The sequence below is a fragment of the Desmodus rotundus genome, chromosome X (genome assembly GCF_022682495.2).
Source record: "Desmodus rotundus isolate HL8 chromosome X, HLdesRot8A.1, whole genome shotgun sequence".
NCBI lineage: Eukaryota > Metazoa > Chordata > Mammalia > Chiroptera > Phyllostomidae > Desmodus > Desmodus rotundus.
In genome coordinates, this window is record NC_071400.1 from 11,541,449 (window position 1) to 11,685,627 (window position 144,179).

General features: G+C 37.5%; 1 protein-coding gene and 1 long non-coding RNA gene across 5 annotated transcripts; one reads left to right on the top strand and one right to left on the bottom strand.

The window, feature by feature from the left end:
* Positions 1–19,298: 19,298 nt before the first annotated feature.
* Positions 19,299–93,004, bottom strand: LOC128780013 (uncharacterized). The gene is made up of 3 exons (XR_008426013.1): positions 92,920–93,004; positions 33,161–33,247; positions 19,299–19,452 (listed from the first exon to the last, which is right to left on the bottom strand). It is a non-coding gene; the product is annotated as an uncharacterized lncRNA (long non-coding RNA).
* SLITRK4 (SLIT and NTRK like family member 4) lies at positions 92,528–105,552 on the top strand. 4 transcript variants are annotated; one of them, XM_045191286.2, is made up of 3 exons: positions 93,470–93,669; positions 96,371–96,475; positions 97,362–105,552. In XM_045191286.2, exon 3 carries the CDS (start codon positions 97,412–97,414, stop codon positions 99,926–99,928), a length of 2,517 nt encoding a protein of 838 aa, XP_045047221.1. In that variant the 5' UTR covers positions 93,470–93,669; positions 96,371–96,475; positions 97,362–97,411; the 3' UTR covers positions 99,929–105,552. The 4 variants fall into 4 exon arrangements, with proteins under 4 accessions (XP_045047222.1, XP_045047221.1, XP_045047220.1 ...); XM_045191287.2 differs by lacking the exons at positions 93,470–93,669; positions 96,371–96,475 and adding an exon at positions 92,528–92,852; XM_045191285.2 differs by lacking the exon at positions 96,371–96,475.
* Positions 105,553–144,179: the final 38,627 nt, after the last annotated feature.

Below are 144,179 nucleotides of genomic sequence, written 5' to 3' on the forward strand. Positions count from 1 at the left end.
CCATTTCCATGGCATGTAAATAGACTCAGAAAAGGATTCAGATAAATTACATTATTTCCAACTATGAAATATATAACAAATCTAGGGAATTTTAACAGCTGAATATTTGTGATGATGTAGTTCGGTAGTTCCCAAACGTCACTTGTGCTGGCCTGCCTAGATGCATTAGAATTACCTGGGGGAACTAGTTAATACATTCCTGTAACCCATAAAAAGAGGGTCTATGGTAAGCTCTCAGAATCTCTAACTTTAACAAGTTCCCCAGATAATTCTAGTCTTGATTAAAGGCAGTAATATTTTTTTTCTCTAAGTCCACTCTTGCAAGCATTTGTTTGAGTTTAGTTTGCAAGTTTGTCTTTTATTTTAAAACATATGCTTTCACGTCTGAATAATGACCATGAAGAGAAGCCAGAATTCATCAGTTACATCAACAAATGGCCAAGAAAGGTTTTCAATATAGAATGCAAATTATTGTGCTTACATGTGAAAAATGAGTGAGTAAATGGAAGCAATTATCTCAATAGTTTAGCTTCACTTCCCCTTGAAATATTCTCTCTAATGACCTGTCCATATAACTGAATGGCATGTGCTTTGATCATTGACTTTTCCAGATAATTTTGTCAATTCTTCTTTTTGAATAATCTTAAATTGAAAACAAAATCAGAGCAATGGGCTTTCTGTGACTTTTCCTCTATGGAAATGTTTGTTTATTATCTTATGATAGAACCACTCTATGATTTAAAAGCCAGTTGCAAACTGGAATTTATTGGTACAGTGGCAACTTAGTGTCTCAAAAATATGTCTGTGGCTACTTAAACAGAAATGAATTTGCTTTGTTAATACATATATATACATATATAGATGTGTATATAATTGTATGTATATATACAGTTGCATATGTACCTTAGTTTTTTCTGAGGAAAGATTTTACTTATCTTAATTGAGTTTGCCTTTTCATTCACCTCAAGGAGTACTGTAGACTTTAAAAGCAGCAGATGGACTGCACAAGAGCTATGAGTCAATCGTGTGCTTTTCTTTAGAAGTTATTCTCTTGGAACATACCCACTTATAACAGAAACATAGGGTGGTTTATTTAGCACTTATGAGTACATAACCATTCTCTTTTGTATTTAGTTATACATTTTCTTTGACAGGAAACCCAGAGGTTTCTATGTCCCATAATCATAGATTTTTTTATGCTACCTTGTTGTTGAATGCCTCCAAATGTCATTATAATCACCTGTAATTTTCATCATAATTCATAACACATTTTAGAAATTTATAGCATTTAGAATCATTAGTAGTACCCTTTCTTCTGAAACTAAAAATATTAATACTTAAAATCTTGGGTAATGATATTTAAATATAGGAATTACTTTGACTGTAGGATTTTATTTTTTTTGGATTTGTGTCTGTATCATTGACTTTATCACCTTGGTTCTAATGTCTTGTCCAGAGTCACTCATTTAATTACTTTTTTAAAACATTCATAACACAACATGGTTATAACTGTGTAGCTGCTGGCCTTACTAGAATTATAATGAAGATCAGTTATAGTATTTGATCCAGCCTTCCTTTCTAAGTGTTACCATTAATTCAAATTAAAATGCTATGTTAATGAGCTTTCTCCTATACAGGGAAATGAAGACATCTTTTATTGATAGTGGAGGTGATTGGGTGTGATAAGAGTGGGTACATTACCTTTATTTTCACAAAAACTCAAGTCAAAGATTAAAATAAACAAAATATTACAAATACTTTGGAACTGAAAATAAGACATATGAATTAGACACTAGCCATATTAATAAATATACTATGGTAGAGGGGAAAGAGCCTTGTTGGAAAAGTGAAGAGCCTTGAGTTCTGATTTAGGTTCAGCTACTATCAAGCTGTGTGACCTTGGAAAATAATTTCTTTGGGCACAAGTTTTCTTGGTCATGATATAAGGATATTGAATTGGATGGTCCCTATAGTATTATGGAACTCTAATAATTTGGATGGGAGAAGTAAAATCACTTAAAATTAGTAAGCTATAATGGTTGTAAGTCATTTCAACATGCTAGTTTCAGGCCACAGAGGGTGGGAAATATGAGAGCAAATATTTTCAAAGATTTTATTCAAGAATAAGTTGGAAATAGTTGTTATGTGTGGCACTATTGAGTTATCAATATTCTAGAATTACAGTTAACAAGACCATTAGAATAAGAGCAACCATATCTACAAAGAAGATCCATAAAAGCAGAAATAATGGAAAAATACATTCAAGTAGATTATAGACAAAAATAGCATTGTGACCCAATTTGGATTCAGTTTACAAAAATAATTATATAATAATCTATAGGTTTATCATCCATGCTGTAGCAAAAGGGAAGATTTACTTTTATGGTCACGTAGTATTCCACTGTATAAATGTACCACAGCATTTTTTAAAAAAATTTTCACTCAAGAACATTTCTTTATTGCTTTTAGAGAGACAAACAGTCATTGATCAGTTGCCTTCTCATACATGGGAGACTGAGGATTGAACCCATAACCCAGGCATGTGCCTTCACTGGAATTGAACCTGTGACCTTTTGGTCTTTGGGATGATGTTCCAACCCACTGAGCCACATCAGTCAGAGCAACCACAGCATTTTTATCCACTCATCTGCTGATGGGTGCTTGGGCTGTTTCCAAATGTTGGCTATTATAAATAATGCTGCAATGAACATAGGGGTGCATATATTATTTTCAAATTAGTGTTTTGGGTTTCTTTGGACATATTCCCAGAAGTGAGATTGCTGGGACAAAAAGAAGTTACATTTTTAATTTTTTGAGGAAACTTCATACTCTTTTCCACAGTGGCTGCACCAATCTGAATTTCTGCAAACAGTGCAAGATGGTTTCCCTTTCTCCACATCCTCCCCAGTATTTGTTGTTTGTTGATTTATTGATGATGGATATTCTGATACTTGTGAGGTGATATCCCATTGTTGTTTTAATTTGTATTTCTCTGATGATTAGTGACATTGAACATTTTTTCATATGTCTGTTTGTCATCTGTAAGTGAAATAAGCCAATGAGAGAAAGACAAATACTATATGATCTCACTTATATGTGCAATCTAATGAACAAAATAAACTCATGAACATAATAGAAACAGAGACATGGGCACATGAAACAGATTGACAGCTGTCAGAGGGAAGGAGCAGAGGAGGATTGGATGAAAAATGGTGAAGGGATTAACCAAAGAACATGTGAAGTCTGTCCAGAAAAGGTCCAGTCACTGTTAATATAATAAGAACGGTTTGTACACCATCCATGTAACCTGGCAGCCAAGGAGAGTGGACTGGAATGCATATGTCTGAACAATGATGACTTCACTGTACTAGTCAGTGGGGGTGGTAGATGCCATTGAGTGAGCATGTGTACTGTGTGGCTATCACTTTCAAAATGAGCAAGTAGGGCGATGAATGTGCTTCAAATTTTGTGTTATGCTTGAACATTCCTCCGTAGAAACTATTTGGATGATTCAGAAGGCTTTTGGGGACAATACAATGAGTGCATTGTATGGCACAAATGCTTCAAAGATGGCTGAGAATCTGTTGAAAGTGATCCACATTCTGGAAGGCCTGCAACAAGTAGGACACCTGAGAATGTTGAACATGTATGGGCTGCAGTGAACAAAGATCGGGAACTGATCGTGTGAGAACTAAAAACTGATGTGGGGATTCTAAACACTACTGTCTGAGATTTTGACACAGGATTTTGGCATGAAATGTGTCATGGCAAAATTCATTCCACAGCTTCTGCTACCAGAGTAGGAGGGACATCCTTCTGCAGTTGCTAATGATGCTGGGAGAACTGTGTGAGGTCCCAGGGTTCCTACTTTGAAGAGGACTGAGGAACCATTGTCCTATGTGTAATATTTATTGTATCTTCTTCAATAAACATTTCTTTTTCATAGTGCCTGGCTGGATACTTTCTGGACAGGCCCATTTTTTTAATATACATACACTAATGTGAATATTCAGGAGACACATAATTGGGGTCAGTAAATGATGTTTCTTTGAAAGCATCAACCATAAGCAAACCAGAATTCGGTGACAAAGAAGAGAGAAAGGAGAGTATGGCTGCACTACTGCAGAACGACACTGAATATGTCATTTGAAAGGAACACTAAGGATAGTCATTAAAACCACAAAGAGAACCATACATTATGTTTGTTGGATTTGAGTATCTTGCTTCACCTACAGTTGGAGTGGACAGTTTCATGTGATCTCATATTCAACTCACGCTGGCAGCGTCCCACCATTTGTTCATTTATTCATAAACATTTACTAAGAGTTTACTCTGTGACAGGTTCTGTGCAAGGTGCTAACAATATCGTGGGGTTCAGGGAAGAAGAAAAACAAATAAAACGTCCCTTTCTCTGGAGTGCAGTAAGTATGAGAGCAGGGATCAGAAGGGGGCTGAGAGGCTCTCAGAGTTGAACTTGCTCTCCTTGTTCTTAGAAAAATATCTGGACTAAAACTTCAATGGAAAATAGAAGTCCCCGTTTATAACTTCCCATCCACTCTCCTGATTATAAAGTCTTGTCTATGAGGCCTTCTATCCACAATATTTTTGTTTGCCTTTCTGCAAAACAGAACAAAAAACATTCCTAGGCTCTTTTTTATACCTCTCTAGTTATGGCCCATTCTTCCTATTCTATTTCATAGCCAGACTTCTTTAATGAGTTGACTATATTCATTGTTTATGCCTCATGATTCCCTACTTACTGTTCAACTCACTTCATTCTTGCTTCTGTCTACACCACTGTATTGAAAGAAATCAGTGTTACTAAAGTCTTCCATGATGCTAAAGCCAGTGGATATTGTCCAGCCCCTATTTTTCTGGACTTCTCAGTAGCAATCTTCACAGTCAGTTGTTTCCTTCTCCTCAAAACAGTGCCTTACCTTGATTCCTGTGACAACATACCTAGATTTCCTCCTGGTTCTCTGGTTACTTCTCCTCAGTCTAATTTGTGGGCTCTTATTCTCCTATATGTTCCTTCATACAAGCCTTTAGGTTCTGTTGTCACTTGGCTCACAGGCTTCATACACTAATAATGGGCTCAACTACCATTTGGATGATGATTATTCCCAAATCTATTACTATTTCAAATTTCTCTTCCCATTTCCAGACCTCTATTGTCTTTCTATCTACTGGACATAAAGCTTTGAATATTATACAAGTACTTCAAAGTGAACATGTCAAAATCTGAATTTATTGTGTGTGCATTCACACCTTAATCTATCATTCCACCTGTGTTTTCCATCTCAGCAAATGGCAGAGGAATAGGTACTTATGAAAAGTAGAAAACTGATATATGGTAAGTTCTTGAACTCTATACCTTCCTTTTCCTTTTTCAAAGTGGTCACTACATTCCATGAATTCAGATTTCTGGGTATCTTTTGAAATCTGTCCTATCTTTGCCATCCCAATGGACAATCCATTATATAAGTCCATCATCATCTATCACAAAAATTCTAAATTAATATACCTAAATGCCATGCCTGCATCTCATCAGATTTCATTTATCTATAAATTCATCTTCCTAACTAGACTGAGTGCTCTTATATGGCACAAATGATCTTCTCTATATTTAAACTTTAGAACCTGGCATAGTAGGTACTCAGACCATGTTAGTTAAGTTGAATGTATGTATAGATGAATGAATTAATGGATGAAGCTCACTTTGTATTTTTCTCAAATTATTATATATAGTTATATACAGTTTCACCATGTTGTTAGCAACCTGCAAGCAGGGGAAATATTTCAGAATTTTTATATTTAACAAACAGAATGAACTCAATAATTTATTGAGCACTGATGAATAATCTGAGCATTCAAATCATTTTTTAAAAGATTGTATTTATTTAATTTTAGAGAGAGGGGAAGGGAAGGAGAAAGAAAGAAAGATCAATGTGTGGTTGCCTCTTATGTGCCCCCTGCTGGGGACCAGGTCCACAACCCAGGCATATGCCATGACTGGAAATTGAACCAGCGACCCTTTGGTTCGCAGACTGGCACTCAATCCACCAAGTCACACCAGCCAGGGCTCAAAACATCTTTTTAAAGTGAAATACATTACCCCTTTAAAAAAAACTGTGTGTTGGTTCAAATAAATATATATTTTAAGAAACCAAATACATTTGGCTCTTTTGATGGTATGGTATCAGCCATTTGAATAAAAAGTGACTATTCAGTTCTATCAAACAAAGTTTTTTGTTGGTTTTATTTTGTTTTAACAAATATCTTAATTTGATCAAATCTTGACCAGCTATGTTGGCACTGTCTGGAGAGAGCAAAATAAAATTTTGCTAGATTTCTACTTCCTTAAAAATTTTTTGTAATACTTCTAAGGTTTTTGCCTTGGATGTAATCAGTGCATTATAAAGAATTTTTCAATAAAATCACTCAAATCTTAGTTATTGAATCTTATGATGATTTAAAAAATTGTGAGTTAACTGCCCATTTGTGATTTCTATACAGAAAAGATTTGGCAAACCTATTCATCATCTTAATGAAAAATTTTGAAGGATAGTAAACTGCTTAAAGAAATAAATGTTTCCAAAGACATTAGCAAAATTAAGTTGAATACAAGCAATGAATTGGTTACAAATTTACTTATCTGTTAATTAAAATAAAACTTGTCAAACATTCTATTGGACTATGCTTTAATGATTATCATTTAAATTAGTTTAGACCAATAAAATTTATATAAATAAAATGAATTCTAACTACATTTCACCAATGCAGACTGGCCATCTCTCTAATGACCCTCACTTGACAACGCTTTACTGTGTCTGAAGAAGCAATGATGTGTTCTTTTTTGGTTTTGTGCACTACAAGTTTTTATCTTCAAAACACTTGGGCAACAGTGGGTTTACAATTGTGAGAATATTTATTCATTAATATATTACTTTCCATATGAACAACTGTAAATCTACTTTTGCCCCACTCTGTATATAGATGTGTGTACATTTGCTTTGAAATTTTCAGACATTTCTACTTATCTGTTTCCTGTTTACTATACTTTGTTTTTGCCAGAGGGACATATCTTTGATAATTAGTCTGTTTATTTATGGGACCATTTTTATTAGTGAGTAGTAATTGATTTACATGAAAGTTTTCATTTCTTTAGATAGATCACTTGCAAATCTCTCTCTCTCTCTCTGTCTCTCTCTGTGTCTCTGTGTCTCTTTCTCTCTCTTTCCCTCCCTCCCTCCCCGAGTTAGAGAAATTAGACCAAACATGTGTCCTGGACATTTAGAGTTTTGGTTATTCTAAAGTGTCGTGACACTCTGTCCCTTTAGAGGACTGTATAATTATACTTCTACTAGGTCCAGTCCTGTCTGTATTTACACATGGATTCACATGAAAATCATTAGTGGAGGTCAACAATATGGGGTTGTTTTGAACATTGCCTCCAAGTCACATCAGCATAGTCTGTGTATGGTAGAGGAGTTTCTGCTAGTATTTGCTATTCGATTTGACCTTGGGAGATTGCTTGCACATTGACATGGTATTTATTTAAGTGTTAGAGTTATGTTTTTCTGACCAAAAGTTCAAGGAACCAAGTGCAATGGCATGATGTGTCACTATGCAGCTGGTGTCAGTATAATCACAATGACACATTCCACAAAGCTATCAAGTTGGAATTCCTGACTCTGTGGCTAAGGGTGCTAACAATGAAGAGTCTATGGATTTTAAGGGAGTTCAGTTCCATAAATTAATCAACACAATACAACTTGACAGAAGATAAGCATGGAAAGGCTAGAACTCTGTTTCGTTACTGCTTGGCTTAGCTTCTTTGTAGTTTGTGCTCAGATAAGCATATCAAGAAAAGGTTTACTCTCCAAAGAAAAACAATCTTGTGTGGACTCTGGCAAAAAACAAGCGAGAAGTAAAATGAATTACATTCTAGGTCACATAAACATACAGTAAGTCACATAAATTAGAAATTGATATACTTGAGAGGCAATGAGGAAGCTATAATAAAATCACTTTGGAGATGTCAAGACAGTGAGGATAAGAAAGGGGATGAATTACATAATGAAATTTCTGATTACACTTTAATCAGTGTGCTGCAGAATTTTTAGCTACTGTACAGTTAGTTATGAAGTCATAGGCTATGTGGTCTAAATTGTCATCATTTAGGTACAAAAGTGGTCTACCAAGTAATAAACTGAAATCCACCAATATAACTGCAGTTTAAAATTCACTTTGGTTAGAGAGGCTAAAAAGCAGTTATCAAAATGCATGCTGGGTTAGGAAGGACAAAATTATGAAGTAAAATTCAGTAACAAGTGTGCATTTGTAGAAAGTTTGTAGAACATCAACTGATTCAGTAATTGTATCTCTCTTTAAAGTATAAACTTCGAAGATACAAGGATATAAATACATCCCCAAGACCATTCTGAAATGATAACTCGGTAAAGGGGGGAAAGATGTGGCATGATAATCACTGGACCTTACTTGCCTCGTGCAACATTTTCTCCATGGTTCATCTTTGCTGTTTGCTGAAAAACTGATATGCTGAAAATCTTCCAAAAGCATTTGCAGATGCTTTTGTGTTGCAAGTATTTCTTTTACCCAGATATCAAAGTTTCTAAAATGATAGCATAAACACTGTATTATTTTAATTCATCTTTTAATAAATATCTGTAGTACAAGTAACAAGAAACTAATTTAATATGAAATCATACCAAGGTGTATTCGAATCTTGGCGTTTGACATTGGGCAAGTTTAATCTCCCTGAAATTTGTTTGCTCAGCGATAGAATGGAGGTAATAACACCTACATCGACAGGTTAGTGTAGGAATTACGTGAGACAATCCATGTAAAGGGTAAAGCAGTTTCTGGCATTCCTCACCTTCCTTATACTGTTTTTTTCTTTAATTTTGTTAAAGAAAATTTTAAAAGATTTTGTTTATGTATTTTTAGACAGAGAGGAAACGTGGGAGAAAGGGAAACATCAATGTGTGGTTGCCTCTCATGCGCCCCCTACTGGGGACTTGGCCTGCAACCCAGGCACGTGCCCTGACTGGGAATCGAACCAGTGACCCTTTGATTTTCAGGTCGGCACTCAATCCACTAAGCCACACGAGCCAGAGCGCTTATACTATTTCATTTTAATAGAGGAAGTACCTGAAAGGAATTCTATGCTTACATGTGCCTCTATCTACTTAGACATATTTCATTCATACAGTGACTGTCTGTGAGATGAAGTTCATTGCCTCTAACATAGCACATGTGGCCTTCAACAGCAGTTTGTCAATTTCATTAACAGGGTTTCAAGCCTATGACTTACTGGCTGTGTTACAGGTAGAAGGTAATTACTCTTGCTTAGCTTCAGTCTCCTCATTTGCAGTGTCAGGATAATAACAGCCCCTCCATTATTGGACTGTTAGGAGGATTAAATGAAATTCTGTGGGTAAAGCACTTAATTCACTTTCTTGCACATAGTTAGCACTCATTCTGTAGCACGTATTTAGTGGTTACTATCAGTACTAATTTTATTACAGGATATTTATCATGTGTAGTACTCTGATAGGTGGGTGTATAAAAGCATTTAGAGAATCCATTCAATGTTTTTGTTGGTCACGTACATCTGCACTGGACACTGTTCTGGGCACTGGGAATTTGTCGGAAGGCTAAAAAGACAAAATTACTGCCTTGGGAAAGCTTGAATTGAGCAACTGAAGAACATCTTCACTGTGCATCACTTCAGTAGGGGAGCCCTAAAAACAGTTAACAATTAAAATGCAGTGCAGTGAGTACAATGAGAAGCCAGAGCACGGGGAGGAGGGAAACAAGGGGAAGGGGGGCTTAACCCATTTTTGTAAGAAGAAAATGAGGGAGTTTCCTGGTGGTAGTAATATCTATGCTGATCCTTGTAGGACTTATTTACTGATTTAACAAGTTTGTACATAATGCCTGCTATGTGCCAGGAGAATTGTTCTAAGTGCTTTACAAATGAATTATTTGTCTTAATTTAATTCATTTACTTCTTCTAATAACTCTATGAGATGGGGAAAGTGAAGCCCATATGGATTAAATAACTTGTCCAAACTCATAAAACTAGAAAGCAGTTCGGTAGTTCATGCTCTTAACTACAGTGTGCTAGGCTGCTCCTTTCTCTGGCTTTGTCTTATCAGGTGTGTTGGGGTGAACTGGGGTGCAAAGGGATAAAGTAGGTGAGGAACAGTCAGTAGTCCATGAAAGGCTTTGAGAAATTTGACTTCATTGGAGCAATGGAAAGGAACCAGAAGGAATATCAGGAAAGAAAATGGAGAGCCAGCAGGGGGAATTTGAAATTTCTGATAGTCTCTATCCAGTTGGCACTCAGTTAGTGCTGTATGACTATACAATATGATGCATTGTTATGATGGAAGTGTATTTTACAGGTTCTAACATATAGATCAAAGCATAATTATGTTCTATTAAGGATATGCATTTCATGTCTAGTCCTGGAATAGAAATACTTTGATGCCATCTTATGAGTGTCATAGTTAATTTATTTCCATTTTTAATCATGACTATCTGTACTGAAGTTATCTGTTTTGTAAGTAACCATGCATGATGTTTTTCTTAGGAGTGCCTCACGTTCTAAGATAAAGTGGGATTCCAAATGGGTAATCCAAGTGATTAAAATAGAGCTACATGTCCAGGAAAACCCCTCAATTCTAGTTTTCCACTTTCCCACAAGCCATTTTATGTTTCCCCAGTGCATACAAACAGCCTAGAGTAGGTTCTCACTGAATATTCATTTGATGACTGGAATTTCTTCTTTGTGAAGGCACTGGAGAAGCACATTTAGAGCAATCAATAATGTCTAAAAATAAAACTTATAACTAATGGTCTATCAATAGATTCTTTTTTTAAAAAAAATTTTATTGTTATTCAATTACAGTTCAAGCAAGCTACTTTTGTTATAAATGGAAAAAATGATCATGGAAAAATAATCAAATTTGCCTTAAGATGTATAAAATAAAATAAGTCCATTTATATGTGAAATCATATTTGTCTTTCCCTTTCTGACTTATTTCACTTAGTATAATAGCATCTAGACTCATCTATATTTTTGCAAACAGTAAGATTTCATCTTTTGGTGTGGCCAAGTGATATTCCATTGTGTATACATACCACATCTTTATCCAATCATCTATGGATGGGAAATTTTTAATAGGGAAAATGATATATTAAAAATGAAAATAAAAAATAAAATCTATTTTCTCCCCTCCTCAAAGTGCTAATTCTAATACCAGAATAACTGCTAAAGTTTTTCTATATCTGTCCAGAAATAATGTATAGAGATAGAAGGGTGAGCTTTTATGTATTTATATATGGGAAACAGTACCATATAATACATAGTGTTCTGTAACTTTTCTTTTTCACTTTACAATATATATTAGGCATCTTTCTTATATATTTTACTGGACATTAGAAATAGCTACATAGTAATGTATTGCATATATACCATGATGTACATAACCAACATGATGTTTAAATTTTTGTCAATTCCCCTTCCCACATGGATGCTTCATACATAGTTCTATAATATAGTTGACCACATATGCAAATTTATCTGTATAATAAATCCCTAAAGTACAAATAGCTATTAAAAGTTATCTATAATACACTTATAACTTTAATAATGCCAATTCGTCCTTCAACATACTTTCCCCTAATTTGCAATTCTATCAACAGTGTATGAGTGCTTGTTTCCCCTCAATCTTTGCAACTCTGTCCTCTCAAACCAGTATTATCTTGTCCAATCTGATACTTTTAAAGTAGTACTTTATCACTTTATTTTGTATTGATTAAATGATTTGTGAATACAAGCATTTTTAAATAAATTAACCTCTTTTTATATAACCTGTTTCACCCACCATCCTTTTTTTATTATTTTTATCAGCTTGAGTTCCTCTTTATAATTTATTCATTTATATGAACTATTTCAATGTTAAGAAAATTGGAGTCTTATCTGTCCTGGATATTATAAAGTTTTTTTCAAGTGTGTCATTTTTCTTTAGACTGTAATAACATCTTTGTCATAGAGAAATTTTTAAGACTTATATAATCAAATTACTACTGTTTTCTCTTTTAGTTATGGATTTCTTTCATGTTAGAAAGGTTTTCAGTTCAAGCGTGGACAGAAATTTTCCCATGTTTTCATCTAGTTTGTTTATGCATTTTTTCCATTTAAATATTTGATCTATCTGCTATACATTTCCAGGTAAGGAGGGAAATAAGAAACAAGATTTACAATTACATACAAAAGCAGGTAGCCAGTGGCTATAATATCATTTCTTTCCAGCTTTATTGAGATATAATTGACATATAACATTGCATAAGTTTAAGGTGAACAAAGATTTGATGCACATATATATTGTGAAATGATTGCCAAAATCAGGTTAATTACATTCTGCATCTCACATAATTACCCCCCCCCCCTTTTTTTTTTTGGTTGTTGTGGTAAGAACACTTGAGATCTCTTTAACAACTTTCAAGTATACAATACAGTACAGTTAACTATAGTCACCATATTATACATAATATTCCCAGAATTTGGTCCTCTCATAACCAGAAGCGTGTGCCTTTTGACCAACATCTCCCTACTTCCTTCACCCCTAGCCCCTGAAAACTGCCAATCTACTCTCTGTTCCTATGCATTCAGCTTATTAAAATATTCCACATATAAGTGAGACCATGCAGTATTTGTTTTTCTGTGTCTGGCTTATTTCGCTTACCATATTGTCCTCCTGGTTCATCCATGTTGAAGTAAATGGCAGGATGTCCCTCTTCTTAAGGCAGAATCATATTCCAATCTATACACAGGGTCCGGCAGAAGTAAGGCCTGCTTGGGTGTGTTGGTAGGGTAATAACGTGTAAAATAACGTGTACTGTTGCTTTTTACAATGTCATAGTATATTGTATCCAAGTTCTCCTTCTTTGCTCTTCTTTTTCAGAGGATTCCTTGCTGTTCTTATATTTATTTATCCAGATGAACTTCAGAATAATTTTGTCAAATTCTATCTAAAATCATATTAATATTTTGATTAGAATTGCCCATAATGCATTGATTAATATAAGTAGAAGTAATATATTTTGAATATTGAATCACTACTCAACAACCTGATTTTTCTCTCCAATTCTTTAAAGGTACTTTTAAGTACCTCAGTAAATGTTTAAAGTTTGAGTTCATATAACTGCTATGCATTATTTATGATATTGATGCCTAGATATTTTAAATTTTTTAATAAAAATATATAAGATGTACAACATCATATTTGATATACATAGTGAAATGATTACTACAGTCAAGTTAATAACATATCGCCTCCTCACCCAATTACCATTTTTGTGTGTGGTAATAACACCCAAAATCTACTCTCTGAAAATATTTAGTATTCAAGAGTATTATTAAAGAAGAAACAGAAAATCTTAACAGGCTGATTACACCTAATGAAATCAAAGCAGTAATTTTAAAACTCCCAGCAAACAAGTCCTGGACTGGATGGCTTCGCAGATAAATTTTATCAAACATTCAAAGAAGGTGTTTATCATAACACCTTTCCTTCTCAAACTATTCCAAAAAATTCAAGGAGTGAAGAGTTCCCGAGCTCATTTTATAAAGCTAATTATCCTAACTCCAAAACCAGATAAAGACACTACAAACAAAGAAAATTATAGGCCAATAATCATGATGAGCACAGATGCAAAAATTCTCAACAGAATATCAGCATACTGAATTTAGCAATACATCAAAAAGATCATACACGATGATTAAGTGGGACTTAGTCCTGGGATGCAAGTTTGGTACAACATCCACAAATTAATTAATGTGATACACAGCATAAATAAAATAAAGAATAAAAAGCACATGATCATATCAGTAGATGCAGAGTAAGCATTTGACAAAATCCAGCACTGATTTATGGTGCAAGGTCTCAGCAAAGTGGGAATAAAAATTACATATCTCAATGTAATAAAGGTCATATATGACAAACGGACAGCCAACATCACACTCAAAGGGCAAAAACTAAAAGTGTTTCCTTTAAAATGAAAACAAGACAGGGATATCTGCTTTCACCACTCTTATTCAACATAGAACTGGAAGTACTAGCCACAGTAATCAAACAATGAGAAAAATATATAAAAGGCATCTAAACTGGAAAGGAAGGAGTAAAATTGTCATGATTTACAAATGACATAATACTGTAGATAAAGAACCCTAAAGTTTCAACAAAAAAACTACTAGAACTGATGAATGAATTCAGTAAAGTAACAGGGTATAAAATTAATATTCAGAAATTGATTGCATTTTTATACACCAATAATGAACAATCAGAAAGATAAACAAAGAAAATAACCCCATTTATGCTCTGGCTGGTGTGGTTCAGTGGATTGACTGCTGGCCTACAAAGCAATGGGTTTCTGGTTCAATTCCCAGTCGGAGCACATGCCTGTTTTGTGGGCCAGGTCCCCAGTAGGGGGAATGCAAGAGGCAACCACACATTGATGTTTCTCTCCCTCTCTTTCTCCCTCCCTTCCCCTCTGAAAATAAATAAAAAAATATTTTTTAAAAAGAAAATAATCCCTTTTACAATTGCATTTAAAAATACCTATAACCAAAGAAGTAAAAGAACTGTGGTCCTAAAATTACAAGATCCTGAAGAAAGTAATTGAAGAAGATACAAATAAGTGAAAGCATATACCATGTTCATGGATAGGAACAATTAACATAATTAAAATGCCCATACTACCCAAAACAATCTATAGATGCAGTGCAATTCTCATCAAAATACCAAAAGGCATACTTCATAAAAGAAGAACGAATAATCCAAAAATTTATATGGAAGCACAAAAGATGCCTGAATAACCTCAGCAATCTTGAGAAAGAATAACAAATTTGGGGGTATCACATTACCTGATATCAAACTATATTTCAAAGTCATAGGAATCAAAACAGCATGGTATTGGTATAAAAAAACATATAGATCAATACAATAGAATAGAGATCCCAGAAATAAATCCACATCTATATGTTCAGTTAATATTTGACAAAGAAGGCAAGAACATACAATGGGGTAAAGATAGTCTCTTCAATATGTGGTGGTCTGAAATGTGGACAAATACATGCAAAGAAAATGAAACTAGATCACCTTCTTACACCATAAACAAGAATAAACTCAAAATGAATTAAAGACTTAAATGTAAGCCTTAAAACCATGAAACTCCTAGAAGAAAACATAGGCAGTAAAATATCTGACATTTTTCTTAGCAATTTTTTGGATACATTTCCTCAGGCAAAAGAAGCAGAAGAAAAATAAACAACTGGGACTACTTCAAACTAAAAACTTGTGTATAGCAAATGAAACTATCAACAAAATAAAAAGAGAACCTACTGAATGGGAGAAGATGTTTGCCAATATAAAGAGTTAATATACAAAACTTACAAAGAATTTACACAACTCAATACACCCCCCCCAACACACACAAACAATTCAATTAAATATGGGCAGAGGGCCCTGGCTGGTGTGGCTCATTGGATTGAGCACTAGCCTATGAACCAAAGGGTTGCTGTTTTGATTCCCAGTCAGGGCACCTGCCTGGGTTGTGGACCAGGTCCCTGGTAGGGGGCACATGAGAGGCAAATACACATGGATGTTTCTCTCCCTCTTTTTCTCCCTCTCTTCCCCTCTCTAAAAATAAGTAAATAAAGTATTTTTTGAAAAAAAAAGGACAGAGGTTTTGAATAGATACTTCTCCAAAGAGGATATACAGATGGCCAATAGACATGAAAAGATGATCAACATCACTAATCACCAGAGAAATGCAAATTAAAACCACAATGAGATATCACTTTACACATGTCAGAATGGCATTCATCAATAAATCCACAAATGACAAATGTTGATGATAATGTGGAGAAAAGGGAAAACTTTTACACTGTTGATGAGAAAGCAGATTTGTGCAGCCACTATGGAATACATTATGGAGTTTCCTCAAAAAATTAAAAATGGAATTATCCTATGATCCAGCAATTTCACTTCTGAGGATTTATTCTAAGAAACCCAAAACACTAACTAAAAAGAATATATGCACCCTATGTTCACTGCAGCGTTATTTGCAATAGCTAAGATATGGAAGCAACCCACATGCCCATCATTAGATGAGTGGATAAAAAAAGCAGTGGTACATTTATACGATGGAATATTACCATTTGCAACAGAATGGATGGCCCTGGAGGGTATTATGATCTTAAAAAGTAATCCATCAGAGAAAGACAAATAACACATGATTTCACTTTTATATAGAATCTAAAGAACAAAACAAATAAACAAAATTGAAACAGACTCAGACAGAGAGAGACTGGTTGCCAAAGGCAAGGGGCTTTGGGCGACTGGGATAAAGATGTGAAGAAATTAAATACAAATTGGTGGGTACAAAATAGTCACGGGGAGGTAAAGTACAGCATAAACAATATAATCAATACTATTCTAATAACTATGTATGGTGCCAAGTGGGTAATAGAAATATTGAGTAGAGCATTTTATAAAGTATATGATTGTCTAACTATGCTGTACAACTTAAATTAATACAAAATAATATTGGAAGTAAACTTGAATTGAAAAAATAGAGTATTATTTACTATAATCATCATGCAGAGATCTCCAGACTTATTCAACCTACATAAGTCTAACTTTGTATCTTTTAACTAATATTTTTCTGATTTCCCCCACATCCCCACCCCTGGTAACCACCGTTCCACTCTCTGCTTGTATGGGTTTGACGTTTTAAGATTCCACATATAAGTGAGATCATGCCTCGTTTTTTCCTTTCTATGTTTGGCTTATTTTACTTCACATGATATCCTGCAGATTAATTCATATTGCTGGCAATGGCAGGAGTTTTCTTTTTTAAGGCTAAATAAGATGCCTAGATGTTTTAATTCATATAGCTATTGATGGTTGAGATTTTTCTTTGTTTTTTATACAGGAAAGATACTGATTTTGTAATCAGATACCTCACTGAATTCTTCTATTGTTTCTAATATGATTTCAATTTATCCTCTTGGCTCTTCCAGATGGATAATCATATTATTTGAAAATTTTCATTTCTCTCATTTGTCTAGTTGTATCACCTGTTACATTCAGGCATGTGTGTTAACATGGCAGTCTAGCTTTGCCTTATTCACCATCAGGCAGTTGTTTTCTCATTTTATTCACTTTAGTATTGATTTGTTCCTTTGGAGGGATTGTTTTTACTATTTGGAAGGTTATAAAATTCTAGGTTTAATTATTTTCTAGTTTTTTATGCATCTGCTTAACATTCTAAATTTAACTAGTATGCTTAAACTACTAATTGACTTAAAAATAGTTTCTCTTGGTTTCTCTCGTTGGATAAGGAAGACATTCATGTATTTAAACTTCCTCCCACTCTCCTCATCCCTCAAACCTTCACAGTTTTGTCACCTCTATTATAATGTTTACATTGTCTGCATTTATAACATTTATTTTCTCTGCTATAATTATAATTCCTACCATTTTTTGTTTTAAATTTCAAGTAATGGAATCAATACTTGATCTCAGCCCTTTCATGTTGTGGCATCTCCATTTTTCAGTTCTTTGTTTTACTTTATTGTTTGAGTTGATTGGATATTTGTGTTAAGTACATTTTTGGAAAAGAGGCTCAAGAGTGCTATTGTCCTGACAGAAATTCCATATATATTGTGGGTTGAGATTGTGACCATTTCTTAGTTTCATTAAAGAAGGAGTTTTCTCCTCTGCCTCTTATTCCTTTTTACTATTTTGTGGAGGATTTTATTGAAGGAAGTCGAGAACAAATGTTATTAATCTGTCATCCTCTATCAAGAGTCTCCTGAAATACTGCTTTTTATTGAACTACTTATTCCGTAAAGTGGTAAATTCAAGAATTTTGAAGTCCTAGATGTGTCACTTTTCCTAGCCCTGGCATTTGGGGATATTACTTAATCTCTCTGAACCTCAATTTCCTTATTTGTAATATGAGGATTATAAAAGAGTGACTATATTTGCAGTTTTTCTAGAAAGGTCCTCTACTATGCCTTTCATGTGAGCTTATTTATTAATAGCTGCCCTTTTACTTCCCTAAGTGTTCTTGTATGGAAAATAAATGGAATAAACATTCTAATTATCATACTACCTCATAGGCACTATGTTGCTGTGAGAATTAAATGAAACACCATTTCCTGTTTAGCATAGCACTTGTCACATCATTTATTCACTAAATGTTATTCTTTCTATATTGTAAGAATTGTATCCCCTAGCCAGACTCTATGTGAAAATAAATGTACAATGTCCCTCCAGGACGAGCACTCTCAAGTCTGGCTGCTGAGCTGTGGAAATGTCATAACTCTTGTCACCTTGGAGAGTCCTCATCATGGTGTGCTCTGAGAACCCACCTCTGTGGCTGCTTCAGGTTCTTTTCTTTTTTAGAAAATTTTATTGTTGTTCAAGTACAGTTGTCTGCTTCCCCCCCCCACTATTCCCCCTACACCCCAGCCATCCCCATTTCCTTCCCTTGATTCAGGTTCTTAAGGTCACACTAGCTGTGGTATCTATGCAGAAGGAATCCATAGAAATTCTCTTTAATAACCATCAGGGTCTCTTTATATATCTGAATGCTTGGTGGAAAACACTGATTATGCAAATTCTGCTTTTGTACAGAAGTGGAAAGTGTAGTTTGATTTCAGAATCTGAGTACAAAAGATTTCAAGAAGGTTCAATGAGGGCTTGAAGTAGAAATGTATGGACATTTGCCTTTCTCTAGGTAAACAGTGAAGTGTAAGTCATCCAAACAATAAGAAACTATTTGAAACTATCACTTTATTTGTGAACATATGACTGAGAAGGGGTTAGAAGTGGTAGAAGATGGTCAAGCATCAAGGGTCTCACTTCTATTTATTATGCTCATTTATCTATATAAACCTCCTGATGGAAATGCAAATTATTTACCCTGAGAACTGTCCTGACTTTACAATTGTTAAATTATTTGCATATTCTTTTGTATATGTTAGAATAAGGGAAGGATTGAGTTATATGCTACACTTGCCTCTAGGCAGAATATTTCTCATTAACTAGTAGATACAAAGAAAACTGAATGGGCAAGCCAGAAATAGACAAAAGACTTCTCTGTTGATTCTCATGTCTAGATTTTCAAGATGTATAACCTTATTTATTTTAAAGATATCCAAATAGCCCTTGCTGGTGTTGCTCAGATGGTTGGAGCATTGTCCTGTAACTGAAAGATGGCAGGTTCAATCACTAATCATAGCACGTACCTAGGTTGCGGGTTTGATCCTCGATTTGGGCATGTAGAGGTAATAACTGATCCATACTTCTCTCTCACATCAATGTCTCTCTCTCCCTTCATCTCTCTCTATAAAAGCAATGGAAAAATGTCCTTGGGTAAGAATTTGAAAAAAAAATATCTAAATAACATCATCAGAATTCCATGTAGGTGTATATATTTATGTATATGTAATGAAAATGAATATGAAATAATTTGCATACTAGTGCTTATTGCATAACTGCTTTCTGGCTTGCTCATACTTACCATTCTGCATATGTTTATCTCTGCTTCACTTATTTCATGAATACCTAAATAAAATTACAATGCTTACAAAATGGAGGAAATAGTGAAAAAACTTTTTCCTTCAACTATCTCTTTTTCCCCAGTTAAAATAGACTGTCTCTAAAGAGCTCATGTTTGGTTCCATTTAATAAAATGCCAATGTTGTTCATAAATATTAAAATTTTCAAAATACCCTTTTAGATGATGATTCCATTATAAAAAGAATCTATGTAGAGTTATTTTAGTGAGTTTTCTTGGATTATTTTAAATAGAGCTATGTATTGAGATCAATGTTATATGATATTCTGTAGATATATTGACTATGGAAAGAAAGCAAAATATATAACTATGTCATCCATTGCTTAAGTAACAGGCTAATTTTAACATATTTTAAAGCATAGTAATTAAAATTAGTGTGACATTGAATTGAGAATGAACAACAAAATAAAAAAAAAGGATTCCTAAAATAAACCAGTGTGTGTGGGTGTGTATATATATGTGTGTATATATGTATATATGAATTTAGTATTTAATGAAAGAATCCTTAAAAGCCAATTTGGCACAATACAGCATTTATTAAATTATGATGGGAATATTGGCCATTTTCAGGAGAAAATACTTTTAAACCTCATAGCATAGCATGAACAAAAATAAATCTCCATAAAACTGCCAGTAGTTTTCAAAAAAAAAATTCTCAGTACATTGTATTAACAAAATTGAAAAACTAATATCATAAAATGTGGTAGAAAATAGAGGTTAAAATGACACTGGTCCCAAGAGGGGAAATAAGTTTTTAATTATCTAAGCAATCAAAGAAATTGCAAATGAAAAGTTTAATGTATTACATAAAAATTTTATAACCTATTTTATTTTTAAAAAAGGTAAAAGAAAAACTGAAAATAAATCATTAAGATAAAATTAAAGGCAGGTAAGTAATTCTAATATATAAAGAGTACTTAAAAGTCAATAATAAAAATATTCATATAGCAACAGAAAAATAGAAAAGAGACATTAATGCATGAAATATAGTCAATAACCCCGTAAAAATTCATATTTAAATACATATATATATATATATATCAAGGGAATATAAGACAATGTATCATGGATATACATAGAAATTACAAATTGATATACATTTTTCTGCAAAGAATTGTGACAATATTTATCAAGGACATTAGAAGCAGTCATAGCCTTTAGTTCAGCAAATTGTCATTTAGGAATGGAAAGAAAATAAATATGGCAATAATTTATGTACAAGATAAATAATTATCATTGATAGAATGATAATTCTAACAGAAAAAAGTAATAAACCACCAATTTTCTTGAACAACAGAATGACAAATTAAGTTATTGTCCATTCACATGAGGTATTGAACAAACATTAAAAATTATATTTTTCAAGAATGTTTAGGAACACAAGAAGTTCTGTGGCGGACAATCTCTAAGGTACCCTCCCCATGATCTCTTCCTTCTGGTGTTAACACCTTTGTATTATTCCTTCCACTTGAGTGTAGGTAGAACCTATGGTTTTCATCTAACCGATAAAACACAGGTGATAGAATATCACTTCTGTGATATTGTTACATAGTTTATAGCTTCAATTTTGCTAGGAGACACTCTGTCCCTTTCTGGATTTGAAGAAGCAAGCTGGCATATTTTGAGATTTCCCTCTGGAGAGAACCATGTGGGAAGGAAGTGAAGGGAGTCTACAGCAGATGACCAATGAGAAATTTTGGCCCTAAGTCTAGGAGCCTGCAAGAAAGTGAATGCTACCAACCACCACTTGAGCTTGAAGGTAGATTCTTTCCACTGGCCAACATCTTGACTACAACTTTGTGAGACCCTGAAACAGAAGATCCAGTTAATCTATGACCAACTCCTGACCCATGGAAACTGTGATAATAAGTATGTGTTATTATTTGTGGTGATATTGTTATTTGGCAATAGATAAATAATACACTATCAAAATGTTCAATATGAAAAAGCATGATAAAGAGTTGTATACATTATATACGTGTAATTCAGCCTTGCTGTATGGCAGCCCCAAAACTTAATGGCTTACCCAAAAACCCCACATATTTTTAAGTTGCATTGCACATTGGTGATTGCAGGGCAGCTATGGCTACTGTGACTCTGCTCAGTTTTCTGCTTGACCCACTTTCATGCATTATCTGATCCTGGGACCATGACTGAAAGCAGTACCTGTGTTAGGCATTATTAATCTTGTGCCAAAGAGGAAGAGCATGGGCCATGAGCTGAATCTGAACCATACAATCTTTTTTTTTTCAAAATTTAATCCTTATTGTATTTTTTTCCATTACTATTTAGTCCCCTTATACCCTTCTCCCCCCAGCAACCATCACACTGTTGTCCATGTCCCTGAGTCCATTTTCCTTTTTGCTCAGTCCCTCCATCTCCTAACCTCCCCGCTCCCATGAGCTGTCATCTGCTCTCCATCTATGAGTCTGTCCCCATTTTCCTTGTTAGTTTAGTTTGTTCATTAGATTCCATACATGAGTGAAGTCAAATGGTATCTGTATGGTTCTGGCTGGGCAAACAGATACCATTTGACTTAGCATCATGTTCTCCAGGTCCATCCATACTGTTGCAAAGGGGAAATTTTTCTTCTTTTCTATGGCTGAGTAGTATTCCATTGCGGAAATGTCCCATAGTTGTTTTATCCACTCATCTACTGATGGACACTTGGGCTGTTTCCATATCTTGGCAATTGTAAATAATGCTGCAGAGAACACAGGGGTGTGTATGTTCTTTCAAATTAGTGTTTCAAATTAGTGCTTTACATATATTCCCAGAAATGGGATCACTGGGTCGAAAGGCAGTTCCATTTTTAATTTTCTGATGTATTTCCATACTGCTTTCCACAGTGACTGTACCATTCTGCATTCCCACCAACAGTACAGTAGGGTTCCCATTTCTCCGCATCCTTACTAGCATTTGTTTGTTGATTAATTGATGATAGCCATTCTGACAAGTGTGAGATGATATCGCAGTGTGGTTTTAGCCATACGATCTTATTCAAAGCTTCTGTTTAGATGTGGCTTATATTGTTATATCAGTTTGTTATGGTTGTAGTAGCCAAGGCCCCATTTCCTGCCTGTCAGCTGAGTGAAGTCCACCCAGATCATCTCCATATTTTAAAGTCAATTTTTTTAAAGTATATTTTATTGATTAGGCCATTTCAGTTGTCCCATTTTTTTCTCCCCTTTATCCACTTCCTCCTTGCACTGCCCTCTCACCCTCCAGCATCGCGCCCCCCCTCCCCCACAGTTCATGTCTATGGGTCGTACATATAAGTTCTTTGGCTTCTCCATTTCCTATACTGTTCTTGACCGCCCCCTGTCTATTTTGTGCCTACCATTTATGCTTTTTTTCCCCTGTAACTTCTCCTCCCACTCTCTCCCTGCCCCTCCCCAATGATAACCCTCCATGTGATCTCCATTTCTGTGATTCTGTTTCTGTTCTAGTTGTTTGCTTAGTTTTTGTTTTTGTTTTTTTAGGGTGAGTTGTTCATAGTTGTGACTTTGTTGTCTTTTTACTGTTAATAGTTTTTGATTTTCTATTTCTTAGGTAAGTCCCTTTAACATTTCATATAATAAGGGCTTGGTGATGATGAACTTCTTTAAATTGACCTCATCTGGGAAGCACTTTATCTTCCCTTCCATTCTAAATGGTAACTTTGCTAGATAGTGTCATCTTGGATGTAGGTCCTTGCCTTTCATGACTTCGAATACTTCTTTCCAGCCCCTTCTTGGTTGTAAGGTTTCTTTTGAGAAATCAACTGATAGCCTTATGGGAACACCTAAGGTTTGTAGATAACTCTGTCCTTCTTGCTGCTTTTAAGATTCTCTCCTACTCTTTAATCTTGGGTAATTTAATTATGTTGTGCCTTGGTGTGTTCCTCCTTGGGTCCAACTTCTTTGGGACTGTCTGAGATCCCTTGACTTCCTGGAAGTCTATTTCCTTTGCCAGATTGGGTAAGTTTTCCTTCATCATTTGTTCAAATAAGTTCAGTATCTTGGTGGTGTTCTTCTCCTTCTGGCACACCCATTATTTGGACATTGGAGTGCTTAAAATTGTCCCAGAGGTTCCTAAGTCTCTCCTCATTTTTTTGCATTCTTGTTTCTTCATTCTGTTCTGGTTGAATGCTTATTTCTTCCTTTTGTTCCAAATCATTGATTTGAGTCTCAGTTTCCTTCCCTTCACTGTTAGTTCCTTGTAAATTTTGCTTCATTTCACTTTGTGTAGCCTTCATTTCTTCCTTCATTTTTGACTGAGCTCAGTCAAGTCTTTGAGCATCCTGATTACTAGTGTCTTGAATTCTGCATATGATAGGTTGTCCTTTTCCTTGTTGCTTAGCTGTTTTTCTGGAGTTTTATTCTGTTTTTTTTTTTTTTTTTTTTATTTGGGCCATATTTTGTAGTCTCAGAATGCCTGTTACATTTTGAGGGGCAGAGCCTTAGGTATTTACCTAGGCAGGGTAACCCTCTTTGCTTCATTGTGGCGCTATCTGTGGAGGAGGGGTCAGAGAGGGCATAATACTGCTTGCTCCGCTTTCGTCCCACTTTCCATTACTTCCCACAAGCAATTTGTGCCCTTTCAGGTGCTGATTCGCAAGTGGGTGGGTTTGTGTACACTCTACGGCCCCGTGGGTCTCTCCAAGTAACTCTTCGGTGAGGCTGGGAGTTTCTCTCACTGCCACAACCCCCACAGATTCTTTTATAGCCTGTGGTTTTCATTCTTTAGTTTCCCACTCTGAACCCTGGGTTTTGGGGTCTTTCACACTCCCACGTTTTTCCCCTGGTTTGTCTGCATGCAAATGTGGTATTGCCCACGTGGTCCACCAGCTGCCACCTTGCTTTGAGTCCTGTCCACCTGGCTGCCTGGCTGCCCATCTCCACCCCTCCTACTGTCTGGATGAACGTTTCACTCCTTGGTTGTTGTACTTCCATGCAAATGCTTTTCTGGCAGTTCTGGTTGTCCTTTGTTTTTAAATTGGTTGTTATTCTTCTTTTGGTTGTGCGAGGAAATGAAGTGTTTCTGCCTACACCTCCATCTTGGCCGGAACTCCTCCATATTTTAAGGATAATTTACTAGGGACTTTAATTAGATGTACAAAATCCTTTCACAGCAGTATCTAGATTAGCGCCTTGAAATCAGATCAAGCCAAGCCATTTTCAAATCATGATTCATTCACTTACCTTTGTGGGCTTTGGACAGCTTACTTAGCATGTGGGTATAATAGTAGCTAATTCATTTTGCTGTTTTGAAGACTAAATGGGATTAAGCTTGTAATGTCCCTAGCAAAGCTTCTGACATGGCTCTCCAAAATTGGAAGCTTGGGTATTGACTTCATTGTAAATTTTGCATCAGATAAATCCATGATATTGGTCATGCAAGTAAGGGAACTCAACAGGATCGATCTCTTTCTCTGGAAATATACACTTTGTATGATTTTGGCACCTAGATTGTCACCTGTTTATCAAGATATCATAATTTAAAATTATTATTAAAAGTGCAGGTTTTCATCTGTATTGCATCAGTGTGTTTTTTACTCTTGGCAAGGAGGTTGGATACAAAAGTATATGAGATGTTTCCTTACCCAAGCTATGAGTTTTTCGTCACAGAGCCTTGCACTAGGTGCCAAGACAAGCATGACACACGAGGTCCAAAATCAACCACATCTTTTTCATAAAGGATTACTAATCACTGTCATTTTATTTCCAAGGCCAGTCCTTCAGTTGTTTTCTAAATGAATTTTTCTTGGAATGTGATCAACAATCAGTGAAGGAAGGACATTGAAATGCCAAATAAATGCCTCTGATACATGGTTTTGTGACCATCTAACAGAAAGCTTAGAATACAGTCTAAAATGTCTGCTTCACTTATTATTCATAATAACTTTTATTTCACCAAAATGAAATATTATCACCACAAGGTAAAAACATTAAAATATATGTGGAAGGGTCCTTAGAGACATTCAAATTCAATTCTATCATTTCTTAAATGGGAAAATTGAATTGTGGAGAGCAGAAGGGATGTGTTCAGTGTCCCACATCTAATTATTTTCTTGTTATTTTTTAAAGATTGTATTTATTAATTTTTAGAGAGAAGGAAAGGAGGAAGAAAGAGAGAGAGAAAAACATCAGTATGTGAGAGAAACTTCAACTGGTTACCATTCCCACCCGTCCCAACCAGGGACTGAACCCACAACCCAGGCATGTGTCCTGACAGAGAATCAAATCAGCGACCTTTTGCTTTGTGGGATGATGCTCAACCAGCTGAGCGTCTCTGGTCGTCAGGGCATGAGTTATGTTTAGAGCGGCGAGATAAATAGAAACTTTCTGACATTCAAAAAGGTAACTACCGGATCATTATTTCCCTTAATGAGACATTTACCTACTTAAGGACACTTCTTCCTCAAAGTAGTTTATCGCCAGCTAGTTTGGGCACATGATCAAACTCAGGAAGTTCAATTGCAATGACTTTATTTTCTACTCTGATCTCTTTTTTTATTCTGTGTCCATAAAACCTGCCCATACCCTACAAAATTAGAATACCAGTAAGCACACATTCTCTTCTGTGTCCCTCTTCTCTCAGCTGAATTTCTGGAAGGGTGAAAGTGTACTAATTCATACTTAGAGATTATCATTTGATAGGACCTTGGATTTAGTTCTTCTAGACATGCTTATGTAGTAATAAGAGGCAAAGAAATGGATTTGATAACTATGAAATGATCAGTTATCCATTAGCTCAATTGGGAGAGGACAAGGAATTATTTAAAGTGGAGTCGGTTCTTGGACTTGTAAGAATCATAGACTGGAAACTTAGAGAAACATCATATTCTTAATCTCCATGCTAAAGTATGTTGACATTTGGTGGGTTACAAACCCATGATTTGTATAATAAGCCAAGGCTTTGCCAAAAGACATTTCTCTGGCAACATTTATTAGTGAACCCATGCAAGTTGCCTCATGGGAATTGTTACACAGCCAGTTCTTTTACATGAAGACCAAGCCATGGACAGAGAGGGATAAGTATCTTTGATGAGAGAATTGGCTCAAATCAGATGGAAATACACTGAAGTGACTGTGTTATGCTTGGATCTGTGTTAACAGACTCACCTCTAGTATAAAGAGGGAAGGAAGTCAGAAACAAAGCATAGATTTTTGCTCACATAGTAGTCTGAACTTTTGAGGTCCAGAATAAGCCCTACCTACTCCAGGCTTCTCATCTCCTTTCTTTTAAAAATATTTTAAAAAGATTTTCTTTACTTATTTTTAGAGAGAGGAGAAGTGAGGGAGAAAGAAAAGGAGAGAAACACTGATGTCCAACTGGGGGCCTGGCACAGAACCCAGGCATGTGTCCTGACTGGAATTGAACCGGCGACCTTTCAGTTCACAGGCTGGCACTCAGTCCACTGAGTCACACCAGCCAGGGCTCATCTCCTTACAACATTTGGCGCATTGGGTTAAGGGAGGGAGCTGGCAGTATTTTAAGAACTTGACCTTGGCGTGCAGTGCCTTTTGCCCAGCGCTGCAGTTGTCATAGCAGTGACCTACAAGGTGGTATAATCTCTTCCGAGGTAAATGGTGTAGACTGAGTGACAAAAAAAGCATGAGTTAAAAGTTCTGCTTCTACTTAGCATGTAGAAAGCTCCAAGGGAACGTTGCTTCCATCCTGACATAAGAAAAAGGCAGATCGTCTAGAAGACAATATAGGCATTCCTGAGTCTCTCAAATTGCTGAGGTCACAAAGCAAGTTGCTGAACTAAATTTCAAAGAGTGACAAGCCCTTTTGAAAAGAGACTGAATAAAAGTAAAAATAATAATAATAATAAAAAAATAAAAATAAATAAAAATAGAAAAAATGAAGGAAAGGTAATATTAGAAGAGATAATGCCTTGAGCATTTTCTCAAATATTTCAAGATGTAAATGTTCAGATTCAGTAAATAAAATAAATTCCAAACAAAAAAAAAAAAGAAAGAAAAGAGACAGGACACATAAACTTTTTTAACCTTTGGGAATGCATGACAGGAAGAGGTGGCCACTGAAAAGCAGGTAAGAAGAAAACAACTGAAATTTTAATGAATTTTTAAAGGTGTACTTTGGGCTAATTATTAATTTATAATGGTTGAAATACCCAGACAAAAGGGAGTCTGCACTCACTTTCAGGCTCTTTTCCCGGGCCTCTGCCAGTTGCACAGGAGAAAGACTGGAAGCACCAAGACCCAAGAGACTTCCCTTTGTTGGCATTGCAGGCATGTGGGTGGTGAAGAGCTTCCACTGGGAGAAAGGCAAGAAATCCTGCCTAGTTTCCGGGACTCTTCTCTTATCTCAAACAGAAGCTATCTACCCCAGCAGGAAGGAGAGGAAACTGTCCTGCTCCAAGGACCCAGGCAAAGTTGCATGGCTGATGGAGGACTGGTAAACATGAATCCCATCTACATTTGGAGGAGGAAGAATAGGAAACTTTCAGGCCCAGGAGATCAACTATCACTAGAGGAGGGGCTGAAAGCTCTCTTTCATTCAAAATACCCAGCAGATACATGAAAGATACTGACTGCCACTGGCAGGGAGGAGTAGGAACAGTGCAAGATCCCTACCCCTGAGGCTCACATGCACAGTGTCTGCCTGAGACCGAGGAGGGAGTGGAGAACTGAGAATCCCCTACTTCCCCTATCCCCCAGCACAAGCCTCTCACATAGTAACAAGAAACAGCAGTCTACCACTGAGAGACTGCAGCAGTGTGGAGAGAGACCCTCCTAGTGTACAGGCATGCAGGTCCTACCAAAAGCTGGATGGGGGAGAGGATGGTGAGGGACAGGAACACTGAGAAAAGATTTCCAGTACTCCAGGCCCCACATAAGCACAAGGAAGCAAACCGTAACTGAAGTAATGTGTCAGTTCCTTTAGGCATATGTGTATACAGAAGGTAACTATAGCAACAACAAAATCTAAATCTAGCTCAACTCCTGACTAAACTGACTCACTCATACGCTAATAGCTTGATAGAAGAAGTGGCCTGCACATTTCTGGGCATAAATACTGTTGCCAAACTAAAGAAATACAGCTTAAAACCACAAATAGGAAGTCCTACATACCTACTAGAGAGGCTACAAGTAAAACTGACAATGCCAAAAGCTGATGAGGAGGCATACAGAAGACAGCTCATAGAATGTTGGTGGGCATATAAAATGGTACAGGCACTGTGGAGAACAGTTTAGTATTTTTCTTACAAATTTAAATATGTTATTATCATATGACACAGCAATTTCACTCCCAGGTAGGGAAAATGAGAACTTATGTTCATACAAAAACCTCTATATGATTGGTTATAGTACATTTATTCATAATCACAGAAAAAGTGGAAGCATTCAAGGTGCCCATCAGTTGGTAAGGATAAGAAAACTATGGTATATTCACAATATGAAAAAATACTCAACAATGAAAGTAATAAACTACTAATGTACTTGACTGTGTGGATGAATCTTAAATGCATTATGCTAAGTGAAAGAAACCAAACACAAAAGACTACATGCTATATTATTCCATGTGTATAAAAATCTAGAAAAGACAAAACAACTGTGATAGAAAGTAAATCAACAAAAGAAAAAAGCAAACAAAATATAACCAGAGACATCGAAGGTAAGAACAATCTAACAATATCCAGAAGGGAGTGGGGAGAGGGGATTACAGGAACTACTATAAAGGACACATGGACAAAATCAAGGGGGAGGGTGGAGGCAGGGGACGGAGGTGGGTTCGGCTGGGGTGGGGTGGAGGGATGGGGAGAAAATGCAGACAACTGTAACTGAATAACAATAAAAATTAAAAAATAATAATATAATTGTAACTGAATAAAAATTAAAAAATTAATTAATTAAAAAATAAAAAATAATAATAAAAGAAAAAAAAAGAAAGTAAATCAGTGTTTTCCAGGGTTCAGCAGGGGAAAGGGTGGAAATTGACTGCAAAGAGACATGAGAGAATTTGGGGGAGGGTGATGGGAGTAATCTCTATCATGATTGTGGAAGTTTCATGATATTTGACAAGACTCATCAAACTATACACTCTAAAAAGAGGTGAATTTTTTTGTAAGTAAACTATACCTCAATAAACCTGAGGGTTTTTTTTTTTAAAGGAAATAGTCATGAAGACAGTCGGGATAACAAAATTAAAGAGTTGAGATGTAAAGGGATAAAGTTTTATATTTAGAGCAGACCCAAGGCAGTCTGGAAGAATACCCTGTACTGTAGTTCAGAGATTCATAGTAGCTTTTTATGTGGTGCCACTGACTCCTGGTAGAACACTTCTAGGAGCAGTTATCAGGGCTGACAGAGTGGTCATTTAGAGCCGCAGTAACGATGAAGTACAGGGCAAATGTTTGTGATCTTATCCATCCTGGAATCCCTGTCATGTACATACATTTGTATATGTCATGCATGGCGTTTAACTTACATGTTATAGCCACCAGAAATTTCCCAGTATACTTTCAATATTATACTCTTTAAATTATTTTACCTAAGAGATTTCTGTAAATGTACAACAGAATTTATTGTTTATGCATTTATATGAATTTCCCTATAAATGAATTTGCAAATCTGAAAAAATTTCATATTCTGTTTTCTGATTTTTAAGTTGGAAAAGATAACCACAAGTGCCCTCACTCTAGTAATTGTATTTTGAGATCCCTCTCAATCTCCTCAGTGAAATGGTAAGCTACTTGAATATTAGTATAGTTACCATACAGTGTACTAAGAAATGGACATGATTTATCTTATGACAATACTTTGAAGTATATCTTACCTTTAAAAATAAACACATTGAGGTTAATCAATAATAAATCACTTTTGAATGTTCATGGAGGGAGGGAGTAGTAAAGCCATGCTAGGCGTCTATCTGTATTTGTCACCTCAGCCTGTGCTCTTTCTCCTTTGCCTTTCAGCCCTCATGTGAAGCAGAGAGAAGGCTGACCACTTTGATAAACTGCTGTGATTCCCTCAGTAATGTCATGGTATTCAGGAGAGAAAGAGACTATCCATCAACTGATCCAACTTCTTCTTTTGACAGATAAGATGCTTAAGTCCAAGAGCTGGTCAGCAACTTGGCCAAAGTCATAGAGCCACATATTGAAACAGCTCAATCAGAACCCAGGCCTCATATCTCTGAAACTATTATTTTTCTCTTTCCAATTTTTGTCTGTTCAACAAGGTGCTGATCAGACCAAGTGGAAAAGCTTAACTCCAGTGTAGCCATTGAGCTGCTCCCCTTGCAAAAAATAATGAAATGCCTCTGGTCTCCAAGGGGTCACATAAGAGGATACAATGAAGACAAATACATAACATAAAAAGAAGCTCTGCATTCATACCCTGCTGAGCATAGGCCAATGAAGCTATCTTCACTATGGAAACATTTGTTCCCACCTAACAATTACATTAAAAGGGTTCTTTGAGCAGTAAGAACCCCAAAGGGTCCAAAAATGGTACGTAACTATCTGTTCAAAATGGTTACCTTCATTCTAGCAGGTTAAATAGAAACCACAGAAATTGTTTATCTTGTTTTTGATCTTTTAGAGAGTAGACTAATTTTATGAGAATCAGGCCTATAGATTATGAGGGAAGATAAGTGGCTACATTGAAATCTACAATAATAATAAGTATATTTATTGACTTCTTACCGTGAGTCATACACTAAGGGCTTTACATACATAGTTGACCCTTGAACAACACAGGTTTGAGCTGCATAGGTCCACTTACGGACAGATTTTTCCCAATTGACCAAGGTACACATGATGTGTTGTGGAATTGTACACCTGAAACCTGTATAATTTTGTTAACTAGTGTTACCCAATAAATTCAATAAAAAGGGGGAAAATCACAGTTCTAACCTGCTTTGTTCAAGGATCAGCTCTGCCATTGGGAATCAGCACGTGCAGAGGGCTGACTGTACTTACATGTGGACTTTGGACTGTGCGGGAAGTCAGTGTCCCTAACCCCTAAATGGTTCAAATGTTGACTACATTAGCTCATTTTATCCTTTCCATGATTCTGTAAGGCTGGCACCAATACTATAATTTTACAAAAAGAATCTAAGTAACTTACCGAAAGTCACACAGTAATTATAGATGGGGAGTCAGGCAGTGACTTCAGATTTCACATTGCTAAGCATCATGCCACACCTGAAATACTTTGCTAAAAGTATATAATACATTTGAAGAAAGAATCAATCAAATTTCAAAATGAGTAATGCTCATTTAAATCTATTCTGAAATACATACCCTCTTCAGTCAGATTTTTAGTTTTTCTGTGGCTAACAGGCTGTAGCTTATGGAACCAACTCCCACAAAAAGAAAAAGCCAATGCTTGAAAGTTTAAAGAAAAAACCCCCCAAAACTTTGGTTTGATTTCTGGCTCAGTCATTACTGATTGGAATCTTGTTCAAGTTACTGAATTATCTCAGCCTAATTATTCTTCAACAAAACTAACATACATTTATTGACCCTGCAGTATTACTGTGTATCATTTAGAGTCCCTCAAAAACAATGATTGGAGAAGTTCAATGAAAAGACTATTTACAAGGTGTGAGCAGAGTTAAGGGAAACCAGCAGGGGTCCCTACCAAATAGTGGGTAGCCATTATCACTCTTAGGTCTGAAGGATATAAGAGAAGGAGGAGTTATAGGAACCCAAAGAAATATCTGTTATTGTGAGTAGTATAAGGCTACCTGAGAGGAGCTGGAAGCTTTAGTTGATGGATACCATCAGTTTTTGGTGACTATATGGGAGGAAGCCAAGGGAATAAATCACCTGCCCTATAGCTTCACCTTTGCCTCAATTTCCTACCTCTTATTCACTGAACCCAGCAGAAGCCAGAGAGCAAGGGACTCAAGTTGTTGTAGCCCATATAAGACAGCTCTCTGGGATATGAGGCAGAGAAGAGTGAAGAGTGGACTCATAGGGCACACTGATAACATAATGGGATGGATCATATATATGAAAATGCATGGCATGCAGCATGGCCTTTAATAATTACTCATTTACTTTTATCCTTTGGTCATCATGTGTTATTTTTGCCAGCTCAGTGCTGCTTCCTTCTTTTTCCGGTAAGAACACGTTTCCTTTGGTAAACACACTAACCCCGGGATAGTAACAGGTAGGATGTGAAAATATATCCAGTGTCTGAAAACTTTACTTTTAGGGAGACATTCTGTAGCATTGTGGTTAAAAGTATGGACTCAACAGAAGACTGCCTGGGTCTGAAACACAGTTCTTTCATTTCAAGCCTTGGGCAATTTTCTTAACCTTCATGAGCTTAGGTTCCCATTTTAGTGTAAAGGGTGTATAATACTCATACTCACTTAATAGGGTGATTTTGAAGATTCACTAAGTCAATAAATGTAAATCACTTACCATAGTGACTGGTACAGACTAAGTGATCCTGTATTCCAGGCTTGGCTCTTATTATTCTATGTAGCATGTTAATACTGACACCCACTGCCTCTCCTCCCACTGAGTAGGCAGGCAAGTGGCTCAGGCTGAACCAATCTGATTTTTTCTTCGGAAAAGTTGAATTCTGTGCTGAATGATACAAAATTAATAAAACAATCAAATAGTTCATGCACAAGTCACTCTAAAAGCAAGGTCCTTAAGAAACTGCTGATTACTTCTTACTACTCAATCTCTGGAACTGCCTTGGTTCTGTACTTCCACATTGATCACTTACTTCTTCTTTTGGTTTTTTAACAGATTATCATTTTATCAATTTTAACAGATATATTGAGATACAATTGTCATACTGTACAATTCATGCATTAAAGTCATAAAATTTACTTGGTTTTAGTATATTCACAGACTGCTGCAACCAACACCACTAATTTTATTTATTTTTTCTCAAATATTGTTTTTATTTTTTATTTTTCAATTACAGTTGGCATTCAATATTATTTTACATAGTTTCAGTTGTATAGGATAGTTGTTAGACATGTATATAGTTGACGAAGTGATTCCCCTAAGAAGTCTAGTATCCACATGGCAACATACATAGTTATCACAATATTATTGACTATATTCCCTATATTGTACTTTACATTGTTGTGACTATTTTGTAACTACCAATTTGTATTTCTTAATATATTCACCTTTTTTATCCAGACCTCCAAACCCCCTCTCATCTGGTGACCATCAGTCTGTTTTCTGTATCTGTGATTCTGTTTCTATTTTGTTTATTCATTTATTTTGTTTTATTTTTAGATTCTACATATAAGTGAAATCATAAGTTATTTGTCTTTCTCTGTTTGACTTATTTCACTTAGTATAATATCGTCTAGGTCCACTTCCGGCCAAGATGGAGGCGTAGGTAAATACACTTTGCTTCCTTCCACAACCAAAAGAAGGACAATAAATTAAAAAAAAAATAACAACAACTATCAGAAATCGAACTGTATGGAAGTCTGACAGCCAAGGAATTAAAGAAGAAACATTCATCCAGACTGGTAGGAGGGGAAGAGGCAGGCAGCTGGGGCAGAGAGGACTTGTGGCAAGGCAGGGGATGGAGGACTGGGGCCAGCGAGGAAAAGGCTGGAGGACTGGGAGGTCCCACATTTGTGGGTGGATAAACCAGGAGGAACAACTGTGAAATGAGAAAGACCCCGCAACCCAGGGTTCCAGTGTGGGGAAATAAAGCCTCAAAACCTCTGATTTAAAAAACTGGTGGGGGTTGCGGCAGTAGAAAAACTTCCCAGCCTCACAAAAGAGTTTGTTGGAGACACCCACAGGGTCCAAGAACGTACACAAATCCACCCACCCAGGAATCATCACCAGAGGGGCCGAATTTGCTTGTGGGGTAGTAGAGGAAGTGACTGAATGCCAGCTGAGAGCCCTACAAGCAGCATGGCTCCCTCTCTGACCCCTCCCCCACAGACTACACCATCAATGCAGCAACCTGGATTACCTCACCCTGGCAAATACCTAAGGCTGCACCCTGTACTACGTAACAGGTGGGACAAGATAAAAAATATGGCCCAGATGAAAGAACACATCAAAGCTCCAGAAAAAATACAACTAAGAGATGAAGAGATAGCCAACCCATGCACAATTCAAAACACTGGTAATCAGGATACTACAGAATTGGTTGACTATGGTAGCAAAATACAGAAAGAAGTGAAGGCTATGCAAAGTGAAATAAAGTAAAATATACAGGGAGCAAACAAGGAAGGGAAGGAAACCAGGAATTGAATAAACAATTTCAAGCAGAAAGACAAAATAAACATTTAACAGGAACATAATGAAGAAACAAGAATTCAAAAAAATGAGGAGAGACTTAGGAACCTCTGAGGCAACTTTAAACGTTCCAACAAGCAAATCATAGGGGTGCCAGAAGGAGAAGAGGAAGAGCAAGAAACTGAAAACTTATTTGAAAAAATAATGGAGAACTTCTCTAATCTGGCAAAGGAAATAGACTTCCAGGAAGTCAAGGGAGCTCAGACAGTCCCAAAGAAGTTGGACCCAAGGAGGAACACACCAAGGCACAACATAATTAAATTACCCAAGATTAAAGAGTAGGAGAGAATCTTAAAAGCAGCAACAGAAAAGGAGACCATTACCTACAAAGGAGTTCCCATAAGACTGTCAGCTGACTTCTCAAAAGAGACCTTACAGGCAAGAAGGGGCTGGCAAGAAGTATTTGAAGTCATGAAAGACAAGGACCTACATCCAAGGTTACTGTATCCAGCAAAGCTATCATTTACAATGGAAGGGCAGACAAAGTGCTTTCCAGATAAGGTCAAGTTAAAGGAGTTCATCATCACCAAGCCCTTATTATATGAAATGTTAAAGGGACTTATCTAAGAAAAAGAGGATGAACAAAAATAGGAACAGTAAAATGACAACAAACTCACACTATCAACAACCGAACCTAAAACAAAACAAAAATGAACTAAGCAAACAACTAGAACAGGAACAGAATCATAGAAATGGAGATCACATAGAAGGTTATCAGCAGGGAGGTGGAGGTGGGAGAATGGGGAGAAATGTGCAAGGAATTAGAACCTTAAATGGTAGGTACAAAATAGACAGGACAAAGTTAAGAATAGTATGGGAAATGTAGAAGCCAAAGAACTTATGTGTACAACCCATGGACATGAACTAAGGTTGGGGGAATGAAGGTGGGAGGTGGGTAGAGTGTGAAGTGGAATAAAGGGGAGAAAAAAATGGGACAAGTGTAATACTATAATCAATAAAATATATATATTTTTTAATTTTATTTTTTTATTGTTATTCAATTACAGTTGTGTATCTTTTCTCCCCATCCCTCCACCCCACCCCAGCCAAACCCCCCTCCCTTCCCCACCTCCACCCTCCCCCTTAATTTTCTCCATGTGTCCTTTATAGTAATTCCTGTAATCCCCCCTCCTCACTGTCCCCTCTCCACTCCCCCCAGTCCGTTGTTAGATTGTTCTTAACTTCAATGTCTCTGGTTATATTTTGTTTCCTTTTTTTTTTCTTAAAATATATTTTTTTTTAAAAAAGGAAAAAAATATCCTCTAGGTCCATCCATGTTATTTCAAATGGTAAGATTTCATTCTTTTGTATGGCCAAGTAAGAGTCCATTTTACATATGTACCATTACTTCTTTATCCAATTGTTTATTGATGCATAGTTAGGTTGTTTCCATAGCTTGGCTATTGTAAATAACACTGCAATAACATAGGCATGCATATATCTTTTAAAATTAGTGTTTTGGATTTCTTCAGATTACTATCCTGTAGTGTAATTTCTGGGTCATAAGGTAGTTCTAGTTTTAATTTTTTGAGGAACCACTATCTAATTTTAGAATACTGTCACCACCACTCAGAGAAAAATCCTACGGTTTAGCCATAACTCCCCATTCTCCCAAACTTCTTCTCCCCAACGTCTGATAAGCACTAACCTACATTCTGTCTCTAGATTTTTGGCAAAGGTGCCAAGATAATTCAGTGAGAAAAAAAGTCATCTTTTCAACGTATGGTGATAAAACTACTGGATATCCATATGCAAAAGAATGAAGTCGGACCTCTATCTCATACCCTATAAAAATAATTCAAAATTGATTGAAGACCTAAGTAAAAACACAAAACTATAACAGTCAAAAGAAAGCATAGATGTAAATCTTTTTTCTTTGATTTTTGGTGTCACCCACTGTTCTTTCAACAGTTTCCTTTTGGAGCTTAGATTTATCTATCCTGTTCTTTTGTTTTGTTGTTTTGTTTGATAGCCTCCATCCCTGACCCTCTTGTAGATAACCATATCCCTGACAAGAGTAATTGTTCTCTTCATCAGTGCCCTTCTCCCCACTTTCTTACTCCCCACCCAGGCCACACAAACGTGGATTGGTGGCATGAGTTAATTAGAACATGTTCTCTTAGAATGCAACTGATTGCATTTGAGATCTCCATTATTGATATCTTTACCTATCAAGTGGCAACTGACTAGGTTCTTGTGTAAAATACAACACTGACAAAGATATTTATCAAAGTTTTTATTTTATAATCTGACTGTCATGTTCTTGTCCAATACTCCGAACAGGAACATTTTTCTCCATGTGGGGAAGCAGACCAGTCTTCCAGAGTTGTTGGCTTGAGGTTATCATCCTTATTGCCATGGTAAATTTTTTTGCTTTGCATTTGACTGTTTCCACAATGCTAACCTCCGTGGTATTTAGCTAGTCAATCTCTGGCAATGTTTCAGCATGTGTTTCTGCAGGGCTAAATTAAGTTAAGATGAACTTTAAATAAAAAATAAATAAAAGTTAACAAGTTATTCTATTAACTCTGTGGTCATCAAACTCAGTATAAGGAACCAGACAAGGCTGGTATGAATTATAGAAATTACTGAGGAATAGAATTAAGAGAATTCATCACAAACAATCCTAGTGGCTTGCTATTTAATGATAGTCTATTTATTAGATATTCCTACTTTTGTGTGGGAAATTTTAATTTTCCAAACAAGCCAAATAAGGATATAAAAACCCTTTTGAGGGGGGAACCCCCCCAAAATAGATTTATCTTCTGGAGGGTGGGCCCTTTGTTGTACAGGCTTCCCCCGCTAGGTGAGTGTTCTAGGAACCCATGTTTATTGGTTTACCAGCTGGCGTTGTTGTGAGAGGCTGCATTCAGCTTTGGTGAATTTTTTTGAAGAGTCAACATATTTGCCCATTTCATGATGGCTGATTTAATTTTTTCTTTTTTAAAATTTGTATTGGGTTGTTTGTTTTCTTATTATTACATTTGTACATTCTTTATGCATTTTGGATGCAGCTCCTTTATCAGAGTATGGTTCACAACTATTTTACTCCTGTCTGTGGCTTTTCATTTTCTTAACATTAATTTCTATTTCCTCTTCTTCATTGCTAGAATATAGAAAGACAGTTGATTTTTATATATTGATTTTGTATCCTTAAATGGTGGTAAATTCACTTTTTGAAATCATTTATTATTGTTGTTCTATTACAATTGTGCCAATGTTTCCTCCTTTGGCCTCCTCTGCCCATCCCACCCCCTGCTCCTACAGTGAGTTCCCACACTGTTGTCCATGTCTGTGGGTCATTCATATAAGTTCTTTGTCTAGTCCCTTCCCCTTCTTTCCACCATTATCCCCACTCCTTCCCCTCTGGTCACTTTCAGTCTGCTCCATGTTTCCATGCTCGTGGTTCTATTTTGTTCATTAGTTTATTTTGTTCATTAGATTCTTTTATAAGTGGGATCGTATGGTATTTGTCTTTCACCGACTGGCTTATTTCACTTAGCATTATGCAGTCCAATTCCTCTGTGCTGTCATGAGGGGTAGAAGATCTTTCTCTCTGCTGCATAGTATTCCATTGTGTAAATGTACCACAGTTTTTTGATCCACTCATTACTGATGGACACTTAGGTTGCTTCCAGCACTTGACTACTGTAAATTGTGCTGCCACAAACATTGGGGTGCATAGGTTCTTTTGAATTGGTGTTTCAGGGTTCTTAGGATATATTCCCAGCAGCAGAATCTCTGGGTCAAAAGGCAGTTCCATTTTTACTTTTTTTTGAGGAAATCTCATAGTGTTTTCCACAGTGGCTGCTCCAGTCTGCATTCCCACCAATAGTTCACCAGGGATCCCTTTTCTCCACATCCTCACCGGCACTTGTTATTTTTTGATTTATTATTGATGGCCATTCTGATAGGTGTGAGGTGATATCTCATTGTGGTTTCAATTTTCATCTCTTTGATGGTTAGTGATGCTAACCATCTTCTCACTTGAAAAGTGAGCATCTTTTCACATGTTTATGGGCCATATGTATGTATGTCCTCCTTGGAGAAGTGTCTATTCAGGTCATTTGCCCATTTTTAATTGAATTATTTGTCTTCTGGGCATTGAGTCATATTAATTCTTTATATATTTTGGAGCTCAAACCCTTGTCTGATGTATTGTTTGAAAATATGTTCTCCCATACAGTTCGTTCCATTTTCATTTTGATGATGGTTTCTTTAACTGTGCAGAAGCTTTTTAGTTTGATGTAGTCCCATTTGTTTATTCTTTCTTTTATTTCCCTCGCCTTAGGAGATATATCGGCAAAATTATTGTTACGTGGGATACCTGAAATTTTCCTGCCTATGTTTTTCTCTAGGACTTTTATAGTGTCATGACTTACATTTAAGTCTTTTATCCATTTTGAGTTTATTCTAGTGTATGGTGTAAGTTGGTGGTCTGATTTCATTTTTCATGATGGGTGATTTATGAGCACACTTGCCCACACTCTGCTGAATGTTCCCCTGTACCCCACCCTTCACATTCACCCAATTTTGCCCTGAGATGATTTTTTTTGTTTGTTTCCCTGGATGAAAGAAGTCCTGAAAGGAAAATGTTTTGCTGATGTGGGAGAGGTGAAACCAAGAACAGCAGAAGCACTAAAATGCATCAAAATTGACGAGTTCAAAAACTGTTTTTAGCAGCAAGAAAAACACATCTTGATAAGTGTATTGCATCAAATGGACAGTACTTTGAAGGTGACTGAAATTTAAACATGTAAGAATACCCACATTATTATAAATAAATTCCAGATTTTTTGGTCCCCCTTGTATATATCTATGTGGTGGGGATAAGGGAACAGGTTTGAGTGAAGAAACCAATGTGATACTCCCAGAAGTAATAAGCAATATGACATTCTTACTGAAAGAGGGTCAAGGGTGAATATATAAAAATATATTCATAAATCTACAACAAACTTATTGCAAAAGGGTCAAGAGTGATATATATGCGTATTCACAAACCTACCACAAACTGGATGAATGTTGATGATATTTGTTGCTTTTCTCCTTTAATCATAAATGCTAACATTCTTTAACTTTGCACATTGCCAATTACTAAATTAAAGGATATACAAATTGCCAATCCCATAAAGTGAATGGAAGATTGTGCTCAAGGTTAGACCATCTTGCTGAGAAAGTGTACAACTGCACAATTCAAGTAATAACAAAATAACAGTAGCAATGCCTTCTGTTGTATAGGATGAAAGATGCTGTTTCAACCATTTGCAGGAATCTTTGTTTTTCTCTTAGTAAGCAAATGGAACCACATGCTTCAGAAACATCTTTTGACATTGCAGACGAATGAATACAGAGTTTTCAAAAAAGAAAAATGTAGACAAAATAAAACCCACAATGAGTGTACCAGTATCCATCTGAAACGTAGGGCAAGCTTGTTATTAATCTAGGCAATAAGATAGATAAGGATGTCAAGGTAATGCATCAACAAATGTGGAAAATAAGAGTGTGCAAAAATAAAAAGTAAACTAACCTTCTCCTGGTTTTCCCTGTTATATTCCTTGCTGCTCTTGCACTGAATCATTTTCTTCCACCTAAAACATCAAATGCTATGCAATTCCTCATTACTCAGTCCTAGATCCTCCTATCTTTGATTATTCTTAAACGATTCATTTCACTCCTATGGCTTCAATTGTCATGCATACACAGCTAACTTCCAAATGTATAACTCCAGCTCAGATATTTCTTCTGAACTCCAGAAAGTCTCTATCTATCCTGTATATCTCTACTTGGGTACCTCAAATGGTTATCAAATTGAGCATGTCCAAAACTAAATTTAAGATCTTTTTCCAACCTGCTGCTCTAGCAACCCCATCTCAGTAATGACACCAACACCTGTACATTTGCACAGTCAAAACCTAAAGCTCATCCTTTCTATTATCTTCCAGTTTGTTTTTAAAAATTTATTTTCAATTACAGTTTACATACAATATTATATTAGTTTCAGCTGTACAGCCATGATTAGACATTTATGTGCCTTATGAAGTGATCACTCCAATAAATCTAGTGCCCACCTAACACCATACATATTATTACAATATTATTGACTATATTCTCTATGCTATACTTTATATCCCTGTGGCTATTTTGATAACTGGCAATTGGTACTTCTTAAGCCCTTCCAACAAAGGATCATCCTTGATACTTTGATCTCATTTTTATCAACAGGTGATTAATGGCAGAAGCATAATTTGAACCAATATATTGATTTCAAATCTAATACCACTTCACTATCCCACAGAGTAACAAGGACCCTGATGAGTCTAATAAACAAACATTTCATGAATTCAAATTTATCAGATGGATTTTTTCTGTATTTAGTTACCACTCTTTGTTCATAATACATTCCCAGGGAGGGAAAGGAAACATGCTAAAGTAGAATTGTGAAAACTAGATCCTATTCCCAGAGAGCTAATTAAAAAACATTTAAAGTTCCTAATTACCTCTCACTTTGAAACTAGATTTTTTATTATGATGTTATAGTATATTGAGTGAGACTTTTCCTGTTACCTCAGAATGGAGCCTAGCCCTGAGGACAAAGAGACACTAGATATCATGTCCAGACACCTCCCTACCAGCTCACTAAATTTATCAAGTGGTGACATGTCTTTTCTTGTACCTCTAACCATCATCCCAAAATCTTTTTTTTGTCCTTAGCTTCCCTGAACATTTAAGAGATCCGAGTAAGGGAAAGCAAAGAAATCAAAGTCAAGAACAGTTTTCAAAAGGGTGATTGGGCTTCTTGGCAGGCATCAACTAACAAGAACAGACTGGCCTTGGTGTGGAATCAGGGTGGGGTGTCACTGCCATGCCAGAGGGATGGCTTTAAGAAGATGAAGAAAGAGAGAGAGAGAGAGGAACACAGGTCCAAAGGGGGAAAAATGGCAATGAATAAGTACCTATCAATAATAACCTTAAATGTAAATAGATGCTCCATTTAAAAGATATAGCGTAGCTGAACAGGTAAGAAAATATGACCCACACATATGCTGCCTACAAGAGACCCACCTGAGAACAAAAGACCTACACAGACTGAAAGTGAAGGGCTGGAAAAAATATTCCAAGCAAATGGACAGGAAGAAAAGCTGAGGTCATAATACTTGAGACAAAATAGACTTCAAAATAAAGGCTGTAAATAGAGACACAGAAGGACAGTTCCTATTAGACACTGTCTCTATATTTGCTACATTATATAGGATATTGGGTTGGGGGCTGAGCTGACCACTGCAGAGGAGTACCAGTGGGGCAGGGGATGAGGGAGGGGATATCTGATTAGTGGTATTTGCCAATGAATGAAGTTTTTCAATATTTCAACAGTGTTTCTCAGACATGGCGGGGAGATATTGGCATTGGGGTATCACTATTGTCCTGGGACTGTTCATGCATTGCATGCATTGTTCTTGACTCTGAACCCTTTGTATATTACATTTAATAATTTTGGCTCCTGGACACTACATGCTGTCTTAGTTACCCGGGCAACCAATAATGCCTTCACACATTTTTAAGGTTTCCTGGGTAGTGGGAAAGTGCCATACTGCACAGGTTGAGAACCACTTCCTCATCCTTCACATTAGGGAACTACATAAATAAACAAATCTAGTGAGCTCCTGCAAAACTAAAACAGAGGCCCACAAGAGAGGTAGTGATTTGATGCCTTTCTTACAGAGAATCTTGATGGCTAGGAGGACATAACAGAAACAAAAAAGAAATACATCACAATCACAGCCCCAAAGTAAAGAGATTTGTTCACCTGTCCATTTTCCCCTGCCACCTGTCCACCTTGACACACTGGAAGTGTTAGGCTTTGAAGAAGGAGAAAAGTATTTCCTACAGAACCTGTCCTGCCTCTCCCTAAATTACAGAGATCCCAGTGTCAGCCTATGCTGAAGGGGAAGGGAAATACAAGTTAAATAGAAGCTGAGATTGAAACTGTAAACTGAGTTTTAATAACCAAAAGTGACCAGATACTCACAGGATCTGTCCAAGTCTTCATTAAAGGACAGGAAAGAGAGATTCAGTAGAGCGTAGTTGAAGACAGTAATTGGAGACAGAATAAATCCATTTCATGTTTATATCCCACTGAGTCCAAACTCTACAAAAACCTGATTCCAATGCATCTTTGTCATTTCATGTATTCCCCTAATTTGGTTCTTTTCCTTCATACATGAATACACAGTCATTGTGTTGAAGTTTGTTTGAAGTTAAAGGTTTATAACTTTTCAGAGGGAACCATTTTTCTTTTGTCTCAATTATATTATGCTTATGAGACCTATGCATGAATATATTCGATTTGGTATTTTCCTCTCATTTTCTTAGCTAATAAGGACAAAATAAAATAAATGTACAACATTCCAATAATGGTACAATAAGCCCTGGTGTTCACTAAGAATTGCAACAGTGCTGAGACGGAACTGATGACTGGCTGGAAACACCAGTATACAATAGCTCAAAATATATAGCATACTACTCATTTTATAATCTTTTATAATAATTCAACCCATGATATATATATATGATAGTTTATGAATTTAACAGTATAATGTATTAAGTTGTGAATTAGGCAAAACTTGAGCTATGATATGTGACAGTCACATACTGTTATTAGTACACCTACTGGTGTGCTAAGAAGGGATACAACAAGGGCCCTACCTACCCTGCTTTCTCAGCCATCTTCACACAGTTAGCTGAGTTGGAAAAATCCGCTTGAAGGCCTTTATTTTTATAAGTTAATATTTGAACACCCTTATTATACAATCTGCACTCTTCAATGAGATGACAGCATTACCAGTCACTTAAATGTTAAAGGTTTCAAAGCTTAACTTTGTGCGAATGGACCTTATTATACCTCTGACTAAAACTATAGACTTTTTTTTTCCTCAAAAGAATGACCATATATGCAATTTTGATTAGAGTTGTGATTCACAGATCAGCTCCCAGATTATTCAGTGAACCCAGGTAGGATAGATTGTATTCTACCTGGGCTACAGGTAGTGTACATTACCTGTAAGCTAATGGAAGATGGAAGCGTTAATATTTATCTGATATTGAATGCTCTTCTTACAATGTGAGATTGATGCTCTGCCACTGAAAAATTGAGGCTATGTTCCCTCCCATTAAATCTGGGCAGATATTTGTAATGGCTTTAATGTAGCAAAAGATGAAGTTGGACCCCTACTTCACATCATATACAAAATTAATTTAAAACAAATCAAAGACCTGAGTGTAATAGCCCAAACTATAAAACTTTCAGAAGAAAACATAGTTATAAATATTTGTGATCCTGGGCTAAGCACTGGGGCTTCATCAAAATTAAAAGATTTTGTGTTTTAGCCCTGGCTGGTGTGGCTCAATGGATTGACTGCTGGCCTGAGAACCAAAGGGTCCCCAGTTTGATCCCAGTCAGGGCACGTGCCTGGGTTGTGGGCCAGGTCCCTAGTGGGGGATGCTTGAGAGCCAACCACACATTGATGTTTCTCTCCTTCTCTTTCTCCCTCCCTTCCCCTCTCTCTAAAAATAAAGAAATAAAATATTTTTTTTAAAAAGATATTGTTCTTTAAAGTATACCATCAAGGACGTGAGCCCTGACTGGTGTGGCTCAGTGGATTGACTGCTGGCCTGTGAGGAAAAGGGTTGCCTGTTTGATTCCCAGTCAGGGCATGTGCCTGGGTCCCCAGTAGGGGGTGTGCAAGAGGTAACTGCATATTGGTGTTTCTTTCCCTCTCTTTCCCCCTCCCTTCCCCTCTCTCTAAAAGTAAATAGATAACATCTTAAAAAAAATTTTTTTAAAAAGGAAGTGAAAAGACTACCCAAATAGTGGGAGAAAAAAATTGGCAATAATGTATCTTACAAGGGACTAACACCTAGAATAATAAAATTTTTTAAAACTTAATAATAAAAAGACAAATAGCTCAATTTTTAAAAAATTGTCAAAGAATTTGAATAGCTATTTCTCCAAAGATGATATACAAATGACCAATAAGTACAAGAAAAAATTTCAACATAAATTGCCATCAGGAAAATGTAAATCAAAGCCATAGTGTCATACCATTTCATGCCCACTAAGATGACTAATATCAACAATACAAATAATAATAAATATTGGTGAGGATATTGAAAAATTGGAACCCTTGTTCATTGGTGATGAATATGCAAAATGATATAGCTACTTTGGAAAACAGTTTGTAAGAGAAGGAACAGCAAAATAAACTCAAGAAAGTAGAAATAAAAATATAATAATAAAATTAAGAGTCAAATTAAGTGAAATAGAAAAATTATAGAGGATCGACACAATCAAGAGTTTGTTTTTAGAAAAAAACAATAAAATGGACAAATTTGTGGAGACACTGGTTAAAACAGAGAATTCATTAATAACTAGCAGGAATGAGAAGGGAGAGAATTATTCAGATAAATTGATATTTTGATTAATTTTATGCCAATATTTTGAAAGGAAGCAAATGGAGAAAATATAGAAAAACACAAAATTATATTGGCTAAAATATTTGAAGGCCTAAGTATTCCTCAAATAATCAAAGATATTGGATTAACAGTCTACTAAACAATACAGAAAGAAAAAAATCCCAATCTTTCACAAACTATTCTAGAAAATAGAAACATAGTAAAAGAAACACATCCCAACACTTGTTTATGTGCCTAGTGTACTATTCTAATAAGGAAAGGAAAAACCAAAAAAAGTCAGTTCTATACATTAATGTAACATTAAAATCATAATCAAAATATTAGCCAAGTGAATAAAGCAACACATAGAAAGGATAATATAACACATCTAAGTATTATTTATCACAGAAATGCAAGGTTGCTCAATCATTAGATTAAAAAAATAAACTTAATTTTGTTTGCTTTTTTCTTTTGTTGATTATGTTCCAGTTAAAGGTGAGATCATAAGGTATTTGTCCAGAGGGAAGGGGGGAGGGGACAGTGGGGAGAAGGGTTTTCAGGAACTGCTATAAAGGACACATGGACAAAACCAAGGGGGAGGGTGGAAGCAAGGGAGGGAGGTGGGTTTGGATGGGGTGGTGGGGAGGGGCCGTGAGAAAATACAGACAACTGTAATTGAACAACAATAAAATAATTTTTTTAAAAAAAGACTAGGCAAACAACTAGGACAGGAACAGAATCACAGAAATAGAGATCACATGGAGGGTTATCAGCAGGGAGGGGAGAATGGAGGAAAAGGTACAGGGAATAAGAAGCATAAATGGTAGGTACAAAACAGACAGGGGGAGGTTAAGAATAATATAGGAATTGGAGAGGCCCAAGAACTTATATGTATGACCCATGGACATGAAGTAAGGCAGAGGACAGGGGGAATACTGGTGGGAGGGGTGTGCAGGGTGGAGAGGAGTAAAGGGGAGAAAAAAATGGGACAACTGTAGTAGCATAATTAATAAAATATACTTTACAAAAGAAAAAAATAAACTTTAGTTCCTTCTAGTAGATTAATATTTGATAAATTTCAACACCCCCTCAAGATTTAAAAATAAATAAATAAACTTCTCAGCAAATTAGGAATACAAGAACACCCCCTTAGTCTGACAAAGGGATGCTCAAACAACGAAAGTAAGCACACTGTTTGGTGAAAGGCTGGACTGTTTCCTCCCTGGGAACAGGATTAAGACAAGAATGCCTGGTAATTATCACCTACATTCAACATTGTATTGGGTGTTCTAACCCGTGCAGAAAGCAATCAAAAAGAAGGATTCAAAGAGTGAGAGAGGAGTGTAGAAAAAAGAAACAAATTTGTTACTCTTCCGTGTTTAGGGAATCCTAATGAATCTACAGATAAATTATTAGAATTAATGAGTGTTACAAGGTCATGGGGGAAAATCAACATGCAAAAATTAATTGTATCCTTCCGTCTTCCCTTTGCCTTCTCTATCTCTCTGCACAGAGCAGAATACTACACAAACTGCAGCCACACATCAAAGTTAATGAATCATTTCACAAACCAAATGGAGGGTAAAGAAAGACAGACATGTTATACACTATTCTATGTAAATAAAGTGTAACAACTGGCCAAACTAAAGTATACATTTAGTTGTGCAAACATAGAAACTTAGACCACAAAGAAAGACATAAATATCATATCTATATATTTATGCATTTCTTCTAAATGTATATATTACAATAAAAGAACAAAAAATCTCAATGTATGCATGAGACAGGATACCAATGATAAAAAAGTCCCTTTCATATTTGGCTTTGTATATTTCTGTGTTGTTTAAACCTATAACAAAGAAAACACACAGTTTCATGTATCATGCATGTAATTTATTTGATTAATATAGATTTTTAAGGGCAAAAAATACCTAAAAATTAATTGTACAAATTTTAAGTGGAAAAGGGTATTTTGAATGAGAGAAGACATAGAGGGCATTGAGGCAAAACAAACAAAAAACTGAAACATTTGAGAGCCTACAGGTAGTTTGATGTAACTGAACCAAAACATACATATGTTGGAATGAGTCTGAGCTGTAGAAGCTGATCTCAAGAGCCAGGGCTGTAACCATTTAAATGTAGTTTGAGGTCTCACATTGAATCACATGACAGTGTTCTTTTTACTTTGACCCTGGTGCACAGACTATGACCCAAACTCCATCTGAGCTGGTAATAAATTCCACAATTATTAGCAATTCTAACTACAGAGAACCAAAGAATTGATGAGGCCAGGAGGAAAAGTTTGCCCTTTAACCAGAAGCTATACATTCAAGTCACCTTCAAGGCAATTTTCTGGGGCAAACCACTGCCCATGCATTTTTATGTGGTTAATGAGTAGTGAAAAGCCCTTTTGAATGTTTAGGGACCTTTTTCATTTGTACGCAATTAGGGTAAAAATGGAATGTGCAGATTAACATTGAATGACATTTTTCTGTTATCTTTTTTCTATCACATCATGCATGAAAACCAAAGGTCTCTTTGTCATAATAGGGTCTAATCTGCTTAATGCCCAAATTTATAAACTTGATTTTTTTTTCCCATCTGAGAATTTGCCATGGTTTCTGGGCTCTTGAATAATATTAGAAAATGATAATGCAACAAATTGTGTATATAAACTCAGCATTCAGAGCAGAAGACTGGTAGGGAAATTTCAGTTCAGAAGAGGAAGTATGAAAGGTAGGTGGTAAATGTTCAATATGGGAACGGAACTATAAAAGATACTTGTTTCCTAGTATGGAATTTCCTCAGAAAACTTAAAATGGAACTGCCCTTTGACCCAGCAATTCCACTGCTGGGATTATACCCTAAGAACCCTGAAACACCAATCCAAAAGAACCTGTGCACCCCAATGTTCATAGCAGCACAATTTACAATAGCCAAGTACTGGAAGCAACCTAAGTGCCCATCAGCAAACGAGTGGATCCAAAAACAATGGTATATTTACACAATGGAATTCTACGCAGCAGAGAGAAAGAAGGAGCTTATACCCTTTGCAACAGCATGGATGAAACTGGAGAGCATTATGTTAAGTGAAATAAGCCAGGCGGTGAGGGACAAATACCATATGATCTCACCTTTAACTGGGACATAATAAATAGAAGAAAAAAGGAAACAAAATATAACCAGAGACATTGAAGTTAAGAACCATCTAACAATGGTCAGGGGGGAGTGAGGAGGGGACAGTGAGGAGAGGGGATTACAGGAACTACTATAAAGGACACATGGACAAAATCAAGGGGGAGGGTGAAGGTGGGGGAGGGAGGTGGGTTCAGCTGGGCTGGGGTGGAGGGATGGGGAGAAAAGGCACACAACTGTAATTGAATAACAATAAAAAATTAAAATTAAAAAAAAAAAGAAAAAAAGAGAAAAAAAAGAAAATTTCTACATATGGGTATGCTTTGTAGTGTGCAAAATATATTTGTTCAGTACAACATTATTTATAAATAATTAAATAGATTTATTTGGAAAAAAAATACTTGTTTCCTGAGGGTAAAAGCAGTGGACAAACTTTCTAAATAGTTTTAGCTTTCAGTCGGCATGCAAATTAGTGTGGATGTGAATATGGTATCTAAAGGCATCTTGCTGAGGGAAGATATGGAAGAATACAAATGGTAAGCTTGTTTGTAGAAGGTAAATTATAAGAACTATAATATCAAATATAATATCAAATCTTCTTGGATGAGCAGTTTGTATAGTGGTGAAGAGGAAAGCTCAGCAAACAGATATCTGCATTTAAATCCCAGGGTTATCACCTTCAACACATTAGTCCATACCTCTCAGCCTCAGTGTCTTCACCTGTAAAATGGGCGTGTTTAATAATAATGCCTGCTTCACAGGGCGCTGATGAGGTTTGAAGAAAACATGTTGTGTTCTTCAAATGGTCCATGGCACGTCGGGAGTGCTCACTCAGTGTAAGTTGGTATCATTAGTGTTCGATCCTATACTATGATATACAAAATGAAATCAATTTAAGTCATAAAAAGATAGTTACTTTAAAAAAAATTATGGTTCTTTAAGCATGGTTTCATATGTAATTCTAGTTAATTTGGTGTTTAATGGTTTGTTTCTGTAACTTTCTGCTTTGCATCTGCCCTTTTCACTGCTGCCAGCTCACCCTCACTGAGGCATGGGTTTTATATAACAAGTTTCATGAATGCCTCGTGGAACTGCTGTCAGCCTCTGGCCTCATTTTTCTTTCTCTGCTCTTTGAACCACTTCTTGTTCTCTGAGCCTCTCTCTGTATCGTTGGCCGTGGAGCTGGCCTGCAAATTTCTAGGAAGCTGCCTTTGCTCTGAGCATCCTCTCAGCCACCCACGCCCCCAAAGAAGGCTGCAGCGCCCTAACCCACAACCCTGTCCAGGCTTCTGAAGGCAGAATAGTGCCAGTTAGACCCACAACCTCACTGGTCCCCACTTTTCCACCCCCACCCCCATGCCCAATAGTCCAAAGAGACAAATATTGAACAATGCCTGCAATGAATTCAAACTTCCCAAACACTGTCTTCTAAAATGGAGGTCGTCAAACTGTCCCAAGGTCAAACCCAGCCCTCTGCCTGTTTTTGTTTGGACCTTGAGGTAGAAATGGTTTTTACACTTTCAAAAGACTCTAAAGGAAGGAGGAGGGTGAGGTACAGGAGAAGAGGGAAGAGGAAAAGAAAAAAGGAAGAAAAGGGCCCTGGTTGGTGTGGCTCAGTGATTGAGCATTGGCCTGAGAACCAAAAGGTCACCTGTTTGGTTCCCAGTTAGGACACATGCCTGGGTTGTGGGCCAGGTCCCCAGTGGGGGGTATGCAAGAGGCAAGCACACATTGATGTTCCTCTCCCTCTTTTTCTCCCTTCCTTGCCCTCTTTCTAAAATAAATAAATAAAATCTTTTAAAAAAAGAAAGTAAAGGAAGAGAAATAAAGAAGAAAAGTTATGCAGCAGAGACCATATATGGTGCACAAAACCTAAAGGGTTTATTATCTTGCCATTTCCAGAAAAAGATTGCTCACACCTACTCTGAAATACAAATTTCATCTTTTTAAGCCCCCTTTTTTGTTTCCATTTTCTTTTTTATTAAGTATATTTTATTGTCCATGCTATTATAGTTGTTCCATTTTTTAGCCCTTTGCCACCTCCTCCCAACACCCCCATTCCCTCCAGCAATTCCCCCTTTGGTTCATGTCCATGGGTCGTACATATGAGTTCCCTGGCTTTTTCACTTCTCATACTATTCTCAATGCCCCCTGTCTAATCTGTACCCACAAACTATGCTTTTTTATTTTTAATTTTTAGAGAGAAAGGAAGGGAGAGAGAAAGAGAGGGAAACATCAATGTGTGGTTGCCTCTCTTGCACCTACTGGGGACCTCGCCTGTAATGCAGGCATGTGCCTTGACTGGGAATTGAACCAGCAACCATTTGGTTTGCAGGCCAGCACTCAGTCCACTGAGCCACACAAGCCAGGGCTTTTTTAAGCCCTTTTTGAAAATCCTCCCATGGCTCCCCATCACCCTTAGGATAAAGTCTTCCCTCCATCATTTGACCTTGTTTGCCACTTGGCATTTAGCAACTTGGCCTCCACATACATATACTCTCAATTCAATAAGCTTTGAACTTGAACTTTCTGAACACACCATTAGCTGTCATTCCTCTATGCCTTTCTAAATACTCTCTCCCCTCCCTTGAGTGCCTTTCTCCTCCCTCCCACATGGAAAACCCTTACTTGAGGATTCATCTAAATTGTCACCTCCTCTTTGAAGTCTTCCCTGACTCACCGAAGAAGAATTAAGATGCTCTCTTCTGCAATTCCACAGCACTTAATTAAACCATCTACTACTGCACTTATCATATTGCTCTCTGAGCCACCACTCTCAGTTGGGAACTAAACTGTTTTTCATTTCCTTCTGGCTGTTTATATCATATGGTCAGACTACAAACAGTTCTGTGAATTTAGTTCTTCTATTTGCTGTTTACTTAATTCAGGAGAACAGGAAAGACAGACTAACAGTCCCTCATTAGAAGTTCTGTTAGACAATTGACAAGAATATAGTCCAGGTCCAGAAAATGCCTGGAGAAATAATGAAAACATTACATGCAAAGTGAAGATATCTTAATGATATTCTTGGAAGACAATAAGACTTCATTTTGTGGATATATGAGGCACTCTATTCCAAGAAAATTGATGCTATTTTTGGAAGTCTCCTACCTGACCTTCTGACATAATTTAAGGGATAAAAGAGGAAATGGACAAAAATAAAATAAGTGGCTAGTCAATGGGCTGGTTGAAAAATCTACACAGATGTCTACAATGCTCTAAATGACACATTTATTCTTAAAAATCAATTAAATAATAAATAAGTTATAATACAGGGTGTGGCACAAATAACACCCCTTTTTATTACAAAATCATAAGCATGGAATTCTGTAACATAACAATATCACACTCAAGCACACCATAAAATACATTTTATATGAAATGTTCAGATTAAAACTATAAATTATTACACTCATGTATATTATTACCTTACCAACCACACTCAAGCAGGCCTTCTGCTGGGCCCTGTATATGCACCATATTGAATTCTATGGAAAAGTTAATTGAGTGAGATATTAATATGGAAAAAAGTTTGTGGGAGAAAATATGCAGAAAATATATACTATGATGTTTTATGTCATTTACTCAAAATAAAAGATAAAATATCCTTTGTGTGTACATTCATGTGTGTAAGTAAATACATAAAACAATTGTGTGGGATATGCCTGGTTAGCCAAAAAGTTTCCTTCCTCTGTGAGGAGGAGAGGGGACGGACAGTGAGAGAGCTGAGTTGGGGGACTAACTCTACTTGTGAATTGCTTGAATTTTAAAAAATATTTAGTACATTTTCTTTTTGTCAATTTAAAGTGAAATCAATAGAATATCAGTTTAAATCACATCCATATCCAGTAACACATAACATCTCCATAGGGCCTATAAATATAGGTGATATATATATTTTCTTTATTTTTGTTTACACTATTATAGATGTCCCCATTTCTTCCACTTTTTGCCAACCTCCACCCAGTCCTTGCCCCCCTTCTCTCTGGCCATCACCTCACTGTTGTCTGTGTCCATGGGTTATGCATGGATGTTCTTTGACTAATCCCTTCACTTTCTTTCATTTACTCCCCCAATGCCCCTCCCTTCTGACAGCTGTCAGTCTGTTCCATGTGTCCATGCCTCTGTTTCTATTTTGTTCATCAGTTTATTTTGTTCATTAGATTCCACATATAAGTGAGATCATATTTGTCTTTCACCACCAACTGGCTTACAGTGAACTTAAAAATATCTTTCTTGGAATATACATAATGAAAATTGATCATAGGTGCTGAATTTCAGGTTTAAAAGACAAGTTGAGAAAAATCAGAATTAAAACCAAACAGAGTAAAGCAGTTGGTATTAAAATTGCATTAGACAGACAGGAGATAGATAAAAGTCAGGTGACCATGGAAGCAATAGACATAAACACATGGGAAAAAATATGCAGAGGGCGATGATTTGCCTCAAGCAGTGATGCCAGGTTAGAATGAAATCTGCAGAACTAACATATTTTAAATATTTTAAAAAAGATTTGTATTTATTTATTTTTAGAGAGAGGGGAAGGGAGGGAGAAACATCAATGTGTGGTTGCCTCTCACATGCCCCCTACCAGGGACGTGGCCTGCAACCCAGGCATGTGCCCTGACTGGGAATTGAACTATCGACCCTTTGGTTCCCAGACTGGTGCTCAATCCATTGAGCCACAGCAGCCAGGGCAGAACTAACATTTTTTAACTTTAAAAATTAATAAAGCTGTATGCTTTACTTCAGTATAGCCTAATTTGAAATGTAAAGCAACCTTCTCTGTGATTCATTTATTCATCCATTCACCCAAGATTTATTAAGTTTTTACCATGTGCCAGACCCTATATTGGGTATGGAGGATTACAGGGAAGAAATAAACTCACGCACTTATATAGTTTAGAGTTTACTCATGGCCTTATGTTAAGCTAATGGCCTCTAAGGAACTCATGGTTATCTGGGATGATATTGGTCTTATTACCATATTTTGCCATGTATAATGTGCACCCATGTATAACGCACATCTTTATTTTTCCCTCAAAAATTTGGACAAAAAAGTGCACATTATACTTGGCAAAATATGGGTAATTCCTCTAATAATTGATAGAGGTTCCCCTAAATATACCACAGATTTAATTTCCTTTTACGTAGCAAGGACTGGCAATGTGGAGAAAGGTTGTTCACAATGGAGTCATCATCTCTGTCCTCGAAGCTCCAGCACAGGGGTTGGCAAACTTTTTCTGTAAAGGAGGTCCTTGTACCTAGTAGGAACTCCAGCCCCTTGAGGGTATATGTTTAATCCCAGTTTCTCTGCATGCCACAATACAGCAGCTCTTTGAAACCATCTCTGGTTTGCAGTCCGGCGCTCAGTCCATGAATTTTCTGGTTATAAGGTATACACTATGATTATATAAGAGAAAAATCCTTGTTCTTAGAAGTAAACATTGATCTATTAAGGTATGTGATGTATGCAATCTACTCTTAAATGAAAAAAAATATACATAATAATAAAAATAACTCATAACATTATTTTCTCAAATAAAAGATAAATAATAAAAAAACCCATCTCTTACACTTAACCCCACTGTGCTAAAATGAAATGTTTCATGCCTGTGTATCCAACAGAGGAAAACCTCTGATGAACCAAAGAGCATGTTTTATTTATCTTTATATTATTAATGCCTAGCCCTGCCTGCCCCACAACATGTTATGCACTCAATAAATGCTTGTCACGATGAATGAAATTGAACTGCTTTTTATCACATTATTTGGGTGTCTTTTTAGATGACCACTTTTGCTTTGCTAGATTTAACTGTGTGGTACAATAAGAAAGACTCAGAATTCAAAGCCTTCACATTTGACAATGGAAGGGGGCATATTTTCACTGCAGTTGACATCATCATAAAATCTAAAGAAATCCTTGCAACATCCTATATTTTCAGCTGGGGTTTGCAGTGAACTATTGTTTTCGTTTTCTCCAAGAAAGCCTCTAGCTAACCACAATTTTCTTGGTAGTTTTACCAGGAGGCTGTTTGTTTTCACACCCTTCTTATGAGATCGATCATGTCTTACATCTTTCTTATTCTTTATTATTTCATAAGAGGAAGGGATAGCTTTTTCTCGTGTTGGCTGTTCTGTCTCTGTGCCCTGTGGTAAAACTGAATACACAGAGAACGACTACTAAAATGTCCATCAGGATGGATGAAGCTGACACTTGTTTTCTATTTGAGCAGGTCTTCAGCTGAATGTGCATCCCAGTCACTATGAAAGATGCAGAAACTTTCAAAAGTGTACTCAATTTTTACCAGTATAAAAGGAATGCAGTTTATAATAGAAAATGTGGAAACAATAGAAAAATGGAAAATAGGAAATGATCCCCACTATCTAAATGCATCTACTGTAACCTCTTTGCTCAACTTTAAAATTTCCATGCCCCTGTTTCTCCACCTATAAAATGGAGTTGTATAGTAACTACTGAAGGGTAGAAGAATATGACCCCCCAAATATGCCACTTTAGAATATTGATTATTTTGAGCTGTAGGCACTTCAAAACAGCAAATGCAGTGAGAGACTTTCTCTGCATTGCCCAAAGACAGATAAGAAAGAAAGAAAGAAGAAAGAAAGAAAGAAAGAAAGAAAGAAAGAAAGAAAGAAAGAAAGAAAGAAAGAAAGAAAGAAAGAAAGAAAGAAAGGAAGGAAAGAAAAGAAAGGGGGTGGGAAGGGAGAGAGAAAGAAAGAGAGAGAGAAACAGAGAGAAAGAAAGAAAGAAAGAAAGAGAGAGAGAGAGAAAGAAAGAATGGAGGGAGGGAGGGAGGGAGTGAAGGATAGAAGGAAGAAAGGAAGGAAGGAAGAAAAAAGAATGCTGATTGTCATAGTCCACTCTCTCTGGGAATTTCATCAACCAGGAAAGATTGATTCTTATCACAGGAGAAGAAAGAAGTCAACACTACACTCAGACAAACTTTATCACAAACCATCATTTCTCTCATTTGTTCTCCTAAGGTTCCAGTCATCTTACCTAAAAATCATTTTTGCTCCCCTGAAAAAGGTGTAGCCCTCCTCCTCTTTCCTGATTAATATGGTATTAACCCTAGATTAATGGATTCTAAAGCCATCTCTTTGAGTTTTCATTTTTCCAGGGTCTCTCCCAGGTATACAAGAGGTATACACATTAATAAACTTCTGTTTGTTTTTCTCTGTTAATCTTCTTTTTATTGTGGGAATCTCAGCCAATAACTCAGAAGGGTAGAGGGACAATTATTTGTCACATTAATTTGCAGTGTGATAATGAGTATTAAATGAATTAATATATGTATAATGCCTAGAAGAGATTCTCTCACTTAGTATGCACTCAACAAATGTTAGATAAATAGTGGTCTCATACTGAATAGTATATTTAGGGATCTTAAGTTGTTTACTTATAACATGCACTTTGTATGTAATTAAAATATTTTATTTAACATAATCATGACCCAGTGCCTCTGACATATTATTACTGTTGGTAATGGTATAGGATATTCTATGTGGAAGAACCCCCAATTCTTGCACATTTTATAAAATAACTTGAAGTCAGTCTACAAAACCCATGAATATTAACATTACTTGAAATTAAAAAAAATTATTTTATTGTTGTTCAAGTACAGTTGTCTACATTTACCCCCCACCATTCTTTCCCCACCCCAGCCATCCCCACCTCCCTCCCCTGATTCCCCTCCTTTGGTTTTGTCCATGTGTCCTTTATAGTTGTTCCTGAAAACCCTCCCCCCTTACCCCCATTGTCCCCTCCCACCTCCCCTCTGGTTACTGTCAGATTGTTCTTAATTTCAATGTCTCTGGTTCTATTTTGCTTGCTTATTTGTTTTGTTGATTTGGTTCCACTTATAGGTGAGATCATATGGTGTTTGTCTTTCACCACCTCACTTATTTCACTTAGCATAATGCTCTCCAGTTCCATGAAAATTTAATTGATCTTATCCAGCCACAGTTGCCAAACTAACCTTGAAAAGTCTGTTTATGAAATAGTGACAGCCAACATCCATGTCCTGGATTATACCTATGTGACTCTAAAACCATTTATAGAGAGAACATGCTTAGAAATTGTTGAAAGAAAACTTCAATTGAGCTAAACTTCAAGTAGGTGATAGAATATTTGAATACTAATGGAAACTAAATCTGCATATTCAACTACACAGTACTCCACACAGTTGCTATGGTAATATAATTATTTACACTGTTTCTATAATATTTTTTATTTCTTTGAACTTCAAAAAGTTGGCAATCATTGTTCATCCCTTATTAACTCCCTTAATGGTGGCATTTTTAGAAAGTATGTTGTTTTTCCCCACCCTTCTATTTACTTTTCCATTTCAGAGAGGGCTCACTGAATGGGTACAGTAGCCAATGGAGAAGAGTTATACATTAAAATCATGTCTTTGAATGCAAAATATAATGAATAATTGTGGTAACTATGTAGATGAGAACCACATGAATGAAGAAATGTAGGCAATGACATCAAAATCCCAGGTATAAATTATCAATTGACCTGACATGTCATTTCTCACAAGAAATACAAATAGTCATATACATTAAAAATAACTTTAACTTGGTGAAGGAGTTAAAGAAATGCAAAATTTAACACAAATGAGATGCAAATGTTTGAATAGTAAAGAGATAAAAATAAATAAAATAATAAATCCCGATGCTGGTGACACTGTGACAAGAGATATGCTTATTTATGGCTAACACCATTAAACGTTAGTGCAGCCCTTGCAGTGGATGACTTAGTGATGCATACTAAGACATAAAATAATCATACCCTTTGCCCAACAATTCTACACATGTGAATTTACTCTAAGTGACTAATCAAAAAATGCAAGTAATATGTTTGTTTTATTAAAATGGTGATGATCACCTTATAAAAAACAATTTAAATGATCAGCCAATGAATTGTTGTCTATTACAAGAATTGAATTGATATAACAGAATACTAAGCAGCTATCATAAAGAGTACGTATGAGGATGGTGTGAAAACTTAGAAAATAACTTGAAGTTAATATTTTGTGAAACACAGTGGGTCATGAAGTTACATTATAGTACACCCTTTGCATTTTTGAGGAATCAGGTCTAAGACTAAACTATTCCAAATTTGCAAGCCATTACAGTAAACAATTTCCCTCTTAAAATGCAGTAAAGAATAACTAGAACATCTAATTGGAAATTAAATACATATTTCTAAAATTTTACTGAGTTGTTACTGCAGTGCTTGATGAGTAGTTTCTTGAATTGCTTTTTCTTGTTCCCATATTGAACGTTTAGTGGACCTATTTATGCCAGGAATTCAAATTGCTACTGAATTCCACATACCATTACATCTTTTGCTCAGAATTTCTATTTTTGGTCTAATGAACATGACTTTATTGGACTCCACATTGCCATCATTGGCTCTAGCATTTGGCTTTCTTTTATAGTCATTTTTTCCCACAGAGAAACTTTATTTTCACCAGTTTTTGAGAGTTTCTGTATAAGTACCAATGAATAGGGAACCACCAGGCTGAGTGGAGAGGCTGGGCAGCCACCTAAACTCACTCACTAAGTGACTTGATTTGGTTCATCATCCTCAGGGTGTGCATGGGTCAAATGTAGGCTTCTGCTACAAAATCCCCTTCACTACATGTGATGAGCCAAAAATTTGCCATTCCTAAAATAAGCCAAGCACTCTTGTTCTAAGAACATTTCTTTATTTATACTGCTTTCTCTGCTGGGCTATTCTCACCCCCACACTTCACATCAAATTACTAATCACCTTTTAACTCAAAGTCAAGCATGACTGTCTTTATGAAACCCACTCAGACACCTCCAGGAATGGCTAGTCCTGGTGTCATCCCCATGTTATTGAGTGTAAAGTAAGTACACAGTCAAGTCCTGAAGTATGCTTGCTTGTGAGAGCTTTTAATGGTGTTAACTATGACATGTCAGGACAGAACAAAACCAGGGATGTATTTGCAGTTTCACCTGAAATCAAATGAGACTCTTTATGTAGAGAACCAGGAGCACTCTGTGATGAGTATGAAAATAATTACTATGTGTCTAATCATAACGGGCTGCCTTGCGGGGTTCTGTAACAGCATGTCTAGAAGAGATTCTCACACATAGTATATACTCAACAAATGTTAGACAACCCTTTATAGTATTGCAGCTTTCAAAGAAAAGAGCCATCAATCCTGAAGTACTCATGTTAGAAATGTGGAGTGCCATGGCATTATGTCGCCATCCCCGTTGTTGGTGAGCAAAAGTTAAGAACTCTCCAAGATCAGTAATTAAGGAAGCCCTAATAAGATGTGGATCTTCCAACACAAACCAGCACTCATGAGACAGAAGAATTGATTTAGAAAGAATAAGACCTGTTCTCCCCCACTCCCACCATACTGGAAACCATCATCAGTTCTCTGCAGCCCCTGCAGAGTTTATTATAGATAATTATGTAGACACAAGTTGCTCATTCCAGAGTGTGGGCACAGTTATTCTCAATAGACCTTCTTGACATTCTAATGAAGCCTCAAGTTAAAGAACTCCTGAACTTTTTATTAGAAATAAATATCTGGTTTGAGGAGACCCTACTGGTTACAATCAAGAATCTGGTACCAGAGAGCACAAAACTATGTAAATTACCCCACATACACAAGAACACACCCATACATGTGCTGCCAATCACAGACAATAAAAGCCTATTTAGATGAGGCTTATTTCTGTCTGGGTGGGTTACATAGCTCTCCCTGTTCCTTATATTCCTTAGCAGTATCTTGTGCTGTTCTCTGTCCCAGCACTTCTCAGACTCAATGATAACAAGTTTTGTACTTGTTGATTGATACATCTATCTTCCCCTTTAGAACTTGAGATTTTATGTTGGAAAAATATTGTTTGTCTCCTATAACTGTAACAAACATAGTGATGTCTAATGCTACAAGTAAAGGGGAAAACAGGAGAATCATCAGGTGGGAAGACATGTATCCTGAGGCTCACCTTTCTTTAGGGTTCTCTAAGGGACCGCATCGATCCAAAGTTGATCCCATAAGTACCTTGCTCTACCTTTCTTGCAAAACTACAGTCCACCTGTGGAAACAAAACCTTTTTTCTTCAGTGTTTCACTGTAGAATTGAGAAAGGCTAATATTTCAAAAGTAAATTTACCAAATACTACAGAAGAACCGAAGAGAATCAAGTTTAGAAAATATTAACAGTACAAGAAACCTTAAGCTACCACACATTACAACCTTAATTATTTCTCTAGGACTCAACACAATTTCAATTTTAAGCTCTCAGTTGCTTTTCCTTAAATAAATCATCTTGGGAATTCTGGGGTTTCCCTTCCTGTCATGGGGTTGAACCTAAGTTCTGAAGTGCTGGCATCTGGTTGAGGTTATAGGGTAGAGGGTGCATGTGGTCCTTGATGGTATTTGTCCAGGAAGACAGCCCGTGAAGCATTTCTGACCTCACGTGGCCCTTGGTAATAGTAAAGGTATGCTGCTTCTGAGACTACCCTCGTTCCAGCCATGTGGCCCTTTGAGGTCTGTCCGTAATACTCTACTTGCATGCCATGCTTTGGCTCACAGGACTCTCTCTGCTGCCTCCCTACTACTCTAAGGTGGACACATCTCTACTAGGCTGCCTCTGAGGCCACATGTGTCTAGACATACCCCCTCAGACATTCATTCTCTTGGATTTGGCACCTCCCCAGGGCTCCACCTAGAAAGCAGAGTATTAATACCCTTGTGCTGGGATCTGCAGATGCCTCATTCCTCTCTACCCATGGAAATCTATTTTAGCCTCCAGAAAAGTAAATTGTTTCATGAACCCTCCCCACCCTCACTCATACAATGTCATTTTTCACTTATATGTCTTTTCTTCTACGTCAATAGTCCTATCCATTCCCTACGGATATGAGTTCTTGGAAACCAAAGCTATGAAAACCCCATTCTCTGCTTTGTGCCTTGTCAGATGGCTCCCCTGAATGCTGAACACAAAAGGGTTTAGCTACCTGGATTTAGGATTTGAGGTAGAAAGAAAAACAAACTATTGAGAAGGGAAATGATGGTTTATATTATTTTGTCACATTTCCAAAGACTTTTACATTGATGTTTCTCTCCCTCTCTTTCTCCTATCCTTCCCCTTTCTCTGAAAATAAATAAATAAAATCTTTTTAAAAAAGAAATTTAATTTTTTTAGGCAATGCTGCTGTGAATTCTTTTGTAGAATGATTTTTTTGAAAAACAATGAATAATTACCTTTTTTCTTAATTTTGAGTTTTCTTAAAATGAAGCTCATGTTTACCTTTCTTTGGTCTGGTGCTTAGGTAATAGGGTATAGATTTATCATTGATAAGCAAGGTTACACATTATAATAGAATTGAGAAAATAAATTTTTTTTTCTCCATTTTACAAGACCAGGTCATTAATGAAATCAATGTTTTCCAGTTAATGAAGTATAATTTTGAATAAATTAACTCAACTATTTTTAATTAATTAAGAAGTTTAATTGTGAGCTCTTTGCTAGGATAAATGTCTACCCTAAAGCTCCTAAGGACTTTATGTGACATATTCATAACTATCAAATCTATTAGCATATAGATTTTCATTGATTGAATTCATGATAAAATCCACTATTATCTTTTTTTTAGATATGTAAGACTTGATATAATTTCTCTCTTCAGGATACATTTTCATTATACGTTTTCATTGTATATTTCAGCAGCAAAATGCATGCCACCTGGTGGCTGAAAGAAATATATAACATAATGGATTTTGAAAATATTTTGTGGTAAAACCAAAGGTTCCAAAATACCACTTTGAATGTGCTTCTATGTCAATAGTGAACATGTATTTTGGGGCAAGACTCACCACAGTGGGAAACCTTACAGGTTCAAAACTAGCCATTCAGTGGAGGCTGTGTCAAATGGCGACATGTATTGGCAATACTCCATTTTCATTACTTTTTATCTCTTTTTAGAATTGCTTTGTATTTTGAAATATTTTAGTGCTATTTTGTCATATACATTTTATTTAGCAGGAGTCAGGTTACTTACATGCAGTATTTCTTGGTCGGATACACATCTAGAAAACCAAAGCAAATATTTTCTTCAACTAACAAAAGAGGGAAGTGATTAGGCAATGTCGAAGGCATTCAGTTCTACTAGAGTAGTCGCTATGTTCCAGATGGCGTGGTAGCAGAGGATAAAGTGATAGAGAGGAAACCTCTCTAGATTGGCAATCAAATCTGGCTTCTAGCTTGCAGCCAAGTAGTTGTGTGACTTTTGGAAAGTGTTAAGCCACCTGATTCACTGATATAAGTCATGTATGCCAACTCTTCTTTTTAAGGTCATAGGAGGATTGATTTTGTTTGCTATGGCTATAATTGTGGCCACAGAGGCTCGGAAAAAAAATTTTAATTCTATTTTCTTATTTTTCATTTTAGTAAAAAACATGATACAAACTTTACCCTCTTAACAATTTTTAATTATAACTCATTGTTGTGTAACAGATAGCGAGAAACTTTTAATCTTGAAAAACAGAAATCCATCAAATAGCTCTCCATTCCTTCTTATCTCCAGCTCTGACAGCCAATCATTTTACTTTCTGTTTCCAAGGTTCTAACTACTCTGGATACATTGTATACATGGAATCATACAGTATTTGTCTTTTTGCAACTGGTTTATATCACTCATCATGATTATCCTCAAGGTTCATCCATGTTGTAGCATATGATAGGATTTCCTTCTTTTTAAAAAGCTGAATATTATTCCATTGTATGCATACAACATACATAAGGACATTTGGGCTACTTCTACCTCTTGAGTATTGTGAGTAATGTTGCAATGAACATGGGTGTGCAAGTATACATTTGAGATCTTGATTTCAAATCTTTTGGATATATATCCAGATGTGGCATTGTTGGACCATATGGTGATTCTATTTTAATTTTTTAAGGAGCCTTCATATTGTCCAGAGTGTCTACATCATTTTACATTCCCACGAGTAGTGTACATGGGTTTAATTTTCTCACCATCCTTGCTGACATTTGTTATTTTCTGTTGTTTTTTTTAAATAGCAACCATCTTAATGTGCATGAGGTGATATTTCACTGTATTTTTGATTTGCATCTCTATAATGATTATGAAACTTAGCTTTTCATACGCTTGTTGACCATTTCTATATCTTGTTTTTTTATTCTCGTTGGGTTGTGGGAGTTGTTTATATATTCTGGATATTAACCACTAATCAGACACAGGGTTTGGAATTATTTTTTTCTCATTTTATAGGTTGCCTTTTGTTGTTTTCTGTATTGCGCAGAAGTTTTTAAGTGTGAAGAGGTCCCATTTATCTATTTTTCCTTTTGTCAGCCAGGCTTTTTGTATCAATATCATGAATATATTCTCATTTGTTTTTTTTTTTTTTTAGGAATGTTATAGTATTATGTTTATGTTTTTTTCTGTAATTCATGTTGAGTTAATTTTTGTATATGGTATGAGGTAAGGATCCAACTTCACTCTTTTGCATGTGGATATCCACTTTTCAAACATTTGTTGAAGACACTTTTTCCTATTGTGTGGTGCTAGCATCCTTCTTGAAGATTATTTGATTATGTATTGAGGATTTATTTTTAGGTTTTCTATTCTGTTGCACTGTTCTAGGTGTCTGTCTTTATGCTAGAACCACACTGTTTTAATTACTGTAGCTTTATAATATGTTTTTAAATCAGGAAGTGTGAGGCCTACAAATTTGTTCTTATTTTCCAAGATTGTTTTGGCAATTCTTCAAGTCCCTTGAGATTCCATTTGAATTTTAGGAGTTTTTCTATTTCTTGAAGGGGATCAGAACAATATGATATAAAAATCTGGGTTTGATATATAACAATGTTTCCTTAATCTCCTGTTTCATCCTAATAAAGGAAGTGGGTTACTTTATGCAACGACTGAACTTCCATTACTCACATTCCTTACTTCTACTCCTCTCTGATCAGAACATACTCATTTCTCATTTTAAAAGATCCTCATCACTTAGCATTCATACTAGCATGGGCCTGTTATAGCAATTTAACCACCCATTTGTAGCCATGGAATTTCCTTGCAGTAGCTTACATTCTAAATGCATGGTACCATTTTGTTTTCTATCTGTGCCCTTCATTCTGATTAGCTAGCTAGTGCTATTCCTCAGGCTGGTCTCCATGTGTTATCTCTTATGTCCCTAGCCAATCAGTAATCTTCCAGTAACAAAATAACCAATCATGAACCTGCCAAAACTGCCTTAATGCGGGTTACACCTCAACAGTTTTGGTTTCATCCTAGGGCACCAGATAGATACTTTTCCTCGGTGAAAGTGTCAATGTTGGCTACTACCAAATACAATGTCTGGGAGAGACACTGTACTACACAATGCAATCTTCACATGTATGGTCAGTGAACAGAGTGAACCTTTGATTCTTTCTCAGGACTCAGTTAAGTCTTTGCTACATTTGCCTGCAGCAGAATCCAAAGGTTGACTGAGTCTTATTTTTCTATTGTGTTCAATGGTGAACGACTTCAGGTTACCTAAGAAGATGCATTTACCAAAGGCGACGATGTAATGACTTCCAAATGTGATCAAGAGACTTAGAAAATTCAATTTATTGTGATGTATGAGACCAACTCATGAGTAGTGGAAACAGCATCTCAGTCCATATTATCTGAAAACTTATCTTAGCTGAGTGTACCTTGGATCTTCTGTTATGTTTGAGTAGCTTAATAAAATAAGACTCACAATTTAAGTGTGCTAATGTATTTAATGTATCACATTTAAATTGTGATAATGCCTACTGTGGGTGATAAGATCAGTAGCTAACAAAGGGTCCTGATTGACAATTAAAATTTTCTATAAAAAGGTTGAATACATAGAAGCAGGGAATAAGAGGGTAAAAAGGTGGAGAAAGATATGTTGCCCAAAGGGTACAAAGTTGCAGTTATGTAAGATGAATAAGCGTATAGATCTACTATGCAACATGGTGCCTATTCTTTTTTTTTTTTTTTATTGTTATGCAATTACAGTTGTATGCCTTTTCATGGTGCCTATTCTTGATAATCCTGTATTGCATACTGGAAATTTGCTGAGACAAGATTTCAGGTACTCTCATCACACACACACACACACAATGATAACTATGTGAGTTGATATGTTAATTAGCTTAACTGTAGTAATCATTTTATTATATATGTGTATAAGTTTATCAAATCATCAGGTTGTACACCTTAATTATGCACAATTTTATTTTTAATTTAATTTTTAAGATAATAATAGATTCTGAACATCAGAACTGCATCAAGTGTTTAAGAATGCAAATAGAGAGAACCAAGATGGCGGCGTAGGTAGACATACTACGCCTTCTCCCACAACCAGAACTGACGGAAAATCAAATGGCAAGGAAGTCCGACACAAAGTAGATAAAAAAGAAACATACATCCAGACCAGTAGGAGGGGCTGAGATGGGCACTGGGGCGGAGAGGACTCGCGTGGCCATGGCAAGACCGAGACTGGAGGAGTGTGGGACGAACGGGGCAGGAAGTCTGACCACTAGCAGACCCTGCGGCCCCACATTCGCGCACAGATAAACGAAGAGGGCCGGACTCAGAGTGACGGAGAACGGGGCAGGCAGAGCGGTGGGTAGAATCCCGCAGCCCCGCATTCGCGCACAGATAAACCGGGACAAACGGCAGGGAGCGAAGCAGACCACGTAACCCAGGGCTCCAGCGCAGGGAAATAAAGCCTCAAACCTCTGATTGAAAATGCCCGTGGGGGTTGGGGCGGCAGCAGGAGAGACTCCCAGCCTCACAGGAGATGTCATTGGAGAGACCCACAGGGGCCTAGAGTGTGCACAAGCCCACCCACTTAGGAACCAGCACCAGAGGGGCCCAATTTGATTGTGGTAGTGGAGGGAGTGGCTGAAATCCAGTGGAGAGTGGAGCGGGCGCCATTACTCCCTCTTGGCCCCTCCCCCACATACAGCATCAAAGTGACCAGCATTACCCCGCCCCGGGGAACACCTAAAGCTCCACCCCTTTAAGTAACAGACTCGCCAAGACAAAAAAAAAAAATGGGCCAAATGATAGAACACTTCAAAGCTCCAGAAAAAATACAACTAAGCGAGGAAGAGATAGCCAACCTATCAAATGCACAGTTCAAAACACTGGTTATTAAGACGCTCACAGAATTGGTTGAATTTGTTCGAAAACTAGATGAAAAAATGAAGCCTATGCCAAGAGAAACAAAGGAAAATATACAGGGAACCAATAGTGATGCGAAGGAAACTGGGACTCAAATCAATGGTGTGGACCAGAAGGAAGAAAGAAACATCCAACCAGAAAAGAATGAAGAAACAAGAATTCGGAAAAATGAGGAGAGGCTTAGGAACCTCCAGGACATCTTGAAATGTTCCAACATCCAAATTATAGGGGTGCCAGAAGGAGAAGAGGAAGAACAAAAAATTGAAAACTTATTTGAACAAATAATGAAGGAGAACTTCCCTCATCTGGCAAAGGAAATAGACTTCCAGGAAGTCCAGGAAGCTCAGAGAGTCCCAAAGAAGCTGGACCCAAGGAGGAACACACCAAGGCACATCATGATTACATTACCCAAGATTACACAGAAGGAGAGAATCTTAGAAGCAGCAAGAGAAAAGGACACAGTTACCTACAAAGGGGTTCCCATAAGACTGTCAGCTGATTTCTCAAAAGAGACCTTACAGGCAAGAAGGGGTTGGCAAGAAGTATTCCAAGTCATGAAAGGCAAGGGCCTACATCCAAGATTACTGTATCCAGCAAAGCTATCATTTAGAATGAAAGGGCAGATAAAGTGCTTCTCAGATAAGGTCAAGTTAAAGGAGTTCATCATCACCAAGCTATTATTATATGAGATGTTAAAGGGACTTATCTAAGAAAAAGAAGATAAAAAATATGAACAGTAAAAATGACAGCAAAGTCACAGTTATTAACAACCACACCTAAAACAAAAACAAAAGAAAACTAAGCAAACAACTAGAACAGAAATAGAACCACAGAAATGGAGATCACATGGAGGGTTGTCAATAGGGGATTGGGAGGGGGAGAAAAGGGGGAAAGGTACAGAGAATAAATAGCATAAATGATAGGTAGAAAATAGACAGGGGGAGGGTAAGAATAGTGTAGGAAATGTAGAAGCCAAAGAACTTATAAGTATGACCCATGGACATGAACTATAGGGGGGGAATGTGGGAGGGAGGGGGTGAGCAGGATGGAGTTGAGTGAAGGGGCGGAAATGGGACAACTGTAATAGCATAATCAAAAAATATATCAAAAAAAGATTACACACACACGCACACACAAAAGAATGCAAATAGATTTTAAAGTGAGGCCCCAAATAAAAGAACAGGAGAAATCTCTATAAAAAATGTTAGAGGAAATGGAGGCAAGCAATTTATCAGATATGGAGTTCAAAGTAATGGTTATAAGGATGTCCAATAGCATGAAAAATGACATAGACACCATGAAAAAGTACCCATCAGAAATAAAGAATACAATATCTGAAATGAAGAATGCACCAGAAGGAAGAAACAGTAGATTGGATGAAGCAAAGAATAAAATCAGAAATTTGGAAGACAAGGTAGGAAAAAATACCCAGAGTAGCAAAAAAGAAAAAAAAAATTAATGAGGATATTTTAATGGACTTTGGGACAACATGAAGTGAAACAACATTTGCATCATAGGGGTACCAGGAGAAAAAAGTGAACAAAGGATCGAGAACCTATTTGAAGAAATAGTAACCAAAAACTTCCCTAACCTGGTGAAGAAAAAAGACAGAGAAGTCCAGAAAGCACAAAGAGATCCAAACAAGATGAACCAAAAGAGGCCCCTACCAAGACACATCATAATTAGAATGGCAAAGGTTAAAGACAAAGAGAAAATCTAAAAAGCAGGAAGAAAAAGACAGTTAGTAACCTACAAGGGAGCTCCCATAAGACTGTCAGCTGATCTCTCAACAGAAGCAAGAAGGCATTGGCATGAAGTATTCGAAGTGATAAAAAGCAGGGACCTACAACCAAGACCCAGGAAGTCTATCATTTAATATTAAGGGAGAAATAAAGAGCTTCCCAGACAAGAAAAAGCTAAGGAAGTTTGTTACCACCAAACCAGTATAAAAAGAAATGCTAAAGGGCCTGCTTAAAAGAAAAGAACAAGAGGAAGAGGGAGAAAGGAAGGGGGAGGAGGAGGAGGAGGAAAATAAAGAACGTAGCTAAAATAATAAAATGGCAATAAATACACATGCTTCAAAAAGAATAAACTACCTTGTAATAAATTAAACCAAGGACGTAAAAGACCTGTACTCAAAAAATTATGAGATACTGAAGAAATAAACTAAAGAAAATACAAATAAGTGGAAGCATATACTGTGTTAATAGATAGGAATAATTAACATAATTGAAATGTCCATATTACCCAAAGCAATCTATAAATTAAATGGAATTTTGGGTGGCAATTTAAAATATATTTTATTGATTATGCTATTATAGTTGTCCTATTTTCTTCTCCCCTTTATTCCCCTCAGTCCTGCATCTCCCCTCCCACCAGCATTCCGCCTACCTTAGTTCATGTTCATGGGTCATACATATAAGTTCTTTGGCTTCTACATTTCCTATACTATTATTGATTTCCTCCTGTCTATTTTGTACCTAACAATTATGCTTTTTATTCCCTGTACCTTTCCCCCCATTCTCTCCACCCCCCTCCTCACTGATAACTCTCCATTTCCGTGATTTTGTTCCTGTTCTAGTTGTTTGCTTAGTTTGATTTTGGGTTGTTCTTTTTTTAGGTTCAGTTATTGATAGTTGTGAGTTTGTTGTCGTTTAAATGTTCATAGTTTTGATCGTCTTCTTTTTCTTAGATAAGTCCCTTTAAAATTTTGTATGAAAAAGGCTTGGTGATGATGAAGTCCTTGACCTTATCTGGGAAGCACTTCATCTGCCCTTCCATTCTAAATGATAGCTTTGCCGGATAGAGTAATCTTGGATGTAGATCCTTGCCTTTCATGACCTTGAATACTTCTTTCCAGCCCCTTCTTGCCTGCAAGGTTCTTTTGATAAATCAGCTGATAGTCTTATGAGAACTCCTTTGTAGGTAACTGTCTCCTTTTCTCTTGCTGCTTTTAAGATTCTCTCCTTATCTTTAATCTTGGCTAGTGTAATTATGATGTGCCTTGGTATGTGCTTCCTTGGGTCCAACTTCTTTGGGACTCTTTGAGCTTCCTGGACTTCATGGAAGTCTATTTCTTTTTCCAGATTGGGGAAGTTCTCCTTCACTATGTTTTCAAACAAGTTTTCAGTTTCTTGCTCTTCTTCTCTTTCTGGTGCCCCTATGATTGGCATGTTGGAACATATAAAGTTGTCCTGGAGGTTCCTAAGTCTGTCCTCATTTTTTTGAATTCTTGTTTCTTCATTCTGTTCCAGTTGAATGTTTATTTCTTCCTTAAGCTCCAAACTGTTGATTTGATTCCTGGTTTCTTTCCCTTCCATTTTGGTTCCCTGAATATTTTGCTTTATTTTACTTTGCATAGCCTTCACTTTTTCCTCTATTTTGCAACCATACTCACCCATTTCTGTGAGCATCTTGATTACCAGTGGTTTGATCTCTGCATCTAATAGGTTGGCTATCTCTTCATTGTTTAGCTCTATTTTTGGAGCTTTGATCTGTTCCTTCATTTGGTCCATATTTCTTTGTCTCAGCACACCTGTTATGTTGTAAGGGGCAGAGCCTTAGGTATTCACCAGGGTGGGGCAACCCAGGTCACTGTGTTATGCTGCTATAGGTGGAGGAGTGGTCCCAGAAGGAACAATGTTGCTTGCTTGGCTCTCACCCTGCTTTCAGTCACTTCCCTTGCTACCCACAAGCAAATTGAGCCCTTCTGATGTTGACTGGAAGGTGGGTGTGTTTGTGTACATTCTAGCATCCTGTGGGTCTTTCCAATGAACTCTATTGTAAGGGTGGGAGTTCCTCCTGCTGCTTCAACAACCACAGGTTTTTACAGCCACCAGTTTTTTAAAACAAAAATATTTATTTATTTTTAGACAGAGGGGAAGGGAGAGAGAAAGACAGGGAGAGAAACATCAATGTGTGGTTGCTTCTTGTGTGGCCCCCCAGGGGTCTGGCCCGAAACCCAGGCATGTGTCTTGACTGGGAATCAAACTGGTGACCCTTTGGTTCACAGGCCAGTGCTGAAACTACTGAGCCACACCAGCCAGGGCTTTACAGCCACAGGTTTTGAGGCTTTATTTCCCTGTGCTGGAGCCCTTGGTTGCATGGTCTGTCTCGCTGCCTAGTTGTTCTTCTCAGTTATCTGCATGCAAATGTGTGACTGCCTGATTCCCCAGCTGCCACCTTGTCACCCATCGTCTCTGTCCCAACTGCCTGTCTCTACCCCTCTTACCAGTCTGAATGAATGTTTCTTCTTTAACTCTTTGGTTGTCGGACTTCCATACAGTTTGATTTTCTGGCAGTTCTGGTTATTTTTTGTTTTTAAATTTGTTGTCCTTCTTTTGGTTGTGTGAGGAGGCAAACTGTATCTACCTATGCCTCCATCTTGGCTGGAAGTCAACACAATTCTTATGAAGATACCAATGGCATATTTCGCAAAACTAGAACAAATACTCTAAAAATTTATATGGAACCACAAAAGGCCTCAAACTGCCACAATAGTCTTGATTTTGCCACATTACCTGATATCACACTATACTACAAGGCCACAGTAATCAACATAGCATGGTATGAGCATAAAACCAGACATAGAGATCAATGGAACAGGCTAGAAAGCCCAGAAATAAACCCATGCCTTTATAGTCACTTAATATCTGACAAAGGAGGCAAGAACATACAATGGAGTAATGATAGTTTATTCAATACATAGTGTTAGGAAAATTGGACAGATCACCTTACATCACACACAAAAATAAACCCAAAATGGATTAAAGACCTAAATGTTAGACTCAAAACCATAAAAATCATAAAAAGAAAACAGGCAGTATAATCTCAGCCATTTCTCATAGCTATATTTTTTCAGATGTTCAGAGCAAGGGAGACTAAAGAAAAAATAAACAAATGAGACTGTATCAAACTAAAAATTTTTGCAAAGCAAAGGAGACCATCAACAAAATTAAAAATCAACCCATTGAATGGAGGAACATATTCACCGATGATTAATCTGATAAAGTGTTAATTTTCAAAATTTATAAAGAACTTATAAAACTCAACACAAAAAAAACAATTCAATTAAAAAATGGGCCAAGGGCCTAAATAGACATTTCTCCAAAGAGGACATACAGATTGTCAATAGACATACAAAAAGATGGTCAACATCACTAATCATAAGAGAAATGCAAATTAAACCCACAATGAAATATTACCTCAAACCTGTCAGAATGGTTATCATTAATAAATCAACTAAGAACAAGTGCTGGAGAGGATGCGGAGAAAAGGGAACCCTAGTGCACTTTTGGTGGGAATGCAGTCAGGTGCAGGTACTGTGGAAAACAGTATGGAATTTCCTCAAAAAATTAAAAATGAAACTGCCTGAATAGTCAGCTATTTCACTTCTAGGAATTTATCCAAAGAAGCCCAAAGCATTAATTTGAAACAATACCTGCTTGAAACAATATATGCAAAATATATGCCCTATGTTTATTGGAGTGTTATTTACAATGGCCAAGAGTTAGAAGCATCCCAGTGTCTATCAGTGGATGAGTGGGTAAAAAAAAACTTTGGTACATTTACACAATGGAATACTACTCATCTCTGAAGAATGAAATGTTATCCTTTGTGACAGGATGTGTGGACCTGGAAAGCATTATGCTAAATGAAAAAAGACAAGTATCATTTGATTTCATTCATGTGAAGTCTAATGATCAAAATAAAGTAACAAGAAAAATAAAGATAGACTCATAGATAGAGAGCTAACTAACAGCTTGCCAGGGATGGTGTTGGGGGGCTGGGTAGAGGGGTCGAAAGACTGTGCAAAAAAGAAAAAATAAGAAGATACTCATGGATATCAAAAACGATGTGGTGGTTGTTGGGGGGAAAGGAGGTGGGGAGAGTTGGAGGTGATGGAAGGAGATTTGACTTGGGGTGGTGAACTCACCATAAAAGGTACAGATGATGTTTTGTGGAACTGTACTTCTGAGACCTGTATAATTTTGTTAACCAGTGTCACCCCAATAATTCAATAAAAGAAAAGAAAAATAATTTTGAACAACAAATAAAAAAGTTACTGAGATAAAGATCTATGGATTTGCCTGGCTGGTGTAGCTCAGTGGATTGAGTGTGGGCTTGCAAACCAAAGGGTTGCTGGTTTGATTCCCAGTCAGGGCACATGCCTGGGTTGCAGGCCAGGTCCCCAGTTGGGGACACATGAGGGGCAACCACACATTGGTGTTTCTCTCCCTCTCTTTCTCCTTCCCTTCCCCTCTCTCTAAATAAATAAATAAAATATTTAAAAAAAATAAAAAAAATAAAATTAAAAAAAAAAAAGATCTATGGATTTGAATTCAAAAGTCTCCCAAGTGCATATGTAGACATTTTGTGGTAAGCAGGTGCAAGGAAACTAGCATGCCTTGATAAATTATAATGTGGTAGGTGGTTTACATATACAACTTCCCTTAGTTATCACTATAAGCCTTTGGTATATTGATTGATGCTATTATTATACTGTGCAATATGTGAAGCTATTGAACCCCTAAGTAGCCATACAGTGATAAAATAAATGGCCAAGATCAAAACCTGGTTTTGCATGACTACAGAATAGTTCCTTTTCTGGTACACGATAGCTTTGGGGAAAAAGATATTGTGACACCCATATAGCTGAAAGATGACTAAGGAATTCAATATGTGGAGGTCAAAAATGAAGTTGGTGTTGAACCTTTTGAATATTTGTTTCTTTAAGCTATATGCTAAAGGTTTCCAACATGAATACTTTTATTATAAATACATGCATATATAAATCAACATGAATATACATGTATGGGTTTGTTACTCAAACAACTCTACATTTTTTAAACAGTGTATATATTTTGTCACTCTAGCTGAATATTACTTTTTAAGGAGAGGGTCGATGCTTCATATACAGTTGACTTGGTTTTTGCCTTATGTAGAAATGTACTCAAGTCACACTAATCTAATGTTTTTTAAGGGGATTGAAAAAAAGGTAAGTGTTTACTATCTGTTGTACCCTTCTCAACTCAGGACAGATCTTGGACTCTCACAATTTCATTAATTCATTGAGCAAACCTTAGTTGATTAGCTGTTATATGCAATTAACTATACTAGGTACAATAGGAAGTATGTAAAGAAAAATGACACACACAAAACAAAACTTAAAAACATACATGACCTCTTGGATTTATACTCTCTGACCTATTGATCTTGCTTGATAATTTCCTAGGTGTCCTAGGCTCATCAAATTTATAACAGGTAACTTGTTAGAGAGGTTAAATATTAGTCATTAATTCTCATAAAGGTTATGAGGCTCACACCAGTATCGTGCTCTACGAGTATAGGAATCTAACTTCAACTCATTTGTGGTTATTATTACCATGACAAGAACATTTTAAAATCTCTCAGTGAATTACCAGTGGTAGCAGTTTTACCCTCTAACATTAAGCAGCAGTTAAGAAATCATAGTAGGTACTCTGGCAATCTGTTTTAATACTAATTAGTTAATAAAGTAATTAGCAAAATAAGAAATATATTACTACTATGCTGCATTATAATGTAGCTGAAATTGCATGTGCAGATGCATAATGTGGAATTTCTAAAAATTCCATTTAGAAAACTTAGCAGTATATTTAAGTATTTGGCATTCACAGGCAAACAGCTGTGATGGAGGAAGCTGTATTTAAATAGTCAAAATTGAAGGTGCCAGCAAATTTCAAACAGAACACGTGAAAATGAACTTTTTATAAACTTTATTTTCCTCCTTGGCATGGATTATCACCACACACCAAAATTGAGGTGTTGGGCTTATTTTACCATCTAAGTATATTTAAAAGTTATGTGGTGCACTCTTTTTTAAGTGCACAACTGTCTGATAATGTTTACTGAAAGTCCTCTTGCACCTGCACCAGAAACTATTAGCATGGGTGCTCATGATGTTGTGTACATGTTGGATTACACTTTGAACATAACTTTACCTAAAAACTGAGCATAATTACTAAAAGATAACATTTTCTACCTGTTTACATATATAAATCTTTGGTCAAAATCTGCTTTTTACTACAAAAAAAATCTGTAAGGCAGGCTTTAAGTACATTATAGCACTGCTATATCTATATCACTGAAGTACAAGCTTGCTGATATTAAGTCAACCGTAAAACAAACAACACAGTAAATCTATGAAGACATTTTTCTTTTCTTTTTTGAAAACACATAGTAACAACTCATAACAGAACAAATATTAACTCAACCAAATCCATTATAGTACAATGAAGCAAATCTCTTCTCTTCACCAACAGATATTAAATTGAAGGAAGCATAATTACTGTTTGCCTTTAAAAAGGATGTATTCATCATTAAAAATTATTGGAAGCCTTGTATTTTCTGCATGGCCTTCTACAAAATGTATCACACAGATTGATTTTTGGAACCTAACAACCTATATCAGGCAATAAAATTAAATTAAAAATACAAAAATGGAATCAAACCATCAAACCAAGACATAAGAGTGAAAGAAACACAAATAAAACACCATTCGGTGGCATTTTAGCCAAGTATATTGTTAGGTAGATTATAAAACATGGGATGAAGCTTTATGACCAAAAGGAACTGGAAGAATAGAAGATTGGCTCTTCTTTAAGTGATCTGGGAAAACTGCAGAAGTTGTGGAACTTTAAGAATACATGATGAGGTTGGATAATCTAAAACATTTAATGTACAAGAGTCTAGATAAGGGAAACACAGAAATAGAGTGAAGAATGAAATAAAATCTGCTGCAAATACAATATTTGTGCTTTATTATAGAACTGATTACTATGAAAAAAACTTTGCTGAATTAAGTTGTAATTTTAAAGTGCCTAAATAAACACGTAAATACAAATGAATATACAGTAATAAGTCATGGTCTTAACTTTGCTATCTTACCTATAACATTTGGTAATTTTTTCAACTGCTGTTGCCTTGATGGCCACCATAAGCTTGAAATAGATGATACAAGAAAAGCACAGACATAAAATAAAAAACTGCAAGCCAAAAATATGTTTTTAAAATGCTGAAACATAAAGATTCCTCAACCACTATCTATGACATTTTAATTGCATGCAAGATTGTATAATGTTAGCTGATTAAAAATTATTTAAAGAAAAGATGATTAAAGTACTTTGAATTTACCACCAGAAATGTACAGTAATTTGCATGGGATTACAATAGGATTTATTTTAAGGGATGACATAAATCATTTAAAATTCTGATGCTGTTACCACTATAATTTACTGATGAGTATGAGAAGTTATCTAGGAAACAGTGGCTTAAGCCTGCATTGTGAGGTGCCTTCATTTAGCATGGATAGGAGGTAAATGCAAGAATGGATTAAGACAATAAATAGTCCCAGGAGAAGTCTCCAATTTGATGGGAGGGATATTAGGTATGATTGACTCTAAAAGATAATGAAGTATTTACACTGTTTTGAGGAAGCACAATTGGTTGAATAGCTGAAAAGCTAAATTATGGGCTTTGTTGAGGGGATGGCATTTGGGATCCAGCTTGAAGTATTTTCCCAGGACTTCCTGGGCATAGATGGGACTAGGTAAGGCTTCCAGGCAAAGGGAGTAATAGAGGCAAATGCTTAGAGGTAGAGCAAAACAAGATTATAGGAAATGGTCAGGTTTGGCCAAAAAGTAAGGAAAGGTTCAGGTAGTGAGTAGTAAAACATGAGAACTGGTAAGGTGTGGGATTTGCTTTTTGGAAATAATGGTCCTGAACAGTAACATTTGTTGTATGCCTATATGCTAGGTATTTTTATATATCAATGCACTTCATTGGAAATGATTAATTTGCTACTGGATCTCTTGTTCAGCATTCCCCAGAAGTGATTTCTCAGCTAATTGAATCCTGTAAGAAATAGGTAACTTTCACTCTGCTGCAGTAGTCCATTCCACTTTTGGGCATTCTAATCATAAGATTCTGTCTTATGTGAGTTCAAATATCTTTTTCTCTACTATGCATTTACTGTGCATATTTCTACCCTTTGTAAATGTATAGAACTTTAATCTCTTTTCTGTAAGATATTCCTCTAACTGACTCAAGACAGCTAAGCTTCCAATTTTACAGGTTAAAGACCATCAGCCCTTTCAGTGGTTTCTCATCTGACATGGTTTCCAAATCTAAAGGGTTCCTCCTGGATACTTTTTTAGATTTAATAATACTCATGAAACATAGTACTCAGAATATAATATACTACTCCAGTTATAGCATGTCCAACAGAGGATAGAACAAATGATCACCTTCTTTATTATAAACACTGCATTTTCATTAATGAATCCTATTTATACATGCACTATTGACTCACATTGTTCTTACACTCAGTTAATTCTTACAAGGAAGTCATATATTACAGCTATGGATTATCTTGACAAGATATTAGAAGCAAGATCTTGAAAAAAATACACCAACCTCTTGGATCACACAGCCTCCGTGTGGCTTTGAGTAAACCACATCACCCTCTCTAGACCTAAATTACCTCTTCTATAAAATAGAAATAATACAATTGCCTTCTTCAAGGGTTGTTATGAGCCGTAGGTGGAATTATACTTAAAAACTACCTAAAACAGTGCCTGACACAAAGATATTCCAATGATTATTAATGAATAAGAGGCAGAGAGATATCAAGTCCATAGATGAAAGTTCGTTAACCTAAAACAATAGGTGAAAACAAAAATCACAATTTACTTGAATACAGAACCAATCTTAAAATATGGTTAGTTGACTCCCCCCCTTTTTTTTTTCAAGAAAATCATTCATTCATGGCAGAGGCCAGAAATGGCAAAGAGAGTAAGACTTCCTGGATTTGGAAACTTTCCAGAAGAGATGAAAGAAATGAAGGCAAGCAGGAAGCTGCTTGCCTTAAGCAAGACCATAAAAGTAAATTTTAGGTGGCAAAGAGGGACATACTTAGAGATTGTGAAAATGGTCCTAGAAGAGAGAAAACTTTCTACAAACTGAAAATTATAATTAAATTTTCCAAGTACAATGATGGTGCAAAACTGAATTTACTTTGGGCCAGTGTCTAAACAGTTAAGCTGAGTATCCAATGACATCGGTTGCGGTGTTGCTGAAATGATTTTGATTTCAGATTACTTCTTAATATCAAATCGTGTTGGAGCAATTTTTTTGAAAATACAGATACTATACTAATCTATCAAAAGAGGAATAAATTATAGAAAAGGGGCAATGACTGAAAGATGCCTGAGATCTCTATAACCACCATCACATGATTTTTTAAAACTGCTTAGTTCCACTGCTGAAATCCTAGTGCTCAGCATAGTTCCTGGCACAAAGTAAGTGTCAAAAATGGTTTGTTGAATGAATAAAGCAATGATATTTTTGTTTGCCGTAAGTTTTTTTCTTCGTGATTAATAGGAAAATAATTAAGAAGAATATTTGGGGAGAAAAAGAGAGAAACTGCTAAATATTATTCTGCAGCCAGTCTTACAGGGAAGAGGACCCATAGGGGCTACAATGTATGGCAGAAATAATAAAGATGAGAGAAACATATGGCAATGTGTGAAGCCTGTGTAAAGGAAAAAAAAAAACCAGGAATGTTCAGAGAGCTTGTCTGAGTCAAAGGTATTTAACTTGTGGAAGGTCAGTGTAGTTCCCCTAAAGCAGGGGTGTCAAACTCATTTTCACCAATGGCCACATCAGCCTTGCAGTTGCCTTCCAAGGGCCAAATGTAATTTTAGGACTGTATAAATGTTACTACTCCTTAACTAGGGGTAAGGAGCTCTACATTTGGCCTTTGGAAGGCAACCATGAGGCTGATGTGGCCCCAGGTGAAAATGAGTTTGACGCCCCTGCCCTAAAGTGATTGATCAGTGAATTGTCAAATCTAGCTGTTGTCCTGTAATCAACTACACATAGCCTTAATTTATTTTTACTATCACAAATGAAATGTGGATGCAATTTTGGAAATCACTAAAATTACTTTAAATTTTAATCAAAAAAGTCTAGCCAAAATCAATTTGCCCAGGACAATGTGTGCTACCCACCACCTACTGGTATTTCCACTGTGCCATTCTTCAGGATACAGCCAATGTTGCCTCCTATGGCCATAACAAGCAAAAGGTTCTTGAAGGTTAGTATCAGTGACAGTTGTAATTGAATAAACTATGATGTTATTGAACAATATGCCAATCAAAGTCACCTGCCACCTATAGTTTTTCCATCTCAGAAGGTTAATCCTGGTTACCAAGTATAGTTTTGGTTGCTTTTACACAATGTAAGTAAAAAGGATTATATTTGGAACTGCCTTCTTAGTACTTCCATGGTGCCTCTTAGTACTTCTATGATCAACAGAAAAGGTTAATGGAAAATTAATGAAAAAAAGGGGAAGGGCAGTGCTGAGCACTCAAAGACTTTGAGAATAAATATTTGTGTCAATGTATCAGGGGGAAAAATGACTAGTTGAGTCCTGACATAGAGCAAAGGAAACAGAGGAAGCGTTCTGTAATAAGGTAGTTATAACATTATTTACAACTTCATCAAAGAAAAAATATTGGAGCAACTATGCTTATTTCCTCCCTTGCTTGTTGTGTTTGTATATAGAGGGTCCAGCAGAGGTAACACCAATGAGTGTGGTTGGTAGGGCGTGTGAATGTCTCTCATGAGGTAGACAGCAATTTGAACATTTCACCTAAAATGTCATATGGTGTGCTTGAGTGTGCTATTGTTATGTTACAGAATTACATGCCTATAATTTTGTAATAAAAGAATTGGTATAGATTACCAGCTCATAAAAAGGGCCAGACCACATATATATTATTGCATAGTGCTTATATATTATATATTATAAATATAAAATTTGTATATGTGATAAATGAGGTATCTGCAGAAGGTATCCAGCCATGTAATATGAAAAATAGAGACATTTATTGAAGAAGATACAAGCTACAAGAAACATTGTACATAGGACAATGACGTCTCAGTCCCCTTCAAAGTAGGCACCTTGGGGCCTCACAGTGTTCTGTCAATCACCATCAGCTGCCCCGTCATATTTTCCTGAATCTCATTGACAATCTGAAATGTCTTCCCTTAGAAAGGTGATTTAGTTTTGGGAAAAGCCAGAATCACAGGGCGCCAAATCTGGGCTGTTAGTTGGCTGAGTAGCCTGTGTGATTTGATGTTTCACCAAAAAATTCTGCATGAGATGTGATGCATGAGCAGGCATGTTGTTGTGATGCAGCTGCCAATCACTAGTTGCCCATAGTTGCGTCCTGAATCATCCAAATACTTTCCACAGAGGAATGTTCAGCATCACACAAAATTTCATCCAGATTCATTCCTCTACTTGCTCAGTCATTTTGAATGTGATGGCCACACAGTAGACATGCTCACTCAATGGCGTCTACTGACCCCACTAATTAGTACAGTGAAGTCGTCATTGTTCACACATGTGCATTCCAGTCCACTCTCCTTGGCTGCCAGGTTACATTGAAGTCGTGCAAACCATTCTCGTTATATTAACAATGGCTAGACTTTTTCCAGACAGACCTTGTATATCACATATATAAAATTTCACCCATACAGCTTTTTTCTTTCCTTCTCTTTTTCCTTTGTTATTTTATATAAAGATTGTGCTGGCACTTAACTTTGCAAATTAATCTTTAGATTATATAATGTTTAGATGGACATAAAGGAGCATTTAGTATCAACTAGAATGGGCATTGTGACTGTTGGGACTTTGCTTTGGGGGAAAGGGCGGAGCATATTTATTTAGAGAAAGGATAGAAATCACAGAGCTTTGTTGCATGAAAATTAAATATGTGTTGAAGGATGGATATAGACACTAAGTAACCAAAGTGTGAGCTCTCAAGTCCAAATGCACACTTCTGTACATTGCTCTGTGATCCTGGCTCTGGGACTCTGCAAACCACATTTTTCCTTTGCTAACTGACTCCTTGTTAAGTTTTGCCAATTGGGGAGCTAGAAGAAGACCACAAGTTCAGAGGAGAAAGGACCAGACCCTCGCTGATTACTTGCTTATCCTGTCAGTAGTGCCCCAGCAACTGTCCTTTACCCTCGTGGTAGCAGTTGGTTCCAGTTTACAGTTTCTTTCAGCATCCCCAAACCATTTTTCTGTTCCACACGATGACAATGTTACACTTGCCTGCCTTAGAGAGTCATAGAAGGACATTTTAGTGCATTGGACTGAGAACCAGGACATCCAGGATTTAAAAACTTGTTTCTTTTTGTCCATTCTTAGCTTCTATCTCATCAATCAATGTAACTTAAGTTAGCTTTCGTCTGTTCCTTATATTATAAACTGTGTTATGATGTCTTTTTTTTTTTGGTTAAGGCTTCTCATTTTTTCTTTTTTTCTTTAGTGTATTTTATTGATTATGCTATTAGAGTTGTCCCAATTTCCCCCTTTGCCCCCCTCTGCCCACTACCACCCTTCCCTCCAAAATCCCCCCCTTAGTTCATGTCCATGGGTCATGCATATAAGTTCTTTGGCTTCTCCATTTTGTATACTATTCTTAACATCCCCCTGTCTATTTTGTATCTACCAATTATGCTTCTTAATCCCTGCACCTTTTCCCCTGTTTTACCCCTTCTCCTTCCCAGCTTATAACTCTTCAAATGATCTCCACATTTATGATTCTGTTCCTGTTCTGGTTGTTTGTCTAGTGTGTTTTTGGTTTTTAGATTCAGTTGTTGATAGTTGGGAGTTTGTTGTCATTTTCATGTTCATAGTTTTGACCTCCTTTTTCTTAAATAAGTCCCTTTAACATTTCATGTAATAATGGCTTGGTGATGGTGAATTCCTTTAGCTTTACCTTCTCTGGGAAGCACTTTATCTGCCCTTCCATTCTAAATGATAGCTTTGCTGGATAGAGTAATCTTGGATGTAGGTCCTTGCCTTTCATGACTTCAAATACTTCTTTCCAACCCCTTCTTGCCTGTAAGGTCTCTTTGGGGAAATCAGTTGACAGTCTTATGGGAACTCCTTTGAAGGTAACTGCTTTTCTCTTGCTGCTTTTAAGATTCTCTCTTTATCTTTAACCTTTGGAATTTTAATTATGATGTGTCTTGGTGTGGTCTTCTTTGGGTCCATCTTCTTTGGGACTCTCTGAACTTCCTGGACTTGTATGTCTATTTCCTTTGCAAAATTTCTTGCTCTTCCTCTTCTCCTTCTGGCACCCTTATAATTTGGATGTTGGTATGTTTAAAGTTGTCCCAGAGGTTCCTAAACCTCTCCTCATTTTTTGAATTCTTGTTTCTTCTTTCTGTTCTGGTTGAATGTTTATTTCTTCCTTCTGTTCTAAATTGTTGATTTGAATCCCAGGTTCCTTCCCTTCACTCTTGTATATTTTTCTTTATTTCACTTAGTGTATCCTTCATTTCTTCCTTATTTTGTGCTTGTATTCAATGAGTTCTCTGAGCATCCTGATCACCAGTGTTTTGAACTCTGCATCTGTTAGGTCGGCTATCTCCATTTCATTTAGTACTTTTTCTGGGGTTTTGTTCTGTTCTTTCATTTGGGCTATATTTCTTTTCTTCCTCAAGTTGGCAGCCTCCCTGTGTTTGTTTCTATGTATTAGGCAGAGCTGCTTTTACTCCCTGTCTTAGTGGTGTGGCCTATGTAGAACAGGCACCTGTAAATTGTGTGGGGCAGAGCCTTAGGCAATCCCCAGGTGGGGCAGCACTTCACCACTTGTGACTCTGTGTTGGGGCAGGGGTCTCAGGAAAAGGACAATGCCTCTGCCTGGCTTCTGGAGGCCTTCCTGGCACTCACCCGACTTCCAGTCACCTCACCCACCTCCTGTATGCGATTGGCACCTTTCCAGCTGCTGCTGTGGGGTTTATGTACATTCTCAGCCCAAGATGGCCCATTAAGCAGTGAAAATCCAGTGGTTTCTTCTGCCACACAGAACTCCACTGGTTTTTAGATTCAGAGGTAATGGGAGTTTTTATCTTCCCGGTGCTGGAGCCCTAGGCTGTGCAGTCTGGCGTGGGGCTGAGATCACTTGCTTCCAAAGTATCCCCCCCCCCAATTTTTACCCACCACATGTGAATGTGGAACCTTCTGTTCTGCTGCCGCCACTGCAGCCACCTCTCTGCATCACACCACCCTATCTCTGTGACTCCTCCTCCTCCTACCCATCTGGATGAATGTGGCTGCCTTAAATGCTTGGTTGTTGGACTTCTATACAGCTTGATTTTCTGACAGTTCTGGGTGTTATTTATTCTTGAGGTCTGATATTACTTCTTTTTCTTTTCTTTTTAAAAAAGATTTTATTTATTTATTTTTTGAGAGAAGGGAAGGGAGGTAGAAAGAGAGGGAGTGAAACGTCAGTGTGTGGTTGCCTCTTGTGCGCCCTCTGCTGGGGACCTGACCCACAAGCCAGGCATGTTCCCCTGACTAGGAATCAAACCAGCGACTCCTGGGTTCACAGGCTGGTGCTCAGTCCATTGTGCCACACCTGCCAGGGATTATTGTAATTCTTCCTATGGTTGCGTGAGGAGGCAAAGTATGTCTACCTATGCCTCCATCTTGACCGGAAGTCTGTGATATCTTTTTAATAACCTACAAGAGTGTTGTGAGCATTAATAAGAAAACAACTGCAAAGCTTCTTAGCTATGGAAGAAGATAATTTTGAGCTAAGCTTCAATATGGTCAAAGAAATAATTTTCCATATTAAATCTTTGGAAAAATATACAGGCACCAATCCAGATGAATGACTAATAACCTGAAAATCACTGAAATAATAACACAGCAGCAACAGCAGGGAAAATGTGCTTTTTTCCTTCCCAAATAGTTTTGTAAAGAAAAAAATTAAACCACAAGTAGATTGAATAGCAAAAGAGGATTTCTGTATAAGATGCTGAACAACAAAAGTTTTGGAATGGCTGCTTTTCTGGATTTCCATCTATCTTTGTTCCTCTTGTAAGAGGGGAAAGTAGGATTGGGGGGTTGTTCATGCAATAAAACAATGAAACTGAGAAAAGTAAGGCAATCCTGACTACCAAAGTTCTAATGGATCTCTGCTCAAATTCAAATGCATCATTCCCTCGAGAATTGTTTTTTGGTCATGGGCAAAGCAACAGCACAAATTAAATGCCATGATAGAAAAAAAGAATCAGAGCAAACACACAAAAAGGTGTAAAGTCTCTTAATATCCATAAACAACAATTAAGAAGGCATCACTGCCAGGCTGAGGTAGGAGTTCCAAGGCTAAACGGCTCTAAGAAGTAAATATACAGTCTGTTTTGACCCACTCAAACAGTCCAAAAATATAAAGGAACTCACTTCTTAACCTTGGTAAAATAATTTCAGTAAGATTCCACTCTCTTGAAATATTTTTCAAGTGACCCATTTAAATATTGTGGCATATTTGTGTATATCAGTAAAAAAAGGAGTAATAATGTAAAACAGGACTAGCTTATATTTAGTATTTTATTTCCAGTGGCTCTTATTTTCTGAGAATAAGTTGGGGTTTTTTTTGGTGGTTGTGTCTTGATCACTAGATACATACATATTCAGGGTCAGGCAGAAGTAACGCCTGCTTGAGTGTGGTTGGTAGGATAATAATATGGGTGTAATAATTTATGGATTTAATTAGAACATTTCACCTAAAGTAATTTGGTATGCATGAGTGTGATATTGTTATGTTACAGAATTATATGCTTATGATTTTGTAATAAAAGATTTTGTAATAAAAAAGGGACATTATTTGTGCTGGACCCTGTATATACTAAGTAGAGATTATCATTGTTACTATAGTTCACTCTTAGTCCCACTTAGGAAACCAAGTCCCTAACACACCTATATAGTGTTCACACCTTGAAAACAACATAAGCTGTTTTCCTTTTTATGTCACCCTTCTTGAAGTTTTCACAATTTGGACATCAAATTTGAAAAGATTCTTACTGTTTTGGTGTCTTCTTTCATTTGTTTCTTTTGGTTACATTGGTTATTTCAATTTCTGGCCCTTCCAAATGATTTAATTTCTTATTTTATAGAGCATTTCCTGTTAATGTCCTTTCTAAATATGCCTGGCACACGTAAATTTTCACTCTGTCTTCTGGAGGAATACCAAAGTTTTGGACTGTGTCATCTCCAGAAGGACACACAAGTTGTTGACCTTGCCATTTGATGGAAGACAATGTTCTGATTTTCTTAATTTCCTTGAATATGTGCCATGGAAACCTACCATTACTGCATTCGACTACAGTATTTCACAATGTTTAATAAAAGCAAAAAATTTGGTTAAGTTTAAAAATGAGCATCCAGTGATTCAAGGGCATTTTTATTCAATACAATATAAAATATTGTTTATTATAGCATAGCCTCACCTGTTGTATCAATAAATTCAGAGATCATGGAGGACAGATGCATTGCCTTTCATCTTGGCATTCAAAGCCTAATGTGTAATAGATATTCAATAAAGGTTTAAAATGAACTGCACATTATGGTTGAGCAGATTATTTTCAGTCAGGCTATCTTAGCTAAACTTCATATGTCCTTGAATTCATAGAGTTCTCTGAATCTGAAAGGCAAGGCAGTTTTCTATTCCTAGGACAGAGAGAGTGAAATATGCTATTTTCAATATACATTTTGATGTTTCCAGTGTGCAGCTATCAAATCAACAACAGGGATAGGGATGGGAAGATGGAGTGGTACTGTTTTCTTTTAGTTTTGGAGATTTTATGTCTATGTTGGTATAAGGTGCAACATGGCTCTCTAGGAACTCTTGAGGATTAAACTTCACTTTTTCCAGAAAAGCTGTGACAGTAAATGTGTATAATAGAATTTACTGTCAGTGGGAGAGAAGGAAAAATGTTTGGTTACCAAAAAAAAGTACAACAGGTTCTTAAATAATGAACATAATTTTGTTTAATGTTGTAATGCTGATGAGAAAAAAAATCAATTCCCAGCCGGGACCACTGTCAGGGTGGTTTGCACATTCTGCCCATGGCTGTGTGAGTTTTTTTGGGGGACTCTGGTAACCTGCCCCATACGAAGGATGTGAATGTGAGGTGAACTGGTGTGTCTGAATAGTCCCAGAATAAGTGCGGTGCATGCAATGTGCCCTGAAATGAAAGGGCATCCTGTCCAGGGTGGATTACTCCTTGCTCCCTGAACTGGAATAAGCAGGTTGGAAAATAATTCTCTTAATTGTTTTTATTAATCTTTTTAAGTGTATGTATAGCTTACATTTATTTCAATGTTTGATATTAGAAGTGTTTTGGGTCTTTATTTAGAGGTTTGGTGATGTATTAGTGACCAGAGATATGCCTTAGGAACTTAACTCTTTTATGTATCAATTAGCCTGTGATAAAATTGGTTTTGTTCTATGTCACTTTAAGTCACAGTTTCCAAGAACCTATCGATGATATTAAATGAGGACTTACTGTATTTAGTTGAAGTATGCAATGATTTGAATGAGGGGAAAAAAAAAACTACTTGAGAGTTATGTGTAATTTATAAATCATATTCATGGCTATGCTAAAATGTTGTTTCTCCTTTACCCATTTTTCCCCTCTAGGAAAATCTGTTTTTGCCATTAGTCTTAATAAATGATAAAAGCTGAATCTCTAATAAGCTGGAGAAAACTTATATACTACTTTTTAAAAATGAGCTGAAAGAGAGACCCAAAAATATTTACCTTTTGAGCTAAAATCTACTTAATCACCAATTCTTGCCAGTCCTTTGTTACTATGGAAACAATGTATGAAATTATCTCTTTATAGAATTTCCAACATGTTTACCAAATTTAAATTCTCTTATAGCAAGACATCTCCCCTTTAGAAATTTCTCTTTTATAAAATGCTACAAGTTTTTACAAACATTTATTAACAAAATAGAAGTTCTTGTCAATATATGTAATTTCAAATTTAAATGTTAGTGCTAACTTAGAGACATAAATGGCTAACCGACCAACACAAATCTGAATATTCACCAGAATTTAAACTGGACAGTAGCTTTTCCTTTACTTCTGACCAGAAGCCTTCTTTACCTGTACATGGAGGGGTAAGAATGGAAGATCAGGCTCCCAAGACCACTGCTCTCTCATGGGGATGCCCTGTTACTTGCACATAAGACAGATTTTCAAGAAGTCAGAGTGACTATCAGTGAGACTCTTCTACCTTCAAGACTCAGGAAACTCTCATCCTTTGAAGCACAGACAGAGAACTAAGAGGAGTCATCATTATATGGCCTGCTTGTAATTTTTTTCTCATTGTTCTGAGTACTCGAATCCTATTGTTTTGGTTTTCTGCACTTTCATCCATAAAGATAATAAAATGAAATTTTATAGAATAGCTTTAGCTATAAGAAGCAAAATGCCCAACAACTTTTACTCTGTGAAAAATGCATTGGTTAGAAGTCATACCTGGAACATATTTTACAATAGAATATTTTTAGTATAGGAAAATACAAATAGAATCCAAATAATATAAGTTAGAGTTCAACATTTCCAAATTGTAAGAGAAGTCAATTAGCAGCACCTCTGATACAAGCCTACATACACTATAACTGTCTGAATAGTTGTTGGATGGTTGAGATTGAGTTAATTTAAGCATAATTTATCACACAAATGTGATCTTAGCTATAATTGATCACATCTTGTCAGATCTGACTTTCTTTTCTCTAAAAACAACATATGCCACTCTTTTGACAAAATAATCTTATGGCTAGAAGAAAGCTAGTTTTTCAAATAATTATGTTTCTAAAAATACCTGTTTTCTGTAGAGAAAATGATAAAATTAGTGCCCCTAAGTCCTTGAACTTTCTTTGCATGTGTTACAAATAATGCTACAAATAACAATGTACAAACAATACCTACATATACTTTGGTTCCTTTCTTCCCATTTATTTCTCCCCTTTTGTTTTTTTTTTTTCCTCAAAAAGATATTCAGTGCTATGCTCCAGAGATTATATTTTTAATATTCTCTCCAGGGCCATTTTGAGGAACTTTGTTTAAATAATGATAGTTCTCACTTCTTGTGGGTGTGGAGAGCAGAAGATAAGGTTCTAAACTAGAATCTCATCTGGCAAGGAGGATTAAAAAAAAATGATGATGTTTGTAATGGTCAGTTCTTCAGAGGTTGTTGTTGAAATTAATGTTAAAAAAACTGATGAAAATAGAAAAGTAACTAAAATATACCAGGAAGTATAAGCACCCATGCTTAGAAAACATACTGTTTTCTAACTTTTAAAATAATTAAAAATAAAGTTTCATCACTGTATTCTACTTGTCATCCTTTGATATACTAGGGTAGGAAAGGAATATATAGTCTAATACTGTTTTTGTCTGTGTAGTTTATTACACTTATTAATAGGAGATAATTACCCTCTGCACCAGAAAGGCACCATTCTAGATGTTTCATAAACATCTTAGTCAATCCTCATAAAACTCAGGGAGATTGAGTTTGTTATACCCATTTTACAGCTGAGGTAGTCAATCCTCAGCAAAGTTAACTGCCCTAAATCATAGAATTACTAAATAGTGAAGCAAGAATTTTAACCCAAGTCCATCTGGTTCCGAATTTCATATTCTTTAAAATTCTCATTGGTCATTGGTCTAATTGTATGTTTCTTTCACATTTACAAAACAGTAAAGATTTCAAAACTTCTATAATTGATTTTCTAGATGATTCACTGGAACTTCTACCCTCAATGAGCTCCCCATTATTTGGTATATTCAAGCATTGAGTGTTCATCTGATGAAGATTTCGGCTTGACTGGGAGTGGTTAAACCATAAGAATTTTAAGGTCTTTTTAAATCCTGAAACATTATGACTACCAAAAATACTATACACACAACAGATATAGCAGGAATTCTCTGCAATTACAACTTTTCCTATACCATGATACCTTAGCACAAGACTGAGGACCATTTTCTCATGAAGACCTTATGTGGGTAGACATTACTCAATTTGAGTCAGATTGGGGCAATAGAAACTTCAATTTTGAACTGAAAAAGGAGATAGTCAATCACAGATACATGACACTGGCTTACACAGATGTTCTGATTTCCTCTGACTCACTGTTTGAGCTTCAAAAAAGGATAAATTTTATTTTTGATATAGTAATTGTGATACAGTCACACCATAACTCAAATATTCACATTGGGCTTTTTCTGCCTTGTCTTATTTATGCCCCTTATTTTGACCCACATTTGAATTGTACAAAAGTAATCTCTAAAACAAAAATGAGAGGCTGGAAACAAGATCAATTTGGAAGGAAAATTTTAAGTTTAAATTTCTAAGGAAAATAATATTCTAATAAAAGCATAAAAACATTAGGAAAAAGACCCTCAATATTTTTTGCAAAATGAAAACACATTTTACTGGCTAGGGGCAGTACTCAGCTCCCAGATAGACTTGAGCATGGTAAAAATGGAAAGATTCTCATCAACTTTGTCTTTTGGACAAAGCTCTGATTGGTGTTATGGAACTTGTAAAGCCCATGGGAGTAATTCTCACAGTAGATTGTCTGACTATTAAATCCCTATTTTGTTATTTTACAATCTTTTTTATCTGTGAGTTTTCTGAGGGCAGTTTTGCTTGTTTCTGGGCCCTAATTTTTGACTGTCAGTGAGAAAGATGAGATTTCTTTAAGTTAGAGAATACTCACAAAGAAATGGGTAAACAGAACAGACACTATTAATCTGCTTCTGTGGCTTGGAAAAGATGCTATTCTAAAGAATATAAGTGGTACTAGTGAACCATATTAACAAGTACTCATTAAAAGCCAAAATTACAAAGATCCTTCAAACTAGCATACTTTAAAAAGAATTTAATCCTCCAGAAACAATTTGTGAATGGAGTATGCTGTGCAAAATCAACCAGTGTATGGCGTACTTAGACCTTAATACATTAACAGCTGGCAACTTAGGTTCTGGGAAAAAAGAAAAACAATAACAAAAACAAAGAATAGGTTATCAGATATAGTATAAAGAGGAAGCCTGGGGAAAATGGAAGGTCACGTTAGCTGATATTACCTAACCAGTTAATGAACTAATCTCACCTCTTCCAATTCACTCAGTGCCCTATTGGTTAACAGTTCTTTTGTCTTTAACTCTGGAATAACTGTAGGGATAAACACTACTGCTTTACATGGCTGTATTTGGCAGTAGCAAAGGAAATTGTCTTTAATAAGGGACACTTTAGACATCACCAAAGGTTCAGAATCAACTCAGGTATAAAAGTTGAAAGAGCAGAATGGATGAAACAGCCCACTACTGGCAAAGGGGAAAACAAGCTGATTTAAGAGACCCTGTCGTGCACAATTGAGGTGAAGTATTTGTCATGTCCCTTATTGGTTTATTCTAGTGTTGAATATTAATACTTTAATATTTGCAAACATTTATGTCCCAAGTGCTTATCTTTGGTGGAAAAATCCATTATGCTTTCAAAATTTAAAGTGCTTTGATTCTTCTGTGGGCAAGGAAGTGTGCAGTTTCAGGAATACCTTGAAGACTTAGGGTCAAATCTTGACATTCACTTACTTATTGTGTGACCTTGAGCAAATCAGTTAACTTCCCTGAACTTTGTGTTTTAAGGTAAGTAATCTTTTCCTTGTAGTATTGTTCAGAGAACTAAATGAAATGATGTTTGGGGCCAACATGGCTAAGAAGAAGCACTCAGTAGATAGTACATACTATAGTATGAATTAGATTATAATCTGAAAGCTACCTTTCAGCTTCTAAATTCCATAAAATTTGCCAAAATGAGCAATTATTATGAAATTTCTCAAAGTGTATATGATTTAAAAAGGACTACATTGCCAAATAAGTTTGAGAAATTGTACATGCTCTATTCCTTTTCCCTTGTAAGTCAGAATTCATTTTCAATATAATTGAATTTGCTGAGATTCCCCCAAATTAAAAAAATCTTTATCTTCATGAAATCAGGGTCTCCTAAACTCATGGGATCTTAGAAACATCTTTTCTAGAAGATATATTAACATCCTAAGAACTTTCTTGTATTCATTTAGGGGTAGGCTAAGTTCATAATTATTTTAAATGCTAAGTATAAATAAATTTTGAAATTAATATACACTGAATGAACTGTGATACCTGGATGACAAAATTGAGGCTAATTTGATTTTAAACAGCAGCAAGACGAGTCAGAGTAAATGAGAAATACAATGAAAGTGAAAGACCACTAACTAGAGCCAAGGTTTGTTGGTCGTGCTTGATTGACTAAAACTACCTTTGGAATTAAGGATATCCAGGAGCTTGGTGAAATTCCTGGTGCAGTTGTTTATTTGCCTTGAAGGAGAGAGACACAGTGTATCAGCATAGTACTATGGTTCCAAGACTACTTGCAAAGCCAAGATTAAGTACAGTGGAACATGTAGAAATACTGGGGCTATTACAAATCCGGCTCACAATATTTGCATTCATATATTTTAGGAAGAACACCAACTTTGTTTTCTTTCAATTTCCATAAATAGTGCTGGAGTTTTCTTAACACTTTTATTTATTTATATTTGCTTTCTTTTTTAAGCTAGCAATTTCCCTAAATTTACTATTGTTCTTTATGGATATTACATGTAGCTCTAACAGATAGAAAAGAGACTGCAGGATTAAAATATTGGGTTTTTAAATTACTTTGAAACCAAAGAAACAGAAGGTATCAAAGCTGTTATTCTATGTTATTTTTATGATTATCCACTTTATCATTTTTAAGCAGCAAATATTTTATATTAAAGCATAATTTTAATGAGTTGGATATTAATCAAGATCTTAACACTCTTATTAACTATAATTTATTGATGTTTTAGGTGCACCTGTTTTCAGATTTCTGTCTCCATACCCATGTGAAAAAGAATATTCCAGTTATTGCAGTCAAATATAATCAACTCTCAAAAGTTTCTAAAGTTGAGTAAAGATAAGCATTTAAATCATCTGATATTTACTGTCCAACTCTGGCCTTTTCAGCTATTACAGTACTTGGAATGTGCATTATAGTTTTGGGTAAAAATTTTTTGCTCATCCTATTGAATCTTGTTAACATTTATAGTAAAGGACAAACAATTCACCTATCCTGATAAAACATATTATAGCTCCCTGCAACCTTTGCATTTAGAATAAATGCCAACTTGTTTTAGGTACCCATTACCACTTTCAAATTGCATTGTACAATATAATGCAAATATGAGTTCTTACTTAGCAGGATCTGTTTTGTTCAAGTGTGCAACAGCAGAGGGATTTTTCAACATAATGCAGCTGTTACCTATGGAGGAAACACATTTCACCTTACTAAGACATATGTCATTATGGACACATTCCTTAGTGCTTCCTTAAGCAATGCTATTTCATAATGAATTTCACTTTGAATATAGCAAATCCTACTATTGCTGCCCACTTGATTTCTGCCTCTAGGTTGATTTTAAAAGATAAGAAGAAGAAATTTTTAAGGGCAATGAGAGTGGAGGTGGAGAAAGAGTTCATTATAAAAGATGCAATATTTACCAAGGTCATAAAAGAATATGCCTATATATACATATCTATTAAATAATACATGTGCCTCTCTGTATACATGCTGTGTCCAGAAAATATTTGCAAGAATATAACCTAAAGGCAGCCTCATGAATGGCAAAAATGAAAAAAATAAACTCATGTATGAATAGATACTACAGATAATGTAGAAGGTAGGGCAGTATCCACAAATAATGTAATAAATCCTTTGCTCATTGGATTTTTTGCCTAGATTTGAGGCCTTTAAACATCAACCAATTATGGTAAATGTTTAACTGTAGGAGTTCAGGCAGACAGCCAAATTCTGGTTTCAAAGCTATTGCTAGTTTTAGCTTAAAGAGTTTTTCATTTTTAAGTAAAAGCATTTCTGGGTACTGGCTATACCCTATAGCTGCTAGAGCTACTGGAATTTGAATAAGTGGATTAGGCAAAGCATAGGTCTTTAAGAAATGGGCCCTGCAGTATTACCTGAAATGTGTGACAGAATAGGCTACCAGGAGTCCTAGGGAAACACTTCCCACGTATAACTTAGCTCTATTTGCCTAAAGCCAGTTTATTTCGACAGACACAAAGTAAAGAGAAGAGTTGTTTTTCTTAGCCAAGCACCTACACAAACAGCAAGGTTAGGGGAGAAGCGAGCTGAACGACCCGGCTCAGCCTTTCCTTGTTAGGAAAGCAAGGTATTTGAAATACACACACGATAGCCAAACTCCCCCGCCCCATAGTTACACTTGCTTTCTTATCAAGCACACGGACTAAATTACCAATCTGCACGAAACTGGCTTGAACACTATATCCCTTCCTCAGGATATTCCTACCCTCTTGCGGAAGCACTAACAAATGGGCCTAGACAATCCACACGCGGGATTTGCAGCCTCTGAATGTATATTTGAGATGGCAACTGCTTAAGTCTCTTTGGTACAGACATGACAATGAAGGAGCTACTGAAGTGACTTTTCTTAGTCCATTTTGTCTCATTTTCTATCTCCCCGAGGTACCCCGTGTTTATTTTCACAGACCCTTCCGACCAGCCCAAAAGCTTTAAACCTTGTCCCCCTTCCCTAAAGTCTCCCATTCACCACCACCCTATCCAACCAAAGTCCCCTCCCGGTCACAACCAAAGCCCGGAGAAGTGGAACGCACACAATGCCTCCCTTATAGGGCTTGAGCTGGGGACTGGGCATGCTCAGTAGCCAAAGCAGATTTTTTTTTTTCTTCTTTTGGTAGCAAGTGCGGCATCTCTCCCAGTCCCACACCTCTTTTTCCTCTATCTCTATACCCTTTCCCCACCCCCAGCTCCTTAATCACCCCGCTTAACCCGTTCGACGCCGAAGGCTCGCAGAGTTCCAAGGTACGGAGAATTAGCCGTCTCCTAAACCCATGAAATAGTCTCACTTTGGGCTAAAGCCTCACACTTTTGCCTTAAAGCCCCCAGCCCCTTACACGCAGACAGGTAGGGGGAGTGCGAAAACTACTGGATCCCAGGAAGCTGGCCCCAAAGAAGGCTCCATCCAGGATCGCCCGCTACCGAAGAAGTACTCCCGGAGCCCTCTGTTCTGTGGGGTGACAATTAGCCAAAGGTACTGTACTCGTGATACAAAGCCCAAGTGCGATTGTTGCCTTTGAATGTCATTGTTGTTGACTCACCCCCCTCGATCCTGGAATAATTCAATTCTGCGTAGACTCGACGCCCCAGTCTACCTCCCTCGACCCATCTTCCCCCCAGCTCTCCGATGTTTCTTTGGCTTTGCCTGGGTTCTTGGTTGCTCTCTCAAAGGAACGCCCCGTTGTGTGTGTGTGTGTGTGTGTGCGTGCGTGTGTGCCTTCGTTTTTAGGGGACTGGGGGAGGAGAAAGGACTCGAGTTTGCGTGTATGTGATGGGGGGATGGAGGTTGGTTGGCACCCTCGCATTAGGGAACCACTGTCTCTATGCATGAGGAAAGGGGTCGCTCCTCCCTAGGGGATGTTTTAGGAATAAAGAGGGGGCGGATGCTGGGAGGAAAGTGAGCTGCCTTTCCCTGTGTGTGGGTAGAAATCAAGTGGGGGTGTCTGAGTGGGGGACGGGGGAGCTCAGGAATGTGCGGGGGTCGAGGTGCTTGAGTGTCAGGAGGGAGGGTTGCGTGTATGCTGAAGGGGGGCGGGGGCGGGGATTGAGCAAGTGTATGTAAAGGTGCAGCCCGTGTGCGAGAGGCTGGGTGCGCGCGCGGTGTCTCGCGCGGTGTCTGGCCCGGTGCGCGCGCGCCTCTGCCCGCCTGCTCACTTGCCCTGGCTGCTTGGAGGGTTTGACGGGCGAGCGAGCGCCGAGGAGCTGAAGATGGGATCGCTTAGTGAACATCGCTGAAACTGCAGCACGGATCGTGGCGCTGCAAGCCCTGTAACAGCTACCAGGCTCCGAAGGTGGGTAATTTCCAGTGGGGGCTGAGACAACTGCACTAACACGCGCTCCCTCTTCTCCCCTCGGCTCGGTAGCGCGTGTGCGTGTGTGCGCGCGCGTGTGTGTGCGCACGCGCGCGCGCTCGTGCGCGAAGGGGGGCAGGTAGCTTATTATTTTTAGTTTGGGTCGTGTTGGTTTGGGGCTGGCAGAGTGGCCAAAGCGGCCGTACTGGCTACTCCACCTCCGCTCCCGCTTGCCTGCCCACGGCGTGGTCGCAAGTCCCTGAGGACCGAAAGAATCCGCTGTTCTTAGCTTCGCTGCCCCCCAGGAAGGCAGGGGCGGCGAGGAAAGTGTCCTAGTCTAGGGAGGCTTGGACTGTCGGGGCCGCTGCACTGGGCTTTGTTTTCTGTGTGCCCCGTCGCAGACACTCTAGGCGGACGTGGATCTGAGGCTCTGGGCAGTGGCCCGCGAGCTGGTCGGAGATTCCTGGCACCCAGCAAGAAAGGGGATACGAGAGAAGCCGGTGGGTAACTCTAAAAGCCCTGCAAAGCTGAGCAAGCGCTGGCAGCGCGACTTTGCAAGATGCCCAAATGTTGAGCTGATATCTGGCTTGGTGAGAGCAGCGTTTTGTGGCTGGCCAGGGTGACGGAGAGGGGGGCGGGGGGGGGGGTTGGCGGCGGTGTGGGCAAGGGGGAGCCTGGGCCGCCGTTCTCAGCCAAGGAACGACAGGGTCACTATTCATATGAAAAGCGGGCCAGTGACACCCCAGTGGCCATCGCCCTCATGGCCTGAGCTGGCCATATCTTGCCCCTCAACCACCGCACGTCCGGGTCTAGAGAGGCGGACGGAAACTCCAGCAGCTGCCCCTTGTGGGACGGGAGCGCGCGAAGAAATGTGTGCGCAGCGGGTCTGAAGGCCCCCAAGACATCCGGAGTGGTCCCCATCTACGCTGCAGGGCCCACGAGGCCGCTGCTCGGGCCCGGACCCGGGAGGGGGCTGGTGCCGGCCCCGGGCACCGGGATGCGGCAAAACATTGCGGTACGCGCCAACGCCAGCGGCCCCTCCAGCCGCGTCGCTGCCGGCCCGAGGTAGCGCACAGGGGGCGGCAGTAACCGCGTCTCTCCACGGAGCCCCCCACCCTGCCTTAGGCGGGCGGGCGGAGGTTTCCCAGGCCAGGGGTGCCACCTCGGCCCACCCTCCCGGGCTGTTTGCTCCCCGCAGGCCAGCTCCCTCCACACGAGTGCGGAGCGCCAGGAGCGGCACTCAGGTAGATGCTGGATTTGTGGTAAAGCTAGGTTTGTGCAATCCTGACCAGCCTTGGGAACTGAGCGTCTTGCGGGGCAGAGAGACAGAGACAGAGACACAGAGAGAGAGAGAGAGAGAGAGAGAGAGAGAGAGAGAGAGAGAGAGAGAGAGAGAGCGCCAAGCCACTGTTGGCAGCCCAAGAGATAGCTTTTGGTACCTAACTCATACTTTGTGTTTTCTTTTTCTTTGCTGCCTTCCCACACACCCGTTTTTAAAATGGGCATGTTTTAGTTGGTGCCGAGTGAATGTGAAGTTTTTTTCCCTTTACATGTAATGCCCCCTTCCCCTCATGCTAGCTCCCTTCTCCCAGCTCTTGATTTTTTCCTCTCTCCACTTCTCCACGGTCTCTTGCCCTTTCAGTCTCTCTTCCCTTCTCTCCTTGGGCGGATGACTCCCCAGCTCTCTTGCTTGGATCTCCAGCTGTCTTGGCTTCCTCTGTTTGACAGAGCTGCATTGGGGAACTTGCTAGCTCTTCCTTGCGCTCCCCTCTCCCCCTACCTAAAGTAGAAATTAGGAGAAGGAAGGTAGCTCTTTATGCTTTTGAGATCTCTTGATGCTCCTTGTTCTTATTTTTGTACTGAATTCAGGTTTTTGTTTTGTTTTGTTTTTAATTTGGTTACTTTTTGGTTTCTTGGGGGGAGGGGGTAGGAACAAGAAATGACTCAACCGAACCAGAATTACTGTTGAGAACCACATCTATAGCAATGAAAAAAGATCAAGTGAAATTTTGATTTTACAATGAAAGTTGGTTTGAATGATGTCGTACTTAAGAATTATGACTTCTTTTGCACTGCCAATCAAGCTGTCACAGTGAATAGGGGGAATGCAGGTCTATATTGCAGCCAAGGAGAATCTTGGCGGTGCTTCCTGTATGCTGAACCGAACTACTTAAAATGCAAATCTTCCTGGGTCGTGGCTAATGAATTGTCTACCTTGAGACATGTTCAGTTTACCACTAGCTGATTCCTCATGGGTAAAATAAACAAAGGAGTTTCTGTGTGACACTTCTGTCTTTGTATCATTCCCTCATTGTGTATTCCTGGGTGATTTATTTAATTAATATTTGGTGGTAACCATATTGAAATTGCAGCCAGCTTCCCATTTGAGATGGAAAAGACGTGGCTAAAATAGCATCAATAAAATGCACAATGTTTGTTGTTCCTTTTAATCTTTTCTATGATGCATTGCATATATTTGTGTATGCATGCAGTATTTAAGGATTGGCTAAAACAGATTAATTTGCTAAGCATTAAACTCCACTAAAGTGATACTTGATTTGTTTATAGAGAGACATGGGGTGGTAATATTGGGAAGGGGATGTTTGGGAAATGATTTTAGGACAAACATTTGCTGTAATATCTGTATTTGTTGCTGCAGATACAGCCACTCAATGATTGTAGTGTGTGAATTCTTCCCCAGCAGTGGCAGTCTGTGGTGAAAATGAAGCAGATAAGCATTTGAGCTAAGTGTCAGTCAGTCGGACCTGGGTTCAAAATGGCACACAAAGTAATGGAAGAGGGCCAGGTAGGTAGGAGATACAGTTCTTGGGGGAGGGAAAGCTGTGTGGACATCAGGTAAGCAGTGTAGGAGCAAGAAGGTTTCTCTCCTACATTCAGGAACCCAAAGACAAAAGGCTTCCCCCCCACCCCCCTTTTGGAAGAGGACTGACAGGAAACTAGATATCATTAATTTATCTGAATCCAAAACTCAGCCTTCCTTACTCAGTAATTTTTCTAGAACCTCACAGGGTAATCTGTGTGTGTGTGGGTTTTTTTAGGTAGTAGTGTACAGGAGTGAACTGATTCATGGCAATGTGCTTCCCAATGGGCTGAAGCTCAGGCATATCTTTTCTGCAGGGCTCCTTCTACCTTGGCCTTTTGACTGTCCCCTTTACAGCAACTGGATTGTCTCATTGGCATCCTCCATTGAACGCAGGGATCTAATATCTCCTCTGTTCAGCCTCTTCTGAAGCTGAAAGCTAGAGGGTAGAAATCTACAAATTGAAATGCCTTTGTGGTGCTAACTACAGGCTGACCATGTTGGGCCAGGATCAGTCATTAGAGTTTCGAATAGGAAGCTTAAGGTCTCTGTTTGTTCAAGGGCACAGTTTGGTGGTCCATGTAGAGAAAATATTTCAGATTTTTAAGGTTTAAGCATGATCAACAGTCTTTTTTCCTATTGTTTGTCACGTGTTCTGCACCTGTAAATGTTGTATAAACTACAGATGTGGCAATTAAATGTATGGCATTTTTGTTGGTTATTGTTTGAGTAAGTGAGAATGCTTAGAGCTTTGGTGCCTTAAAAATACAAAGCTAATAATTACAGCCAGATTTTCAGTTACTGTAGTTATAAGCACAAATAATTTTTCAAGTAATTATAATTGAAAAAATGTTTTCTTTTTATTTTTTAGATTATTTCTCTTTATTCAGAAGCATAACGTTGTTTGCTGATTGCAAGAAGATGTTTCTTTGGCTCTTTCTGATCTTGTCAGCCCTGGTTTCTTCGACAAATGCAGATTCCGACATATCGGTGGAAATTTGCAATGTATGCTCCTGTGTGTCAGTGGAGAATGTGCTCTATGTCAACTGTGAGAAGGTTTCAGTCTACAGACCAAACCAGCTGAAACCACCTTGGTCAAATTTTTATCACCTCAATTTCCAAAACAATTTTTTAAATATCCTCTATCCAAATACATTCTTGAATTTTTCACATGCAGTATCCCTGCAGTTGGGAAATAATAAACTGCAGAACATTGAGGGAGGAGCCTTTCTTGGCCTCAGTGCATTAAAGCAGTTGCACTTGAACAACAATGAATTAAAGATTCTCCGAGCTGACACTTTCCTTGGCATAGAGAACTTGGAGTATCTCCAGGCTGACTACAATTTAATCAAGTATATTGAACGAGGAGCCTTCAATAAGCTCCACAAACTGAAAGTTCTCATTCTTAATGACAATCTGATTTCATTCCTTCCTGATAATATATTCCGATTTGCATCTTTGACCCATCTGGATATACGAGGGAACAGAATCCAGAAGCTCCCCTATATTGGAGTTCTGGAACACATAGGCCGTGTTGTTGAATTGCAACTGGAAGATAACCCTTGGAACTGTAGCTGTGATTTGTTGCCTTTAAAAGCTTGGCTGGAGAATATGCCATATAACATTTACATAGGAGAAGCTATCTGTGAAACTCCCAGTGACTTATATGGAAGGCTTTTAAAAGAAACCAACAAACAAGAATTATGCCCCATGGGCACAGGCAGTGATTTTGATGTACGGATCCTGCCTCCATCTCAGCTGGAAAATGGCTACACCACTCCCAACGGTCACACTACTCAAACATCCTTACACAGATTAGTGACCAAACCACCGAAAACTACAAATCCTTCCAAGATCTCTGGAATTGTGGCAGGCAAAGCCCTCTCCAATCGCAATCTCAGTCAGATTGTGTCTTACCAAACAAGGGTGCCTCCTCTTACACCTTGCCCAGCGCCTTGCTCTTGTAAAACACATCCTTCAGATTTGGGACTGAGTGTCAACTGCCAAGAGAAAAATATACTGTCCATGTCTGAACTGATACCAAGACCCGTGAATGCCAAGAAGTTGCATGTCAATGGCAACAGCATCAAAGATGTGGATATCTCAGACTTCAGCGAGTTTGAAGGACTGGATTTGCTCCATTTAGGCAGCAATCAGATTACAGTGATAAAGGGAGATGTATTCCACAATCTCACTAATTTACGCAGGCTGTATCTCAATGGCAATCAGATTGAGAGACTCTATCCCGAAATATTTTCAGGCCTTCATAACCTGCAGTATCTGTATTTGGAGTACAATTTGATTAAAGAAATCTTAGCGGGCACCTTTGACTCAATGCCAAATTTGCAGTTACTATACTTAAACAACAATCTCTTAAAGAGCCTACCCGTTTACATTTTTTCTGGAGCACCCCTTGCGAGACTGAACCTGAGGAACAACAAATTCATGTACCTACCTGTCAGTGGGGTCCTCGATCAACTACAATCTCTTACACAGATTGACTTGGAAGGCAACCCGTGGGACTGTACTTGTGACTTGGTGGCATTAAAGCTGTGGCTGGAGAAGTTGAACGATGGGATTATTGTGAAAGAACTAAAATGTGAGACACCTGTTCAGTTTGCTAACATTGAACTGAAGTCCCTCAAAAATGAAATCTTATGTCCAAAACTCTTAAACAAGCCATCTGCACCATTCACGAGCCCTGCACCTGCCATTACCTTCACCACCCCGCTGGGTCCTATTCGAAGTCCTCCTGGTGGACCAGTGCCTCTGTCGATTTTAATCTTAAGTATCTTAGTGGTCCTCATTTTAACTGTGTTTGTTGCTTTTTGCCTTCTTGTTTTTGTGCTACGACGAAACAAGAAACCCATGGTAAAACATGAAGGTTTGGGGAACCCAGAGTGTGGCTCCATGCAGCTGCAGCTGAGGAAGCATGACCACAAAACCAATAAAAAAGACGGACTGAGCACAGAAGCTTTCATTCCACAAACCATAGAACAGATGAGCAAGAGCCACACATGTGGCTTGAAAGAGTCGGAAACTGGGTTCATGTTTTCAGATCCCCCGGGACAGAAAGTGGTCATGAGAAATGTTGCCGACAAGGAGAAAGACTTACTACATGTAGATAGCAGAAAGAGACTGAGCACAATTGATGAGCTGGATGAATTATTCCCGAGCAGGGATTCCAATGTGTTTATTCAGAATTTTCTAGAAAGCAAAAAGGAGTACAATAGCATAGGCGTCAGTGGCTTTGAGATCCGTTATCCAGAAAAACAACAAGACAAAAAAAACAAGAAGTCATTGATAGGCGGCAACCACAGTAAAATTGTTGTAGAGCAAAGGAAGAGCAGCGAGTATTTTGAACTGAAGGCAAAACTCCAGAGTTCCCCCGACTACCTTCAGGTCCTTGAGGAGCAGACAGCTTTGAACAAGATCTAGGTCATGTGATCTTCATGCAGAGGACATTTATTTAATGATGAAAGTGCCTTTTGTTGACTTCTAACTTCCAAATACTATATTATCAATAGGCATAGAGGCAGGTGTTTCCAAGGTGTCTCATTAACTGCAGCTGCAAAGATGTGTCCAGAAAAGAATTTCCTTAATAGATTTTACTACATAAAACCTATACTGTGGAGTCCTGTGGGGATACTGCAAACTCTATTGCCAAAGGGATGCTTTATATACATAACACACTGAATTTAACCTCAAGAGGCAAATGTGTTTTGTACCTCAATACAAAACCTTTGTCTCTTTGTGCTTTGTAAAGCAAAGTCAAGAAAACTGGTACCAGTGTTCGAACCTCAGCTGGGTCCTTCATCTTGCACGTAGATTAAGTTGGTGGAACTGGAGTAATCCTTTTGATTTGTGGAATTGTAACAACTCTGTGTAAAGATTATCTGAAAAGTAAAAAAAAAAAAAGCATGCAAAGAGAGAACATTCGATAGTATTTGTAAATTGGTAACCTTTATGGCCTGCATCTTGAAACCGCTGGATTTATAATGTTAAATTGTGCAAATATTTGTTTAAAATATACCATGCATCACACAACTATAAAATAAATTTGAACACTTTAAGCATTATCTGTCTATAATACATAAAACCTAAAAGAGAAAAAAAATCAATGTGAGTTACATAGCGTTTGTGGTGATCTGAATAAATACGTGATGTTTATCAGAATTAAACGTGGCTCAAATTAAACTAACATTAGAGTTTGTTCTCAGTTATGTGAAATACCCACAATCCTTAAAGGTTGTCCAAAATTAGCAAAGTGCTTACCGTGTGAGCGCACCCAAAGCTATTTTTGTAACATAATTCATATTTATGAAGTACTTTGTATACTAAATAGGAAAATATGTACTCCTTAATATGTATTTAATATGCCTGACTTGTTTTCCTGGTCACAGGGAATTTATCAATAAGTATAAATTTAGACAGAAAAAATATACCAAACTGACAATGAAGTTTATGTGTACAGAAATATTCTGGACATTGTGATCAGGTATAATTTAAAAACAAAACAAAAAAACCAAAAAACAAACAAAAATATTTAAAAAAACAGTTCTGTGCTATTCTTGAGAATTCAGCATATTATCTTCAGATTTGTTACCAACTGTGCATTTTAAAATAGGTCCCTTAGTTTTATAGTATCGTGTCTGGGGCAGTTGTTATTTGCCATCAGTTGTCTTGCTTTTCAGGATTCTAGGAGCTTAATTAAAATAGTTTTCACAATGAGTATTTTTAAAGTAATGAGTAAGGTTAATAGTTATATCTCGCATCAGTATCCTGTTCTTTCATCATCCTGACTCCTATCAGATAATCAAGTAGAACATTAAACATCATGGTAACCTCGGCTATCAAAGCCACTCTGTAAAATGCTTTCATTGGTCTCAGATGAGTTCATAGTCTGCAACTACAAATGATATGCCACTGTGTTTGCTTGTGCTGTTAACTTTTGAGTCAAACTTGGTCAAAGGAAGGAGATACTTTATAATGGGAGATATATGAAGATTTTTAGGAGCTCCTGATAAGCAAAGTGACATCCCAAAACACGTTGCCTTCTTAGCCTACCTGTGTATGTATATTTTTGGAGCTCCATCTTTTATAACTAGTGTATTCATCAGTAAGATGATCAAGAAGGTAAACAACATAGACATTCTTCATGAATTTCAAGTGGCAGATGTTTTAGTACAGTTTCCAAAATGATATTATGGCTAGAGTTGTGACATTAGTCCCTTTACTGATTACTAAATTCAGGGTTTTCTATGTTTGTTCCAAGATTTAAAAAAAAAACACAAACTACTTGGCATTCTTGCAGGTGTGTGTGTGTGTGTGCATACATATCAATAATTTGAAGATTTTTTTTAAATAGCAAAAAAATTGTCTGCATATGTGTGCTGGTGCTCTTAAAACTTTAATGTGTAATTTTAATTTTCATGACAATATCTGTGAAAACTTTATATGAATATTTAAAAGATACAAATACTTGCTTTCTGATCTTGAAAGAAAAGACATGAAGATGTGTGCCCAACAGCTTGCTTTTCATCTACAATTTCATAAGGACGTTTAATATACCATTACCCTGCTTGCATGCATCCATGGATTAAAGGGCTCCTAATGCATACTGACAGGATAAAGACAGAAAGGCTTCATAGAAAGTGTTTTAGCTTATCCTGTCAATAAAGTATAGATGGATTGAAAAATCTTAAGTAGACACTTATGGAAGAACTGGAAAGCTCTATCCATGATCTGGGGATCATAGGTCATTGGGATGATGCCTTTTATTCATTGTGGTGATGCTTTGAAGATGTTTCAAGGTTTCTGCAGTGGTCAATGGCAAGAGTGCCTGCCACCATCTCAAAGCTTGCTGTAGCATATTGGCTATCTCAAACTTTTCTGCTGAAAGGTATAAATGTTCACCTTTTTTAAAACAAAAAGAGTAATTTAAAGATATGTGGTTATTTGGAGGATCTAATTGTAAGTGAATTACAGTAACAAATCCTTGGTTAAGGCTGATATATTTTTCTTAACTAAAGTCATTGTGCCTACATTATACAGTGTATACTATTTTGCACCTGTCTCTCATTAGTTCTACTTGTATATTTTATGATAATGTAGTTAGGCATAAGTTTTTAGTTGAGTACAAGAGCAGTTAAAATACTGTATCTACATTTTGTTGGCTTCAGCTATAACCTTGATGTTAGTTTAACCCCTTGAGGAATGATACATATGTTAGTACAGCGTTTTTGGTAGAATTTGATTCAAATCTAGAGAATCCAAGAAGTGCTCATTTCTAATGTGGTCTGACACATCATGGGCTTCTTGGCACTGTATCATGTGCTTAGACTCTGTTAGAATGGTTGCAAAGAAAATTAGAGCATATGAATTCAGTGAAGGGGTTGAGATAATATATTATGTCCGTGTAATATAAATCAAGTTTTAAATTATTTTTTTATGAAATCAATAAAGATGATTCAATTCTTTAAAAGTAAATCTTTGTGTAATTTTATGAGAAAGCAGCTATTAAAATACAGTGATTGAAGTCTATAAGGCAATTTATATTCTATATTTAGTTTTCCATTCTGCATAACAAACTGAATAAATATATTAATTAGAAAATCATTTAAGACCAGCTTTCTTTTGTTGCTTTTAAAAACCATTTAATTTTTTTAAGCCATAAGGATGCATAAATTATACAGGGCATGGCCTCATGAGTAACATCAACAGATATTGTGGAAATAACAGAATACATCTAGAAATGTATGGCAGTAATATTAATTTATAATATCTTTTGCATGATTTGTACATTGACATTGTATGAAATGAGCACAGTGAGTTACTTTTTTTATTGTTGTCGCATCCAAAGAGCTGGGGAGAAAATATATTAAGAATGTATTTATAATCACTATTTTGAAATAAAGAAAATACATTGTATTGTTTTTACCCTGATTTTATTATTAGTATTTTAGGTTAGTTTATAAGACAAAAATCAAGTAATGCTATAAAAGATAATGTAAATCACAGAAAGGAACTGTTTTAATGACTTTTGTTTGCTTTTAATAACATCAAATTATTAGAGAAAATTTATTAAATGCCATTTTATGAAAGTATTAATAAAATTGTTTGCTACAATGGTATTTCTGAAGCTGCAGTTTGTTAAATATATTTATTTATCTTTCCATTATTTTTCAGAAGAAATAAAGCAGTAACCAAACTGATCTTTTCACCTAGATTTGAGGGTAAGACATAGAGCTTTAGAATACTGTTTGTATTCAATTTAATTGCTAACTCTATGTTATGAGATGCTTTCTTTTCAAACATCTTTGCAATCTGTGTTCCTTTCCATTGACAGCTTCTTTAGAGAAGAGTCGGGTAGTGCCAAGATCAACATACTTTGATTCTTGCTCATTGCCATTAATCAGTTGGAAGCTGACATAACTGCAGGCAAGCGAGTATAATATTCAGTCTTAACTATCTACTGAAATACCTTTAGCAAAACTTCAAGACTTCCTGTAATCATGGCCAACTTGACTAGTTACTGATTATCTACCCATTGATGGGGTGGATTGTGATTTTTATTAATTTTTTTTCTAAAATGACCAAACCCATCAATCTATTGTTTTTCCGGGATTATTATGGTTGAGAAAAATGAGCCAACTGCATCATGGTTCATTTGAGAGTAGCGAAGACTTATAAACAGTCTGTGTTGACCAATAAAGTGGATTTAAGGCATGTTTCCTTATGGGAGGAGATATAAAGAGAGAGGGAAACAAAGATAATATAAGTTAAGATTGTTGTGGCCTTAGGTCTATATCTAGCTGTGGTGAAGATATAAACAGTATAGGTAGCTTATATAAATATTTTTGGACAAAATGTCTTATGTATCACAGTATATACATTACATGATTGTGTGACTTTTTTAGTTCTTTATTAGCAGTGAGCACAGAGCACTGGGTCCAGTCACTCAGTTATGTAGACAAGTGGCATCAAATGAAAGTTTGGCTTCATTTCCAGCACTCATTAAATTAGTCACCATGGTCAGATGGACTAAACTAAAATATCCTGTTTGTGGCTTCACTTACCGGGAGTTATTGACGACATATATCAAGTTCACCTGATAATTGTTAACCCTCAATTTCAGATTTGCTGGGGAGCTGTCCTTTGTTAAATTAAAAGCAAATTAGAGGTTAAATGAATTTTAATAGCTTATTGCGTGGAAAGCTATCCTTAATCTAATTTTGTTTTGTTTAAAAAAAATTTTTTTTATTGTTGTTCAAGTACAGTTGTCTCCATTTTCCCACCACCACTTAATCTAATTTTGAATTTCATTTTGTTTCAGTTCCCACTGGTTGATAAGATTGCATTTTAGAAGGGGAAATCAAGGAAAGCAAATTGAATTGCCTATCTTATATGAAACACTAAGACTTTTTAATTTTTAAAGGTTATTTTTAGCCTGTTGTTTTTATGTCTAGAGAGGGAAAATGAAGTGGGGCTCTGAGACAACTACTTGAATACTTTGAGCCAAATAATTGCTTTTGAGAATAAAACAATTCAAATTTTTCATTAAATCATAATGACCAAATCTGCCTCCAGAATCCAGAACCAGGAAAGAATTACTCAGCCCACCACCTCAGTTTGCTTTTGTAGACACACTGGATAAATAGAAATTCTTATGATTTTTAATAATACATCAAAATGAGAAATTACTTGTTTAAAAAGCTCATGAATAAGGCTTTCAGAGAAATGATATGAATATGTAATGAAAAAACATAAAATATCACTTTTAAATTAGCTATAGGAAGGAAATACTCTTCTAAAGTTCTTCAACAATATATTTTTCTTATTTGGCACATCATAAAGTAGATAATTTTATATGCTGCTGGTTTGCAGCCTAAGGAGGCCATGTTGTACAGTGGATACTGGTCATGGAAGCCTTTGAAAATCACGGTAAGCTCTGTTCTCCCTACAAAAAATTGCAATGTATATTTCAATCATTGTTCCATGTAAACTGAACTATTGTGGTAAAATTCTGGAGTTGATATCAGTACTTTTAATGCTGTTTTCATTAATAAAAGTCTTTTCTTATAGGTCATATTTGTAGCCATTCAGTGTGTTTATTAGTGTGAAATTAGTGAAGCTCAACATCAAAAAGAAATGTGAATAATGTTTTTAGCTCATGTAATTGTTTATTGGTTTATATGACAGGCCAGGTCTACCTACCTACCTATACATACACACACATGCACACACACAGGAATGCACAGAAAGTGAATTATGCACAAAGGGAATTATTTAGTTGATATAAACAAATAAACTGTTTCTGCCTTGACTACCTAGATTTTTCAAATAAACGTAGGTATTTGGGGCCCAAAATGATGTTTCTGCTGGTTGCTGCACTTTTTAAAAGTATATTTTATTGATTATGCCATTACAGCTGTCCCACTTTTTACTTCTTTGCCCCCCTCTGCCCTGTAACCCCCTTCCCACCAGCATTCACCACCCCTCTTAGTTCATGTCCACAGGTCATATATATAAGTTCTTTTGCTTCTCCATTTCCCATACTATTCTTAACCTCTCCCTGTCTATTTTGTTCCTACCAATTATGCTTCTTAATCCTTGTACCTTCCCTCCCCATTCTCTCCTTTCTCCCTCCAGGCTGATAAACCTCCAAATGATCTCCATATCTATTATTCTGTTCCTGTTCGGTTGCTGCACTTTAGATTGGAACTTGACTACTGCTTGATGTATACTAGAAAGTAGACCCAGTCCATCTCCCAAGACTCCCTTGGGTGTCAGTAATGTCTATTGCCTTGAGATTTAGGTTTTATTTTCCTTATTTATTAACTTTACCATCATTATCATTATCATCTCCAATCTATAAGCTCAGTTAATGTATGTGGACTGTGCAATTCCCAGATAAGTAACCATGATGCAAATCAACATGGCTACTACCCTTCTCAAATATTATTCAGAGAACCATGGAGGGATATCAAGATCCAAAATAGAGAACCCCAGGGTCAGAATTTGATTAGAAATTATTAGAACATGGCCCTGGCTGGTGTAGCTCAGTGGATTGAGCATGGGCCTGCAAACCAAAGGGTTGCCAATTGGATTCCCAGTCAGGGCACATGCCTGGGTTGCAGGCCAGGTCCCCAGTTGGGGGCATGTGAGAGGCAACCACACACTGATGTTTCTCTCCCTCTCTTTCTCCTTCCCTTCCCCTCTCTCTAAAAATAAATAAATAAAATCTTTAAACAAACTTAAAAAAAAACCAACAACAAGAAAGAAATTAAAAAAAAACTGGATGTTAAAAAAGAGAAGAAGAAGAGAGAGTTGACTGAAAATTGCTAACTAAACAGCTCTGTACCTAAGTTAAGATTGGGGAGGATTTGGGGAGGATAAAGGCAAAGGATTATTAAGAGGAAAAAAAAAGTGTTTGCTTACCAGACAGAACTCAGAATCTGATTACTAAATAAATATGTTAAATATTTATGTTAACATGTTAACATAAATCATGTTAAAATATGTCAAATCTTAGACTTCTTTTTTCTTATTCTCTCTGTTCTTTTTTTATTTTCAAACATACCATATGAAATCTGGGCTATATCAACACAATGCTAGTAATTCATGTATTTTCAAAGAATTCAGTGGTTAATTAAAGTAACTAGTTACCTTTTGAGCCCCCATGTAATTTTTTCCTGGGATGACTGACATCATGGATTGACTGAGTGTTAAGGCCTCCTGATACAGTTCTATCTGTAAAAAACCAATAAGAAGTATTTGTGTTTAATGAGAACAAGAGGTGAGACATGCATATTACAAATAATGAATTTTGATAGGGAGCAAAATAAATCAATACAAACATTTGGGTTTCTAATGTCATGGTAAAAAGCAGCTAGATCTTTTGGGTTGTTTTCAGAAATTGAATTCCAATAAAAATCACCAAGTGCATATTTCAGAAACCATTTCCTGCAACAACCCCTGGGAAGCCACATCTCTGCCATGGGTCCCCTTGTTCCATAGCAGGATGTTGTCACATTTGCCAAGTCCTCCCTGCTGGAAATTCTTCTCTTCTGCTGGTATGAACAGCCGAGATCATCTATGGCATGGGCTAGCTTAAGTAGATTTTTTTTTCACTGTTGTTTGATTCCGTGTGGAAGGACACACGAAAAATTTAAGACTCTATGTCCAAGCATATATTTGCCATTGTAATATTATCATAACTAAAGAACATTTCAGTTGTAATATATATTCTACATTACTATATTTGTTTTTATTTACTGATTATCTTCCCATGCACAACAACTACTGGTTGTTTTATTCACAGCTCTCCTTCAAAGCAGAAGGTAATCTCCACCTTGGAAACTCAGTTATTTATAGAAAGAATTTTGATGCTTCTATCTGCTCATTTCCTTCTGTAACATCTAGAAATATAGGAAATTTAATACATTAAGTGAATGATTTAAAAGGAAGTCCTACTGACACAAAAATAATTATAAGAAGATAGGGTGAGTTATCAGAGAAAAAGTCAACTTTAGGAATATCTTTCTTGTGTTTTAGATTCCCTTACATTGGAATTGTAGTTCAATGCTTTATCTTCTGAGCTGGACACAAAGAAATCAGTTTTCACTCTGGAATCCTTGCAATAACTAAAGAAGTGTGTTATTGTTGACGTGTGGGCAGGCTTGCCATGTGTTGCCATAAAACATGACTATTATTTTCTCCTTGCGCTCTATTTCAGACAATCCTCATTTGCTCAGGTTTGATACAGCTGCTGAAATGCTGCTGTATCAAGTGTCAGTCTCAAAATGCACAAAGCATTTTTTTCTATGTGAACCTAAGCCATTACACAGAAATGTGCATTGGAAACTGGATAAAACCATCAGAATTAAGAAGAAACCCAGTGTCCTTAGAGAAACAAAATGAAGTGTTATATTAAAATCACCTCATGGTAGATCACCTTTTTTGACCATGTTGACTTTTTGTAGGTTTCAATATGTGCATTGTAAAGGAAGTTTTGCACCAGTTCATAGATATTTGCATTCTCTGCACAGTCATCTTTGTTGTCTAGACTGTGCTGTGGCCTAGTATATAAACATTAACTGGGTTATTTAATCCCACATGCCTATATAATTTCAGCTGCTCATTTAAATACAATCACATTGGAGAAGACCAGTTTCTAACATAATCTTCTTACTGTAGTCAAGTGAGGCTGAACTAAATGGTCTTTATTATATTATGTTTAAGAGCCATCACAGGAAGATGGCAGTATACATACTCATTGAATTTCCAAATCAAATCATTTGGTCCCAATTCCTTTTCTAGTGAAAGAGCAACCAGGGTTAGAAAGAGAAGGTGACTTGCCCAAGGTTAAATAACATATTATGGCAAAACTGGTCTAAGACCTGATGCTCCTGACTCACAGGATGATGCTATTTCCATTACACTGCTCTTTTTGGAAGTTGCAGAGGGGAGAATGAGAATCTGTTGGTGAGACTTCAGGGAGACATTCCAATGTAGCATAAGGACATTTTCCATAAGGTTATATAGCAGCCCATAACTAGAATGAGCCAGATACACCATATAGGGTCCTTCATCCATGGAAGTGTCCAAAGTGAGAATGGTTCTGACAAGGAGGATGGATACTATTCAAGAAAGTTTATTTGAATGCAAGCTTGGACCATATCGTGGAGGACACTTCTAACTCTAAGCTCATGTGTTTCTCTGGTATATACGCCAAAGTAACTTATCAAGCAAGTCAGAAGTATCAAATATGGATTTTGTCCCAAACATTTAAATATTTACCCTATAGTAATTTAATAACTAATAGATGATATATACTAGATATTAGAATAACAAATTAACAATCCAAATTACCAGTTATATATTAAGCATCATTTTAGAAGAAACATAAAGTTCTCTCCAATTTTTAATGTTTTCTATTTGTGTCAGCATTCCAAAAAACAGTCTCTAATGTTTAATTTTATACAAAGAAAAAAAAACCAACCTCCTTTGTACATTGCACTGAAGATGGCACTGTAGTAACAACCTCACACTAGAAATGATAAGGCATATTTATATTTAATATTTTAATACTACATTTCAATTTTGAGGTTATTTCTTGAGATTGGTAAAAGGAACACAAAGGTTAGTTTATTGTTAAATCATCTTCTCTAATTGGACTTGATTCTATTTTTTATTTACCCTCAATTAGATAGAATTGAAATTTATTCCAAAGAATTTTAGTTCAAGTTATAGCTAAACAGACCATATTAAGAATGGCAACTACAAATTATGTGAACTATAAAAAATGCTCTCAGAAATTCTTATTTGAATTGCATTCCATAGAGACAGTTTTCGGGGAAAAAAAGCAAGGGGAAAATAAACACTTTAGACCTCAAGTGTTTTGAGTTTATTTTAGGTCTTGTTAGTTTTTAAAAATTCTGAATACATCCAAGATCTCTCTGAAATGCAATTTGAAGTTTGTCTTCCTTCAATACATTAACTAGTACCCCCTCAAAAGTGACTACTGTTCATTCACTGACCCATTTATTCACAAAGAGTATTCCTTCAGGTATTACTTAGTAACTCATTCAAAATTAGCAGTTTTACACTTTAGAATAATACTTCACTTCTAAATACTAACAGTGTTAAATATATAAATAACCTCTGCCTAATTAATTTTATGTTTAAGTAGATAAGAATGGAAGGGAATAAAAATATTTACTTTGACTTGTTTCTGACATGTTAAAATGTCCATTAGAGCGAGGCATATTGACCCCCTGGCCTCCCCCTCTCTTTTTCCACCTGTCCCCTGAAGCCACCACTTCACCCCACCTACTACTTGTGCAGCCCCACAACTCCTCACTCCAACATCCCCTTTTATGACAGTTGCCATCACCTCCAGGAATAATGCTCCACCCCCCATTGAAATGCTGATTCTGCTTAATGTTTTGCCTTCTCCCTGATGTGCATTCAGATGCCAAATTCAGAGGCAGTTAATTCACATGCACATTAGCATGTCGGTACTCTCAAAGGTATTTGCATGTTTGAGAGGATATCTGACTTCTGGACAAGATGGAGGTGTAGGTAGATATCCTGTGCCTCCTCGTACAAACAAAAGGACAACAACCAATCTAAAAACAAAAAACAACCAGAACTGCCAGAAAATTGAACTGTATGGAAGTCCAACAACCAAGGAGTTAAAGGAATCTCTCTCTTTTCCTCCTCCTCCGTTGTTGTTGTTGAGAGAGATCTCTCTCTTTTCCTCCTCCTCCGTTGTTGTTGTTGAGAGAGATCTCTCTCTTTTCCTCCTCCTCCGTTGTTGTTGTTGAGAGAGATCTCTCTCTTTTCCTCCTCCTCCGTTGTTGTTTGTTGAGAGAGAAACCCAGGGTTCCAGCACAGGGAAATAAAGCCTATAAATCTCCCACTGGAAAAAACCTGTGGGAGTTGGGGTGGCAGGGGAAACTCCCTGCATCACAGGAGACTTTGTTGGAGAGACCCACAGGGTCCTAGAACGTACACAAACCCACCCACCTGAGAATCGGCACCAGAAGGGCCCAATTTGCTTGTGGATAGTGGGGGAAGTGACTGAAAGCCAGCAGAGAGCTGAGAAAGCAGCATTGTTCCATCTCTGACCCTTGCCCCGCAGACAGTGCCACAACGCAGTGAAGTGGGTTGCCCCACATGGTGAATACCTAAGACTCCACCCCTTACAATGTAACAGGTGCACCAAGACAAAGAAATATGGCCCAAATGAAAGAACAGATCAAAGCTCCAGAAAACATACAACGAAGCGATGAAGAGATAGCCAAACTGTCAGATGTAGATTTCAAGACACTGGTAATCAGGATGCTCACAGAAGTGGCTGAGTATGATTAAAAAAAATAGAGGAAAAAGTGAAGGCTATGGAAAGTGATATAGAGGAAAATGGACAGGGAACCAACAGTGACGGGAAGGAAACAGGGACTCAAATCAACAGTTTGGACCAGAAGGAAGAAATAAACATTCAACCAGAACAGAATGAAGAAACAAGAATTCAGAGGAATGAGGACATGCTTAGGATCTTCTGAGACAACTTTATATATTCCAACATCCGAATCATAGGGGTGCCAGAAGGAGAAGAGGAGGAGCAAGAAACCAAAAACTTATTTGAAAAAATAATGAGGGAGAACTCCCCCCTTCTGGCAAAGGGAATAGACTGCCAGGAAGTCCAGGAAGCCCAGAGAGTCCCAAAGAAATTGGACCCAAGGAGGAGCATCCCAAGGCACATCATAATTAAGTTACACAAGATTAAAGATGAGAGAATCTTAACAGCAGCAAGAGAAAAGGAGACAGTTACCTACAAAGGAGTTCCCATAAGACTGTCAGCTGATTTCTCAAAAGAGACCTTACAGGCAAGAAGGGTCTGGAAAGAAGTATTCCAAGTCATGAAAGACAAGGACCTACATCCAAGATTCCTCTATCCAGCAAAGCTATCATTTAGAATGGGAGGGCAGATCAAGTGCTTGCCAGATAAGGTCAAGTTCAAGGAGTTCATCATTACCAAGCCCTTATTCTATGAAATGTTAAAGGGACTTATCTAAGAAAAAGAAGATCAGAAGTATGAACAGTAAAATGACAACGAACTCACAACTATCAACAACTGAACGTAAAACAAACAAACAAACAAACTAAGCAAACAACTAGAACAGGAACAGGATCTCAGAAATGGAGATCACATAGAGGGTTATCAGTGGGGAGCTGGAGGTGGGAGAATGGGGGGAAAGGTACAGGGAATAAGAGGCATAATTGGTAGGTACAAAATAGACAGGGGGAATTTAAGAATAGTATAGGAAATGGAGAAGCCAAAGAACTGTATATTTGACCCATGGACTTGAACTAAGGAGAGGGGGAATGCTGGTGGGAGGGAGAGTGCAGGACAGAGGGAGATAAGGGCGGGGGGGGGGGATGGGACAACTGTAATAGCATAATCAATAAAATATATTTAAAAGAAAAAAAGAGAGGATGTCCAGGAGTAGAGGAGACTATGTTAGTAGAACAAATGAGGGCATTTCAGATGTGTGATAAGCAGTGAACTAGGAGGCCTCTCTTGGTATCCTTTAGTCATACCATGTGCAAAGTTGGTGAGGCTCTCACGATAGGTCCCCTAAGTGGCGTTCCTTCATTCAATTTTATGCATGTTGGAGTGAGGAAAAGGGGGAAAGGAGTTAACTAGGTTACATCTGTGGAAATGACATTTAAATTAAAGTCTTGAAGAGAGTGTTCAAGTTAGTTGTTAAAGAATGGGGCTGGGGGAGGGCACATGAATGTCAGGGAACAACATGGACTAAAATTCCCAAACACAATTAGCTCATTATGTGCTGTTGGTGAGGTAGGCAGTCACTAGACCAAGGGTTGGCTGACTTGTTCTGCAGAGAGCCAGACAGTAAATACTTGGGGCTTTGTGGGCCATATGTTCTTTGTCACAACTAGTCGATTTTGACATTATAGCATGAAAGTAGCCATAGATAATAAGTAAACCAATAGGTGTGGCTGTTTTGATTAAAAAAAATTATTAATGAAAAGGGTAGTGGATTATATTTGGCCCATTGGCTATCAGTGCCACCAACCCTTAGGCTAGATTGTGAAGTGCCTGGTAGGATTCTGACTTCCACGTGCTTTGGGAAGTCAATGAAGGTTATAAAAATCAGTAGTGTGACATGAATAGGGGTATTTAAGACAGGCTTCTGACTGTTATATTGCAGATGAACTAGAGGGAGAGAAGAGCAGAGTATAAATGGGGGAAACCAGTAAGGAAGTTCTTGCAGTAGTATTGAAAAAAAATGAGGGTGATCTAAAGTGTTAAAGGTTAAGGAAGTATATAATTATGAGCTATATTTTAAATGTATACTCTGAAGGTTTTGCTAATAGACTGGATATGACGGTCAAGGGTGACATGAAGTCAATGAGGATTATCAGATTTCTCTGCCTTGAGCCACTAGGCTGATGAAGATACCATTCACTGAGATGAGAAACTCTATCAGAGAGGTGGCTGTGCAGAGTACACATCAAGAAAGTAAAAGTTCCTTCCCTGGCTGGTGTGGCTCAGTGGATTGAATGCCAGCCTGCAAACCAAAGGGTCACTGGTGCAATTGCTAGTCTAGGATGCATGCTTGGGTTGCGGGACAGGTCCCTGGTTAGGGGGTCATGCAAGAGGCCACCACACGTTGATGTTTCTCTCCCTCTTTCTCTCTCCCTTCCCCTCTCTAAAAATAAATAAATAAAATCTTTTTTATAAAAAGAAAGTAAAAGTTCCATTTCAGATATGTTAAATTTGAAATGGCTGGAAGTCTTCAAGGTGTCTGATAGATGGCTGCTTTGTTTAATAACAGCTCTGAGGAACAGTTTAGTTCAGAGGGAGACTTGAAAATCACCATTATTGACACCAAAGGTCATGGAAGCAGATCCCAGACTGAGAAAAAAAGGTCCAGCAATAAGTGCTGGTGTTTCTGAGCTTTGTTTTGCAGTGTTATCTTGGCACCATCTGTATCAAAATCACCTGAAGTACTTGTTAAAATCCAGACCCTCGGGCCCCTTCTGAATAGAATATCTGTGGGAAGGACCCAGGAATGTGCATTTTATAGTTTCCCAGTATATTCTCATTTACATTGAATTATGAAAATCTCTGTTGTTGAAGTAACTTGGAAGAGAAGACACCTGCACAAAAGAGACATCATAATCATACAGCTAGAGGGAAAACCAGGAGGCCATGGGGTCCTGGGAGCAATGAGAAAAGGGTACTATGAGAAGGAGGGAGGTTAACTGTGTCCAGTGTTCCTAAGAGACATCAGTGCTATCTCACTAGGCTTTCCTGGCACCAGTGTAGTTGGATTACATTTAAGACAGATGTCAGAACAGCTATGGAACTCCATGCCCTAACAGAGGACAGAATCACAGACAGACTCTCCACAGATGAAAACAATCTAAGAAATGAAACAAGAGTCAGGACCAGAGGTGGAGGGAAGATGGCGGCGAGATAGGTGGGAGCGGAGTCCACTTCCCCTCAACGCCAGTGAAATACCTAGCTGATCTGAGGAGCAGAGCGAACAGCCAACGGTATTCCAGCATATATGAAGATCGGAGACCAAAGATAGAGGACATCGAAAGATCAGACGGTAAGAAGAGTGCTTAAGGACAATAAGATCCCCGGGACCCGCGCAGGGATGAGGGCAACTGACACCCTGGCCGGGGCGCAGGGTCTGCTGGAGGATTCTTGGGAGAGAGCCAGGCTGGGCTGCGTGAGCAGCCAGGTGCTTGTTTGGACCAGGGGACTTGAATAGGAAGAATTTCTCAAAAAGGAAAAGAAAATAGAGGCATGTAGTAGCTAGTTAGAGAACTCTCCGCAGCAGCCGCGGCCTCTGGCACCCCTCCCCCCTCAGGCCTGGACTGTGAGCGTGGAAAAGCAGCCCCCGCGCTCACCTGAAGCCCGGCTGGCACGCGTCTAGGGGCCCACACCTGAAACCCCGGGTGAGCGCGAGCCCTGATAAGTGGCCCAGCTGCCTGGGCGCCAGACCCAAAGTGCCCCAGTGGGTGCATACCCTAGTCAGTGGCCTGGGGCCCACACCTGAAACCCCGGGTGGGCGGGCGCCCTGATAAGCGCCCCGCTGCCTGGGAGCACAGACAAAAAGCTCCTGGGTGAGGGCGCAACCGGATCTGTGGCTGCCTGCGCCTCGCACAGACCCAAAGCAGGGGATCGGCAACCAACCGAAGTCCAAAGCGGAGATCGGCCACACAACCCAATCAACAGCCTGGCTGCCTGCAGGCGACCACAGCCAAAAGCACTGGTTCTAAAAAACTCCTACGTAGCCCCTGCGCACAGAACTCTGCAGGGCCTACTGGTTCTCTAGGAGGAAGGCAGAACGCCCAGCAGAGGGGAGCTGCAGGGCTAGGAGAGACTGCATTCCCTGGAAAGACTCGACCCAGTAGGGGGCTGAACTACCCCATAGCAGCACCGAGAGCCCCTAGCATCTAAGACAGCAAAAGAGCAAGAAGGTGGAATGTGAGTTGCCCTTAATTGGTGCAACTCAAGGACAGCACAGCTGGTGAACTAAAGGCCTAGTGGGGAGCAGAAGGACCCGGAGGAACTAGACTGAAGGCTGAACAACAGCGAAGAGTGTGGCCCAGGAAGGGAGAAAAGTGAAACCAATCCTTCCAACCACCCCCTCCTGTTCCACAGACAGGACGACCAGCAGAACTAACCTGACCAGTTTAAAGCCAGCAGAAGACCTTCTTTTTTTTTTCTTTTTCTTTTTTCTTTCCTTCTTTCCCCCTGAATTCCTTCTTCCTTTCTGTCCTTCTTTCTTTTTTTATTCCTTCTTCCTTCCATCCCTTACCTTTTTTATTCCTTCTTCCTGCCTTCTTTTATTTATTCTGTTGTTTTAATTTTTGTTAAAAAATTCCTTCTTATCTTGCCTCCGATCTTTCTTTATTCCTACTGCCTTCCTTCCTTTCCTTTCCTATTCCCTTTTTCCCTCCTTCCATTTTTATTCTTTTTGCCCCCATTCCTCTTTTTCCCACAGGTGAGACAAGAAAACTGGGAGTGCTGAAAGGACCAGAGTAAAACTGTGTTATACCCATAAACGTCAGCTCAAGACCAGTGAGCACAGGAGATTAAGGAGACAGCACCACTGAATCCCATTGGCATTCTACCATAGAAGTTCATACCATAAACCCAGGGAGTCAGAATAGATCAATCAAAGAAGCAGAGGCTAAGAAGAAGAGTCTCATAAACAATGGGAAGACAAAGAAACAATCCACAAATGAAAGGAAAGGAGGAAGTCTCAGAAAGAATGCTAACTGAAAAAGAGGCAAGTCAACTATCAGATACTGAATTCAAAGCAATGGTCGTCAGGAAGCTCACTGAGCTCTCTGAGCTCAAAGAGAACTACCAGAAACTACAGGGAAACTACAATGAACTCACTGCAAACTATATCAACATGAAAAAGGAAATAGAAACTATCAACAAGAGCCAAGAGGAAATGAAGAATACAATTTCTGAATTGAAGAACACAGTAGAAGGAATGAAAAGCAGACTTGATGAAGCAGAGGATCGGATCAGCGAGCTGGAGGACAAAGTAGAAAAAAACACCCAGAAAGAGCAAGAAAAGGAAAAGAGGCTCAGAAAGAATGAAGAGGCAATAAGGGAAATGCAGGACAACATGAAACGTAACAATATCTGTATAATAGGAATACCAGAAGGAGAAGAAGAAGAGCAAGGGATAGAAAACCTGTTTGAAAGAGTAAAGATGGAAAATTTCCCTAATCTGAGGAGAGAAAAAGTCACCCAAATCCAGGAATCACAGAGAGTCCCAAGCAAGAGGAACCCAAAGAGACCCACTGCAAGACACATCATAATTAAAATGGCAAATTTCCAAGACAAAGAAAGGATCTTAAAGGCAGCAAGGGAGAAAAAGGAAGTAACATACAAGGGAGCCCTAATAAGGTTAGCAACTGACTTCTCAATGGAAACACTCCAAGCCAGAAGAGAATGGCAAAAAATATTCCAAGTAATGAGAACCAGAGGCCTGCAACCAAGACTACTTTACCCAGCAAGGCTCTCAATCAACATAGAAGGCCAAATAAAGAGTTTCCCAGACAAAAGAAGTCTAAAAGAATACACTTCCACCAAACCAGCTCTGCAAGAGATGCTAAAGGGACTGCTTTAAGGAAAGAAAGGAAAAGAGAAAGACAGAGGAACACAGGTAGGAGAAAATGGCAATGAATAACTACCTATCGATAATAACCTTAAACGTAAATGGATTAAATGCTCCAATCAAAAGACATAGAATAGCTGAATGGATAAGAAAACATGACCCACACATATGCTGCCTACAAGAGACCCATCTCAGGACAAAAGACTTACACAGACTGAAAGTGAAGGGCTGGAAACAAATTTTCCAAGCAAACGGACAGGAAAAAAAAGCAGGGGTAGCAATATTCATATCAGACAAAATAGACTTCCAAAGAAGGGCCATAAAGAGAGACCCAGAAGGTCACTTCATAATACTCAAAGGAAGAATCCACCAAGAAGACATAAACATTGTCAATATATATGCACCCAACATAGGAGCACCCAAATACATAAAGAAAATCTTGGAGGATTTCAAGAAAGATATTGACAGCAACACAATTATAGTAGGGGACTTCAACACCCCACTATCAAAAATGGACAGGTCTTCCAAACAAAATATCAACAAGGATATTGTGTCACTTAACAATACCCTAGAGGAAATGGACTTAACTGATATATATAGAGCTTTTCATCCCAAAGAAGCAAAATACACATTCTTTTCAAGTGTCCATGGAACTTTCTCAAAGATAGACCACATGATAAGACACAAAGCAAGCCTCAACAAATTCAAGAAAATTGAAATCATATCAAGCATTTTCTTTGACCACAAGGGGCTGAAACTAGAAACCAACCCCAAAGGACAAAACCCAAAACACTCAAAATCATGGAGACTGAATAGCATGCTATTAAACAATGAATGGGTCAAGAACAAGATTAGGGAAGAAATCAAAAACTTCCTGGAAACAAATGAAAATGAACTCACAACAACCCAAAACCTATGGGACACAGCAAAGGAAGTCCTGAGAGGGAAGTTCATTGCAATACAGGCCTACTTTAGAAAGATAGAAACATTTCAAACAACCTAACCCTACGCCTACAAGAACTGGAGGAACAACAACAAAGACAGCCCAGAGCAAGCAGAAGGAAGGAAATAAGCAAGATCAGAGCAGAGTTAAATGACATAGAGACTAAAAGCACAATTCTAAGGATCAATGAATCCAGGAGCTGGTTCCTTGAAAAGATAAACAAAATCGACAAGCCTTTAAGTAGGCTCATCAAGAAGAAAAGAGAGAAGATCCAAAAAAACACAATTAGAAATGAAAGTGGAGAGATTACAACTGATACCACAGAAATACAAAGGATTGTAAGAAATTACTACGAAGAACTGTATGCTAAGAAATTTGAAAACCTAGATGAAATGGACACATTTCTAGAAAAATATAATCTTCCAAAACTGAATGAAGAAGAAGCAGAAAACCTGAACAGACCAATAACAGCAGACGAAATTGAAGCAGTCATCAAAAAACTCCCAACACAAAAAAGCCTTGGACCAGATGGTTTCACAGGAGAATTCTACAAAGCATTTAAGGAAGAGCTAACCCCTATCCTTCACAGACTATTTGAAAAAAATCCAAACTGATGGAAGACTCCCAAACTCTTTTTTATGAAGCCAGCATCATCCTAATCCCAAAACCAGATAAAGACACAATGAAGAAAGAAAACTTCAGGCCAATATCTCTGATGAACATAGATGCTAAAACTCTCAACAAAATATTGGCAAACCGCATCCAGCAATACATTAAAAAGATCATCCACCATGACTAAGTGGGATTCATCCCAGGGATGCAAGGATGGTACAATATTCGCAAATCAATAAACATAATACATCACATCAATAACTGCAAAGACAAAAATCACATGATCATATCAATAGATGTGGAAAAAGCATTTGATAAGATACAGCACCCATTTCTGATAACAACACTCAGCAAAGTGGGAATAAAGGGAGCATTCCTCAACATAATAAAGGCCATATATGAGAAATCTATAGCCAACATCACACTCAATGGACAAAAACTTAGAGCTTTCCCACTAAGATCAGGAACAAGACAAGGATGCCCTCTCTCCCCACTCCTATTCAACATAGTATTGAAAGTCCTAGCCACTGCAATCAGACAAGAAAAAGCAATAAAAGGCATCCAAATTGGAAAGGAGGAAATGAAACTGTCACTGTTTGCAGACGACATGATAGTGTACATGGAAAATCCTATAGACTCCACCAAAAAACTACTCGACCTAATAAATGAATTTGGCAAAACAGCTGGATACAAAGTCAATACTCAGAAATCAAAGGCATTCCTGTACACCAACAATGAAACTGCAGAAACAAAAATCAGGAAAAAAATCCCATTTGATATAGCAACAAGAAAAATAAAGTACCTAGGAATCAACCTAACCAAGGAGGTAAAAGACCTGTACTCAGAAAACTACACAACACTGAAGAAAGAAATTAAGGAAGACACAAACAAATGGAAGCATGTACCATGCTCATGGATTGGAAGAATTAACATCAGCAAAATGGCCATACTACCCACAGCAATTTATAGATTCAATGCAATCCCTATTAGAGTACCCATGACATATTTCACAGATATAGAACAAACATTCCAGAAATTCATATGGAACTGTAAAGGACCCCAAATAGCTGCAGCGATTTTGAGAAAGAAGAACAAAGCAGGAGGGATCACAATACCTGATATCAAACTGTATTACAAGGCCACGGTAATCAAAACAGCCTGGTACTGGCATAAAAACAGGCACATAGACCAATGGAACAGAACAGAGAGCCCAGAAATAAACCCAAGTCTCTATGGTCAATTAATATTTGACAAAGGAGGCAGAAGCATAAAATGGAGCAAAAACGGCCTCTTCAACAGATGGTGTTGGGAGATCTGGACAGCTACGTGCAAAAAAATGAAACTCGATCACCAACTTACGCCATACACGAAAATAAACTCAAGATGGATAAAAGACTTAAATATAAGTTGTAACACCATAAAAGTCCTTGAGGAAAACATTCGCAGGAAAATCTCAGACATTCCACGCAGCAACATCATCACAGACGTATCCCCTAAAGCAAGGGACATAAAGGAAAGAATAAACAAATGGGACCTGATCAAAATAAAAAGCTTCTGCATGGGTAAAGAAAACAGCACCAAATTACAAAGAGAACCAACAGTATGGGAAACCATATTTGCCAATGATACCTCAGACAAGGGCCTGATGTCCAAAATAAATAAAGAACTCACACGACTCCACTCCAGGAAGACAAACAACCCAATTAAAAAATGGACAAAGGATTTGAACAGACACTTCTCCAAGGAAGACATACAGAGGGCCCAGAGACATAGGAAAAGATGCTCAGCATCACTAGCCATCAGAGAGATGCAAATTAAAACCACAATGAGGTACCATCTCACACCAGTCAGAGTGGCCAACATAAACAAATCCACAAACAAATGTTGGAGGGGATGCGGAGAAAAGGGAACCCTAGTGCACTGTTGGTGGGAATGCAGACTGGTGAGGCCACTGTGGAAAACAGTATGGAATTTCCTCAGAAAACTAAAAATGGAACTGCCCTTTGACCCAGCAATTCCACTGCTGGGATTATACCCTAAGAACACTGAAACACCAATCCAAAAGAATCTGTGCACCCCAATGTTCATAGCAGCACAATTTACAACAGCCAAGTACTGGAAGCAACCGAAGTGCCCATCAGCAAATGAGTGGATCCAAAAACTATGGCATATTTACACAATGGAATTCTATGCAGCAGGGAGAAAGAAGGAGCTTATACCCTTTGCAACAGCATGGATGAAACTGGAGAGCATTATGCTAAGTGAAATAAGCCAGGAAGTGAGGGACAAATACCATATGATCTCACCTTTAACTGGCACATAATCAACAAAAGAAAAAAGCAAACAAAATATAACCAGAGGCATTGAAGTTAAGAATCATCTAACAATAGCCGGGTGGCGGGGGGGGGGGGGGACAGTGGTAAGAGGGGATTACAGGAACTACTTTAAAGGACACATGGACAAAACCAAGGTGGAGGGTGGAGGTGGGGGAGGGAGGTGGGTTCAGCTGGGGTGGGGTGGAGGGATGGGCAGAAAAGGCATACAACTGTAATTGAATAACAATAAAAATTAAAAAAAGAAGTTAAAAAAAAAAAGTCACGACCAGGATACTGGACAATTGAAAGCAAAAGGTCAGTGCAAGGAAGACTTCAGGAGTCCAGAGGAGGGACATGGAAACAGCTAAGGCAGCAGCAAGGTCATAACAAGGGCAGGCAGTCAAAGTGAGCATCTAGACCAGAGGGCATCAGGGTGGGCTGTGATGAAAGATCACCAAACACCAGCACTTTTTGAGAGGCTTTATGCCCAGTGGTATTGCCCCACAAAGATGAGTCTTGGATAATTCCCCAGACCTTGTAGTTACTACTATTGTCCCAAATTTACAGATGAAGAAATGGAGGCAACAGGAGATTTAAAAAACTTGCCCAATGTGACACAACAGTAAGTATCGGAGCTAGAAAACAGACCCAGGCATTCTGGCTACACATCCCAGACTTTTCTCTATGCTGCATGGCTCCTACAATATATAAACTCTTTATTATGCATGGTCTACATACCCAGCACGGCTGGGCCTCTGGTTTTCTTCTCTAGTCTTCATGTCATTGTTACCCTCTCTCCCTTAATATTCTATGTGGCATACTGAACTAAATGGCTGTAATTATGTGAATGTGCTATGCTCTCTTATCCTCAGGCTTTTGAACATACAGCTGCATCCCTCTGCCTAAACCATCATTCGTTCCTCTCTTTGCCATATTGACTGCTATTCTCATCTTATATCAGCATTACTTCCCTCTGGAAGCCCTTCCTATACATCCCCATAGTACCCTCTGCTAAGCCCCTGTATTAGCACTTGCACCTTGTATTAAAACTGCATATTTTCTCATGTCTCTCCAATTAAAATAAGAGCTCTTAGAGTGTGGGATCCAAATTCTATTCATCTTATGTTCCCAATGCCTAGCATAGTACCTGGTACATAGTAAATACTGAACAGATATTTATTAAGTCAATAAATATAGTAATTGGTATGATAGTAGATGAAGTCTGGGAGAGGTAGTTTGTAGTAAAATTGTTAAGGGACTTTGGTTCCATGTGAAGATATTTGTATTTTATTCTGTGAGTAATGGGGAGCCATTGAAAATTTTTGAGAAGGGAGAGATATATGTGAACTTTCTATTTTAGGAAGAAGAGTCTGATACTCTGTGGAGATTGGAGAGGTAATTTTGAAGGCAAGAGGATAATGAGGTGTTACTAATGTAATTATAAAATTAGGGATTCAGTCAGTTTTTGCTGCATAAAAGAATTACCTTGAAAGGGGCAAAAGAAATTGGGACAACTGTAATAGCATAATCAATAAAATATACTTTAAAAATAGAAATAACTCCCTGGGCCTTGCAGACACTGCTGCCACCCCGGATTTCTCTGTGCCCAGCCATGGTCAACCCCACTATGTTCTTTGACATCACTGCCCATGGTGAGCCCTTGGACCATGTCTCCGTTGAGGTTTTTGCAGACAAATTTCCAAAGACAGCAGAAAACTTTCATGCTCTGACCACCGGAGAGAAAGAATTTGGTTGTAAAGGTTCCTACTTTCACAGAAATATTCTGGGATTGATGTGCCAGGAAGGTGACTTCACACACCATGATGGCATAGGTGGCAAGTCCATCTATGGGGAGAAATTGATGAGAATTTCATCCTGAAGCACACAGGTCCCCTGGCATCTTGTCCATGGCAAATGCTGGACCCAACACATATGCTTCCCAGTTTTTCATCTGCTCTGCCAAGACTCAGTGGTTGGATGGCATGGATGTTGTGAGAGCCATGGAATGCAGTGGTCCATGAGTGGCAAGACCAGCAAGATCACCATTACTGAGTGTGGACAACTCTCATAAATTTGACTTGTATTTTATCTTTAAAAAAAGAAAGAAAGAATTCCGTGACACTTTTGTGTTTCCTGAAATGACTTAATACCAAGGACCACTCTTCCCCACCTGACTTAGCTCAGTCTCATGACTGAGCCCCTCCATTTGAATACCTATGACAAGGCCAGACATAGATCTTCCAAATTTCTATCCTTTATCTCAAAAATGATTAGCTGAAATGTTTATCCCTGCTGAAAAATCAGAACAAAATGCCCACTAACTGGAATTGACTGAATTTGCCAGCTTTCTCTTCCCAGGCCTCTGAATTTTGACCACTTTCAGCCTGAACTAGCATACAGACTCTCTTCAAAGTCTCAACTTGAGGGTAAAACATTCTATGACCTTCTATCCCATCATTCCACCCTTGCTCATACCACTCCCCCACACTCAGTTCTTTCTATCCTTGTTTATCTTTCCCTGTAAAAGAAAAGTGCTGTCATGCCTGACCACAGAGACATTTGCAGACCTCATGATCAAAGTCTTCACCCTGTTGCAATAGCTTCCCTTCATTGCAATTGTCCCTTTCCCACTACATGCAATGATTGTTTCCAATAAATTTCCTTAACTAAATTCAGATTTGTTGTTTTATTTGACATGCTCCACTAGATTTTGCTTTTCTTAAGGACAGGACTATGTATGACTCAGCACTGTACCCACAGTACCTAGCACCTATCTCACCCAGGTACACATTATACATGAGTGGGGACACAAAAACCCAGAATGTATTTATAAAAACTTGGGTATTTATTCTTACATATTTAAACTCCAGTCACCTTCAGAATACTCTCCATTTGATGCAATAAACCCATCAAGATGTGTTTTTCCAGTGTTCAAAACAGTTTTTAAAATGGTTGATTTTGATGCCATTTAGTGCTTCTGCTGTTTTTTGTCACATCTCTTCCACATTGGCAAAATGTTTCTCTTTGAGGACTTTTTTTCATCCGGGGAAACAAACAAACGAAAGAGTAGTTCTGATTGAGATCAGGTGAATAGGGAGGGTGGGGCACGGGGGTCATGCTGTTTTTGGTCAAAAACTGCCGAACAGTCAGTGTGCTGTGGGCAGGTGCACTTGTAAATCACCCATCATGAAATGCACAAGCGCGTTCAAAGAGTCTTCAAAAAAAAGTTTACTGAAGCTGAACACAGATTCTCACAATGCCAGCTGGTTCACTGATACAGATGGTTCCTAGAACACTCACCTAGCGGGGGAAGCTTGTACTACAAGGGACCTGCCCTCCAGGTGATAATTCTGGTTTTTGTTGGTCCTCCCTCATGTATTAGCTGAATGAACAGAAGAATGAATATATAGTACATACCAAGTGCTGAAAGAAAAGGAAAACAAAACTTCATAGATCCTTCAGTTCAGATAGTTTGTTCCAGCAATGTTTCTTTTAATGCAGAAGTTTGGCATTGTTTAGGCAAAAATTTCACTGCGTATTTGTACCAGAGAATTAGGAAAAATCCTGCATTCACCTGTATTTCTGGTGATTTATCTCCAATCTGAATAACAAGGTACTGAAGTCAATGTGTTTTTCTCAATCAAGTGCATGCCTATTTTCTCCTAGCTCAGCAAAGCCCTTGAGAGAGTTTGGAGTTATTGTTTTTTAAAACCTTGAAAGCTGGGCAGGCAGTGCATTACTGCTTCTTCTATTGGTGGGTGTACTCTGCTAAACACAAATGAAGCTTTTGTTGCTGGGTTTTGTGTTGTTCAAATTCTTCACAGGCATCTCAAGGATGAAAGAATTGAGTGTTGCAGATTTTCAAAAACAGCTCTCAACTATTCCATTCGAGGTCAAGTCTGCACCCTCCTAGCAATTTCTACATGGTGTCTTCATGTTTTCCAGTTTGCCCTAGCCCCTGGTTTCAGGTGATAGGGTGTTGTTTCATTCCTTTCTTTGCCTACCTTTCTTGTTTTTTTTTCCTTTTACTCTGTAAGGAAAAATCAGTTTTCATTTTCATTTTTGTGCATGTCTGCTCTGCTGTTTGAGGAAGGAGAGTCTTGATGAGCTGTCATGTGTCTGTGAACAGAGCTCGTATTTGGAAGTGTTGACTCTGTTGTTTGTCAGCAGGGTGGCTGGTCTACTTGGTTACACTTGGATCTCAATAACTAGAAATCTAGGGATCAAATATCAACAGAGTAAAGAACAACCCACTCTCTCTCACTTGAAGCTGAGTTTCCATTCTGGCCTCCAATGGTAACAAAATAAAACTGGCCAAAAATGCCACTTTTATTAAGGAAGACTCACTGTCTACCCCTGCACCTCTTCCATGGTGCTTCTTCTGTTCATAAAGTGGAGTTGATTCTGTGCCATTGATAGTCGATTTGGGAAGGAGGGGCCTCTCCACAAGGATGCAGTCTCATCCATGTAAAGTGGTAAGGAGGGTTACCTGGTTTAGGATCTTAGAACGCAATGACAAAGGAGGGAGGTCTCTGGACACATTTGGTGAAGCTCCATAGTTTCACTACTCTGAACTTCTAGATTTCTTTTCTTTTTGTTTTTCTATTTTGGAATGGAGGGAGGAGAAATAGTTGCTATGCTTTTTGTCATGCAAATTTAAAGAGTTGCTAAATTTTCAACAAAAACTTTTAAAAAGCATTCCATATTTTGTCATGGTATGATCAGCTGTGCTTGTCCTTCCTTCTTACTTCCTTGTATATGTACACTTGCCTGTCACTAGTGGCTGGACTCAAAATTATTTTATAGTCACAATGATCTCCTATAAAGAAGCCCAGGATAGGGTTGCAAACTTTTTGGAGCAGGTAGAAAGATGACACTTGATAGTGTTTTCCAGTATTAAACATCATTACCCACTTATACAGCAAAAATTGAGACATTTCATGGGGCACTGAATTTAGTTTTTCTCACAGGGGAAAGGTTAGAAAAGGGGAGCAAATTAATTTGGAAAGAGACTGACTATAAGTGAGTTGAATTACACAAAGTAAGAGGACTCCATCATAAAACAGGTGAGTAAAAAATGTAAGAGGATCATGGAACTAATTTTTCCTTTTCTCCCTTTTTCTACGTCTACCCTCAACATATATATCAAAGTACACTTCAGACTCTTCTTTGTGATCTAATATGCTCAGTCACCGTTGCTTGTTTATTTGGGTTTTCTTTTAGCTTTCACTATTGGATACATGCAGTCTTTTTCCACCCAGAGCTACTGTCATCTACGCAATGGAGTTATTTCCTATGTGGGCTTAGAAGACAATAGTATAACACTTGAAATGTCAAGTGTGGCTAATGTCTTTTTCCATCTGGTGAAGTATCTTTTTTCCTTGCTATCTCTCCATAGGAGTACTGCAAAAAAGCATGGGTGATTAAATACACGAAACTGTCCAACTCAAGAAAATCCCAGCATATCAAACAGGCTAATAACTTCTTGGCAAATTCCCATGCCTGAGCAAAAAAAGCAATTTTATCAGCACTGGTAGTTCAAGGTAGAAAAGAATATCAGCACCTTTAGAAAAGTCTAGCCTATTGCAATACTTTGCAGAGGCTATATAGCTCTGGAACCAAGGATTCTATAAATTCAGTGACACTAGAAGCCAAAATAGGGCTATATTGTACAGCAGATCTCTAGAATTTAATTCATCTTGCATAACTGAAACTTTACACATGTTGAATGACAACTCCCTACTTCCCCCCAGCCCCTGGCAATCACCATTCTCCTCTCTGCTTCTATGAGTTTTACTATTTTAGATGCCTTATATAAGAGGAATCATGTAACTTGTCTTTCTGTGACTGGCCTATTTTACCTACCCTAATGTTCTGAAGACTCATCTAGGTTAAAGCACTTGATCGGATTTCCTTCATTTTTAAGGCTGAAAAATATTTCATTGTATGTGTATACCACATTTTCTTTCTATCCATTCATGGACATTTAGGTTGTATCCACCTCTTGTGTATTGTGAATAATGCTACAATGAACACGGGAGTGCAAATATTCTTCAATATCCTGATTTCAATTCATTTGGGTAAATACTCAGAAGTAGGAGTGCTGCATCATATGATAGTTTGAGTTTCAACTTTATGAGGCACCTCAATACATTTTCCATAGCAGTTACACCATTATGCATTCCCACCAACAGTGTACAGGATTCCATTTTCTCCACATCCTCACCAACACTCGTTGTCTTAAGTTTTTTAAATAATAGTCAACAGGTGTGAGGTAATATCTCATTGTACTTTTGATTTGAATTTCCTTGATGAGGATTGACATTGATAATCTTTTTCTATACTTGTTGGCCATTTGCATGTCTTTTTTGGAGAAATGTCTATTCAAGTCCCTTTCCCGTTTTTTAATCAGGTTACTAGTTTTGTTGCTATTGAGTTGTAAGAAGTCCTGATATATTTTGGAACTTGACCCCTTATCAGATATATCGTTTGCAAATATTTCTCCCATTTGATAGGTTGCATTTTTAGTCTGTTGATTGTATTCTTTATCCTACAGAAACTCTTTAGTTTAATGTAGTCACACTTGCCTATTATTGCTTTTGTTGCCCATGCCTTTGGTGTCATATTCATGAAATCATTGCCAACACTAATGTCATAAAGTTTTCCCCTCTTTTTTCTCCTAGGAGTTTTATAGTTTCAGGTCTTACCTTTAAGACTTTAATTCATATTTTGAGTTGATTTTTGTTTATAGTGTAAGATAACAATGTATTTTCATTCATTTGCATGTGGATATCCAGTTTTCTCAACACAGGTCTTGGTACCCTTGTCAAAGATCAGTTGATTACATATGCATGGATTTATGTCTGAGCTTTTCATTCTGTGCCATTGGACTGTGTGTCTGTCTTTATGCCATATCATACTGTTTTAATTATTGTAGCTTTGTAATATATTTTGAAATAAGGACTTGTGATGCCTCTAGCTTTGTTCTTCTTTCTCAAGATTATTTTGGCTATGTGGGGGTCTTTTGTGATCCCATATGATTTTAGGATTGTTTTTTCTATTTATGTAAGAAATACCATTGGCATGTTTAAAAAAATAATTTACAGATTACATTAAGCATTATCTTGTATTAGTTTCAGCTATACAGCACAATGACACACTTCACAAAGAGCTCCCCCCAATAGTTCCTGCATCCATCTTGCACCATACATAATTATTACATTATTGACTGTATTCCTTATGCTGTAGTTTATATTCCTGTGACTATTTTGTAACCAGCAATTTGTACTTCTTAATCGCTTTACTTTTTTTCACCCAGCACCTCAACCCCCTTCCCTTCTGGCCACCATCAGTCTGTTCTTTGTATCTATGAGTCTGTTTCAGGTTTGTTTGTTTGTTTTGTTTTGTTCTTTAGATTCCACATATAAGTGGAATTATGTACCATTGACATTTTGATAGAGATTGCATTGAATCCATAGATCACTTTGGGCATTATGAACATTTTAACAGTATTAAGTCTTCCAATCCATGAACGCAGGATGGCTTGCCATTTGTTTGTGTGTTTTAAAATTTCTTTCATCAATATTTTCACTGCACACATCTTTTACCTCTTTAGTTAATTCTTAAGTATTTTATTCCTAAGTATTTTTGATGCTACTGTAAATGGAATTGTTTTTCTAATTTTCTTTTTCAGATAGTTCATTGTTAGTGTATGGAAATACTATAGGTTTTTGTGTGCTGGTTTTGTATCCTGAAACTTTACTGAATTTATAGTTCTAACAGTTTTATGTTGGAGTCTTTAGCATTTTTTAATATAGATCATGTCATCTGCAAACAAAGACATTTTTCCTTCTTCCTTTCCTATTTGAATGCCTTTTATGTCTTTTTAATGCCTAACTGCTCTGGCAAAACTTCCAATACTATGTTGAATAGAAGGGGCATTAGAAAGAGTGGGCATTCTCGCCTTGTTCCTGATCTTAGAGGAAAAAATTTCTGCTTTTCACTGTTGAGTATAATGTTAGCAGGGGCTTATCACATATGGCATTATTGCGTTGTGGTAATTTCCTTCTATTCCTAGCTTACTGAAAGTTTTTGTCATGAAAGGGCATTGAATTTATTCAAACATTTTTTTCTACATCTATTAAGATAATCATGTGATATTTCTTCTTCATTCTGTTAATGTGGTATATCACATTAATTTATTTTCATATGTTAAACCATCTTTGCATCCCTGAAATAAATCCCACTTGGTCATGGTGTAAATGATTCTTTTAATTTGCTGTTGAATTTTGCCTGCTAGTATTATGATGGCATTTTAAACAAAAGGTTTATTTAATTAAAAATATATACAATGTTTAAAAATAAAAAATTAACAATGAATTTGATGTCTCTCTCATCTCTGACTCACAAAGTCTCTGAGGGTAAGCAATAAGAGGGATAAGAAAGTTGAAAGAAAACTCAAACAGACAGACATGGATTGTTGTTCTTACTCATCTGTTAACTAGCTCCTTGACTTCAGTAGTCCTTTAGCTTCTTTCAATCTTAGTTTCCCTATCTATTGAAAGATGAGTGTAAGACTGTTCTTAATTTCAATGTCTCTGGTTATATTTTGTTTGCTTTTTTCTTTTATTAATTATGCTCCAGTTAAAGGTGAGATCATATGGTATTTGTCCAGAGGGGAGAGGGGAGGGGACAGTGGAGGGAAGGGTTTTCATGAACTACTATAAAGGACACACGGACAAAACTGAGGAGGAGGGTGGAAACAAAGGAGGGAGGGGGGTTTGGCTGGGGTTGGGGGGAGCAGTGGGGGGTAATGCAGACAACTCTAATTGAACCACAATAAAGTAATTTTTAAAAAAAGAAAGAAAAAAGAAAGAGAGTGTATTATGTATTTTATTAAATTTTTACCCTAAAAAGCTAGTTGTTTTTGTAATTATCACTTAATGTAAAGTAATTCATGCAAAAGATAAAGATAAGACAAAATAAACAAACAAAAACAAAGGGATATATATGACCCACAGCAAGGTTTCCTTCTATCTGGAGCCTCAGCTATCCCACCTCCCATAGTCAACTGCAGCTAACAGTTTCTTTCTTAAAAATATTTTATTGATTATGCTATTACAGTTGTCCTAATTTTCCCCCTTTGCCCCCTCTACCCAGCACTCTCAATTCCCCATGGCAATCCCCGCCCTTAGTTCATGTCCATGGGTCATGCATATATTTTGGTTTCTTTATTATCTATAGTATTCTTAACATCCTGTCTATTCTGTACCTACCATTTATGCTACTTATTCCCTGTACCTCTTTCCTCCTCCCTTCTCCTCCCCATTGATAACACTCCATGTGATCTCCATTTCTGTGATTCTGTTCTTGTTCTAGTTGTTTGCTTAGTTTTTGCTTTTGTTTTTTAGGTTTAGTTGTTGACAGTTGTAAGTTTGTTGTCATTTTACTGTTTGTATTATTGATCATCTTCTTTTTCTTGGATAAATCCCTTTAACATTTCATATAATAAGGACTTAGTGATGATGGACGCCTTTCACTTGACCTTATCTGGGAAGCACTTGATCTGCCCTCCCATTCTAAATGATAGCTTTCCTGGATAGAGTAATCTTGGATGTAGGTCCTTGCCTTTCATGACTTCAAATACTTCTTTCCAGCCTCTTCTTGCCTATAAGGTTTCTTTTGAGGAATCAGCTGATAGCCTTATGGGAACTCCTTTGTAGGTGACTGTCTCCTTTTCTCCTTCTGCTTTTAAGATTTTCTCCTTATCTTTAACCTTGGGTAATTTAATTATGATGTGTCTTGGTATGTTCCTCCTTGGGTCCAATTTCTTTGGGACTCTTTGAGCTTCTTGGACTTCCTGGAAGTCTATTTCCTTCGCCAGATTGGAGAAGTTTTCCTTCATTATTTTTCCAAATAAGTTTTCAGTTTCTTGCTCTTCCTCTTCTCCTTCTGTAACCCCTATGATTCACATGTTAGAGTGTTTAAAGTTGTCCCAGATGTTCTTAAGCCTCTCCTCATTTCTTGAATTCTTGTTTCTTCATTCTGTTCTGGCTGAATATTTATTTCTTCCTTTTGTTCCAAATCATTGTTTTGAGTCCTGGTTTCCTTCCCTTCACTGTCAGTTCCTATGTATTTGACTTTATTTCACTTTGCATAGCCTTCACTTTTTCCTCTGTTTTGCATCCATACTCAATCATTTCTGTGAGCATCCTGATTACCAGTGGTTTGAACTCTGCATCTGATAGGATGTCTATCTCTTAGTTGCTTAGTTCTTTTTCTGGAGTTTTGATCTGTTCTTCCACTTGGGCCATTTTTCATTGTCTCAGCACATCTGTTACATTGTAAGGGACAGAGCCTTAGGTATTGGCCACGGCGGGGCAACCCAGGTCACTTTGTTGTGGTGCCGTATGTGGGGGAGGGGTGGGAGAGGGAACAATGCTGCTTGCTCAGCTCTCACCCTGCTTTCAGTCACTTCCTCCGCTATCCACAAGCAAATCGGGCCCTTCTGGTGCTGATTCCCAGGTGGGTGGGCTTGTGTACATTTTAGGACCCTGTGGGTCTCTCCAATGAACTCTCCTGTGAGGCTGGGAATTTCTCCTGCCACCACAAGCCCCATAGGGTTTTACCGCCAAAGTTTTTGAGGCTTTAGTTTCCCCATGCTGGAACCCTGGGTTGTGTTGTCTGTCTTGCTCCCAAGTTGTTCCTCCCAGTTTATCCACTCTCAAGTGTGGGTCGGCCTGGTCCATCAGCCACTGCCTTGCCATGAGTCCTCTCTGCCTTGGCTGCCCACCTGTGCCCCTCTTACCAGTCTGGATGAATGTTTCTTCTTTAACTCCTTGGTTGTTGGAGTTCCATAGAGTTCAATTTTCTGGCAGTTCTGGTTGCTTTTTGTTTTTAAATTGGTTGTCATTCTTTTGGTTCTGTGAGGAAGCAAAGCATATCTACCTACACCTCCATCTTGTCCAGAAGTCCTATTACAAAATCTTTTACTACAAAATCATAAACGTGTAAGTCTGTAACATAACAATATCACATTCAAGCATACCATATGGCATTTTAGTTGACATGTTCTAATTAAAAGTATAAATTATCGCATCCATGTTATTTCCCTACCAACCACACTGAAGCAAGCTTTACTTCTGCTGGATATATATGGAATGTATAGATTCTCCTTATTCTATGTTCTTGTTCTAAGCTCTGAGGTTTTTTGTAAAAATTCCTATTTGTCACAGAGACTTTGCAGTTATTTCTTTCTGTAGAAGAACTCACACCACCTTGGCTAAAACAGCTATAAGTAGAAGAGTCAGAGTTTAACCTAGTCTATTCTGCTTCCAAAACCTGTACTGTTTTCATCATAATACAAGGCTTCCCAGAAGAACAATATATGTTCTATAGTAATGAAAGATAGTATCTCATTATCTCATTAGTTCATGCATGGAAGTATTTGATAATCACTTTTAGGAGCTGTTATAGATGGTATTGATAAGTCAAATAGCAGAATCATCTCTTCCAACTCTAGTATTCTATGATTTCCTGATTTTGTAACAGGCTATAAAACCCAAGTGAAAAACTAGAGTGTATGTATGCATTCTTTATTTTCCTCTTTTTTAGGCCTAAGGCATATTCACTGTATATGGATCCTTTTCTGCTCCATCTTGATTGGTATGTATAAAACATAAAGATTCTGCTTTTTTTCCTAAAAGCAATGAAGTTTGGCACTAAGTTACAATGACCTATTAGCTTTTATTCCTAATGACTTCCCTGAGGAAAAGAAAACATTTGCATTTCAGTTCATTCTTTTCTAGTGCATAATACATTCTTAGGTTATTTATAATTGATGGGGGGTTGTACCTTCCTATAGGTTCTCCAAGGTTAGTGCTATCTCAAAATATCATTTGTACATTTTATGTCAAAATGGAGAGATGGAATAATTTTTGGCTTGGGATCTCCTCATCACTATAATCACATTGTGCCATCATTGAAGCAGATATCATCTTAAGTGAGACCTCACTGGAGCTAACATGTGCTGAAAATCAATAAAAACATTTATATTCTTATCTTCCTATGCTTTAAATATTCTCATATATTTTTAAAATCTTATGTATTTATTTTTAGAGGAGGGAAGGGAGAGGGGGAGAGAGGGAGAGAAACGTCTATGCATGGTTGCCTCTCATGCCCCCTACTGGGGACCTGGCCTGCAACCCAGGCATGTGCCCTGACTGGGAATCGAACCAGCGACCCTTGGGCTCATAAGCCAGCACTCAATCCACTGAGCCACTGCAAGCCAGCCAGATTGCCTTTTAATGTAATTAAGGTCATCAGGGTATTATGTGTGTGCTTAGGAATGTAGTTACGCCTCAGTGTAAGTATGTTCTATGCATTTGTTGGTAAAGATGCTTTGAGAAAAACAAATTGCATGGTTAGGTTGCAAATACCTGCTCCCCACGGCTTCAAAGAGATACATTAGTATATGAGTGTAAAAATTATTGAAAAGACCTTTTGAAAAGACACATCTTGAGCTTTCCCAAATGTATTTACTAAAAGAACCTTCTTTTGTTTTGTTTAGTTTTAAACAATGCCTATTCAAACAGACCAAGGAACAAATTTGGCAATTATCGAGCTAAAGAAAGAGTAATCTCTAAACATATCAAGTTCAAGTGTATATAAATGTGGAAAAGGTGGTAGGCTCAGCATGGAAATTCTGTTTTCCATTTGTGTTACTTTGAACAACCTACTGATCCTTTCCTCTGAGCCTCAGTTTACTCTTCTGTAAAATGGAAATAAAAACATTGAATGAAATAAGGTATGCTATTCCTAGGAAAGCAGTAAAGCTTAGCAGTTAAAGGCATAGATTCTGGAGGCACACCCCCTTGGGTTTTAATCCTGGCTCCACTGCTACTTATATGTGTAATGTTGAGCAAGTTGCTTAAAATTACTTTTCTGTCTGTTTTCTCATTTGTAAAATAGGAGAATTATAGCACTTAAAAAAGAGGTTTGCTGTGAACATTAAATGGCATTAAAGTACTTCAAGTGAGCACTCCACTAAACACAAGCTATTATATTTTAGCTTAACCAAATACATGAGTCGATGTAATTGCACAATAAATGAAAGTTAAATTTTAAGCAGATTAAACATGTTAGCAAAAGGGCTGGAGTCTGTACAAAATTTAGGGGTGGGGAAAGTAGAGGAAGAATCCAAGGCAGGATTATTCCATATTTACTCAACTTGTAGATTGTTACTTTGATCAATGTCCACAAAAATTATTTTCCCCTAGCACATCAGTCAGGCACAGTTGAAGGGTATTTTAAAAATTCTCCATCTATTTACCTTTTGCCTAATTCCACATTTACAAAATATTTCTCTATTAGACTTTCCAAGAAACATTCTTATAGGGGAGAGACAAGTTAGGGTAACTTCCTCTTCAAAACTTCTACTAGTTCCTATGCTATATTTTAATATTTGTAGTTACGTAATTCCAAAAGTGATGAACTATGAAGAAACTCATAGTAAAAGTACATCCTCAAAGGATGGCTTAAGTAAATCTCAAGAGGAGTTCAAAACCCTAAGAGAGATGGGAGTGGGGAGATAATTGTAGTAGGAAAAGGGGAAGATATAATTTCAGTAATTGTGCACTAATTTTAGCTCTGAAGTCATTAAGATCTGAATTCCACTTACTTTTCAAACCCAGTCACTCCATTTCAAATTTTAACCACCAATGTTACACCTTTAGAATCATACTGGCCACTCATTTCATTCAAACCTTCTTTAGTGGTATCCTTTGTTCCTTAAAGCCCAGTGTTTAAATCTTTAAATCCCCAATCCTTGCTGGTAATTTTAAAATGAACTATTACGCATTTTATGGTTTACGTACATGATCCCCCCCCACACACACAATTTCTCCCTTCTGTATATGCTACTGGACCTGATCCCCTCCTTCCTAGATCAGTGTGCCTGATTATTGTTACTGTTGGATCTCAGCTCTCCCCAACCCACTATTCTTCAAAGCAGCATTTGATATACTTGACCACTCCATCGTCTCCTGTCTTGGCTTCTGCATAAATATCTTCTTGGTTTTCCTTTTTACCTCATTAACAGCTTCTCAGTCTATGTTAATTCCTTCTTCCCTTCTGGATCTCTATATATTGGGGTTCCTCAGCATTCTGTTCTAGGATGATCATTCCCTGCCTCTCTAAGAGTAAAACCCAAAGTACGAATTCTGACCTACAAGATCCTACATGATTTACATTCTCCACTCTCTTTCTGACCAAGTAGCCCCACTTCTATCCTTTTTACATTAATGATATTTGAAATATTAATTACCACATATTGCATCCACTTTCTCTCTTCCCATTTTGTCTTGAATTCACTATAATCATGCTTTCATTCAAACCCCACCACTCTACTCCACTCCACTGAATGGCTGTTGTCAAGTTCACAAGTGACTTCCCAGTTGCCAAACATAAAGATCAGTGTTCAGTTATCCCCTTACCTGACCTGTCCACAACATTTCAAAAGTTGATTGCTCTCTCCTTTGTTAAATACTGATTCACTTGATTCTGTTTTTTGTTGCTTCTCCTACCTTACTGGCCTCTCTTGCTCTTTGCTTAGATTTTCCCCATCCTACTGGCAACTAAACATTATAATGTCCCAGGGATTAGTCAAGGATTCATTTTATTCTCTTTGGAGAAGGTGGTTCTAGCCAGTAAATCTCATCAATATACTGATGACTTCTACATTTTTATCTCCTTCCCAGAGTTCTTATCTGAACTACAGATTTATATACTTAACTGCAAAATATACACTAATAAGCATTTCAAACCTACCATGTATAACACCCAAGTACTGATACCCCAGCCTGAAACTTATTTCTCCTACAGTCTTCATTTCAATAAATGGCAATGTTGTTGTTGAGTTGTTTAAACCAAATGCTTTGGAATCAGCTTTCCCTATTTTTCTATCTCACACCCCATAACCAATATTCCAGTCAATCTGACCAGATTTACCTTCAAAAATAAATAAAGCTCAAATCAGAACAAAACCAAAAACAGAAGCATACCATCTCTAATGTTTCCACTTTAGTGAAAGCCATCATGATCTCTTGCTTAGATAACTTCAAGTGTCTGCTAACCATTCTGCTGGCTTCCACTCTTTCTTCTCTATGAACTTTCTCTACACAGCAGAGTTAGCCTGTTAAAACGTGTCAGACCGTGTCACTCCTCTACTAAAAACCATCCAATGGGGTTTATATCATTCGGAGAAAAAGCCAAAGTCCTTACACTAGCTTCTAAATCTCTTCAGAATCGAGCCCCTGGTTTCTCTGACCTGATCTTATACCTATCCTTCCTCTTGCTCACTCTCCCGAAGTCACACTTGCCTCCTTGTGCTTCTTTGAATATGAAAATATTATTCGGGCTCCTGCCCTATGAGTTTTTCACTTGCTATTCCTTCTGAATGGAATACTCTTCACCCAGATAGTCACACTTCATTTTGCTCATTTCTCTGCTCATATATCATCTTCTAAGAGAGATTACCTCTGACCACTTTACATTAAAAGCATCCAGTTACTCTCTAACCCTATTATGCTGGTTCATTTTTCTTCATATTATTTAGCACCAACTGAAGAATTATGTTTGTTTATTGTCTGTCACATCTAACTAGAATATAAGTTCATGAATACAGGTCTGCCACTGTTTCGCTCACTGATTGCTCAGTACCTAGAATTCGACCTGGTATATCGTAGGTGCTCAATAACAATTAAGTCAATGCATGAAAAGAGCTTTGTTTTTAACTCTATAGTAGAGTTCACAGATTCAAATACTTTCACTGATACTTCAAATACAATAATTCATTTCATTCATTCATTCATTCCAGTATTTCTTTTTTTTGAGGTTTTAAAAAAATTTTATTGTTATTCAATTACACTTGTCTGCATTTTCTCCCCATTCCTCCACCCCATCCCAGCTAAACCCACCTCCCTCCCCTGCCTCCACCCTCCCCTTTGATTTTGTCCATGTGTCCTTTATAGTAGCTCCTGTAAACCCCTCTCCCCACTATCCCCTCCCCAGTCCCCTAAGGCTATTGTTACATTGTTCTTAACTTCAATGTCTCTGGTTATATTTTGTTTGCTTTTTTCTTTTGTTGATTAGGTTCTAGTTAAAGGTGAGAACATATGGTATTTGTCCCTCACCGCCTGGCTTATTTCACTTAGCATAATGCTCTCCAGTTCCATCCATGACGTGGCAAAGGGTATAAGCTCCTTCTTTCTCTCTGCTGTGTAGAATTCCATTGTGTAAATGTACCATAGTTTTTGGATCCACTCATTTGCTGATGGGCACTTAGGTTGCTTCCAGTACTTGGCTGTTGTAAATTGTGCTGCTATGAACATTGGGGTGCACAGGTTATTTGAATTGGCGTTTCAGGGTTCTTAGGGTATAATCCCAGCACTTGAATTGCTGGGTCAAAGGGCAGTTCCATTTTTAGTTTTTTGAGGAAATTCCATATTGTTTTCCACAATGGCCTCACCAGTCTGCATTCCCACCACCAACATACTAGGGTTCCCTTTTCTCCGCATCCCCTCCAACATTTGTTTGTGGATTTGTTTATGTTGGCCACTCTGACTGGTGTGAGATGGTACCTCACTGTGGTTTTAATTTGCATCTCTCTGATGGCTAGTGATGCTGAGCATCTTTTCCTATGTCTCTGGGCCCTCTGTCTGTCTTCCTTGGAGAAGTGTCTGTTCAAGTCCTTTGCCCATTTTTTAATTGGGTTGTTTGTCTTCCTGGAGTGGAGTCGTGTGAGTTCTTTATATATTTTGGACATCAGGCCCTTGTCTGAGGTATCATTAGCAAATATGGTTTCCCATACTGTTGGTTCTCTTTGTAATTTGGTGCTGTTTTCTTTAGCCATGCAAAAGCTTTTTATTTTGATGAGGTCCCATTTGTTTATCCTTTCCTTTATGTCCCTTGCTTTAGGGGACGTGTCTGTGAGGATGTTGCTGCGTGGAATGTCTGAGATTTTCCTGCCAATGTTTTCCTCTAGGACTTTTATGGTGTTACGACTTATATTTAGGTCTTTTATCCACCTTGAATTGGTTTTTGTGTATGGCGTAAGTTGGTGATCGAGTTTCATTTTTTTTGCACGTAGCTGTCCAGATCTCCCAACACCATTTGTTGAAGAGGCCATTTTTGCTCCATTTTATGCTCCTGCCTCCTTTGTCAAATATTAATTGACTGTAAAGACTTGAATTTAATTTCTGGGCTCTCTGTTCTGTTCCATTGGTCTATGTGCCTGTTTTGATGCCAGTACCAGGCTGTTTTGATTACCGTGGCCTTGTAATACAGTTTGATATCAGGTATTGTGATCCCTCCTGCTTTGTTCTCTTTTCTCAGAATTGCTGCAGCTATTTGGGGTTGTTTATGGTTCTGTATGAATTTCTGAAATGTTTGTTCTATATCTGTGAAATATGTCATGGGTACTTTAATAGGGATTGCATTGAATCTATAAATCACTTTGTGTAGTATGGCCATTTTGATGATGTTAATTCTTCCAATCCATGAGCATGGTACATCCTTCCATTTGTTTGTGTCTTCCTTAATTTCTTTCTTCAGTGTTGTGTGGTTTCCTGAGTACAGGTCTTTTACCTCCTTGGTTAGGTTGATTCCTAGGTACTTTATTTTTCTTGTTGCTATAGCAAATGGGATTTTTTTCCCCTGATTTCTGTTTCTGCAGTTTCGTTGTTGGTATACAGGAATACCTTTGATTTCTGAGTATTGACTTTGTATCCAGCTATTTTGCCAAATTCATTTATTAGGTCGAGTAGTTTTTTGGTGGAATCTATAAGATTTTTCCATGTACACTATCATGTCATCTGCAAACGGTGACACATTCCAGTATTTCTTGAGCCAGGCATGGGGGCCTCACTGACAAAGACTAGAGTGATTCTAGTTCTCATGGAGTTTGATCAGTTTTTTACTTACTTTTCTTGAGTTTCCAACCCCTGCCACCACTCCCACTGAAATGTGTCTCTTCTGTGTTTTATATCTTAATAAAATGTTATTGCTCACTACATAATTAGCCTAGCTAAAACATGAGGGGTAATTTTGACTCTTCTTTTTTCCTACATCCCCAAATCCAATCGCTTATCATGTCTACTCAATTCTGCCTAGCTGTATTTCTTAGACCTATCATTTCTGTTTCAATTCTACTGTCAAATAAATTTTACTTTCTCTGGCCTCACCACCACTGACTAACTTCTTAGGCCATCATCATCTTTAACTTAAAAACTAAGTCAGTGAATTTTTCTAACTTCTCTCCTGCTCCCTTCCATTCCAATTTGTTTTCTGCACTGTTGCCCAAGTTATTATTCTCAAGTACAAATTATGATCATGCCACTCCTTTGCTTGAAACCCTTTCATGGCTCTCCATTGCCCACAGGACAAAATTTAAATGCCTTAACATGGTGTTTAAGACCTTAAATGATCTAGTCCCTATTGATCTCTCCAGCTTTATGAAAGAGCAGTAGCCCAGATCATTTAAGCCCAGATCACATGAGACCTTTGAGATCTTTCTAGCCCTACTTGTGCCCCTGTAGGACCATTTAGACCAGCAGCATTACCTGAATATACTGCTTTAGAGAGAGTAGTATGTCCAGCAGCTTGGCTGTCTGTCTTTTCACTGGAGTGTTAGCTCTAGATACTATGCAATTTCAAATATCTCCCTTGCTGGAATTACTCTCTTCCTTCCCTGAACTCCCACTGTGTTCCATCTGTTTCTTTCCTTGGACACCTTTTATTACAGGTAGTTCTACACTGCTATCACCACCTCTAGGGTGAGAACTCCTGGAGGCCAGGACTGTTTACTTCTTGCCTTAGTCAGCTCTCCAACCTATGCACCACTGAGCCTGTTGGCCTGCACTCAATTGCAAAGCACTCAATTAATGCTTGTTGAAGGAGTTAATTTTACTTACAAACATTTAACTTATATTGCATTTCTAGTATACATTTTCCCTTTTATGATATGGTTGCATCATTTTAAAATGCTGTCATAATATTTGTCTATTAGCTTTTGCTACTCCCTGCTTTTCTAAATTTGTTAATAAAACCATCAGAAAACATTTACTAAAATTCTTACAGAAAGCTGAATATTTTATTATGTGATGGACTTGATTTATTGTGTTTAAACTAAGTGAATATATATTTGATCTTTAATTCACTATTTCTTTTCTGTTTATCTGTATGAAACATTATTCTTATGACTGATTTCACTATCAGTTGAACTAGCTCAGTAGTTGACTTTAGTCAGTTAGGGGAGACAAAATGATACTATTTTAAAGCATTTAGGTCAAAAATAAAGGAAAAACTAATTAACCAAACTTTGAATTAGCTTTTCAAGATGTGAGGATATTTATTTGTTTTTCAATAGATTTGTTTTGGTAACGTCAGTAGCAAAATAATTTGATTTTTAAAATTATCTAATTTGAAGAGATGTGTTGAAGTCATATAGAAACAACCACATGCAGACTCTGCTGGTTACACTTTTAGTTTAATGATGTGCACCAATTCTGAATATCTGTCCAATAATTCTTAGACACAAGTTATGATTCTACTTTGCTAATTGTATTTGGCTCTGTATGTAGCTCAACAAGAGTCTTAGGTAAGTCCTATGAGCTATAGAAGCTGAGAGTGAGCTGGATCAGAAATACTGGATATGGATTATTTTTATAAAATGCACACTTTGACCTCTTAAGTTATGCCAAGTGACAACATTTTTTTGGACACATTGAAAAGCTCTAGTCTCCTCAATATTTAATTTATTAAAGAAGGGTTGCAATTTATGTGAATTAAGTAGACTACATTTATTATAAGATCTGACACATTTCTACTTTCATTTTAAAAAGAATATCTGGATAAAAAAATGTGGAAAATTAGATACATGAAAACACATTGTCTCAGCAGTAACCATGATCATTACCAGTTGTCAAAGGATATGTTAAAATATTTAACAAGCTAAATTGAGCTGTAAAGACATATCATACTTTTTATAGAAATTTACCTGGATTTGACTCTTTGACCTTATTTTAGTGCAGCATGAACAAACAAAACAAGGGAGGAACAGAATATATGGAAGAAAGAGCACCAATTCAGGAGACAAGGCACTTAGCTTGATCACTCATTTGCTGCCTGACTTTGGGCAAGTCACTCTTTCATGCTAAGTTTTCATTTTCCTACCTGTATAATCAGAAGATTGGACTAGATCAGGAGTTTCTGATTGCCTGGTAACTCATGCTTATTTCATGTCCATAAAATTTAGTTCAGCTCCAGTTAGTCCAATCCAACAATATTGAAGGACAGCTACAGCAGCATTATATAATATAATATTGCAAATAATCAGATTGACAAGAATTTGACTGCAGGCTCTCTACTTACTATCTACATGACCTTAAATAAATTGACTCACTTTTCTGAGCTTTTGTTTTCTATCTGTAAAAGGGGGATGATAATAGTATTTTTCATAAGTGTTGTCAAAATTAAATGAGGTAATGTGTATCTTCAGTTATGCAAATATTTGTTGTCTGAGACAATGTTTGAGAATACAAAGATGTATCTTACCTTGCTTACTCCTACCCTAAGAAGAGAAAAATATCAAGTAAACAATGAGCTCAGATGCAACGCAGTCTGGAAGCCACAAAGAGACTTCTAAACCAAGTGATTTGAGAATCACAAAGACCAAGAGGGCAATTTAAACTTGGAGAATCTGAGAAAGACAGATGTATCCCTCCAATAATAATTTACTAAGAACCTACTTTCTGCAGAGCTTTGTTACTACAGTTAGTCTACCGTGGGAGGTAGGGAGGAGGGTGAGTAAGAAAGTGGATATGAACAAACACCTACATTTCAAGTGTTCACAAAACCAGTGAAATGATTCTTAAACTTTTTTGCTTCATAGATTGCTTTATAAAGCTGATGAAAGTAAGGACTCTGTCACCAGAAGTATGGTCACTTAATTTTGCATTGAAGTTCAGAGAGATCAAGAACCCTGTGGAAGTTCATTCTTATACCACTTGGGTCCTCGGACTCCAGATTACAAATTCATTTCATTGAAGGTTTTGTAAAAGAGGTGACATTGGAGATTATGTCTGAATAATGGCTAGAATTTCAAATGGTGTAGAAGAACGATCTCCTTGGTCTTTGAACACATCCTCTGCAATTTCATGGTGCATACTGGTCATTTGCTTGTGCACATTTGTTGGATCAGGACAAAATGCCTTTTTCTGTTTTTGCTGCCTTACTTAACACTTGTTACCTGCATGCTCCCTGGCTCTGGATGCTTTCCTGGCTTCTGAATCCAAGGTGCAATTCATAGACCTCTGCTAGCCTAGTCTGCCACCCTCCATCTAGGCATACATGCCCCTATACCTTGTCCCTAGTATTCACTGCTGCCAATGTCTTTATTCTCCAATCTTGCTTATTATGCTGTCTCTCTTATCCACTGTCAGCAAAAGGCCCAATGGAGCAAGGGAACATATAGTAAAGAGGTATTTGTGAGTAGAAGGCCCTTCTAAGATCCAATACCTACTCTAAAAAAAGGCAGCCCGGCCTATCAGTTTTTCTTTTTCACTGCTCTGATTGTTGTCCTTTGATTTAATCTCATATCTATATACAAATTTACGCTTCACAGAGTAGACTAACTGCAGTAACCAATGACTCTCAAACCTCAGTGAGTTACCCCAATAAAGTTTATTTTTCATGCACCTTTTTGTCCAATGCAGGGAGACAGAGAGGAGGCTGAGCTCTAAGCAGTCATTCAGGTCCAAAGCTGACCATGTAGTACACATGGTTCTCAAGATTGTTCTGAGAAATTACATCTAGATGACAAAAAGGAAAGAAAGAGTCAGTAGTGGTGGTGGTGGTGGGGAGTCTGGAGGGAAGTAACTAACATACATCATCTTCCACAGGCCAGAACATAGCCACTTGGCCCCACCAAGTATAACCAGGAGACTAAGAAAGTCAGTCTAGTTGTGTGTTCATGAGGAAAGTGAAAAGAACTTAGTGAACACATAATATCATCTGTGCCATGCATGGCCATTATCTCATCTGAAGCTCCTAAGAACACTAGGAAGTACATGACAAGGATTAATGTCATCTGTTTGTAGATGAGGGAACAGGATCTGAGAGATGAAGTGATTTGCCCAAAGCCACACAGCTGGTAAATGGCAGAATCTACAGTCAAACTCAGGCCATCATCTCCAATACTCAAATTCCTTTTATATAACATGACCTGTAGGTTATAATATAATATAATCCCTGAGTGTCAGAGGAAGAATTCTCAGGGTGAATTATATCTAAGTGAAATCTGGGAACAATTTACATAAGAAAAGCTTGAAGGAGCTCATTGAAGTGCAGATTCCTTGATTCCAACCTATACCTACCCAGCATCTGGGTGATTCAGCACCTGGATGGTGAGGCAAAGAATTTGCCAAGGATTCTTTTGTGCATGATATAGTTTGAGAACTCTCTGCTTTAGGACTCTACTTGATTTGCACCTACATGTTTAAAACAAATTAAAGATTCTTATAGAAAGCTGCTTTTTCACTAGTTTATAATCTGGTTTCTGCTGGAAGACCTCTATACTGACATTGGTGATAAAAGATTCAGTTGTATTTTAATGTTTAAAGACAAATGGGTTTCTTTCTAAAAATAAGCAAGTGGGGGTCAGAGAGGGCAAAGGTCTATAGCAAAATTATCATTCAGTTAGAGAAGTACTTAATGAAACTTTAGCTATTTCTATTGGCAAAGTGACTAAAGACCTGAAGCAAATTCTATGGTAATTCAGGTAAAAATAGTCTTACTTTGTCTTGAATTTAGAGCTTTATGTGCAATCCTGAGATAATACCTTAAATTGAAGATAATTTTGGAATCAATTTAGAGGATAGGTTTTTTTTCCCTATCATGTTGCCTAAATATCGAATACAGATTTTGTTGCACGTCTGGCACAAATACTGCATGGTCTATGACATCAGGGGTATAAATATTTCATAATTAAGAAACAGGTATAGCAATCACCCATCTAGTTTAATAAGCCTGAATTCATACCTTTTCATTCCACCCCTAAAATTTGAGAATGCTGA

What these genes read in the sequence shown, in the direction of transcription:
- SLITRK4 (XM_045191287.2), top strand. Translation starts at nt 97,412, where the DNA reads ATGTTTCTTTGGCTCTTTCTGATCTTGTCAGCCCTGGTTTCTTCGACA.